The sequence below is a fragment of the Ahaetulla prasina genome, chromosome 11 (assembly GCF_028640845.1).
Source record: "Ahaetulla prasina isolate Xishuangbanna chromosome 11, ASM2864084v1, whole genome shotgun sequence".
Lineage (NCBI taxonomy): Eukaryota > Metazoa > Chordata > Lepidosauria > Squamata > Colubridae > Ahaetulla > Ahaetulla prasina.
The window spans coordinates 6321710-6462054 of NC_080549.1; the positions used below are offsets into that span (position 1 = coordinate 6321710).

At 44.4% G+C, this 140345-nt stretch overlaps 8 protein-coding genes across 13 annotated transcripts in view; 3 read left to right on the plus strand and 5 right to left on the minus strand.

The window, feature by feature from the left end:
- Window positions 1-448: 448 nt before the first annotated feature.
- Window positions 449-4690, minus strand: LOC131205139 (putative defense protein 3). Its single transcript, XM_058197085.1, has 5 exons — window positions 4419-4690; window positions 3645-3760; window positions 1823-1935; window positions 812-876; window positions 449-725 (listed from the first exon to the last, which is right to left on the minus strand). Exons 1-5 carry the CDS (start codon window positions 4621-4623, stop codon window positions 631-633), a joined length of 594 nt encoding a protein of 197 aa, XP_058053068.1. The 5' UTR covers window positions 4624-4690; the 3' UTR covers window positions 449-630.
- Window positions 4691-11010: 6320 nt separating this feature from the next.
- On the plus strand, window positions 11011-18040 carry AKAP14 (A-kinase anchoring protein 14). Its single transcript, XM_058196789.1, has 6 exons — window positions 11011-11469; window positions 13913-14084; window positions 14166-14257; window positions 14748-14927; window positions 16772-16824; window positions 17627-18040. Exons 2-6 carry the CDS (start codon window positions 13931-13933, stop codon window positions 17709-17711), a joined length of 564 nt encoding a protein of 187 aa, XP_058052772.1. The 5' UTR covers window positions 11011-11469; window positions 13913-13930; the 3' UTR covers window positions 17712-18040.
- A 142-nt stretch (window positions 18041-18182) lies between these two features.
- NKAP (NFKB activating protein) lies at window positions 18183-29173 on the minus strand. The gene is made up of 9 exons (XM_058196786.1): window positions 28888-29173; window positions 26458-26538; window positions 26287-26363; window positions 24710-24760; window positions 23876-23924; window positions 22349-22464; window positions 20941-21016; window positions 20584-20733; window positions 18183-19491 (listed from the first exon to the last, which is right to left on the minus strand). The coding sequence occupies exons 1-9, from the start codon at window positions 29100-29102 to the stop codon at window positions 19317-19319; spliced, it is 990 nt and encodes a 329-aa protein (XP_058052769.1). The 5' UTR covers window positions 29103-29173; the 3' UTR covers window positions 18183-19316.
- Window positions 29174-29310: 137 nt separating this feature from the next.
- On the plus strand, window positions 29311-44399 carry ZBTB33 (zinc finger and BTB domain containing 33). 2 transcript variants are annotated; one of them, XM_058196781.1, is made up of 2 exons: window positions 29311-29802; window positions 38384-44399. In XM_058196781.1, exons 1-2 carry the CDS (start codon window positions 29757-29759, stop codon window positions 40423-40425), a joined length of 2088 nt encoding a protein of 695 aa, XP_058052764.1. In that variant the 5' UTR covers window positions 29311-29756; the 3' UTR covers window positions 40426-44399. The 2 variants fall into 2 exon arrangements, with proteins under 2 accessions (XP_058052764.1, XP_058052763.1); XM_058196780.1 differs by lacking the exon at window positions 29311-29802 and adding an exon at window positions 33880-33977.
- A 3176-nt stretch (window positions 44400-47575) lies between these two features.
- TMEM255A (transmembrane protein 255A) lies at window positions 47576-68997 on the minus strand. Of its 4 annotated transcripts, none has more exons than XM_058196782.1 (9): window positions 68751-68995; window positions 65084-65226; window positions 63361-63423; window positions 56180-56269; window positions 54738-54800; window positions 53232-53320; window positions 52114-52273; window positions 50765-51028; window positions 47576-49891 (listed from the first exon to the last, which is right to left on the minus strand). In XM_058196782.1, the coding sequence occupies exons 1-9, from the start codon at window positions 68806-68808 to the stop codon at window positions 49730-49732; spliced, it is 1092 nt and encodes a 363-aa protein (XP_058052765.1). In that variant the 5' UTR covers window positions 68809-68995; the 3' UTR covers window positions 47576-49729. The 4 variants fall into 4 exon arrangements, with proteins under 4 accessions (XP_058052765.1, XP_058052767.1, XP_058052766.1 ...); XM_058196784.1 differs by having other exon boundaries at window positions 50888-51028; window positions 68751-68988; XM_058196783.1 differs by lacking the exon at window positions 63361-63423 and having other exon boundaries at window positions 68751-68997.
- A 5537-nt stretch (window positions 68998-74534) lies between these two features.
- On the plus strand, window positions 74535-90240 carry ATP1B4 (ATPase Na+/K+ transporting family member beta 4). The gene is made up of 8 exons (XM_058196788.1): window positions 74535-75077; window positions 76745-76907; window positions 80971-81099; window positions 81978-82085; window positions 83178-83374; window positions 85322-85378; window positions 87848-87940; window positions 88794-90240. The coding sequence occupies exons 1-8, from the start codon at window positions 75015-75017 to the stop codon at window positions 88953-88955; spliced, it is 972 nt and encodes a 323-aa protein (XP_058052771.1). The 5' UTR covers window positions 74535-75014; the 3' UTR covers window positions 88956-90240.
- Window positions 90241-92359: 2119 nt separating this feature from the next.
- Window positions 92360-121945, minus strand: LAMP2 (lysosomal associated membrane protein 2). Of its 2 annotated transcripts, none has more exons than XM_058197147.1 (9): window positions 121755-121945; window positions 115462-115577; window positions 113488-113698; window positions 110518-110679; window positions 108367-108578; window positions 104581-104700; window positions 102414-102483; window positions 100173-100340; window positions 92360-94200 (listed from the first exon to the last, which is right to left on the minus strand). In XM_058197147.1, the coding sequence occupies exons 1-9, from the start codon at window positions 121831-121833 to the stop codon at window positions 94064-94066; spliced, it is 1275 nt and encodes a 424-aa protein (XP_058053130.1). In that variant the 5' UTR covers window positions 121834-121945; the 3' UTR covers window positions 92360-94063. The 2 variants fall into 2 exon arrangements, with proteins under 2 accessions (XP_058053130.1, XP_058053129.1); XM_058197146.1 differs by lacking the exon at window positions 92360-94200 and adding an exon at window positions 96453-98182.
- Window positions 121946-130004: 8059 nt separating this feature from the next.
- Window positions 130005-140345, minus strand: part of CUL4B (cullin 4B) — a 30844-nt gene continuing 20503 nt past the window's right edge. The window contains exons 16-21 of the mRNA XM_058196988.1: window positions 139444-139551; window positions 138279-138392; window positions 137004-137109; window positions 136700-136872; window positions 135627-135779; window positions 130005-133472 (exon numbers count right to left, since the gene is read on the minus strand). Coding sequence (XP_058052971.1) covers window positions 133377-133472; window positions 135627-135779; window positions 136700-136872; window positions 137004-137109; window positions 138279-138392; window positions 139444-139551 — 750 coding nt within the window. The 3' untranslated portion in view covers window positions 130005-133376. The remainder of the gene's footprint in view (window positions 133473-135626; window positions 135780-136699; window positions 136873-137003; window positions 137110-138278; window positions 138393-139443; window positions 139552-140345) is intronic.

Genomic DNA, 140345 nt, shown 5'->3' on the forward strand with positions numbered 1-140345 from the left:
GACAACATCTTTGTAACAAGGGGTAAACCTTGAAGGAACTCATATCTGCCCCCTCCTTTCCTGGGGTGTATGTGTGATGTTTTCTTTTTTTTTTTAAATTTATTGTTAGACCCAGAATTCAAAGTTATGACTTACTTCAAAGGACTTGCTTAATCCTAGACGTACAAATACCCCATGTGTGACCAGCAAAGCTAATAATAAACTCTATTTTTAAATTTATTTTGTAGTTGTACAGAGGCTTGTAATCCTGAAAGTGCCTGGGAGAATAAAAATTGTACGATTTGCCTTAATTCAGAAACAATTTTCCTGGTAGGATTGTGGAGTGAGATAACTCCATCTAATAAACCCGATGAAGTTTTGATTTTGTTCGATTGTGATATAGATGCCTCTGACTTTGTTTTTCCTTGTGTTTTTGTTTCCAGGGTCTGGAGAACATCGACTAAATATCATGACCTGATATTCTTTATTTCATTAAAGCATTTAATCTAAATAAAACAACATCTAAAACAAGCGTTGCAAGTGAATGTGTTACAAACTTGGGAGCAGAAAAACAGGATTCTAAGAAAGGCTACTCTTGAGACAGTAAAAATAGATAACACAATTGCTTCGATTACACCTTTTGAAAAACAATTACATAAGCAAAATCATCAGTACCAAACAGGCAATTCCTGCAGAAATTGCGGAAAATTGTCTCCCAGATGTTTCCACTCCAGATGCGTCTTGATCTGTAGAGATAGAAAGAGAGTTAAACTGGCAGAAATGCCTGGGAAGGGCCCCCCTGGCCTCACAGAGGGAATCTGGTGATACTCACTTCTCCAGATCACTTTAGATTTGATGTTGGTCCAGTAGATGTCGTGTGATTGGGCTACGGTAGCCCTGATTTCGCAGGAAGAGAAATAAATACAGTTAGAATTTCTGAGGATGTCCCAGTAAGGCCAAGATTTCCCATTGTATTTAATCCAGTGTTTCTCAACCGAGGCCATTTTAAGATGCGTGGACATCATCTCTCAGAATTCCCCACCCGGCACGTTAATTCCTTGGTGGTGTAATATCCAGCTAAAGGTTATAAAACAGTTCTAGTTTACACAACTAGTGGGTTTTAGATTAGAGGAGGCCATGACGTGCCGTATTTTTCGGAGTACAAGACGCACTTTTTTCCCCTCCTAAAAGAGCTGAAAATTTGGGTGCGTCATATACTCTGAATGTAGCTTTTTTGAAGCTTTTTTTCAGCCCTAACGTGCTAGGGAGTGAAGCGATCTCCGTGCTAAGTTTTTTTCAATGAAGCGATTTTCCATGCTTTGCCTGCTCCCTCTGACTCTCAGCTGTGAAGTTTTTTTTTCAGCCCTAAGGAGGCGCTAACGAATGAAGCGATCTCCGTGCTTTGCCTGCTTTTCTCATTGCTTCTCTTTCCAAAGATCAGTTGTGCTTTAGAAGCTGTTTTTTATCCCCAAGCAGGGGATAAAACCAGCAAACTAATGTACTGAAGCTGACCAGACTAAGGACACTAGCCAGATGAATACCTGGTAGGCAGATTTCGTGTTCCCCCCTCCCCCCCGCCGCCTATTTACCTCCCCAAAAACTAAGCTGCGTCTTATTCTCCGGTGCATCTTATACTCCGAAAAATACGGTGCTTCCAAGGGAATTAAATTCAATAATTTTCCACAATGCTTTTAAAATCCAATCCTCCACCCCTTGCAGAATTAATTGGAAAGCAAGCACATTGGGAAGATGTTTTCCAGGAATTACGGCTTCTTGGCTCACCTGATCTCTCTTCTCATTGAAATATCACCATTTTAAAAGAAAAGCAGCCATAATTACTTACACAAAGTAAACTATCGGGGGAGAGTGTAAGGTAGGTGGGAGCCAGGAGTAGATCTCTTTCATTTTCAAGTTGGTGTTGGCATGAGTAATGGCCCCGTGAAGATTTCCAGAGCACTGCCAAATAAATAAACAAGTAAATAAATAAGTACCAAAGTAAGTAAGTAAATAAGCAGCCAACACTACTTCAAGTTAATTCTGTTTAAAACTGAATTAATTGTATTTCTACCACACCCTTGCTATTTGCCCTTTTTTCACCTCAATTTTGTGTCTTCGCACAGTATAACCGAAATGAAACAAGGGCATTTCACTGCCCAATCTTCAAAACTTCTAAGTCCTATGGAAGTAATTACTTTTTATCTAGCACGTTTTGCTTTGATAGGCCTTCCTGAATTCAATACCCATGAAGTGAAACCATGGTTTACCCACCGTAGGATTGGGATCTTGCAACCATACGCTGACCTGAAGTTAAACAATGTTGATACTGATATTGATATTGTTTCCTGATTGCTTATTTGTACCCTATGACTATCATCGCTACAGAGCACTGCACACCAAAACAACTAGACACAAGAATAGTTTTTTCCCGAAGGCCATCACTCTGCTAAACAAATAATTCCCTCAACACTGTCAAACTATTTACTAAATCTACACTATTATTAATCTTCTCATCGTCTTCATTACCAATCTCTTACCACTTATGACTGTATGACTGTAACTCTTTGTTGCTATCATTAAGGGTTAAATTGCAACCTATGACCATCATTTGTGTTGTAAATGTTGTACCTTTGATGAAGGTTTTTTTTTCTTTTTCTTTTATGTACACTGAGAGCATATGCACCAAAACAAATTCCTTGTGTGTCCAATCACACTTGGCCAATCAAAAATTCTATTCTATTCTATTCTATTCTATTCTATTAACAAGCGACATGCCAGCACAGCATAATGTGAGAAAGTGAGCTCCGGTTTTGTATAGTTCATGCTACACAATTTTGGGGCGTGGATTGGTGTGGGTATAGCAACAGCACTTAGTTTTATATACTGCTCCCTAGAGCTTTAAAGCCCTTTACAGAGTCAGCATGTCGCCTCCCCCCAACAATCTATGTCCTCATTTTACTGACTGAAGTTGTGGGTACTTCCAACATTGGGATTTTTAAAGAAGAGATTGGGAACCGTTTGTCTGAAATAGTATAGATTTTCCTGCTTGAGCCAGAGTGGTTGTAATAAATCACCTCCAAAATCCCTTCTAACTCTGTTATTCTGAGTCAACCTTGAGCCGGTCAGGATCGGACTCTTGGCAGTGGGCAGAATTAGCCTGCAATACTATATTCTAACCACTGCAAGTAATGGTGAGTTCTAACAGACCTGAGGATGCTATGTCACTTGCCGTTTGCCTGCAAGCAAGAACCGGTCAGATAACAAACTAGGATACAAGAGACACTGAAGAGATCTACTTGCGCCATATCCATCACCGGACGTTGGCGATCATGTTGGCCATCCTATTTTTATCAATGGCTGCACGAAAAAGTGCTGCTGAGTTTTGTCCATACTGGCCCCTTAGATTTTGAAGCCATGATGTTCTTCTTCTGCCTGGATCTCGTTTGCTTTCCATCTTCCCTTGGAGGATTAAGTGACCTATGCCGTATTTTTCCGGGTGTCGCATCCCAGGTCCGAAATATTCTAACTTTTGGGTTTTTTTAAAAAAATGGTTTTGATGATTTCCCTTATCTTTCCCAGGCGGCTTATCAGAAGAGCGCTGGGACTTTTAGAATTCAAATGGGCAAGTACCCGCCACATCACACTCTAAGACTTTTAACTGTGCTTACCTGTAAATATCTGGTATTGTTTGGAGGAGTTTGCCAAAATCCCAGGGCAGCAGTAGCCAGCTGAAACGAACGCACCTCCAACAGCAATCCCCGATAGGCAGCTCCCAGGATCTGAACTGGAGGAAATAAACTGCTTTTTGGCAACCCTCATATGGTGTTTCTTTTCCTTTCCTGTAAATCAGCAAACCTTGTTTCTCAAGCATTAAAAAAAAAAAGAATTTATGTATTATGTTAAGAATAAAGGGCTTAACCACGGGTGAATGGATCAACCAAAGTTGGCTGGATTCACCTACTTTGCTAAGCATTCAGCAATAAAACTCAAAAAGTGGATTCACACAACCCTTTGATCCAAAACGAGAGAAAACGGGTTTTGGGGATGATCAAGACAACTGCTGACTTCAATGATACATGTCTTTGGTTTTTTTCTGGCAGTAATGTGGAAGTAGATTTTTATCTTTTGTTTCCGGGAACTTATCAACTTCTCATGACCTACAATCCTGACAATTCTTGATGATAATCTCACCTAATCTGGCTCAGTTTAGTGCTTCTCAGATTATCCAAAATTCGGCTACTGCTGATGGTTGCTAACACAACAACCCAATGGTTATTGATGGTGAGAAAATATAAGGACTTATTAACTCTACTTGGAAAAGAGGAGAGAGAGAGAGAGAGAGAGAGAGAGAGAGAGAGAGAGAGAGAGAGAAAGAAGATTTGGAGTCTAGTGGCTTTAACAGTACCTTCCTTTCCATTGAAATAAACAATATAAAAACTTACCATTAACCAACTGCCCGTTTTGGAAGGAAGATGTACTAAGCGAAATTTCATAAGGACTAGGAACTTGTTGCGCCTGTACTCCAATATGGACAGGCAACATATTTTCACAGGCAGATTCGGGGGCTCCATCTGGAAAGGCGTGATTTGAACCGAGGATGGTCCAGAAAGCGATAACGGCCCCCCAAAAGTGATTCCAGCAAGCCATGTGTAAGGGGGGGGAGGGAAAGGCTGGCTTAATCTCTTGCCTCCAAAAGCAAGTATGAATTCTCCAAGCTTAGAAAGAAAGCTTAAAAAGAAAAAAGTTTTGGATGAGTCATTAAATTCCAGAACTGATTCATTTTCTACCCACGAGGGATGAAAAACTCACATGCCTCTGTTTGCTAAAGATTTTTAATCTAGATTTAAAATTGTATTTTATTCCCATTTCATTTTAAATTGTATTTTTATTCCAATTCCATTTGAAATGTTATTTTATCCAATTTTAGTAATAATTAGTTTCTGGAACACTGCACTTTGATGTGGCCCAAGGGCTAGTTAGTCAATAATAAATGTAAATCTAGACTAAAGCAAGGCTATGGTTTTCCCAGTTGTAATGAATGGCTGTGAAAGTTGGACCATAAGAAAGGCTGAGCGCCAAAGAACTGAGGCCTTTGAAGTATGGGACTCGCTGGAGAAGACTCCTGCGAGTCCCTTGGACTGCAAGGTGATCCAACCAGTCAGTCCTAGAGGAGATCAACCCTGACTGCTCTTTAGAAGGCCAGATTCTGAAGATGAAGCTCAAATACTTTGGCCACCTAATGAGACGGAAGGACTTCCTGGAGAAGAGCCTCATGCTGCGAACGATTGAGGGCAAAAGAAGAAAGGGATGACAGAGAATGAGGTGGCTGGATGGAGTCACTGAAGCAGTCGTCATGAGCTTCAATGGACTCCAGAGGATGGTAGAGGACAGGAAGGCCTGGAGGAATGTTGTCCATGGGGTTGCAATGGATTGGACACGACTTCGCAACTAACAACAAGAATTAAGCAAAGGATTGGCGCATTGCTAGACATGGATGAACTTTAGATATCTCAGTGTCATGTATAGAGTTTCTGGAAGATCAGAAGAGGGTGGATCTGTGATAGAAATGGGTTACATGTCACAGAGCTTCTGGAAAACCAAAGGGAATGGATCTATCATGCAGTCATACCTAATGCATCCCTTGCACTGTTAGAAGTTGTCCATTCTTATCTTCGTCTATTGTCTGATTTCAGCCAATTGTGAATTCTATAAAATACTTTGAACGTACAGTACATGGCTAAGGTACTTTGTGACAATGGTGAAATCTGAACCGGTTTACTGACCAGTTCGCTGGCTGCACACATGCACAGTGCGTACCATGCACCAAATGCAAGATGTACACGCAACCCTGATGTGGCCCTCAATGAAATCGAGACCCCCCAATGTAAAATAATTATTGTAACAGGATTAAATAAGCGCAATCTGGATTTTTAGCTGTAGATCACCGAGATGATTATCCTCATTTGAAGTATTTTTTTTTTAAACCTCAACTCACAGCACTTAAACAATCAAGTTTTATCCCCAAAAAGCTAACTAGGATCAGGGTTTCTTCATTTGGATTGTAGACTGTTAGAACAAACCGAGGGGTAACAACATTTCAGAAAAAAGCAACGTCAAATTTTCCATTAAAACAACAACCACCACCCCCTCATGCCTATTTCTCTGTAGTTACCGGTGACCAAAAGTGGATTTTTATTTCACTTATCAATGTAATTCATAATTTTAAAAATTGCCACTATAGCTCAGTGCGATTCACGCACTGTGTTAATAGAAGATATAGGTGAGTAAAGTAAGATGTAAAAAAGAAATCACTAGTAGATTAACTAATTGAGGGGTGTAGATTCATGCAGTGTTTCAACTAGAAATTATAGGAGATATGGCTTTTGACAAAACTGTGGAAATAGTCGCACTGTTTAAAATCTGGCTTGTCTCCCAAAGACAATTTGCTGGTTGTCGGGATGATTGAACCATACTTTTTTTTTTTGCATGAATCAAAAGAAAGAAAAAAATCTCTTTGTTTCAAAAGTCAGTTTACAAATCCAACCAGTACAAAACAAATTTAAACTTGGAAATCGATTAAATCTGAAAGTTGGATTTCCTGTCAGAAGATGCATGGGATTGGAATGATGGTAAATGAGTATTCTATGCTTTAAATTATTTTTATTTTTACTGTCCTATTTAATGTGACTCAGGGCAACGTACAAGAAAATAGCCAGAAAAATATACAAAATTAAACAACACCTCCAATAAAATGTGCAAGTCCCTACATTTAATTGACCAGAGAATTGTCTGGAAAAAGAGATGTCATTGTATTTTCCAAAATTTAATATAATATAATATAACAACAGAGTTGGAAGGGACCTTGGAGGCCTTCTAGTCCAACCCCCTGCCCAGGCAGGAAACCCTACACCATCTCAGTCAGATGGTTATCCAACATTTTCTTAAAAATTTCCAGCGTTGGCGCATTCACAACTTCTGCAGGCAAGTCGTTCCACTTATTAATTGTTCTAACTGTCAGGAAATTTCTCCTTAGTTCTAAGTTGCTTCTTTCTTTGATCAGTTTCCACCCATTGCTTCTTGTTCTACCCTCAGGTGCTTTGGAGAACAGCCCGACTCCCTCTTCTTTGTGGCAACCCCTGAGATATTGGAAGACTGCTATCATGTCTCCCCTAGTCCTTCTTTTTATTAAACTAGACATACCCAGTTCCTGCAACCGTTCTTCATATGTTTTAGCCTCCAGTCCCCTAATCATCTTTGTTGCTCTTCTCTGCACTCTTTCTAGAGTCTCAACATCTTTTTTACATCGTGGCGACGTGGTGAGGTAAGATCTTATTTTTGGATTTGAAGTGAGATAGGGCCTTTCAAACAGAAAAGAACTTTCTTGAGAATTTGATGACTTCCATATTTATTGGGTTATACTTTTCCATCGCCAACCCACCCCACAAAACTCTTAGCTTTATCTATGGAGATTCTCAGTCATCCAGGTCACGGTTGTCCCAAAAGTGCTTTTTCAAGAAGCAACTGGACTTGAAGACATCTCACTTCCCATCCAAGAAGCTTCTTCGAAGCTGAAGAAGCTTCTTGGATGAGAAGCGAAACGTCTTAAAAAAATCCAGAAAGTCCAATTGCCTCTTAAAAAAGAACCTTTGGTTTTATCTTTCAATTTGTCCTAAGACTTTTTTCTCCACTTCCCTTCTATTGTTGTAAGATCTCTGAGGAGACACGAGATACAGTAGATCATTTTTTAATTTTTAATTTATTTATTTATTTTATTTGTCATAACAGCATACATAAGCATAAGCATGAAGCAACTATATAGCATATAAACATATATATGAGTATAAGCATGTAATAACTATATAAATTGGATATAATGAAAGGAAAAAGGAAAGGAAAAAAAATCATCCTGTTGCCAAATCCAACCAAGACAGTAAATGAATAGCGGAATAACAGAGTTGGAAAGGACCTTGGAGGTCTTCTAGTCCAACCCCAATCAGGAGACTCTACAACATTTCAGACAAACGGCTGTCGCAATCGCTTCTTAAAAACTTACAGTTTTTAAGAAGCGATAAAACTTACAGTTTTTAAGAAGCCTGGACTTCTCGCCTGGACTACTGCAATGCTCTCTACATGGGGCTCCCCTTGAAGAGTACCCTGAGGCTTCAGTTGGTCCAGAATGCGGCTCTTGTGGGTAATAGAGTGGCTCCATGTAACACCACTCCTGCAGGCTGCACTGGCTACCTGTGGTCTTCTGGGTGCACTTCAAGGTGTTGGTTACCACCTTTAAAGCACTCCATGGCTTAGGACCGGGGTATTTACGGGATCGCCTTCTGCCACCATTTGCCTCCCACCGACCCGTGCGCTCCCACAGAGAGGGTCTCCTCAGGGTGCCGTCTGCCAAACAATGTTGGCTGGCGGCCCCCAGGGGGAGGGCCTTCTCTGTGGGGGCTCCTTCCCTCTGGAACGAACTTCCCCCAGGACTTCGTCAACTCCCTGATCTCCGGACCTTTCGCTGCGAGCTGAAGACCTATCTATTTTTCCACACTGGACTGGCATAAATTTTTATTATTAGTATTTTAATTGGGGTTTTATGGTTTTATTTTAATTATGGGCCAAATTTAATAAGTTTTTTATCATTGCTTTTATTGTATTGTATTTATTTTATTGTCGATTTTACTTGGCTGTGAACCGCTCTGAGTCCTTCGGGAGAAGGGCGGTATACAAAGTAAATTATTATTATTATTATTATTATTATTATTATTATTATTATTATTATTATTATTATTATTATTATTATTATTATTATTATTATTATTATTATTACAGTGATGGAGCACCCACAGCTTCTGAAGGCAAGCTGTTCCTTGAATAATTGTTCTCATTGTCAGGAAATTTCTCCTTAGAGACAATTCATGGAACTGTTGGTCAGTATCCACACGGATACTTACTGAATTTCATTCAACCCAGTCTGAAAATAGGGCACCCAGTTCCTGCAACCGTTCTTCATATGTTTTAGCCTCCAGTCCCCTAATCATCTTTGTTGCTCTTCTCTGCACTCTTTCTAGAGTCTCAACATCTTTTTTACATCGTGGCGACGTGGTGAGGTAAGATCTTATTTTTGGATTTGAAGTGAGATAGGGCCTTTCAAACAGAAAAGAACTTTCTTGAGAATTTGATGACTTCCATATTTATTGGGTTATACTTTTCCATCGCCAACCCACCCCACAAAACTCTTAGCTTTATCTATGGAGATTCTCAGTCATCCAGGTCACGGTTGTCCCAAAAGTGCTTTTTCAAGAAGCAACTGGACTTGAAGACATCTCACTTCCCATCCAAGAAGCTTCTTCGAAGCTGAAGAAGCATCTTGGCTGTGAAGCGAAACGGCTTAAAAATCCAGAAAGTCCAATTGCCTCTTGAAAAGAACCTTTGGTTTTATCTTTCAATTTGTCCTAAGACTTTTTTCTCCACTTCCCTTCTATTGTTGTAAGATCTCTGAGGAGACACGAGATACAGTAGATCATTTTTTAATTTTTAATTTATTTTATTTTATTTTATTTGTCATAACAGCATACATAAGCATAAGCATGAAGCAACTATATAGCATATAAACATATATATGAGTATAAGCATGTAATAACTATATAAATTGGATATAATGAAAGGAAAAAGGAAAGGAAAAAAAATCATCCTGTTGCCAAATCCAACCAAGACAGTAAATGAATAGCGGAATAACAGAGTTGAAAAGGACCTTGGAGGTCTTCTAGTCCAACCCCAATCAGGAGACTCTACAACATTTCAGACAAACGGCTGTCGCAATCGCTTCTTAAAAACTTACAGTTTTTAAGAAGCGATAAAACTTACAGTTTTTAAGAAGCCTGGACTTCTCGCCTGGACTACTGCAATGCTCTCTACATGGGGCTCCCTTTGAAGAGTACCCTTAGGCTTCAGTTGGTCCAGAATGCGGCTGCGCGGGTAATAGAGTGGCTCCCATGTAACACCACTCCTGCGCAGGCTGCACTGGCTACCTGTGGTCTTCCGGGTGCACTTCAAGGTGCTGGTTACCACCTTTAAAGCACTCCATGGCTTAGGACCGGGGTATTTACAGGATCGCCTTCTGCCACCATTTGCCTCCTACCGACCCGTGTGCTCCCACAGAGAGGGTCTCCTCAGGGTGCCGTCTGCCAAACAATGTCAGCTGGCGGCCCCCAGGGGGAGGGCCTTCTCTGTGGGGGCTCCTTCCCTCTGGAACGAACTTCCCCCAGGACTTCGTCAACTCCCTGATCTCCGGACCTTTCGCCGCGAGCTGAAGACCTATCTATTCTTCCACGCTGGACTGGCATAAATTTTTATTATTTGAATTTTAATTGGGGTTTTATGGTTTTATTTTAATTATGGGCCAAATTTAATAAGTTTTTTATCATTGCTTTTATTGTATGGTATTTATTTATTGTCGATTTTACTTGGCTGTGAACCGCTCTGAGTCCTTCGGGAGAAGGGCGGTATACAAAGTAAATTATTATTATTATTATTATTATTATTATTATTATTATTATTATTATTATTATTATTATTATTATTATTATTATTATTATTATTATTATTATTATTACAGTGATGGAGCACCCACAGCTTCTGAAGGCAAGCTGTTCCCTTGAATAATTGTTCTCATTGTCAGGAAATTTCTCCTTAGAGACAATTCATGGAACCGTTGGTCAGTATCCACACGGATACTTACTGAATTTCATTCAACCCAGTCTGAAAATAGGGCACCCAATTCATCGGAAGATTTGAAGGCCAAGGAGTTCTATACTGTACATATGGAATATTCATACGGAATATGAAAACCCCTAGGAAACAGGGAAATAACCCCACACATTTTGGAGCTACAACTGGGAGCAGCCCAAAGTATCCAAAACAGTTTCTGTTGTCAAATGATCCCTGATTTTTATCAGAAGGTTGAGAAAGCCCCAAGGAGTCTGCCTGCTCGGTCTCGTGAAAAACACAACCCTAATTCATTGCTTAATCTTGTCTCTCAAACCTTCCCAACGCGCCTGATCGGTCCCAAATAGCTCCTGCTCGGTTTAGCACTTTTCCTTTAAGCCTGATGGAATGTCTTTGAACATCAATGCCACGGAATTATTGGCTGGACATTGGTTGCCTAAGTGATGCTTGTGAGCAAACAGTTTGCAAGTCTGCAGCCGGAAGCTTGATCGAACTTGGAAACTTGCATCCCAAAGTAAAAGAAAGTTTGGTTTTGTTGCAAGAGCGAAGCAATCAGAAAGTGTATTTTTTTAAACAGGTAGCCAAATTCCAAAGCCTCTTGGCTGGCTGACAGATTCATTGGACGTTCCTGATTTCCTAATTTCTTACAAACAGCAGTTTGCTTTTTTCATAGTGGTGGATCAAGCAGGAAATAGGGAGGTCTAGGAATACAACGTTCGCAGGTTGCATTTTCCTCCCACGCATGACTATTTCTCAAGGACAACGCAAAAGGTGGCCAGGCACGTATTGCAAGATGGAAGGTGGGAGGGAATAAAGAAGGGTGTTGTTGTTGTTGTTTTTTGCAGCACTGCTGTCATGTAGGAAGTATGGAAGAGTGATACAAGACGTGACTTGCATGCAAAATAACAGAGTTGGAAGGGACCTTGGAGGTCTTCTAGTCCAACCCCCTGCTCAAGCAGGAAACCCTATACCATTTCAGGCAAATGGTTGTCCAGTCCCTTCTTAAAAACCTCCATTTTGGAGCACCCACAACTTCTGGAGGCAAGTTGTTCCACTGATTAATTGTTCTCACCGTCAGGAAATTTCTCCTTAGTTCTAGGTTGCTTCTCTCCTTGATTAGTTTCCACCCGTTGCTTCTTGTCCTGCCTTCAGGAACTTTGCAGAATAGGTTGCCCCAGTGGTGAATTTCATATTTTTTTACTACAGGTTCTGTGGGCGTGGCTTGGTGGGCGTGGCAGGGGAAGGATACGGCAAAATCCCCATTCCCACCCCACTCTGGAGCCAGCCAGAGGTGGTATTTGCCAGTTCTTCAAATTATTCAAAATTTCAGCCACTGGTTCTCCAGAACCTGACAGAACCTGCTAGATTTCACTCCTGGTTTGACCCCTGGGAAGCCCCTTACATTTTGGAACACTGCTATCATGTCACCCCTACTCCTTCTTTTCATGAAACTAGACATAGCCAACGCTTGCGATGGTTCTTATGTTTTAGCCTCCAAAACATTCTATGTTTAGTCCTTGGCATCTTCTGATAGGAGGAGAACAAGGCCCTGCTTGAAACAATGGAGAGGTATGGGAGGTTAGCCCTTGTAACTTGCAGGAAGCATGGTGGCGTAGTGGTTAGAATGCAGCTTTGTTGTTAGTTGCAAAGTCGTGTCCGACCCATCGCGGCCCCATGGACAATGTTCCTCCAGCCTTCTGGTCCTCTACCGTCCCCTGGAGTCCATTAAAGCTCACGCCTACTGCTTCAGTGACTCTATCGAGCCACCTCGTTCTCTGCCGTCCCCTTCTTCTTTTGCCCTCAATCGTTCCCAGCATTAGGCTCTTCTGCAGTGAGTCCTTCCTTCTCATTAGGTGGCCAAAGTATCTGAGTTTCCTCTTCAGGATCTGGCCTTCTAAAGAGCAGTCAGGATTGATCTCCTCTAGGACTGATTGGTTGGATCACCTTTCAGTCCGAGGGACTTGCAGGAGCAGGCTAATTTTGCCGACTGCCAGGAGTTTGATCCTGACTGGCTCAAGGTTGACTCAGCCTTCCATCCTTCTGAGGTGGGTAGAACGAGGACCCAGATTGTTGGGGGCAAGAGGCTGACTCTGTAAACCACTTATAGAGGGCTGTAAAGCACCATGAAGCTGTATATAAGTCTAAGTGCTGTTACTATAATTCCCATAATCAGGAAGAATTAGACCAATGAGACTAATTCATTGTTCTAATTACTCTAATTATACTACTAGCAGCTGAGTTAGCTTTTCATAACAAAAAGGTCAGAAGGTTGTCTGTTATCTTACAAACTACCAGATGCGTCATCACCTAAGCTTTTATTAGATGATCTCCTGTGATGTACATTAGACTTGAATCAGGCACACGGGTCAAGGATTTGCCTACAACCCAGATATAACTTTTTCCCAGACTGTTTCTTCAGATCAGTGGTTCTCAACCTTTAAATGCTGCGACCCCTTTAATACAATTCCCCACGATGTGGTGACCCCAACCGTAAAATTATTTTCGTTTTGAATTTATTGCGGCTGAAGCCGTATTGGCTAGCGATCTGAACTAGGGCCGTGGATAGCTCAGGCTGTAAGGAGCCTGTTATTAGAACACAGTAGCCTGCAATTACTGCAGGTTCGAGCCCGGCCCAAGGTTGACTCAGCCTTCCATCCTTTATAAGGTAGGTAAAATGAGGACCCAGATTGTTGGGGGGGCAATAAGTTGACTTTGTAAATATACAAATAGAATGAGACTATTGCCTTATACACTGTAAGCCGCCCTGAGTCTTCGGAAAAGGGCGGGATATAAATATAAATAAAAAAAAAAAACTGCTTGCGATTGCCTTGAGGACGGAGGCATTAAAGCGGAGACTCCTCCCCTATTAAGTTTATGGCGCCTGAAGCCAGATTAGGCTAGCGATTGGGAGTGATTGCAGCTGGCTTGAGAGGGAGAGATCAAAGCAAAGATTTCTCTCTTTTTTAATTGATCATGCCTGAAGCCGAATTCGGCTAGCGATTTGAAGAGCCTGCAGTTGGCTTGTGGAGTCAACCATTGGAGCGCGATTCTTTGACTCGCAAGTATACTTTCCATATTTCCGATGGTCTTAGGCGACCCCTGGCAAATCGTCATTCGACACCCCCCAAAGGGGTCGCGACCCACAGGTTGAGAACCGCTGCTTTAGATTCTATCCAATTTCTTTCTCCTCTACCCCTCACATATCTTCTTCAAGCTGAAGACATAAAGGACCATGTCATTGGATGAGAAATACATAGCAATTACAGAAGAGGAGGAAGAGGAGAAGGAAGAGGAGGAAGACATCCAGGAGGCAGCGGCCTCAATTGTTGGCGGAGTGATCAAAGATGCCGTGGACAAAGTCGTAGCCCTGAAGAAGGAAGAGGCAGGTAACTCCAAGGTAGACGCGGAGGTGTCAGGGCTTTGGTGTCCGATTAGGCTCTGATTTGTACTCTTCTCATCAACTTTAGGGGCCATATACAAAATACGAAATATTGCCTGGATGAGGTGCACAGATTTCACCATCGGAAAAGGTCTGTTGCAGATTGAGGACTATATGAAAGTAAGTTGCATGTTCAATGTCTACGGAGTTCATCCGTCATCCAGGTCAGAGGTGGTATTCAGCAGGTTCTGACCAGTTCTGGAGAACCAGTAGCGGAAATTTTGAGTAGTTCGGAGAACCGGTAGTAAAAATTCTGACTGGCCCCACCCTCATCTGTTCTCTGCCTCCCGAGTCCCAGCTGATCGGGAGGAAATGGGGATTTTTGCAGTAACCTTCCCCCTGGAGTGGGGAAGGAATGGAGATTTTACAGAATCCTTCCCCTGCCACGCCCACCAAGCCACACCCACTAAACCACGCCCACAGAACCAGTAGAAATTTTTTTTTGAAATGCACCACTGATCCAGGTCATGGTTGTTCGAAAGGTACTTTTTCTTTTCTTTTCGTTTTTGTCCAAGAGGCAACTGACAATTTTCAGCAGGTAAGACGGAAAAGCCAAGGAGGTTTTAGGACTCTTCCATCTAAACATCCATAAGTCTATTCATCCTTGCAGACCTGGGAGCTTCACGAAAGTTGGCTACACTGGAGCAACTATCTCAACAACGAGGAACTCCAGTATAGCACCCGGTACTATTATCGAGTCCGCTGGAGCATCCCGACATGCAGGAAGCCCATCCCTCGAGCCACAGCCTGCGTCTATTTCGTCATTGAGATCTCCAAAATCAAACCCAGGGTGAGTATTTTGAGGTCCTCTTTTTTTTTTTAATTTTTTTTAAATTTGCATTTATATCCCGTCCTTCTCCGAAGACTCAGGGCGGCTTACACTATGTCAAGCAATAGTCTTCATTCTATTTGTATATTTATATACAAAGTCAACTTATTGCCCCCAACAATCTGGGTCCTCATTTTACCTACCTTATAAAGGATGGAAGGCTGAGTCAACCTTGGACCTAGTGGGACTAGAACCTGCAGTAATTGCAGGCAGCTGCTGTTAATAACAGACTGCATTAGCAGTTTGAGCCACATAGGCCTCTTGGGAGACGATGAAGCCCAGCTGCGATGAAGTCATGTCAGGGATGCTCTCTAAAACCCACGAACCAGGGGTGAAATTAAAAAATTTCCCCCACCAGTTCTGTGGGCGTGGCTCATTGGGGAGGTCATGTGACTGGGTGGGTGTGGCCAACTCAACATCACTCACATCGAGGGGCTCCTCCCCGGCCCCACCCCTCCCAGCCACTCCTTGTCGCGAATGGCAGGAAAATGGGGAGGGGAATATTCCTGCCTACCATCCTTCCCTTAGTCTGTGCGGAGATTGAGGAATGGATGACAGGCAGAAAAATCCCCTTCCCCATTTTCTTGCCTTTCACAAAAAACGGCTCCATTCCAGCTGCTTCCCGTCCCCCTCCCCCCTGGGGACTACCCTAAAGGGACAGGCTGCAGCAGCTCCGTTCTGGATGGAGGGAGAAAAGTTAGCATTCTCTCTACTGCATTTAACATTGAATTCTGCGGCAGAGAGAACGCTAACTTTTCTCCCTCCGTTCACAATGGAGCTGCTGCCGCCTTTATAGCAGAAATTTTGAGTAGTTCGGAGAACCAGTAGTAAAAATTCTGACTGGCCCCACCCCCATCTATTCTCTGCCTCCCAAGCCCCAGGAGGAAATGGGGATTTTGCAGTAACTTCCCACTGGATTGGGGAAGGAATGGAGATATTACAGTATCCTTCCCCTGCCACGCCCACCAAGCCATACCCACAGAACCGGTAGTAAAAAAATCTGAAACCCACCACTGCCTCAACTGTAGCTGTCAATTGAAGATCACTTATATTTGATAGAATTCCAATCACTGTTAACCCCAGTCAGGATACAGATCAGAAATTCAGCAATTATCCAAGAGGAAACAAATGGATATTTCTCCAGATGGTTGCATCTTTGCTTAAGAATAAGAAGGAAATGCTTGCTATTGATTTTTAGGCGTAACTAATATACATAAAATATAGTTTGTTAGCGTCTTGAAGACTTAGCCATTGTAGACGAACAGGCTGACCTGGAGGGAGGGGTCAAACGTGTCGTAAGTCATGAGTCCCTGAGTGCCTGCAAGAGAGCTAAATCCAGCCCAGTTTGAATGCCTCTCTTATCCCCCACTTATTTCCCGTGACTGTCAGATGGTCATATTCTTGTAGCGAACTTAAGCTTGCAATAAATCTTTAGTCTTGTTTGAATTGCCTGAATCTCCTGGTTTTCCTGGTGCTTGACAGACATTTATATATTTTATAATCATAACTCAGCTTAACTGCCCGTTCCCCCAAAACTCATTTGGGAAGCAAAATGAGAAAACTTGGAAGGAATCAGCTAACTGTAAATTTAGAAATTTGGGAGGATTGGACAATGGATAAAAAGAGTTCTAACTTAATGGAATTCTATCTGGGATTCCTCTTAAGATAGTTGAAGATTATTGTTAGGTTTAATTCTTGGGAATACTTGCTATATTTTTTTTTCCTGGAACATCTTCATGTTCATGAGAAGTGTTAAGTTGGCCACTACCGATCGTAAAACTAACTTTTGGTTTTATCCGTTATAGACGCTGCCGATTGAAGTATTCTTTGTGGTAGAAACTAATAAGCTCATTCATAGGTATGTCAGCTCCCTCCCCAACCAATCAACTCGTTTAAAGATCTTGGTCCCCACTTTGCCCTAAGAGCTATTTGTATTACCATATTTTTTGGAGTATAAGACGCACCGGAGTATAAGATGCATCTTAATTTTTGGGGAAGAAAATAAGAAAAAAAGCTGATTGGCAGGTGGATCGGCCTCCCAGAATACCCCCAATCAGCTGTTCCCAGAGGTGAATTTTAGCAACAGGTTCCTTGGTTGTGAGCTCTGTGCCTTGGTTTTTTTTGTTTTTTTTTGCCTCTGAAATTTCTGAAACTCTGTTTCAGAAAAAAGTTTTTCCCTGCCTCTGAAAGCCTTTGAAAGAACTTTAGAAAAAAAGCCTCTGAAGCTCTGTTTGGGGTTTTTTTTTCTTCTGAAGCTCTTTGGGGGCTTCTTTTCTGAAGCCGTTTGGAGGCTTTTTTTCTGAAGCTGTTTGAAGGCTTTTTTTCTGAAGCTGTTTGGGAGCTTCTTTTCTGAAGCTCTGTTTGGAGGCTTTTTTCTGAAGTTGTTTGGGAGCTTCTTTTCTGAAGCTCTGTTTGGAGGCTTTTTTTCTGAAGTTGTTTGGGAGCTTCTTTTCATTTCTGATGCTTTTTTTCAGCCTCTGAAACTTCCCTTTGAGAAGCTGGGTGGGGATACATTTGGAGTATAAGACGCACCCAGATTTTAACCTTCTTTTTTTGGGGGAAAAAGGTGCGTCTTATACTCCAAAAAATATGGTAGGTAACCTTTGGGATAAAACGAAAAATGCTGTGTACAATACTCAGGGCTGTTTTCTATTTTACAGGCCAGGAAAAACTCGCTTTAAGGAGAAGTGGCTCAAAGATGTAATTGAAAGTAAGATTGTCATGATGGAGACTGTGGATTTTTAATTTTGCTGGAATGCTTAAGAACTTAAAATCTCTATAGGTATCCTGCTTTTGTTTTATTTTTTGGTAATAAAATTCAAGAGTTGCCGTAATCAAACCTTTGTTTTGGTCTCTTTTGCTACCAGCCTGCCTTCCATTGAAGACCTGTATACTGCATGAGTCAAAAAGAAGGCTGTGAAAATATTTACAGACCCCCTCACATCCTGGACATAAACTGTTCCAACTCCTACCCTCAAAATGACGCTATAGGGCACTGCACACCAGACCAACTAGACACAAGGACAGTTTTTCCCCCGAATGCCATCACTCTGCTAAACAAATAATTCTCTCGGCCTGGATCTGCCTCTCACGGCTATTGTGAGGATAGCAACAGAGAACGGTGGGCTCTGTATGCAACCTCGAATTCCAAGAAAAGATGGATAGACATCTATTGAACAAATAACTGGCAAAGCTGCAAAAAATAACACGCAGCCATTTGTCGTTAGGGAGGGCATTTTAATTTTAAAAATACAGTTTAAAAGTGGTGTATCATATCGGAACTGTGCAAAAAAGTTATGTCCAGAATGTATTCAATAAAGCTGTCTTTGATGCTGGGGGTTTATTTACCCCAGATGTATTGCGATTTCCTTCCTTGTTTCAAAATGTGGCTCTAGCTTTGCTTCTAAAGTTTAGGGTACACTCAAAATTTACAAAAGGGAACAGAAACACAAAAAAAACCCTCAATAAGTGACAGTTGGTACATGGACTTTGAATTCCAACCCACATATTTTATCTATAAAGCCACTGAAGGAACTAAAGGGTTAACAAACTTATTCAGGTGGATATTCATCACATCTGTGTTGCAAAAAAATAACCAAAACCTATTTACTCTTAGTGGAGCAGGAAATATATTTACCGCTCCTCAAAGCATTCTTGCTTGCAAAATGCAACGACTTAATGCAGTATTACATCTGCCAAAAAAAATCTCAAAGTCAAAAGAATATTTTGTGTTCCTATTTACAAGGTGTCTGTAGGAGACAACCCACGTTTGACGGTCTGAGCCAGAAAACAAGATCATGATTTAAACACATTTTTCTCTTAACAATCCACTCATATTTGTGGGTCTGTTCGAGGCAGGAAGCCTAAAAAGTCAACCGTCAACATTAAAGCTATTTCTGACTTTTAGGTGCAAAGAGTTAGAACCCAGGGTACGTTCTGGCCATTTTGCACAAAACACACTCGTCCTATAAAAGAACTTGTTCCATTCAGGGCTTAATATTTTCTTCTTGTCAAAGTCGATAGAAAAGAGTCTTGACTGAACTCCCATAAATGGACATTTTTGCTCCAACTGATTTTTTTTTTAAAGTGCTACTTTCTCAATCACAAAGACACAAGAGTATTCTCAGTAGCTTCTTGGCGTTATGGTGGTACCGATTGGCCCGCTTTGGTTAAACATAACTTGGATTGCAAGTTGGAAAGACCCATGAAAGTTAGTTCCAAGGCTTCCTCAACAGACCAATTAGGGTTCCTAAGCTGGATATCTACGGACGGTTCCCCCAAATTGCTGGAGCACAAGCCAGTGTCAGGCCCCACCCACCCATTTGCCCGTCACTAATGAGGACACGCCGTTCATTTCTCATCTTTCCCCTTAGTTTTTCGGTAGACCATTTCCCGGAAGCTGGCGAGGATCTTGTTTTCTCTCTTTCGCCTTTCTTCCTGGTTGAAAGAGGCTAGGGCTCTCTTCTCATCTGCGCTGTAGATCTGGTTCTCTTTCCGCAGACGTACTGCTTCCATTCGCCGATGCCTAAGGAGAGAAACGGTGCCCATTGGTGAAATCACGGCATCAACCGGCGACAAGAGAATTTTTATTACATTTCAGCCATTTCCGTTCCCTCCAATCTCCTTACTAGTGTACGGGAACTGTTAAGAATGGTGTGGGAAAGACAGCCACCTAGAGCAGAGGTCACTAAATTTATAATTTTAAATCCCATGGACCGCTAATATGATCTGCCTAATGACTGGCTGGGTGGGCGTGGCAAAGTGGTCATGTGACTGGGTGGGTGTGGCCTACTCAACGTCACTCATGTCGAGGGGCACCTTGCCAGCCTCTACTCGCTACTCCCCGCCTGCCCGCTTGGGCTCCTTAGGGCCCCAACAGGAAGTAGTTGTTGGAGATAAGCAGCCACCATGAGAAAGAGTTGGCAAAACAGCTGGCTCAGCTCAAATTGGATCTGAAGGAGGCTCAGCAGAAGCACCTGAGGACTAGGAGCATAGGCTTTCCAGAGGAAAGACCTGCGGGACTGCAAGGCCAGACTGCAAGGCCAGGTATTGGCGCCTGGCGGCTCAGTGGGCTGAGATGGTCAGCCAGTTCCAGGCCATGAGGCAATCCCACTGGAACAAGGCCTTCTGGCTCTTCCCTACCAGCGGCCCTTCCCTCCATCCTTCGCCCGAAGCCCCATAACAGGAGGCTGAAGCAGATCCCAAGTCAGAATTTCTGCTCCCCTGACCCACACAAAAAGATCCCGAAGGGGGAAACTCTCTGCAGCAACACAAACATTCATTGTATGAAGGTATCTTTTCTTTTATGTACACTGAGAGCTTATGCACCAAGACAAATTCCTTGTGTGTCCAATCACACTGGCCAATAAAATATTCTATTCTATTCTATTCTATTCTATTCTATTCTATTCTATTCTATTCTATTCTATTCTATTCTATTCTATTCTATTCTATTCTATTCTATTCTATTCATTCCATTCCAATCCGGTATAAAATAGAGGCAGAATCCAATCCAATGTATTCTTTGTTCCGAGATTGCCCTGGGACTTTTGGGAGGGCCAATCAAAGCCGAGGCTAGCTCTTGTCCCTCGCAGCCATTTTTAACCAGGTCGTTTACCTGCTGCCACTCATAACGTAGCCGGATTTCTCAAACGAAGCAATTTCTTCGCTGGTAAGGCCGATCTCGCCTCTCCTGGGGATCCGCTTGCCCGCCTTGACGTACTCGGCCATGGCGGCACCTTCACCGGGCAGCAAAGCGTGACCGTAGCTTCAGGGGAGAAAAGGAATGGCGATGTGAAGAGCAGCAAGTACAAAAAAAAGAGAGAAAATATGGGTTGCTCTCACTCTGTCATGTCGTCCCCCACCCCTCCCAGCCTGGTATTACAGCTCGCCCTCTGTGTGGGATCTGTATCTACGACCATTCGGCTCCCTCCTAGTCTGTTATCGGCCACGGAGGGAGGCGGGCAGCACTCACTTCAAAGGGCGGTCGTCTTGAGAAGCGTGAGTGATGGGAGCTTCTGGGCCAATAAAATCGATGGCATCCGTGTTTTCTGCAATAAACAGGGGAGGGAAAAAAAACCCATGAAGGCTGAGACAGTATACATCATTAAGAAACAATCATTATAAAGTCCCGTTTTACGGGAGAAAGCCTAAAAATTACAATCCAGGAGACTGTGGAAAAAATAAAGAGAGGATGTATCGTATTTTTCGGAGTATAAGACGCACCCTAAAACAGGGTGAAAATTTGGGTGCGTCTTATACACCGAATGTAGCCAAAAACGCGAGGCACGGAGGCAGCGATCCCTGCAGCCTGGAACACCTGATTGGGGGTATTCCAGGAGGCCGATCCACCCGCCAATCAGCTGCTCATGCTGAATCAGGCTGCCATCATGTGCTGAAGCTGACCTGGGTGTTCGCCCTGCAAACAGTCTGCAAGTACTGTCGGAGTTTGCAGCAGCAAGCAAAACACAAGCAGAGGAGAGGAGTTTCCGTTTCAGAGATCAGCACCGCATGCAGCTTTAGAACAGTTGACCTAAGCCTCGCCCAGGCTCCTTGATGTCTTCTTCCTTGTTGCTCACACAGCAAATACTGTTTCAGTTTCCAAACAGTCTCACACAGTGACAGGACGCCAGCCAGATGAATACCCTCAGCTAGTAATCTCCCCAATGAAATGAGCTTGAGTTTTAAAACTGTTGTGGTCCGCCAGCAGCCTGCGGACCTGGCAGCGGAGTCAGACAGTGAGGAGGCTGGGGAGGACAGTGGGCCAGTCCTGAAGTCAGGGGAAGGCCCGGATGAGGACTCTGCATTGGAGGCAGAGATGGGGCCAGGGCCATCTGCAAGCGATGGGCAGACTCCGGAGCCTCCAGCGGCAGACAGCAGAGAGGCAGAGGAACAGGAGGAGCCTCTTCCTAGTGCATGCATCCAAAGAGCTGCCAGAAGGCAAGAGCAGCTAAAGCAAAGAGGATGACTCGGGAGTAAGGCCAGATGATTGGCCACTCCCGTAAGGCTTGAAAGAGCAGCAACGAGCTGTTGGGTTCTTTATAGAAAAACAACGTTGATTCCATTGCTTCTTGTCAATGTCTCTTAAACTTTGTGGGGTTTTTGCCAAGAAAAGTCTTTGACAAGTTGCCAAAGACATCAAAATTTGGTGATAAGGCTGACAGACTGGTTATGAAGAATTTTGTTTTGAACGAAGCCGAGAATGAATTAATTCTCAGCCTTTTTTAATAAGATAAGTTTGTTGAGGACTGAATTGTGTTTAGTAATCACTACTTGGGCCTCGGTCACAACAGAAAGATTCTGAGATGAGTGGCTCTCTCTTAACCCAAAGGATGCAAGGTCACTTGATTTTAGTTATCCCCCCCTCAGTGGCAACCACCTACTTGATCTCTCAATCCAGAGATCGTCCCCATGTAGCGCTCCCTCGTCAGAATCTTCGCTGCTCGAGTCGCTAGAATCCTTCCTGCTCTTCTTACTCTTCTTTTTCTTGCTCTTTTTCCTGATCGTTAAACGAGAGAGAGAGCGCGGATCAGTTTGGAGAGCCATGGTCAGGGAGAGAAAAACCAACGATTACGAACGAGAATATTTTGTATTTTGGTTACAGCGCCGCCTGCAAATGGGCAATAGCAGGTTAGGATCGCTAGCTTTTCGTTCTTTTTTTTTTTCTTTCTAGCCGACATAAATATAGTTTTACGTTTTATTTGCTCCTGGAGATTGGTGGGTGTTTTTTTTGGAAGCCTGGCAATTTTAGGACAGGTGGACTTTCAACATGATGGCTGGAGAATTCTGAGGGTTAAGAAATCCACACATCTTAAAGGTGCCAAGTTTGAAAAATGGAACTAAATACTTTATTTGGGCCGACTGTGATTAGACACACAAGGAATTTGTCCCTGGTACCAATATAAAAATACCAGTATAGACGAAGTAATGTGGCACGCAGCCCAAACAAAATTCACGTGGTTTCTCTCTTTTGCAATCTCATAATTGTGCAGCTGGAAGTAAACCACCCTGATATTTAAAAGGAACTTAACTTTAGGGATTAGGCTGAAGCAACAGACCACATTCGTTCTCTTTACAGCTTTCCCCAGAATATTAACTGTTGATATTAACAATTTCAAGAACTGAAAAAATTCAAGAACTGAAGGGAATAAGTTGAAATTCCATAAGGAGTCAAGAAAGGAAAGAAAACCAATTGAAAGAATTGGTTTCCTTTAAACAATAACAAAAGTTGAAAGTTAAACCAATGTTTTAGCCGTTATCTCATTAACAAGACAGATTTTTGGCTTGTCCTTAGGCAGTTAAGGGAAGAATTATATACCATATTTTTCGGAGCATAAGACAGACCGCAGTAAAAGACGCACCTTAGTTTTTAGGGAGGAAAATAAGAAAAAAGCTGATTGGCAGGTGGATCGGCCTCCCGGAATATTCCCAATCTGCTGTTTCCAGAGGTGAATTTTAGCAACAGATTCTTTGGTTGTGAGCTCTGTGCCTTGTTTTTTTTTTTGCTTTCTTTTCTGTCTCTAAAATTTCTGAAACTGTTTCAGAAAAAAAAAAAAATCTGTCTCTGAAAGCCTCCAAAACAGAGCTTCAGAAAAAAGGTCTCTGAAGCTTTATTTCGGGGCTTTTTTTCTGAAGCTCTGTTTGGAGGCTTTTTTTTCTGAAGCTCTGTTTGGAGGCTTTTTTTTCTGAAGCTCTGTTTGGGGGCTTTTTTTCTGAAGCTTCGTTTCTGATGCTTTTTTCAGCCTCTGAAACCTCCATTTGAGAAGCTGGGTGGGGCTATATTCAGAGTATAAGACGCACCCAGATTTTCACCCTCTTTTTTCGGGGAAAAAAGGTGCATCTTATACTCCAAAAAACACAGTAATATTCAATACAGGAAGCATGCCGATTATTTTAAAAAGGATTCTTACTTTCTATGCTTCTTTCTCTTCTTCTTGGCTCTTTTCTTCTCTTCCTCACCTGAAGTATTAAATAGAGAGAGAAAAAAAAAGGTGGGGGGAGACACAAGAAAGAAATCTTAAAACCTGATTATGTTTTCAAGAGAGATAAAAACTAGCAACGGGAGCAATCAGACGAGGAATGAATCAAAAAGATTAAGATCTAATCCTGTTGCGAATCTTACAAGGATGACCTTAAATCAATCGCTTTCTCTTGTTCTGATAAAGCAGAGGAAGCCCTGGAGCAGTAAGACTGTAGCAGCAGTCAGTGAATCACATGGACATGCTGTGTAAGTAAATATGAGCTGCTGGCTGGGGAATTCTGGGAGTTGAGGTCCACAAGTCTTAAAAATTGCCAAGGATAAATCCCCGTTCCAGATATATATACTGTACTATCTGAGATTTTTTTTATATATTTAATTCCCCCATTAGTTTAATGATAAAATAAAGCAGGAGTCTCCAACCTTGGTCCCTTTAAGACTTGTGGACTTCAACTCCCAGAGTTCCTCAGCCAGCTTTGGGAGTTAAAGTCCACAAGTCTTAAAGGGACCAAGGTTGGAGACCTCTGAAATAAAGAATTGCTGGCATGATATACTGATTCTCTACTAAGCAAAACTCTTGAAAGTACAGGTGACATATTATTTGAACCAAACGGAACAATAAAAAGACACTTAAACGTTAAACTGAATCCAACTCATTATATTCCTTTTTAATTTCAGGAAAAATATGGAGTCCCGTCCCCCCCCCGTATATAATCCAAATCAAGGAAGAACGTTATTCCCAAGTATCACGTAATTTGATACTTACGTGCTGCAGCCTTTTTCTTCTTTTTCTTTCTCTTCCTTTTCTTCTCTTCCTCTAAAAAGAACATTTGAAAAGTATCTGGTTGATAATCAGATAAACCATTCTAATATGCCAATGAATATGAAAATATAAAATATAAAAGTATAAACATATAAATAAATAAATAAATAAATAAAGATTCTTAAGTCACCCAGACAAAATTCTCTGGAAGTTGAATGGATTTTTAATAAAATGGATAGATTTATTTTTAATAAATAAAATCCAGTTGCCATGACTCAATTTCCAAACAATTCATTCTAATGTGCTCCCTCCGGATGTATGATCCACCGATCGTCAATTCCAGAAGTGAAAGACACAGTTACAGGCAGTCCTCGACATATGACCACAAGTGAGGCCAACATGTTTGTGGCTAAGCGAGACATTTGTTAAGCGAGTTTTGCTCCATTTTATGACTTTTTGCCACAGTTAAGTGAATCATTGCAGTTGTTAAGTTAGTAACACCGTTGTTAAGTGAATCCGGCTTCCCTATTGACTTTGCTTGTCGGAAGGTCACAAAACAAGATGACATAACCCCGGGTCATCGTCATAAATATGAACCTGTTGCCAAGCATCCAAATTTTGATCCCTTTGACTGTGGAGATGCTGCAACGGTCATAAGTCTGGAAAACAGTTTTTCAATTCTGTTGTAACTTCGAATGGTCACTTAATGAACTACTGTAAGTCGAGGACTCCCTGTAAGTACCTGTCTTTTAAAAAAAAAACTTTTCAGAGTAATATAGGAAAACAGATCATTGCAGCAAAAAGAAGAAACATCACACCACATCTATAGTTTTCAAAGAACACATGCTTTTCCTGAGTTCAGAAGTACTAATTTGGAATTAGAATAAAATAACAGAGTTGGAAGGGACCTTGGAGGTCTTCTAGTCCAACCCCCTGCTTAGGCAGGAAACCCTACACCACTTCAGACAAATGGTTATCCAACAGCTTCTTTAAAACTTCCATTGTTGGAGCATTCACAACTTTTGGAGGCAAGTTGTTCCATTCATTAATTGTTCTGTCAGGAAATTTCTCCTTAGTTCTAAGTTGCTTCTCTCCTTGATTAGTTTCCACCCATTGCTTCTTGTTCTACCCTCAGGTGCTTTGGAGAATGGTTTGACTCCCTCTTCTTTGGGGCAGCCCCTGAGATATTGGAAGACTGCTATCATATCTCCCCTAGTCCTTCTTTTCATCAAACTAGAAATACCCAGTTCCTACAACCGTTCTTCATATGTTTTAGCCATCAGTCCCCTAATCATCTTTGTTGCTTTTCTCTGCACTCTTTCTAGAGTCTTGACCTCTTTTTTACTTCATGGTGACCAAAACTGGATGCCATATTCCAAGTGTGGCCTTACCAAGGCATTATAAAGTGGTATTAGCACTTCATGTGATCGTGATTCTATCCCTGTTTTTTATTTTTTAAGAAAATAATTGTCCAATTATTTTGGACAATTTTGGAAATGCCATTTATAACTGAAAGTAGAATGAGTTCTCCACAGATATTACTGATGTAGTCAACCTTCATCTTAAGCACATCGGTGTACCTTCTGAACTGGACTCGGAAGTGCTGCTTTTTTTAGATGACCCATCTTCATCTTCTGCAGGAGTATGTTCATCAGAACTAGATTTAAAAGCAGAATATCATCTTAAAGATCTATCAATTAAAGTGCCCATGGTGAAATACAAAGGTAACTTAAATTAAATGCAAGTTTTACTCTGGCTCAGGAAGTTTTGGTGAGAGTCCCCAGATTTCAGGTGCTCCTAGTTCGCCTATTCGTTCTCTCTCATTTAGTCGTCTGTAAAAAAACGTATATATATTTAATAGTCAGAACTGCAGGAAATTGAAATCACCTTCACTTCAAACCTAAATGTTAACGCACAATCAGAAAGATGGTGGATGAAGCCCTCAGATTTTCAAGAAAAGGACTCCCCCAATTATCCTCCTGGGGCTGGTTAGCATTTTGAAAGCCTTCTGCCCAGCTTTTAAATAACTTTTAACACTGAATTTTAATCGATAAATTAAATCAACAGGATTGTGGTCTTAAATTTTATATCCTATTTTTGAGTTTTAATATTTTATTTGATCAGTGTCCAGGTTAATTCTTTTAGGGAGATGAGCCAAAAATTTGATCAAATAAATAAAACCTCAAAACACACTAATTAATATGTATGTATGTATGTATGTATGTATGTATGTATGTATGTATGTATGTATGTATGTATATATATATGTATGTATGTATGTATGTATGTATGTATGTATGTATGTATGTATGTATGTATGTGTCTCATTCGTCATCTTCAGGCTTCAGCCGCTTCTGAGAGCAATGTGTGATCCCAGAAGCACGAAGCTGAAGCCTGAAGACGACGAATGAGACTTCATCGAAACGTCGCCAAGACACTTCCAATTTTACATGGGAGAAAACCCGAACAACAAAAGACCTACATACAAACACCCGTGAAAACCTCAGAAAACATATATGTATATGTATATATATATATATACATATATATAAAAAAATCTGCCTTGTGTTTTATACTTATCAAACACCCCTCCCCCTTTAGTAATCAATAGACTCCTACAATACAATACATACAAAAGAGTTACAAAGGATCACAAAATCCTTTGCTGCAGTAACATATGTTGCTTCATCTTTGAACCAATATTTCTTTTTCCCTCCCAAACAGAGTGATCACCCTTCCTCTCCAACTGCTGTGAAATACCACATGCCCAATAATAATAATACTGAAAGAGGAGAATATTTGTAGCTCACGGTTGAACTGTGGGGTCCTTTGATGGTCTCCAAGCTTGGATGTTTTCTTACAGATTTTTCATAACTAGGTTACGTCATCAGTGCTAGTAGAGTATGGGGTTGACTCTCTGCTTATATTCTCGCTCTAATAAAACGAGAACAAACACTAGCACTGATGATGTTACTTATTTGTGTCACGAAACGTTTGCAAGAACACAACCAAGCTTAGACAGCACCAAGGACCCCTCAATATTATTATTAACCCCCTCCATGGTTACCCTTGTTGTGGAGCAATAGTAACAGTAAAATAAAATAAAATAATAAAGTAATGTAATAAATAATATAGCAGCAGTAGCAATAATAGTAATAGTAGCAATATTTATTACTAGTATTACTATTAATAGTAATATTACTATTATGGTATTATTATTTTACTGTTATTACCCAATGAGGGTAACCATGGAGGGGGTAAATAATAAAATCGAGGGGTCCTTGGTGCGCATTATAATCATTACTATTATTAGCATTAATAGTTGTGTGCCAGATGTTGACTTTGGGTTTTGGGTCCCCCTATGCTATCTATTATTATTGTTATTATATTACTATTATTACTATTAATAGTCATCTGCCAGATGTTGACTTTGGGTTTTGGGTCCCCCTGTGCTATTATTATTATTACATTACTATTATTACTATTAATAGTTGTCTGCCAGATGTTGACATTGGGTTTTGGGTCCCGCTGTGCTATTTATTATTATTTTTATTATATTACTATTATTACTATTAATAGTCGACTGCCAGATGTTGACGTTGGGTTTTGGGTCCTCCTGTGTTATCTATTATTATTGTTATTACATTACTATTATTACTATTAATAGTCGTCTGCCAGATGTTGACGTTGGGTTTTGGGTCCCCCTGTGCTATTATTATTACATTACTATTATTAGCATTAATAGTCGTGTGCCAGATGTTGACTTTGGGTTTTGGGTCCCCCTGTGCTATCTATTATTATTATTACATTACTATTATTACTATTAATAGTCGTCTGCCAGATGTTGACGTTGGGTTTTGGTCCCCCTGTGCTATTTATTATTATTGTTATTATATTACTATTATTACTATTAATAGTCGTCAGCCAGCTGTTGACTTTGGGTTTTGGGTCCCCCTGTGCTATCTTCTATTATTACATTACTATTATTACTATTAATAGTAATGACAGTAATAGTAAATAATACTTAATTGTAATACAACAAAACAAGAACAATAATAATAAAAAATAACACAGGAGGATCGAAAACCCAAAGTCAACATCTGGCTGACAGCGAGACCAACCATAAACAAGAACAACCACGGTTTTTCAACCCCCGGAGCCGGGCCGGAGCCGCCACTCGCCTCTGCCGCAGCGACTCCTCCTGCTCCTTGCCGTAGTGCTCCGGGTCGTGCCGGTAACCGAAGTGATGCGGGCGACGGAAGCCGTTGCGCTCCCGAGAGCGAGACCTCCGGCTGCGGCTGTGCCTGGACGGAGACGGGCTGGCCGAGCCGTTTTCTCGTCCCCGACGTGATCCGGGAGAGTCCAGGGGGCTCCGCGAACGGGACACCGGCCCCATGGCTGCTGAGGCGACCAGGCCTCGGCGGCTTCTCTAGGCCCCAACATCGCGACTTCCGGTTACCTGACGTCACATCCGCGAAGCACCATGCGCCGCCTCCGCCCTTTTTCTTTTAGGAAGAGTCACTTAGGGCCCTAGAGGCACAAAAAGTTCAAGAGCTGCGCGCAGACTTCACTTCCGGCGCCGCTTCAATCCGACCTCGGGATCTGGCTAGTGCTAAAGCGCTGTCGGGCAGCTTTTCTGAGAGAGACCCGGTTTACCTGGCCAGTAGCCTGGATCTCTTTACAAGGGCGCCCGGAGCGCTTCGGACCCTTTCCTTCACAGCACCGCTGAAAAACAAAACAAAAAACAAAACAAAACGGTCCGCCCGTTTCCCCTTCCCCCGTGCCTCACTTCCGGCCCCGTGATCCGCGCCCGGCCGCTCGACCTTCCCCTCAGCCCTTTCCCCTTCTTCCTAACAAAGCCGTCCAGACTCCTCGGCGGTCTCCGGGACCTTCCGTCCGCGGGAGAAAAAAACCCCCGTTTCCCCCCCCAAGCCGCTTCCGGTGGGTGCGCTTCCTCTTCCCGTCCGCCCGGGTGCCGCGGGCGACTCCGCTGGAGTTCCGCAAGGCGGTTCCTTTGTGCTCTCGGATGGGCTGCCGCCGGTGAGACGCGATGATGGAGCCGGGCGCCATGAGCGAGGCGGGCGGCAAGACTCCCGGTAAGAACCGCCGGCTTCGGCCTTCCTCGGAAAAACCGGGCCGGAGCACGGGACCCGTCTTGAGCAAGCGATGCTCGCCCGCCCGGCCGGCCGGCCTTGTTCGCGGGAGGGCGGCGGAGGAGGCGGACGCGTGGCCGGGCCCGGGCTTGGCTCGAGCTTCCCGCTCAGCTCCGGCCTTGGCTGGTTCCTCCATGCTGGCAAGAGAAGCGAGAAGGCGGCCGGGCCCAAAAGGCTGCTCGCTTGGGGCTCTTTTTTCTCTCTCTCCTCTCTCTCCCTGCCCAGCCAGCCCGGGTGGATGCGGTGCTTTCCCCGGTGCTGCTGCGCTCTCCAACCGGAGCCTCCTCGATGGGAAAGAAGGGCAGGGTGGAAAACCCCCCCCCGCCCCCCAAGGAGCCTTTGGAGCATCGGGCCTAATTGCTTTGTTTGACACCCCGCCTCCCCAGGGAGAAGAATAGGATCCCAATAGGGTCCTATAGGATGGGGTCTTTCAAAGGTGCCTTTCTTCTTCTTCTTCTTCTTCTTCTTCTTCTTCTTCTTCTTCTTCTTCTTCTTCTTCTTCTTCTTCTTCTTCTTCTTCTTCTTCTTCTTCTTCTTCTTCTTCTTCTTCTTCTTCTTCTTCTTCCTCCTCCTCCTCCTCCTCCTCCTCCTCCTCCTCCTCCTCCTCCTCCTCCTCCTCCTCCTCTCCTCCTCCTAATTACTTTGTTTGACTGCCCTCCCTCTCTAGGGAGAAAAATAGGATCCCAATAGGGTCCTATAGGATGGGGTCTCCCAAAGGTGCCTTCCTCTTCTTCTTCTTCTTCCTCCTCCTCCTCCTCCTCCTCCTCCTCCTTCTCTTCCTCCTCCTCCTCCTCTTCTTCTTCTCCTTCTCCCCCAAAAAAAAGCAACTGGACTTTTCTTGTCTTTTTCTTTGGAAGACGTTTCGCCTCCCATACAAGAAGCTTCTCCAGTTCTTGCTGGGGAATCACGGAAGGGTTGATGGGATACACCTGGCAGGTGGAGCTGGACATTTGTAGCCATTTGGATGGGAAGCCGAAGAAAAAGACAGGAAAATCCAGTGGCCTCCTGGAAAAATAAAATAAAATAAAAGCACCCTTTGGGACAAATGTCTATGGAGATTCTCAGTCTTCCAGGTCATGGTTGTCCCAAAGGTGCTTTCCCCCCCCTACCCACTCAAGAGGTAACTGGACTTTCTGGTTTTTCTTTTGAAGATGTTTCGTTTCTCATCCAGGAAGCTTCTTCAGCTCTGACTGGATGATGGTGGGGAATGGAAGGAGTTACAGCCCTTGTAGACCGCTGGACATTTGCATCCTTTTTGAAGGTCCCTGAAGACACAGATAAACATCCAAGTGCTTCCACAACACACTCCAAGCATGCAAATGACCAGCTGTCTGTAAGGTATAAATCCTTCCATTCCCCACTATCCTGTCAGAGCTGAAGAAGCTTCTTGGGTGAGAAGCAAAATGTCTTCAAAAGAAAAAAACCCAGAAAGTCTCCGTTGCCTCCTGAAAAACAAGCACCTTTGGGACAACCATGATCTGGATGAATGAGAATCTTGGCAGACTTAAGAGGATGGATCCTATCAACTTTGGTTTGGAGATCCATAGCAGGGATGAAATTCTACCTTTGACACCTGCTGGAGCCATGGAGCCACCTTTGTGGGGAGTGGATTTGGTCTTTTTTTGTGTGTGTGCAAAAGAAGAGCGCAGGATGCTAACCTAAAATCGTTATTAGTGGATAGAAACTTTGCTGTAATACAACTAGTCCTCAACTTACAACAGTTTTCTTTAATGACTGTTTGAAGTTACAACAGCATTGAAAAAAAGCGACTTCACACAACTTTTGTAGCATCCCTACGATCAAATAATCAACATTCAGAGGCTTGGCATCTTGGCATCATACTTAACGACCGTTGCTGTGTCCCAAGGTCATGCGACAGACTAGAATTGAATTAATTGAATTGAATTAAATGAATTGAATGTTTTATTGGCCACAATAAATTTTTGACCAGTTGAAAATAAAATTTTGAAAAGCGAAACCAACAAGGAAGCCGCCATGTTGCAAAATTATCAACGGCAACGATTCACTTAATAACGGTGGCTATTAAGAAAGGTAAAATGGGGCAAAACTCACTTAAAAAAATGTCTCACTTAACAAAGGACACTTTGGGCTCAATTATGGTCGTAGGTCGAGGACTACCTGTAGATAAAAGGGAGCTTACTTTATTCTTTATTTATTGGTCAGATTTCTACAACTGCCCATCTTCCCTCCCCAAAGAAGTCACTGGACATGATATAACTAGCAATAAAAAAACCCTCTGCGAAAGCATTTTAAAAGCAAGGGGCATGAATTAAAAGCGAGATCACCAGGGGGAAGATATTAAATAAATTGCAAGTCAGCACAAACTCTCTATATGAGTAGAATTATTTAGCCTAATTCTTTGAGGTTGTAATCCACATAGGCTGGGCAGGTATACAATAGACGGCTTTGCTGGTTTGTAGTTGAGAATAACTTAAAAACAGTGGGTTTTTTTTTTTTTGGGAGGGAGAGAATATATTGCTTATGCATTCTGGGGAAAGGATCACAATTTTAGTGGCGAAAAGTTATGATTTAAAAGCTGGAAAAAGTGAATTGGCCACACAATTCACATTGCTATTCAAATGGGAGAAAGACCCATCTTCTCAGGCTGATAAAGCTACTACAGATCATGATAGGGAGAAAGAACTTCACCTTTACATCAAGTACTTTAACAGGAGCTGCTTTTAAAGATTAGTTAGTTGGTTTTGATATGCTAATCCCCCCTGGGCTTTATGTGAATTGCTGAAAAGCAATTCACACAAACGGCTTTAAGGAACTTTTCTTTTTTCAGCTGCAAAGACATTTTGCTCTTAAAGACACAACCTATGGATGTTGATTTGCTGGAAGTAAGAAAGCGCTTTTTTTTTTTTAAATTTAGGGTTCAGACTTCAGAGGGTGCAAATCCAGACTGTTGGGTTGATTAAAGATATATTTTGGGGATCTCCATAAAAGATTTCAGATTCAGGAATTGTGTTCCTTTGGATCTCAATAAGGAGCTAAATCCCTTTTCGGCCTGGATCTTAAAAGGAATTTCCTCTGATTATTCAGGTGCTTAGAGCAAGGAACTGATGTCCAATCTCCCATTTTGTAGAATAAGAATAGAATAGAATAGAATTCTTTATTGGCCAAGTGTGATTGGACACACAAGGAATTTGTCTTGGTGCATATGCTCTCAGCATACATAAAAAAAATATACATTTGTCAAGAATCATAAGGTATAACACTTAATGATAGTCATAGGGTACAAATAAGCAATCAAATCATAGAATAGAATAGAATAAAAACTGGAATAAATAGAGAACAGAATAGAATAGAAACTGGAATAAATAGAGAACAGGATAGAATAGAAATTGGAATAAATATAGAACAGAACAGAACATAATAGAATTCTTTATTGGCCAAGTGTGATTGGACATACAAGGAAGTTTTCTTAGGTGCAAATGTTCTCAGTGTACATAAGGAGAATAAAATACATTCATCAAGAATAAAAAGATGCAACACTTCGTGATAGCCGAGGTCACAAATAAGCTATCAAATCGTACTAGGGAACAAATAAAAACAATATAATATATATTTGTTGGGCTGCTGGGGTGCTAACTTTTGCAAGAGAGTTTTGCAGATTTTGCAACCGGCAGCTCCTGGCCCCCCTCCCCCCCTCCCTCCAGAAAGAGACCCCGGAGGTCGGCCTGGATCCCAGCCAGACCCGAGGTCCACGTGTCTGGCGCATTTACACGTGGACGCTTTTTGCACGGGACGATGCCACAGTCGAGAGAGAGAAGTGGGGGCGGGGCGAGAAAGGCTTTACCGCCCGCTCGCATTTCAGCCCGGGAGCGCTTCGAAGCCGAAAATCCCCGAAGCCTCTTTTCCCCCCGAGCCCGAACCGCCTTCGGCTAGCGACTCCTCCCTCTCGGCTTCTCGCCGGGCGGGGCCGAGCGGCGTTCGGGCAGGCGCGATGGCCCTCCGTGCGGCGTTCGGGCGGGAGCACGAGGGCGCCCGAGCGTCTCCGGAAAGAGCCGAGCGTTGCGACGAGCGAGCGCCCGGGCGGAGGAACGCGGGGCTGGTTGGCTGCGGGCGGAGAGAGCCGAAGACGCGGGGCGGAGGTAACGGGAGAGCCGGTCTTTTTTTTTTGGCCGGCAGCGGAGGAGAGGGGCAGGCTTTGCTTTGGGCCAGCCGGACCCCCCCCCCCACCTCTCTCCTGCAAAAGCCCCCCCCTCTCCTCCTGCAACCCCCCCTCCCCTTCCCTGGTGGGTTAGCTGCTCCCGCAGGTGCATGGTGGGGACTACAATACCCATCTTCTGAACTCTGGGGGGGCTTCGCCTCTTGGAAGGAACCCCCCCCCCCACTTCTTCCTCCTCTTCCTCTCCCATCGACGGGCTGAGTTCAGCTGCTTCTGTGGTTGCCACAAGAGGCACTTTCTTCAATCTCTCCTTTTCTCTTTTCTCTCTCTCTTTTCTTTCTCTCTCCTCTCCTGTCACTTTTCTTTCTCTCTTTCTCTCCTCCTCTCTCTCCCTCTTCTCTTCACTCTTCCTTTTTCCTTTCTCTCTCCTCTCTCACTTTTTCTTTCTCTCTTTTCTCTCCTCCTCTCTCTCTCTCTTCTCTCTCTCCCTCTTCTCTTTCTCTCTTCCTTTTTTCCCTTTCCTCTCTTTTCTTCTCTTTTCTTTCTCTTCTCCTCTCTCTCTCTTCACCCTCTTTCTTCTTTTTCTCGCTTCTCTTTATTTTCTCTCTCTCTTCTCTCTTCTCTTTTCTCCTCTCACTCTTTCTCTCTTCCTTTTTCCTTTTCTTTCTTCTTTCTCTTTTCTCTCTTCTCTCTTCTTTCTCCTCTCTTTTCTCTCTCCTCTTACTTTCTTTCTCTCTCTTCACTCTCCTCTCTCTCTCTTTCTTCCTTTCTTCCCTTTCTCTCTCTCTCTCACTTTTCTTTCTCTCTTCTCTCTCTCTCCTCCTCTCTCTCTCTCCCTCTTTTCTCTCTCTCTCTCTTCCTTTTTCCCTTTCCTCTCTTTCTTCTCTCTTTTCTTTCTCTTTCTCTCTCTCTCTTCACCCTCTTTCTTCTTTTTCTCGCTTCTCTTTATTTTCTCTCTATCTTCTCTCTTCCTTTCTCTCTCCCTCTTTTCTCTCTTCCTTTTTCCTTTTCTTTCTTCTTTCTCTTTTCTCTTCTCTCTCTTTTCTCCCTCTCTTTTCTCTCTCCTCTCTTACCTTCTTTTCTCTCTCTTCACTCTCCTCTCTCTCTCTCTCTCTTTCTTCCTTTCTTCCCTTTTCTCTCCTTTCTTCTATTTTCTCTCTCCTCTTCTCTTTCTTTTTCCTCTCCTTTCTCTCTCCTCTCACTCTTCTCTTTCTTCGCCCTCTTTCTTCTCTTTTCTCTCACTTTTCTCTCTATCTTCTCCCTCTCTTTTCTCTCTCTCCCTCTTTCCAAAACTTATCAGCCTGGATTCGGACTCCCATGCTTCCCGGCAAGGGAAAGGATTGGAGGAGTGGCAAACTTACTTAAGGAGGAGATCTGGAATGCCTCTCCTGTTTTCCCCTTCTCTTCCCAGCTTATGAGCTGGACAACTTGGTGCGTTGTGACTACAATAACCATCGCCCCCTGTCAGCAGGGCCAGAGAATTCTTTTAAGGACTAGCTTGGGGACAGAGAGAGGAGGAAAGTTGGCATCTTAAAAGTTGAGGAAACGAATTGCCAACTCCTTTCCCCTTGCTCTTTTCATCTCCAGCCCGCCCCCCCAGCCCCCATTGGCTGATTTCTGGATAGATTGCCGCGCCCATCATCCCCAGCCAGCAGGGCCTAGGGAGGTACAATCCCAAAACAACGAAGTATGCTTTATTGGACAGCCAAGGAAACCTGGTTCTATTAGACCTGACGTTTGCTGCGCTGGGGACATTTTTTTAACTTGCAATCCTTTCAGTCCCTTTTGAGCTTACAATTTCTTATCCTCTGCAGCCAGTGATGGGATTTGGAGTCCATCCATCCCGACCGGAAAGCTGGTGGGGCTGACCGACAGGGCAGCAAATTGGCCGAGTCAGAGAAGAATCGGCTTGTTTAGACGTGACCAAGCATACTCCTTTTCTTGAAGCTGGTCCTGGGAGAGTTTGAGGAAGGAACGCGTTTGCTGCAGCTTTGCTTCTGGGCTCATAAAACTGATAGTTATATCAGAACCTGCCCTGTGTTTTGGGGGGCGGGGGGCTGCTTCAAAGAGCTCCAGAAATAGAAAGAAAGAAAAAAAAACCCTCTGAAAACTCAGATGGCACTCAATGCATGCTTGCTAGTCTCCTTGGCAATGCAATCAGGGCTTCTGGAACTTTCCACAAGGACAGGGAATTTCGAGCAGAAATAACCTGAATTTGCAGAACTTGAGGAAAACCCAACGCAATTGCACGTCGTGTCTCTTTCTGTCCGGTGGTGAAACGGCGTGACTAAATCCAGCCACCTGGGCCTGACTATTCACTTGAGTTCCTTGTCTAAGAAACAGAAATTAGCGTATATTTTAGCATAATTAAGAACCTCCATTGTGAGCTTGTGAAGAGCCATGGGAACTAGGCTCTTCTTCCTGGTCGACAGTACCTATAAATGCCATATTTCTTCTTTCATGGTTCCTCTTTCGTACTTCTCTGCAGCAGCAGCTGGGTCCGCTATTATTACCGTAGTGCAGATAGTCCTCGACGTTACAACAGCTCGTTTAGTGACCGTTCAAAGTTACAAAATGTGACTTGCGACCAATTTTTTTTTAATAGTTATGATCTTTGCGGCACCCCTACTACGGTCACGTGATCGAAATTCAGGTGCTTGGCAACTGGTTCATATTTATGACCCATTGACACGTGTCCCGAGGTCACGTGACCCGCTTTTGCAACCTTTGGACAAGGAAAGTCAATGGGGAAGCCCGATTCACTTAACAACCTGGATTAGTAACGTCTCAACTGCAGGAATTCACTTAACAATAGAAATTAGAGAGGAGAGGTGACTAACTTAACAACCGCAGTGTGTGACTTAACGACTCTGGCAAGGAAGGTGATAAAATGGGGCAAAACTCGGTTTAAACTTCGTTAAACTCTGCTTAACAGAGCGGCAGATGCTGTGTGAGAACAGAATAGAGCTGGAAGGGACCTTGGAGGTCTTCTAGTCCAGCCCCCTGCTCAAGCTAGAGATCCTATACCATTTCAGACAAAATGACTCTCCAGTCTCTTCTTAAAAACCTCCAGTGTTTTAGCACCCATGATTTCTGCTGGCAAGCTGTTCCATTCGTAAGTTGTTCTCATTGTTAGAAACTTTCTCCTTAATTCCAGGTTGCTTCTCTTATTGATCAGTTTCCAACCAATATTTTTTGTCCTGCCCTCAGATGCTTTGGAGAATAATCTGACCTCCGCCTCTTCTTTGGAGCAGCCCCTCAAATACTGAAATGAGATGTGAACCCTATTGTCCATCTCTGGCGTCGTAGTTCAGAGCCTTGCACTTTTTGGCACACGTCACGTACCCCTAGTAAGGCCGACACATTAGCAGCTGTTGAGAAATAACAGTGAAGAAATATATGCAGCTTTTTCCAGCTCCTGTTTTGAGTGTGTTAATCCGTGGATGTGTTTCATCATGCCTTAACATTGCTTGTCAAATTCCCTTACTGACCTTCAGGTTCTGCAAGTTGCGTTTCCCATTTTATCTCCTCTCTCAGCTCCATCAGGAATCTCTACTTTTAATGGGCTAAATAAGGACCTTGCCTTTTCATGCTACAGTGGCAATAAACAGCCAGATTCCTTTCTAATTGCACAATAAGTAAAATTACAACAGGACCGGCGTGGGACGTGCAGGGAAATATTTAATAGTTCGGTTTAAAGCAGAGATCAACATATTTTTACTGAAGCACTTTCTTGATCGGTAACCGGAGGAGCAGCGGTGAAATGCTACCGGTTCACATCGGTTCGGGTGAACCGGTAGTGATAAAAAGTACCAATTCGGGCAAACCAGTAGTTAAAAAAAAACACCTACCGGTTCCTCCCAACTGGTATTTCCAGATTTGAATTTGAGCTTCCTCTTCCTGTGCATGTATTCTATTGGCTGTTGTCAGACTCCCATGGGGCCATGTAGGGGTCATGTTTGTCTGAGCTAGGTTTGGTTGAAGTTTGGACTGATGCAATGAAGGGGCTTGTTGGGCAATTCCTATTGTGACTGAAGGGTAATGCTGCCTTTGTTCAGACCTTGCTGCAGGGAATTTGCTTATGAATAGATCTATCGATCTACATCTATCTATCTATCTAGCTAGCTAGCTAGCTATCTAGCTATCTATCTATCATCTATATCTTAAGTGCTGACATCTCCTGAGGGTTATTAAGAAAGGTGGGGGCTATTAAGAGTGAGTCTGCTTCCTGCCTCTAAAAAAAACCCCATGTTTCTCCGTTTCTCATCCAGGAAAATATAATATTTTTCCTTTTTAATATTTCTCAAAATAATTTTATTCTTCTAGAAGAGGGGTGGGTGCTAACTTTCTACCATAGAAAGAAATTTTGATTCTATTTCTTTGTTCCAGGGATGGAAACCAGGAAGCTCATCACCGCTACTGACAACCAATATTCTGGCATGCTTTTGAAAGCGCTGGACGAGCAACGAGGCCTCGGGCTTTTCTGCGACGTCACTGTGATCGTGGAAGACCGCAAGTTTCGAGCCCACCGGAATATCCTTTCGGCTTCCAGCACTTACTTTCACCAACTCTTTGCCGTGGCGGGACAAGTCGTCGAGCTGAACTTCATCCGAGGGGAGGTTTTCGCGGAAATCCTCAACTACATCTACAGTTCCAAAATTGTCCGGGTGCGATCGGATCTGCTCGACGAACTGATTAAATCGGGGGAGCTGCTTGGGGTCAAATTTCTCGCCGAACTGGGCATCCCTCTGCAACAGGTGAAGAGTATGTCTTCGGAGGCCACACCCAGCGCTTCGGAGCTGCCCATCTTGGAGGCAAACGGGCCCAAAGTCCAGAAGCCCACAGCCCCACCTGAGCCCCAACCCATAAAATTCGGGAAGCCTATCATTACGGAATCCTTTTCCCTATACAGGGAGCCGTGTGACTCCACCAAGATCACCATTAGTGATTCCGATGATGATGACGATGACGACGTCATTTTCTGCTCAGAGCTGGTCCCTTCTAAGGAGCGTGCTGTGGAGACCAAAGTCATAACCCAGATCCCGCCTTGCCCGAATGCCTCGGGGTCTTCTGAGGTAGCCAGCTCTACCAACAGTCATTCTCTTCCTCAACCGGTGGCAACTGCACCTCCACGGCTTGACTCGTCGACTGTTCTTCCAAATCCGGCCGAAAACCAAAAGCTTCTTGACCCCCTTCCTCCCCCGGCTCCAAAGACCACGGCTCCAAATGTCCTTGTGCTTAATTCATCGCAGGTTGACGTTGCTCCAGGGGTTGGTTCGTCCCACGAAATAGAGGTGTTGCCTATTCCCGAAGAGAATCAGCAACCATCCACCAACGATTCCTTAACCGACATGGAAACCAACGTCATAGACGAGGAGGAGGAGGAAGAGGAAGATGTGGAAGACGATGATGACATCCTGGGTTTATCCAGTCCCGGTTCGGCAAGCAGCAGTTCTCTGGTCCAGCAGCCCACGACTCCAAAACCTACCGTTGCGGCCGACAGCACAGCAGCCCAGAAGAAGCAGGTTGTGAACTTCCCGCCGGAACCCATCTCCCAACCCAACGAATTCAAGATCCAGATCTCCGATGTTCTTTCCGGAGGCCTCAACGATGCTCCCCCAAACGTTGCTCCAAAGCACGTCACCGAAGGGCAGAAGACCATCACGTTAGACAAAGCATCGGAGATAGAAAGCTTATCCACCGGCTGCAAAGTTTACGCAAACATCGGCGAAGACACCTACGACATCGTCATCCCGGTGAAAAATGAGGCCGACGGAGAAGTTCGGTTGGACGACGTGCCGCGCACCTCGGGCAACGATTCCGCCAACCGCAAGCGCTTGAAAGTCAAGCACGACGATCACTACGAGCTGATTATGGATGGAAAAGTCTACTACATCTGCATTGTGTGTCGGAGGTCCTACGTCTGCCTGACCAGTTTGCGGAGACACTTCAACGTTCATTCCTGGGAGAAGAAATACCCCTGTCGTTACTGCGAGAAAGTTTTCCCTCTGGCGGAATACCGCACCAAACATGAAATCCATCACACCGGGGAGCGGCGGTACCAATGCTTGGCGTGCGGCCAATGTTTTATCAATTATCAGGTGATGGCCACTCATCTTCGATCGGTTCACAGTCAAGATCCTTCAGGGGAATCCAAGCTGTACCGTTTGCATCCGTGCCGGTCTTTGCAGATCAGAAATTATGCATACATTTCGGGGAATTCCAACAATATCCCGGTTGCCAATGACAATGCCCTGGTTTATTCTGGCAGTCCTTCAAAAGAGACCCCTCAGGAACCGGTCCCGAACCAACCCGTGAAGCCAATGACTTGGGACGACATCTTCGTCCCGCAAGCAAACGAATCCCTCTTTAAACAAAACCCATCGGACGGCACCTCCGAATTTGAGTTTGTGATACCAGAATCTTACTGAAGGTGTTGCGAAAATGGGGGGAAAAATTGTTTTGTTTCGTTATCAAAAGGGGGAGGAAAGTTTTTGTGGTTGTTGGTTGTTTTAAAGGAAAAAAAAAATCAGAGTTCTTTCTCAACGGGCCACTCGGAAGCATCTAGAGAGCCTCTCTTTATTATGGAACACATCCACGTGCTTCGTCTTTGACCTTTAGCCTACGGTAGTGTTTTAAAATTAGATAAGATGTGTAATAACCTTTGAACTTGTGAACAAAAAATTGGTCAGGAAATCAAACGATACTTGAATACAGGTGAAAAGACGCTTTTAGGAAGTTAGGCGTTTCGGCGTTTATTCGTACGGATCAAAATCTAAAAAGTTACCCGTTCGGAGACTCCCCCCCTCCCCCCCCGGTTAGGTGTAGAATAACAGGAATATATATCTCTTCCTTGAACCACTTACTTTTATTTTCATGTTAGCACTTTAATGCTGAAATGGGTTCCATTGTGACTAGGAAACAGGCACGCAGCTAGATTTTCTTGCTGATGTTGTTGGGGGGGCGGGGGAAATCTTTTTTGTTGTTTTTTCTTTTGTAAATCGAAATCGGTGCGTTCCTGTAACTGAACGATATAAGGGTCCAAATCATGCTTGCTCTCACGAAAACCATGCGTGCTATTCACTTACTTTCCCTTACCGGTTCGCAAATGTGAGCGTGTGCGAGCGGGGGCCTTCTGCATATGCGCTTTGCTAGCGCGCGCGGCTTCCGACACGTGCGCCCAGCCTCAAAAATGTGTCTAAATAGGATGACATAGAGCGTGTGTGTGTGTAGGGCACCCTTGATTTCCGCTACCGGTTCGGGCGAACCGGTCTTAACCGGCTGAATATCACCTCTGCGTGAAACCAGGCTTAACGGCGAAAGAGGCATAGCCATTTCTCGTTGGCTTTTTGAAATAAACAATGGTACATTGTAATGCACGTGGGTCATCCTTAAAGAGAAGGTTTCTCCAAGGAAAAATGTTAACACTCGTTTTTATCCCAGGGATTAAGCTTAACTCAGTGGCTGGGCCATTGTATTTCACCATTATTATTATTTTTTTGACTCGGTAGGGTAGATGAAAGACAATATAAGATCAGGATATTTTTTTTTCCTTACAGGAGAAGCAGGTTAACCATTTGCAATGAACCTTAATTCCCCCCCCCCCGTTTTATTCCCTAGGAGAGGGGGAAAATAATTTAGAAATCTAATTTTGTAGATTTTTGCCCTGAACAGTGCAGAAGCTTCCTACCAAAGTAGCCTTGGCAAATGAAGTTGTTGTTTTGTTGCTCTGTAACTGAGTTGGTAGTTTTTAAAAGAGAGCATAGTAGTTAGTTCGTTGTTGTTTTTTTACAACAGCGACACGGAAAAAGGGGTTTGGCGCTTTTTTGAGGGGGGTGGGGGGGCAGATGTGCTAATCTCGAAGTTTCCTTTTGTCACCATGTTTTTTCTTTCCTTGCAAATTGATAATATAGTTTTCCAGTGCTGGACGATAAGCAGGGTCTCGATTTGAGCAAATAAGAGAAGTGGTCAAGAGCCATGTAGTTTTGGGGCTTTTTTTTTTTTGGTCAAATAACCTCTTGCCTTTTTTTTTTTTTTTTTTTGTAAATTACAATATTTGGAGTGGGTTTTATAGAAGGTCGAAAAGGACCGTGATGAATAAAACTAGTTAGCGATCGGTGGTTTGTCATGAAAATCTACTGTCCTCATCACTTTTAACTGTTTTCTTCTTCTTTTTCCCCTTTTCTGAAGTCTCTATTTTGTATTCAGAGTAGTCATTTCCTAGTCCTTAATTTCATGTCGTCGTTTCCCCCCCCCCTTTCTTTCTTCCTTTCTTTTAATGTTGTATTTTCAGCCAGGAAGTGAATGAAATTCTGCTGGGGAGTAAAAGAGACAAAAATCATGTACTGAAATCACGACAAAAAAAAGCAGATCGTGTTTCTAATAATGGGAAGAAAGCGAAGTGTGATGTTTTTTTTTCCTGTAGAGTTGAGATGATGTTTGATTATGGTTAGAAGGTTTGTTTTGTTTTTATAAATGGAAATGATCTTTTAAAATTGGCATTGCATACTTAAATGAAATCATTTGTGGGACTTTATTAAAAAAAAAAAATCCTGTTAGTCGATCTCCAGTATATTTGTCCTTTTCAGGAGATACCGGTGTCCGTAGCATTTTATAAACTAAGTGAAACTTAACTTCATTCAGCTGCCCGTAGCAAAGGGTGTTGCATCGTTTGCTAATGAAAACTCACCATGTTGCTGTACGTCAATCAAACTTTCAGCTTGAACATGCTAGTCCATCCACCCGCCTCCCAAAAAATCCTGATAACCAGTAATTAAATCAGTGCCTGTTTGAAGTGTCTTTTTTTTTTTTTTTGGTTTAATTTGCAAACCGAAAGACGAAGTTTCAAAGCTGTTTTATCTTGTTAAAAAGACACTCTGCGTCTTTGTATTTGGTTTTCCAAATATCCAGTTTATCACGTCACCGTGAAGTCTTTTTGCTTTACGGGGCATTGGAAAGATGCTGGTTTCCATTTTGACTGACACCATCTATAGTGTTTGGTTTTTTAAAAAAAATAAAAAACAAAAACACCACCACCTGGTGGTTACCGATTTAAGAAACAGACCCTCTCCTTTTTTTCAGTTTCTCGTGTTTTATATTTTGTAAAAAAGGTCATCACCTCGGCTCTGGAAAGGACACCTCTAAATGACATTACTGAATGAGAAAGATTCCCCTTGCTTCCTCCCCATCCACACATCCCCCCCAAAAAAATCACATTTACTAAAGATATCAATGTGAAGTACAGCCGCAAAATCTTAAAGCAAAAATGCCACAGCAGGAGAAATCATTCTAAGTATGTCTTTCTTGGAGCAACGACGCTCGATTTCAGTTCCGCTTGAGTTCGGATGTACCAATGTTACACATTTCCCCATCCTGAAAAACGCGACTGCAAGAATCCCTATATTTTTTAAAATTTCTTTTTAATTTAATTTTTTTTAAAAAAAAATTCTTTTAGGTTTTCCCCCTCGTTTAAAAAAAACAAAACTGCAGCATGCAATATAACAGGATGAAAAAGTTAGCCTTTGCTGAATCGTCGTGGAGAAGATATGTTGAGGGCGTCTGACAGAATTCAGATGCGGCTGTGTCTGCCTAAACTTTGTATAAATCCGTTATTTTACCACCTTGGGGTTGTTGTTGTTTTTGCGCAGATATTTCTAAGTTAGGAATTTGTTATATTGGGGGCAGGAGAGAGAGAGAGAGAGAGAGCGCTCAACTTCTCTTTGAGGGCAGCTTTGCGCCAAATGTGCGTTTGTGCATTTCTGTATATGACGATGAGATTAATAAGGAAAAAAAAAAATCAGTAGTTGGTTTAATTTATTTCCTACCGAAGCGTTATCACTTATTAGCAAAAGGAAAGATGCAAAGGAAAAATTTAAAAAAAGGGGGGGGGGAGGGGGCAGTGGTTTTATTTCAACGGCAGTTTTTACAGAGCGGTATTATTATTATTTTTTATTATTTTATCAATACAGTACTGTAATGTATATAGTTGTACAGCTTTTTTCCTTAACATACCTTTTCTGGGAATTTGTTGTTCTGCTTTTCATTAACCAATACTTGACTTTTAGTCCTTAGAGCTTTGTATGGCAAAATAAATAAATAAATAAATAAATAAATAAATAAACCCTTTCAATTCTGTTGAGATGCCAACGTTTCTATTTTCCCCTCCCCCCTTTTTACCACAAACACGTGGTGTAGGTTTTCCTGCCTAAGCAGTGGGTTGGGCTAGAAGACCTCCAAGGTCCCTTCCAACTCTGTTAATTCTATTCTAAAGGTAAAGGTTCCCCTCACGCATACATGCTAGTCGTTCCCGACTCTAGGAGGCGGTGCTCATCTCCGATTCAAAGCTGATGAGCCAGCGCTGTCCGCAGACGTCTCCGTGGTCATGTGGCCGGCATGACTCAACGCCAAAGGCGCATGGAACACTGTTACCTTCCCACCAAAGGTGGTCCCTATTTTTCTACTTGCCTGTTGTTTTTTTTAATGTGCTTTTGAACAGCTAGGTTGGAAGAAGCTGGGACAAGTCACGGGAGCCGAACTGCCCACCTTTCGATCGACAAGCTCAGCATCTTACCTGCTGAGCCACCGCGTCCCCTAATTCTATTCTATTACAGGGATTCTATTCTATTCTACATCCCTGTAATTGATTAAATTACTAAATTAAATTAGTAATTAATTTTAATTAATTAATTTAATTGATTAAATTACTAAATTAAATTAAACGATTAAATTACAGGGATGTAGAATTCTACCCTACATCCCTGTAGTTTGGAATCAAATCTGTTGTCCTTTTGCACAGACCTGCGGACTAAAATAAAGGCATCGTTGCTTAAGTCGACTCTGCTAGTCGGGATACCTGGCTAGGATCCTAACCCAGTCTGCTCCCCGGTTATTTTATGGGTACAGCTAGTCCTCAACTCGGAGCACTTCATTCAGTGACCTTTCAAAGTTAGCAACGGCGCTGAAAAAAGTTTGGCTTATGACCGTTTTTCACACTTAACGACCATTGCAGCGTCCCCACGGTCCCGTGATCGAAATTCACACGCTTGGCAAAGGGGCCTCATCTTTATGACGGTTGAAGTGTCCTGGGGGAGTCACGCCATTCCTTTTTGCGACCCGGCAAAACAAAATCCAATAGAGAAGACGGATTTACTTCATAAAGTTAAGTGGTTCACTTAACTGTGGCCAGAAAAATTGTAAAATGCAGCGACACTCACTTGACTGTCTCGCTTTAGCAACATGAATTTTGGCCTCAATTGTGATCGTACGTCGAGAGTTGCCTGGACCAGGTAGTCCTCGACTTAACAACTGGTTGTTTAGCCACCAAGTTACAACTGATCCAATAAAAATGGCTGTGTCGTGTCCCACTCCTCCGCTGACGGCCGGGTCAGGGAAATCCGAATCAGGCGTGCCTCTGCAGCTCTGCCAAAGTCCTAGCAAAGTCCTCAGAGCAGGCAGGAGACCAGAAAGTGACTTCAGCAAGATATGTTTAGACTTTGCCTGACTCAGAGAATGCCAGAAAGCAGATCCTTTATATAGGCCATGGGGTGTGGCTCCATGACTCAGCACTTATCCAGGCCTGCCCCTCCCTTCCTTCTGTTGCCTCCGCCTATCAAGTCTCCTGAAGCGAGGGTCACTCCAGTCGGCAGCTGTTGGCAATTGACCTCCCTCAGGCTCACATGCTGTGGAGGAGGGGGAGGGGTCTAGTTGCTCCGTTTGCCTGGGCATGGAGCCAGAGCTGGGGGCTGGAGATACTTCCTCCTCTTCAGCCTGTCTGGGCATGGAGCCAGGGCTGGGGCCGGGAGGCATACTAGGACATTCCTCCGTGTTCGGAAGCAGATAAGAAGGCCCCGGCTGTGGTGAGATCAGACGAGACACAACAGGCTGCAGGTTTTGGATCTTGGCTATTCTAAAGATAAGAAGAATTAGGGGCGACATGATAGAGGAGTATTCCAGTATTTGAGGGGCTGCCACAAAGAAGATGGGGTCAACTTATTCTACAAAGCACCAGAGGGCAGGACAAGAAACAATGGTTGGAAACTAACCAAGGAGAGTACCAACCTGGAATTAAGGAGAAACTTCCTAAGAGTGAGGACAATTAACCAGTGGAACTGCTTGCCACCAGAAATCGTGGGTGCTCCATCATTGGAGGTTTTTAAGAAGAGACTAGCCAGTCACTTATTTGAAACGATATAGGTTCTCCTGCTTGAGCAGGGGGCTGGACTAGAAGACCTCCAAGGTCCCTTCCAGCTCTATTCTATTCTACCAAAGGGACTTATGACCAGATTTGAGGTTACGGCGGTCAGGCGCCCTCTGCAGTCACGTGACCTAACTTTGGGTGCCCGGCAGCATTTTAAGGCTGTTTGCAGGATCCCATAATCACGTGATCACGTTTCACGATCCTTTGGCTCAAAAGTGGCACTTTTGTTTTCCGCAAAACTGCACCCAGAGAAAATCACCGGTTTGCTTAATGACTGTAAGGTTTAAATTCATGACTGCATTTCTGCTTAACATCCGATCCACTTTACAGCTGTTACAATATATATATCTACCACAGACGGGCTCCGTTACGGTCACAGGCCAAGGATGACCCTATACTTTTTGAATTTGTAAGGATATTGTTCTGTCCCCCTTCGCCTCCGTCCGAGCGATGGCTTAATTAGCCGGCACTATCAGCTCTGGCAGCAAAATAGCGAGCGTCTGCCAAGTGTCTGTTATCTCCCTCGACGCCGATGAATCACCCAGGAACAAACTTCAGCTCTTAGTTAAGCAGTTAATTTGCCTGCTATGAAGAGGCACAGCAGCTCTTGCTGCCTTTATATCCTGTGGGGTGTGGCTCCATGACTCAGTACTTCCTAGGCCTGCCCTACCCCTGCTTCTGTTGTTCCCGCCTCTCCTGCCTACGAAACCTAGGGTCCAGCCAGGCCTGATTGCCATCAGCTGGGTCTGGAGGTGTGGCCTGGGGGGGAAGAGTCAGGGGACGGAGGCCTCATTATCTCTTCCACCTGGCCTGCCTCTGGCTCCTGGAGCTGAGCCAGGGAAGCTGATGCTCCTGAGGTAAGTCCTGACGGCCCTTCCCCCTCACTTTCCAAATCAGTTTCTGGCAGGAGGCCCGGCTCGGGAGCGCAGACAACAGATATTAAAGCATCAACTTGAGATGGCCCCCAAAGATTCTGGAACCCATCTACATAACTGCCACCAATTTTGGGGCACATCGGTTAAAATTATACGCCTCGGTTTTCAAAATCGTTAAGGTGAGACGTCTGGGAAGTGGCACACTTATGAAATTACCATGTGTGGTCTTATAACAAAAAGGGGGGCAGCATATTTGCAGCATTGCATCGTTGCATTCATCCTACACGTATCTTCCCTTGCCCATTCTCTAGTTTGAGCCATGGCTCCTGTCAGCCCCATTGCCTTTAACGCATGTTGAGCGAGGTTTAATCCAGAAATGCTACAAGTAAAAAAAACAAACAACACCCCGTTTTTGAGGTGCACGATCTTTTCGTCCCCACGTCACAATTTGCGCTTCCAAATTTTCAACAACGCACCTCTCTCGAGCGTGCAGCAAGTAAACTAAATGTGCAAAGCGGTAGAAATATTCATTTATTCATGCAAAAGTTTCCAGGTGTGCGCATGCACACTCACACACGTATAAAAGAGGCACCTGTTCCAAGTCTTTCTCTTTTTTTTAAAGAAACCTCAAATTTAGATGTAAAGGCTATAGCTGTTGACGGGACCAATTCTTTTTTCTTTCTTTCCCCGTACCAGGCTGCTGTTAGGTAGAGGCGGCAGCAAGGGATTGCTAGACTGCCTGGGAAACTGTCACGGAACATTGAAAAGGAAGATGACATGACCGCAGCAGCATCCCTGCAGAACCCCAGCAATCGATAAAACCAAAGCAGTCACAATCTCCCCAAATTTCATTCCCTAAAGGAGTGATGGGTCCTGGATTTTGGACACATTTCTGTAAATTAGTCCATTTGAGGTACCTTGGTTGCCCTACGAGGCACTGTTTCATCCAGTTAAAGATCACCACAATAAGAATTTCAGTAGCACATAGTTTCCCCAGTGGCTGGAGAATTCTAGAGAGTTGAAGTCCACATATCTTAAAGGTGCCAAGGTTGAATAACACTGGGATAGCTTTTCTCTTATTTCAAAGAAAAGAAATCTGGTGGATTTTTTCCCCCCAGCACAACTCCGATGAATCTACCACTGGGTGTCAGAATAGGGCTGCCTCTTCAATCAGCAGCACTGAAATCCATAAACCGCCCTGCATTCATTCTTGGCCATTTGCAGATTTGTCTGTTTGGCTGCCTCTCCGCTCTCCACACCCTGTTTTAAAGAATCAATTTCATGCACTCCGACTCTTTGGGACTTCCTTGAAACGAACAGCTGAGAAATTTTACCCCTTCGGCTACAAGGACGAACTTCCCATCATCTCTAGCGATGAACAATGATGGGCTTTGTAGTAGGCTTATCGGAAACCCGGCAGAGATTCCAATTCACAGAGTCATTTGGGTCAAATAAATAAATCTGGCAGCCACGATCGGTCGATCCAAGTCCTGCTCCTGTTGGGTGTCCATTGCAGCCCAAGTAAATAGGACTGAAAACCTTTGATTCCATGGGTTGTAACTGCTGTCCCGGCTTCCTTGAGCTTTTCTTGCCCGTTTGGGAAATGCATAGTGCTGTCCATCCGCCAGTTTGATCAAGGCGTCCAATTTTTGCGGAGCTGAAGTTAATTCCCAGATCACCGAAGGCTATTTTTAACAAGCAATTCGCTTAAAGAGAACATGAGAAGAAAGCAATTTCTTCTTTTTTAAAAAACAAAACAAAACACAGGCCATGGTTAAATCTCCCACCATCATTTCAAAAGCAAGCAAGGATCCAGGGCACTTTTGATCACTTCCCCCACCCACCCACCAGGGATCTCTCCAAACTCGGCAACAACTTTTAAGACGTGGGGACTTCAACTCCCAGAATGCCCCAGCCAGCCATGGGCATCGGAAGTCCACACGTCTTAAAAGTGGTCAAATTTGGAGACCCTCCTCAGTTCAAGAGTGACGGATGCAAGGCTCCCGGTACAGAAAGGAAACTGTTATGTCCTCCTCGCCTCCGTCTGAACGATGACTTAATTAGCCGGCTCTTATCAGCTCTGGCAGCAAAAGAGCCAGCGTCTGCCAAGAGCCCTTGTTGGCTGCCAAGACGCTGGTGAGTCACAACCTTCAGCTCTAGTCAATCCGTGGATTTGCCTGATATAAAGAGACACACCAGCTCTTGCTGCCTTTTATATCCTGTGGGGTGTGGCTCCATGACTTCCTAGGCCTGCCCCTCCCCTGTTTCTGTTGTTCTCTTCTCTCCTGCCTACGAAACCTGGGATTGAGCCAAGCCTGATTGCTGTCAGCTGGGTCTGCAGGCGTGGCCTGGGGGATGGGGAAAGAATCAGGAAAAGGAGGCCTCATTATCTCTTTCGCTTGGCCTGCTTCTGGCTCCTGGAGCTGATCCAGGGAGGCCGGTGCTCCCGAGGTAAATCCTGATGGCCCTTCCCCCTCACTGTCCAAGTCACTTTCTGGCAGCAGGCCCGGCTCCAAGGCACTTTTGGGCATGGGGCCAGGTTCGGGGGCGGGAGCCACAACAGAAACCGAGGAAAGGTTCGGTGTGCTGGTTTGCTTCTTCCAGTACAAAAGTTTTGTGGGTAGTTCAAAGTGGCTGCATCCTCTTCCCCCTTTTCCTCGGTCTTCACGGTGAATAAGGGGGCGGCTTTTCGGAAGGTGGAAAATAGGGTGGAGAGTAACGAGGTGGGGCTCCAGTTGGGGACCAGACCAAGCTCGGCGAGGGCGGTAACGAGAGCGGATCCTCCGGCAGGCCAGATGGGCTGGAGGTTGCAAAGAGGCTGGAATGCTACAAGGGGAACAGGAAAAGAGAGAGAAAGAGAGAGGGGAAAAAAATTAGAATAACAGAGATAGAAGAGACCTCAGAGGTCTTCTAGTCCAACCCCCTGCTCAAGCAGGAAACCTCATATCATTTATATGTACACTGGGAGCTTATGCACCGGAGACAAATTCCTTGTTTGTCCAGTCATACTTGGTCAATAAAGAATCATGTTCTGTTCTACTCTGCTCTGCTCTGCTTCGGTTCTTCTCTGTTCTGCTCCTATTCTGTCCTGTTCTTCTCTGCTTCTGTTCTGTTCTGTTCTGCTCTGGTTCGGTTCTTTTCTCTTCTTTGCTCCTATTCTGTCCTGTTCTTCTCTGCTTCTGTTCTGTTCTGTTCTGTTCTGCTCTGGTTCGGTTCTCTTCTCTTCTCTGCTCCTATTCTGTCCTGTTCTCTGCTTCTGTTCTGTTCTGTTCTGGTTCGGTTCTTCTCTGCTTCTGTTCTGTTCTGTGTCAGCGTTCCAGAAAACCCCTGCTGCAGAAAGCTGACATTCTGTTCTGTTCTGTTCTGCTTTGGTTCTGCTCTATTCTATTCTGTTATGTTCTGCTCTGGTTCTGTTTGGTTCTTCTCTGCTCTTCTCCTGTTCTTCTCTGCTCTGCTGTGCTCTGCTCCTGTCCTGTTCTATTTCTATTATTTCTATTATTTCTATTGGAATAAAATATAATTTAATGTTAAGTAAATCTGGCTTCCCCACTGACTTTGCTCATCCGAAAGGACATCACGTGACACCACCGCCCTGGGCGGCTGTAACCGTCATAAGTACATGCCAGTTGCCAAGCTTCTAAACATTGATCGCGCGACCGCGGGAATGTTGCAACAAAGTGAACAACGGCCAGCGGTCACCTTTTCCAGGGCTGTTGTAACTTCAAGAGGTTCCTTAAACCTGTAGAAAAAGAGCCTTCCAAGGAAGAAAATCTGCTCCCAGCTGGATGGGGCTGAAGACCAAGGTTGCTCGGGGTACCGTACCTGGAAATCGTACGCTGAATACGGCGGCAGGTGAGGAGTGCTGTGATAGGTGTTGTACGAGGTCACCTGGGGTCGTGAGTAATAGGACACAGCGGGCCGGTTGTTTTCAACCGTGCAGGTAAGAGTCGGATGAGCAGGAATCTGAAAACAAGGAAGAGCGGAGAAAATTATACGATCTGATCGGAAGATTGGAAGGCCAAATCCAGGTTTCCCCAACCCGGTAACCTCTAGATCAGGAGTCTCTAACCTTGGCAACTTTAAGCCTGGCGGACTTCAACTCTCAGAATTCACCAGCCAGCATAATTCTCAAGCATGAACCTGAAGACAAGCTGTCGAACGAGGTAAGGAGTGATGGGAAGGAAGAAAACCTCAAATACGAAGCAGGAGATACAGGAAACCGACCAAGGGTCTGCCATAAGCTGGCTGGGGATAATTCTGGGTGTGAAAGTCCCCAAGTCTTAAAGTTGCCAAGGTTGGAAACCCCTGGTCTAAAGCATCTGGAACGTAGGATGTAGAGAGTGGACGGTTTGGTCTTATTCTACTTTGCATTCGGTGAAATTAAACATACAATTTGGAGAGGCGGAGGTGGGGCAGGGATAAGAAGACGAGCTCTTAATGGCGTTCGAAATAAAAGGCTTTCCAGACTTCACTTCCATTTTCTGGGCATGTTGCTTTGTTCAAGGAAGCTTGCCCAGAAATACATCACGGTGGGCTCAGAGCCAAAGTGAACCCCCTTCATTATAGTTAAAAGGCTCTGCGTCTCTCGATTAAGCTCCCATCGATTGGCTGCATCTGGCCGATCTAGAAGAAAGCTAAAGTCAGGTCTAATTGGGGCATGGATCCAGAAAATCCCAGGATCAGGGGTGAAATCTATTCACCTTCCTTACTGCATTGTAATAACTGTGCCACTACGACTTCCTTCCTTCCTTTCCTCCCTTCTCTTGCAAGCAATAGCACTTAGACTGATATACCGTTCCATAGTGCACTACAGCCCCCTCTAAACGGTTTACAGAGTCAGCCTCTTGCCCCCAACAATCTGGGTCCTCATTTTAACAACCTCGGAAGGATGGAAGTCTGAGTCAACCTTGAGCTGATGAGGACCGAACTTCTGGCAGTGGGCAGAGTTAGCCTGCAATACTGCATTCTGTCCACTGCACCACCACGGTGCACTGGTCTGTCCGACAGTCTCTGTAATGGCCTAGGTTCTTACCAGCATTCGGACTTACCATATCTTTAAAACCACCCAGGACGGCCGCCGTGATGATGCCTAGAACCAAACCTAAGATATTCAACACCGTTGCCGACCACAATAAATGATAGAGATGGACGATATCTTGGCAACTGTTGACATCGATGAATTCATAATAGCCACCGGAAATCTCCCTCCTGAGAGACAGAAAAAAGCAAACGTTTTCAACGGTATCAAAGCTAAACCCACCAGTCTCCTAGATTAAAAAAAAAAAACAATGGCAGAAAAGATTGTAAAATTGAGCCGGTGATGTGGATGAAAGTAGAGGAATAAGACTTCAAGAGGGTCCAAACGACCATTCCGGGGGGCATCAGCAAACGAAGCAAACCAGGTTTGCTTGTGGAGGAGGACCTGGCATTTGTGGTTTGGCATGTACTTTGTGTCGTGGCCTGTCGGCCGCCGGCCCCACCAGTAGCTGAATCAGAGGAGGAGGTGGCGTGGGAGTCAGGGTCAACTTCAAGGCAACCTGAGAGCTCTAAGGGGGAAGAAGGAATGGAGCTGGCAGAGATAGAGACAGAAGCGGAGCCTGGACTGTCCATCAGCCCTCAGATGGAGAATCAACAGCTCCCAGGTCCGGAGGTGGCTGATGAGGAAGAGGAGGAACAGTTGGGTCCAGTGCCTGACGCATGGATGTGCAGGAGAGGAGAGCAGTGGAAATCTATGGGCAGGTCCTTAGGACGGAAGAGCCACCACTACTAGTGAAACCCCACTCCTAGCTCTGGAGATAACAGGCAGGGGGACAGAGATGAATAGATGTGGCAGACAACTATTCATCTTCCCGCCAGACGGACTTGTTAGCCTGCGGTGAGAGAGAAACTGTTTCCCGGGGCTGCCGGCGCTCCTAATAAAGAAATCATTGCTTCAATTACAGAGGTTTTGTCGTGTTTGGGGAGCTGGGTCAGAACACTTTGGCTCCCAAAACCAGATCTGAAAGGACAACAGAGACATGCTGTGGAGGACATAATCCTTATTTTCCAGCATGAAACCCAAACGGAAACGGTCTTTCTCTCCATGAGAGACTCCAAACCTGTCTCAGCCGGAGAGCCGCCGTGACAAGTTTATTGGTGAAGTTTCAGCGCCGTCAGCGCCACTCACCTTCCGCAGTGGTACAAGTCGCAACAAAAGCAGGTGTTGGTTCTGATGTTTGGAACGCAGGAACTCCGAGGCTGCGGGTGGCACACGGTCTGCGGGAAAGACAGAAGCACTGAAGAGGCCTTTCTTGGAGTATGCAGAACAGCAAGAGTTGGACGGGACCTTGGAAGTCTTCTAGTCCAACTCGCTGCTCAAGCAGGAGATCCTATAGCATTTCAGACAAGTGGATATCTAGTCTCTTCTCAAAAACTTCCAGTGAAGGAGCACCCACAACTTCTGGAAATGTTCCACTGGTTAAATGTTCTCCCTGTCAGGAAATTTCTCCTTAGTTCTAGGTTGCTTCTCTCCTTGATGAGTTTCCACCCATTGCTTCTTGTCCTGCCTTCAGGTGCTTTGGAGAATAGTTTGACTCCCTCTTCTTTGTGGCAGCCCCTGAGATATTGGAACACTGCTATCATGTCTCCCCTAGTCCTTCTTTTCACTGGACTAGACAAACCCAGTTCCTGCAACCGTTCTTTATAAGTTTTAGCCTCCTTCCAATCAGTATCCCAACAAGGATACCAGGAGAATCTGTTTTCTAGCTTTGCATCGTTTTCTCTTTTTGATGGAAAGGGGACCTTGATGTGGAACGCATCAAAGAAATTTAACTTTAGCCCTGCATACAGAAAACTAGCATAAGGAGGGCAACGTGTTGAGCCTTTCTCACCGGAAATCCAAACCACTTTTGATAAGGCATGACTCCTGCGAAAAGCATTTGGTTCCTCCAGCCAATGACTAGAATAGAATAGAATAGAATAGAATAGAATAGAATGGAATGGAATGGAATGGAATGGAATGGAATGGAATGGAATGGAATAGAATAGAATAGAATAGAATAGAATAGAATAGAATAGAATAGAATAGAATAGAATAGAGAACAGAACAGAATAGAATAGAGAATATATAAAATAAAATAGAATAGAATAGAATAGGAATAGAATATAGAGAATAGAATAGAGAATATAGAGAACAGAACAGAATAGAATAGAATAGAATAGAGAATATAGAGAACAGAACAGAATAGAATAGAGAATATATAAAATAGAATAGAATAGAATAGGAATAGAATAGAATAGGAATAGAATAGAGAGAATAGAATAGAGAATATAGAGAACAGAACAGAATAGAATAGAATAGAGAATATATAAAATAGAATATAGAATTAGAATAGAATAGAATAGAATAGAGAGAATAAAATAGAATAGAATAGAATAGAATAGAATAGAATAGAGAATATAGAGAACAGAACAGAATAGAATAGAGAATATAAAAATAGAACATAGAACAGAACAGAATAGAATAGAACAGAACAGAATAGAATATGAAATGGAATAAGGAATAAAGAATAAGGAATGGAATGGAATGGAATAGAATAATAATAAAATACAAAATAAAACAAAACCACAGCTTCATTTCTAAAGGAAGAGGAAGATTTGGCTCTGGAAGGGAAAAGAAATCAGGCTGACTTACTTTGGGCTGGGTTGTACTTTTGGCAAAGTAGTGACAACGTCCTGCGTAAAGTGGCCTCAAATCCTATAAAAAGAAAAGTCCCCCCCCCCAGCTTTTTAAAACAATTCAAAGAGCCGTATTTTAAAATTAAAAGTAGCAACGAATAGGGGTAGTCCTTGATTTACAACAATTTATTTAGTGACCCGTCAAAGTTACAATGGCAGTGAAAAGAGGGACTTGTGAGCGTTTTTCACACTTACGACCGTTGCCGTACCCCATGGTCACGTGGTTAGAATTTGGGCGCTTGGAAACTGGCATGTACTTACGACGGTTGCAGCGTCCCGGGGTCATGCAATCCCCTTCCGCCACCTTCTGACAAGCAAAGTCAACGGGGAAATCGCATTCTCTTAACAACCTTGCAACGAATGTAAGAACGGCGGTGATCAGCCGTTGCAAGAAAGGTTGTAAAGAAAACTGTCTTGCTTAGCGACAGAAATTTTGGCCTGGTGACTCACGCATTTGTTAAGTGACTCTGGCTCCACGCACACAACCCACTGTTAACTTTACTTGTCAGAAGGTCACAAACGGCGCTCGAGTAACAGGGGTGCGGCTTCAAAATTTTTAGCAAGGGGTTCTCTGCCCGGTTGCTGGGTGGGCGTGGCCAAGTCAGCCTCCTGCACCATGGTGTGTGGGGTGGTGTTTTTGCCCTCCCCGGGCTCCAGAGGCTTTTCCGTCGTGAGCTAAAAACACACCTATTTATTCAAGCGGGACTGGCATAATAGTGTTAAATTTTAATTCGGGGTTTTATTAATATTTCTAAAATTTTAAAACTAAATTTTAATTATCAGCCTTTTTGTAATTTGCTAGGTTTTAAATGTTTTAATTTGTATATATTTCATGTTTTATCTTGGCTGTACACCGCCCTGAGTCCTTCGGGAGAAGGGCGGTATAAAAATTTAATAAATAATAATAATAATAATAAAAAACAACCTCCCCAGGCTCTGGAGGCCATCTGGAGGTTTTCCCGAACTTCCGGTAGGCCCGTTTTTCAGCCTCCCTCAGCCTCCGCATACGCCCTGCACTAACCTGCATCCAAAACGGGCCGTGTGGGGACACCTGGGAGGGGTGGGGTGGGCAGGCCCAGGAGTGGGATTTGGGGGTTCTCCGAACTGCACAGAATCTTAGTTAGAGGTTCTCCTGAACCCCTGCGAACCCCCAGCAGCCCGCCCCTGAAGTAACCCTGGGACAATGCAACCATCATCCATCAATCCGTGCCGGTACCCGAGCACCTGAATTCGGATCACGAGACCTTGGAGGGGAGGGCGGGGGGAAGATTGCTGCAAAAACTGGCCGTCATCACTTTGAACGCACGGCCGTGAAGCCGAGGACTCCCTGCGCCTGAATCTGTGCAGGCAGTTGGCCCAGTTTGGCAACTTCCCGCCCTCTGGATCCCTAGTACTCACGATATGCCGGGCGGCAAAGACGCCATCCACAATCGCGCAGCAGAAGGCAGCGATGACCCCGAAACTGATGAAGACGATGGAGGCGACCAGCTGTGGAGGACAGGAAGGAAAACAAGGACAAAGTGGTCAATTCCGAAGCGGGCCGGAGTATCGTTTCAAGCAGGCAGCCCTTCTTCTGCCTCCTGGCAAAACCCCGAGAGCTATTTTAAGAACCCACCGGCGAGATATTTGGAGGGCAGCTCTGCTTACGAGGGTAAAGCACATGCGGGTAAGCCTAGATCAGTGGTAGTCAACCTGGTCTCTACCGCCCGCTAGTGGGCATTCCAGCTTTCAAGGTGGGCGGTAGGGGTTTTGTCCGATACTGAAGCACTTTCCTTTTTTTTAATTTGACTTTTTAAACAAAATTCATAGCATTATTTAAAAACATTTTCATTAGGTTTTCATAAAAATTCCCCGTGACAATTTAAATTTCTGAAAATATACTATTTGTATCACCCGCGCATAAGTTTAGTTCACATAACGTAAGTGACACTAAATGGCGCTATAGTGCGCCGCAAATAAAAGAATAGTCCCAGAATAGCTCGCGCATCTCCCCCCACACCACCCAGCTGTAACAGACGAGCACAGCTAGTAGCTGGCGCCCCCCACAACCCAATCCATGATGCGCGAGAGGCATGCTCAGACGACGATACACGGCACTTTACTGTGGAACTGGTGGGCAGTTAGAAAATTTTACTATTAACAGAGATACAAAAGTGGGCGGTAGGTATAAAAAGGTTGACTACCCCTGGCCTAGACTTATAACGGTTCATTTAGCGACCCTTCAGAGTGACAACGGCACTGAGCATAAACTCATGTCAACAAATATTTCGATAACTTTTATCCCAGAATCTACGGGAAGAAGGAAAGATCAGCTTGGACTGCCATTTGTCAGAAATCGTTAGGGTCTCCTGCTTGGGGAGGGGGTTGGACTAGATGACCTACAAGGTCCCTTCCAACTCTGTTAATCAGTATTTCTCGGCCACATATGATGCAATCGTTACAAAATATTGAAGTTTTCTCCTGGTCAGCTAAGACTGAGTTGAAATAGGGATCAAGAATTATGGGGATCACTTCCAGTTTATGTCCAGGATGTGAGGGGTCTGTAAATATTTTCACAGCCCTCTTTTTGACTTGTGCAGGATACAGGTCCTTAATGGAAGGCAGATTGGTAGCCATTGTTTTTTCTGCATTCTAATTATCCTCTGAAGTCTGTGTCTGTCTTGTTGGGTTGCAGAACCAAAGCAGACAGTTATAGAGGTGCAGATGACAGACTCAATAATTCCTCTGTAGAACTGGATCAGCAGCTCCTTGGGCAGTTTGAACTTCATGATTGAAGGATAGTCAATCATCTAAAGATGATAATAACAGTGGTGGCTTCACCATGGACCAAACATGTCCCTAAACAGACATTCTCTGGTTGCTGATGGATATAAAACACCTCAATTCTTCTGTTATTAGAACAGAACAGAACAGAACAGAACAGAACAGAACAGAACAGAACAGAACAGAATAGAATAGAATAGAACAGAATAGAATTTTTTATTGGCCAAGTGTGATTGGACACACAAGGAATTTGTCTTGGTGCATATGCTCTCAGTGTACATAAAAGAAAAGATACGTTCATCAAGGTACAACATTTACAACACAAATGATGGTCAATATATCAATATAAATCATAAGGGTTACCAGCAACAAAGTTACAGTCATACAGTCATAAGTGGAAAGAGATGTGTGATGGGAACGATGAGAAGATTAATAGTAGTGCAGATTTAGTAAATAGTTTGACAGGGTTGAGGGAGTTATTTGTTTAGCAGAGTGATGGCGTTTGGGGAAAAACTGTTCTTGTGTCTAGTTGTTCTAGTGTGCAGTGCTCTATAGTTTTGAGGGTAGGAGTTGAAACAGTTTATGTCCAGGATGTGAGGGATTATTAAATCTAGCGTTCCCTTAAATACTTCTGTTGGGCACGGCTTGCTGTGGAAAGTTCTTGTCTTGTCTTGTCTTTTTTCTCATCCTACCTATATTCTGGAGTTGTCAAGGTTGTGGACTTCGTGTCTTGCTTGCCTACGGCCTCTTATCATTTGGGTGAAAAGGGCAATTAGTTTACCGCAAGGAAGTATGTACTAACAATTCGAAGAGCCTCACCACTGGACCTTCCTTAGTTCCTACTTCCGCTGTTTCTACTATCCTTGGTGATGGCACCAATTTGTTCTGAGACACGGAGACAGCACAAAGGAGTAGAACGCTGGAAGAACAGCTGAGAATGCAACACGGAACAGAACAATAGAGATCTGTCCATCCCAACATCACTTCCTGGTCAACTGGTCACTTAGGGAATCCGGCTGCCTGGCCACACCTCATTGGCCTCCTGGACACTCGCCATTCCACCTGTCTCACTACCCCCTGATGGTCCACCCCAAGGTACTTCTGTTTCCATTTATATTTTTCCCTGTGAAGAACCACGGTTTTGAACCACAGCTCCGAATTGCGTTCAGGAAGGGAAAAGAGAGGGAGAAAGAGGAGAGAACGTGAAACCCATTGAAGGGGGTTTATTGTTTCATGGTGGTTTATTAGATATCGTGGTACTATCCCGTAGCACTGTCTGAGACAGTTCAGAGAGGGCAAAAAAGAGGCACTTAATCATTTGGGGGTTGACCCAGGGTGAAATCCAGCAGGTTCTGACGGGTTCTGGAGAACCGGTAGCAGAAATTTTGAGCAGTTTGGAGAACCGGTAGTGGAAATTTTGAGCAGTTTGAAAAAACAGTAGCGGAATTTTTGAGTAGTTCGGAGAACCAGCGAATACCACCTCCGGTTGGCCCCAGAGTGGGGAGGGAATGGAGATTTTGCAATATCCTTCCCCTGCCACACCCACCAAGCCACGCCCACCAAACCACACCACGCCCACAGAACCAGTAGCAAAAAAAATGTGGATTTCACTGCTGGGTTGACCCTTTCTCCTGGCGCTCCGTTTTTTCAGCTCAAGGGGAGGCTCCCCTCAAAGTAGCTTCGGCCATTCAAAATGAAGCCCAAAGATGGAGCCTAGTGAGATTACACGGATCTGCTCGCTCTTTCTTTCTTTCTCTCTGGGTAAAAAAAATATACAGGCCGCTTTCTCTTCGTTCACGGCAGTTGATGACATAATCCAGATTCTAGGTTCTTCCTTCCAGTGGGAGTGGGGTGTGTGTATCAATGGGTGGATTGAGGACTCGGCTGATTAAAAAGAAATCAGCCCACAGAAGCAACGCTCAACATGATGAACCAATATACAAAGACCCTACCTGCATCCCCCTTCCTCCCTAAACTGCCCCAGGGACAGTAGCCATGGGAAATGGCCAAGGTGGTTCCAGGTTGAGCCAAGAGATGCAGACTTCAGATACAATTGAGCTCAAGATCTGAGATGCCAGAATTTCCCTTCCTCAGATGAAGACATCTACTCTCAACCCCCAGAGAAGACATAACATCTAGTTCCTTGCTGATCATCTGGAATTAACTTTTCTAGTTATAGAAAAGATAGATTTGATTTCTTTTCGTTTTTGAAAGTTTTTTTTTAAAATACTTTTTTCTATAACAATAATAACAATAACAATAATAATAATAATAATAATAATAATAATAATAATAATAATAATAATAATAATAATTAAAAAAAACAAAAAACTTCTAATGTTTACATGAAGGGACGCGGTGGCTCAGGGGCTAGGACGTTGAGCTTGTCGATCGAAAGGTCGGCAGCTCGGCGGTTCGAATCCCTAGTGCTGCGTAATGGGGTGAGCTCCCATTGTCCCAGCTTCTGCCAACCTAGCAGTTTCAAAAGCACATAAAAATGTAAGTAGAAAAAATAGGGACCACCTTTGGTGGGAAGGTAACAGCGTTCCGTGCGCCTTTGGCGTTGAGTCATGCCGGCCACATGACCACGGAGACATCTTTGGACAGCGCTGGCTCTTCGGCTTTGAAACGGAGATGAGCACCGCCCCCTAGAGTCGGCAACAACTAGCACGTATGTGTGAGGGGAACCCTTTACCTTTAATGTTTACATATACATAATAATAATGTATTATACCAGTATACCCAGTAATATTTTCCTGATTTCTAATTTCTATCTCTATTTTCTAATCATGAATAAAACAAGTCCCATATTAAGAAAAGTATTCTGTTATCTATCCATCATCTCTTGCCCTTTTTAGTATTTTAACTCTTACTGACTTTTTAGCAAACCTCACCTGCTCTTCCATGGGGCCTTATGTACTTTTACATCACTCATGTTTAATCTAAGTATTTCATCTGCCTCTACATCTACTTCTCAATTACCAATCTCAGGGCAAACCCCCACCCCGATATTTCTTTCCTCACTTGTGGGAAATTTTTCTTCTTGACCTCATCTGTGTTTTGACATCTTAAAAGATAAACAACCCTCTCCTTTTCAATTTCTTTTCTAAATCTTCACCTGCTTGTATTGACCATAAGAAATAGTAAAACAACTCCTAGCCTGCCTATATAAGGGACCCACTTCCTGAGTTTATATAACACACTGAACTTATCAAATAAGCCCAGCTTTTTCGTGTTAAAGGAAAAGTAAGCCAAAGTAATTTTAAAACCAACAAAATGCTACACATCGTACAAATACCATTGCTAGGTCTTTAACGACCAAAATGTTGTAATCTTTAGGGATTTTTTTTGCTGCCCGGAGATTTTAAAGAGGCTAGGAAGAAGCACAGCGTTATCCTGTGGTAAGATGGGCGGCTAATAAATTTAATAAATAAAAACAAAATAAATAATAGAAGTACTGTACATGGCACAAGAGCCAGATCCAACTTCTCATCTTCCAGTTGAGTCGATCAAGTGGTAGAAACATCTCAGTTTAAGTGACCAGAAAGCTGTTGCCCACCTGAGTTAACAGGTACCAAGTCAGATGTATCGTCAGAGGCTTTTCTTTTCTTTTAAAAGCATTTTTCTTTTGCCTTTAAAAGAAAAAAAAAAGCTTCTGACAATCAGGCAACTCAGCTGGGCTCGTCAGAGGAGCCTTTTAAAAGCATTTTTTCTACAGCCGAATTTTTCTTTCTTCGGCCGAAGAGGTTGTAGAAAAAATGCTTTTAAAAGCCTCTGACGATCCCAGCTGAACCGCGCGATCATCAGAGGCTTTTTTTTTAACTTTTAAAAGCATTTTTTCGGCCAAAGAAAAAATGCTTTTAAAAGTAAAAAAACCCCAAACCTCTGATGATCGCACAGCTCAGCTGGGCATGGGCAGAGGGGGCGAGGGCAGAGATTTTTGCTACCGGTTCTCCGAACCACCCACCGCCATCGCTACCAGATTGGGCGATCCAGTCCGAACCGGGAACATTTTCACCCCTGCTCCACGCGTACATATATCTTTTCATACCCTACACATTCCTTTCTCCGGAAGGCCTGAGTTTGACTTCCCCTTCAATTCCCAGCAAAAACATTAAGCAGAAAAGTTCCCTGAAGGTTTAGGGTTAACTCTCTGACTCATCCCTCCTCTCTCAGGAATCAAGTGCCATTCTTCATAAGAACATCTTTTCAAAAATAGGCTTCGCTAGGCAGAGTTTGAAATATCTGGCCACGGCTGATCTCAGCCAAGGCGGCCCACCTTCCGCTTACAGAGGAGAAATCAAAAATAGTTGGAAGAAGTCGCAAATGCCAGTTAATGAATTAGTTCAACACCCCTCATTAGCTTCCGGTTGGTTAAAAATAACAGTTTTTAACCCACGGGTGTATAATATTGCATGGTTGCTTAATTGGGCTAACGTCTCAATCTCTGTTTTGAGTTTTTAAAAAAAGAAAAGGACAGAGAAGGGGTCATTCTGAGATCACTGGTCAACTGAGATGAGAACTCTGATGGAACAAGGAGGGGTTGTAACCCAATCTTACTTCCTGCTTAACTTAACTGCTTAACTTCCTCGCTCCGGCCTCGGGCCAATTTCTGGGTTCTGCAAGAACAGGGGCAAACACTGAGCTGTAGCTGAAATCTTGGGCCGCTCTAGGTGCGTTGAAGTTCACGTGATTCATAGATTAACAGAGTTGGAAGGGACCTTGCAGGTCATCTAGTCCAACCCCACCGACCAAACAGGAGACCCTACACCATCCCTGACAAATGGTAGTCCAATCTGCCCTTGAAAGCCTCCAGTGATGAAGCTCCCACAACTTCTGAAGGCAACTTCTGGTCCATCGGTTGATGGCTCTCACTGTCAGAAAGTTTCTCCTTATTTCCAGGTTGAATCTATCTTTGATCAGTTTCCATCCATGATTCCTTGTCTGGCCTTCAGGTACTTTGGAAAATAGCTTGACCCCCTCCTCTCTGTGGAAGCCCGTCAAATATTAGAACGCTGCTATCATGTCACCCCTGGTCCTTCTCTTCACTAGACTAGCCAGGCCCAGTTCCTGCAACCGTTCTTCATATGTTTTAGTCTTCAGTCCCCTAATCATCTTGATTGCTCCTCTCTGCACTCTTTCTGGAGTCTCAACGTCTTTTTTTATAGTGTCTAGTCTCTTCTTGAAAGCCTCCAGTGATGAAGCTCCCACAACTTCCGAAGGCAACTTCTGTTCCATTATTGATTGTTCTCACTGTCAGAAAATTTCTCCTTTTTTCCAGGTTGAATCTCTCCTTGGTCAGTTTCCATCCATTATTCCTTGTCTGGCCTTCGGGTGCTTTGGGAAATAGCTTGACCCCCTTCCTCTCTGTGGCAGCCCCTCCAATATTGGAAGACTGCTATCCTGTCTCCCCTGGTCCTTCTCTTCACTAGACTAGCCAGGCCCAGTTCCTGCAACTGTTCATCGTATGTTTTAGTCTCCAGTGAAAGCTGGATTATGTCAGGACCTTCCCTCAACATACACAACTCAGTTTTGAGATGGTCAGGTCGAGTCACGATTCTAATTTTCAAGCGGATTAAACTGTAATCCTGGCTTGTGACAGATGTCTACCACTGAGTTATAAATTCCTTTGATTAAGTGTTGGTGGGGGGAAGAAAAGCTGCTCTCCACGCTACCGAACTCGCGACAAAAAAGAAAGGAAGACCAACCAGGCAGAAATGTCAGCTTCGAGAGCAAGGGAAGCGAAAGAAAATTCTATTTAAAAAATCCTATTACCACGAACAGAGAGAAATAACTTCACCAGCGGTGCGACTTACCATTTGTCTTTTATTTTCTATCAAATTGGATCCGATAATGCCAAGAAAAGATCCGAAGCCCAGCTAAAAGGGAAAAAGAATTTAATTTTTTTTTTACTGTTTGGCCTGGAAGTCAGTTGCTTTTTCTGCATAGTCGAGTTTGGAAACAAGAGTAGGAAGGAGGAGGATAAACTCACGCGAACAAAGTATTTCTATACCTTTATGCCAGCCTCTATGGGAAGGCGGACAGATCAGGCAATATACGATATATAACTATAAATATTTGACCTTAACTAGTTTTTTCCTGGTCAGCTAAGTTGAGTCAGTCTTAGGAAAAAGAAATGAGAATCAGCAATTATGGGGACTCAAAAGAGCTAAATACGTATACAGGTAGTCCTCAATTTTCAACAGTTCATTTAGTGACGTTCGATGTTACAACGGCACTGAAAAAAACTGACTTACGACCGTTTTTCACACTTACGGCCCTTGCAGCATCTCCCGTGGTCATGTGATCGAAATTCAGACGCTCGGCAACGGACTTAATGTTTATGACGGTTGCAGTGTCTCGGGTTCGTTTTGCGACCTTTTGACAAGCGACGTCAATAGAATACAGAATAACAGAGTTGGACGGGACCTTGTCGGTCATCTAGCCCAACCCCCCTCCCCCGCCCAATGGGGAAGCCAGTTTCGTTTTACAACCGTGTTACTTATTGAACGGCGGCAGTGATTCGCTTAACAACAGCGGTGAGAAAGGTCCTAAAACGGGGAGGAACGGTCTCACTTAGCCACATAAATTTTTGGGCTTGCAAGGCAAGGAGTAGCTGCATTAGAATTGATAGTAAATCTCTTCCCACGATTCCATTTCTTTCTCCTTTGGCTGTTCCAAAACTTCAATCCTGCCCTTCCTGATTTTACGTTGAAGATGGCTCAGTTTTACAAAAGGAATGGAGGAAACGCTTCGGATTTCCTATGAACACAGCCATTTTCTCTACCTGAAAGAAATGTTGCTATTCTGGGCATCATGTTACTCCAGAGGTGCTATTCAACTGGTTCAGAACCCAGTAGCGGAAAGCAGGAAAGCGGAAATCCACCCACCCTGGCTCTATGCATCCTATTTAGGCACGTTTTTGAGGCCGGGTGCATGAGCAGAAGGCCTGTGCGCGAACAAAGCACAGGCGCGAAAGGCTGGGCGCATGTGCAGAAGGCAGACGTGTGCGTGAACCTGGCGCGCATGCGCACGAAGACAGCGTGGATGCGTGCGGTAAACCGGTAGCAACATAACGTGAAACCCACCACTGTGTTAAAGGTAAAGGTTCCCCTTGCACATATGTGCTAGTCATTCCCGACTCTAGGGGGCGGTGCTCATCTCCGTTTCAAAGCCGAAGAGCCAGCGCTGTCCGAAGACGTCTCCGTGGTCATGTGGCCGGCATGACTCAATGCCAAAGGCGTATGGAACGCCATTACCTTCCCACGCCTATTTTTCTACTTGCATTTTTTACATGCTTTCGAACTGCTAGGTTGGCAGAAGTTGGGACAAGGAACGGTAGCTCACTAGGGATTCGAACCACTGAACTGCCGACCTTTCGATCGACAAGTTTAGCACCTTAGCCACTGAGCCACCGTGTCCCGCTGTGTAACTGCTGTGTTACTCCCATTTTAAACCATTGTTACTGGCTTGTAAGTGTTTCAAGATAAGAATCTGGGGGTTTTTTTCCCCCCTCCCGTCCAGGAATTCTATACTTACAATAGCTCCCGGGTAGTAACCCCCAACAGTCACGTTTTGAGTTCGTGTGGTCGCCGCGAGGCCCACGGTGAGAATGAGGAGTGAGACGATGAGGAGGCTCACGGTGACATAGAGGGAATTTCGCTTCCTTCTGTTGAAAGACCCTAGAAAGAGGCACAGAGGGAGAACAATAAAAAGATGGGCCTGTTATGTCAACTAGTTCAAGGGGTCCCCAACCTTTCGGACCTTCAGGGACCACTAAATTCATAATTTTAAATCCCGCGGTCTGCTAATATGATCTGCCTAATGACCGTCTGGGTGGGCGTGGCTAGGTGGTCATGTGACTGGGTGGGCGTGGCCAACTTGATGTCACTCATATGGAGGGGTGCCTCGTAGGCCTCTACTCGCCCCTCCCCGTTCACCCATTACTCGCCTGCCAGCCCGGGTTCCTTAGGACCCCAACAGGAAGCAGTTGCTGGAGCTAAGCAGCCACCACGAGAAAAAGTTGGCAAAACAGCTGGCTCAATTCAAATTGGATCTGGCCAAGAAGGAATCTCAGCAGAAGCACCTCACTGAGGACTACGAGCATAAGCTTTCTAAGCAGAGGGAAGACCTGCGGGAGTGCAAGCCCAGATATCGGCCTCTGGAGGCTCAGTGGGTTGAGATGGTCAGCCAATTCTAGGCCATGAGGCAGTCCCACTGGAACAAGGCTATTTTTTACCTGGATTACAAGGAAGACCTTCAACATCCAAAATCAATGTTCTACCAACAAAAGACCTTCAACATCCAAAATCAATGTTCTTCCAACAAAAGACCTTCAACATCCAAGATCAATGACAAAAGACCTTCAACATCCAAAATCAATGTTCTACCAACAAAAGACCTTCAACATCCAAAATCAATGTTCTACCAACAAAATACCTTCAACATCCAAAATCAATGTTCTACCAACAAAAGACCTTCAACATCCAAGATCAATGACAAAAGACCTTCAACATCCAAAATCAATGTTCTACCAGCAAAAGGTGTTTTTATGCTTTCATTCTTTTCCCTTCTTTGAAAAGGACAGCCTAGAGAGGATCAGAAGGAATCCTTGTTTTATTACCATGCGATGGTTTAATTGTAAGAGCCAAAGAGATCAAAGTTCAAATCTATCTTCAAGCTTGAGGAAGTTCTTTGGATGATTCTGGGTTCAGCCCTTCTCTCTCCGTCCAACCTATCTCACAAGGTTGTTGGTGTGGGGAAAAACAAGAGGAGGGAGAACTACATAGGTCACCTTGAGCTCCTGAAGGAAAGGCTGTCCATCGATCTAATAAATAAGTTTAATGAATGACGGAACATCTAAATATTACATCACAGAGTAGGTACATCTCCAGCTTCTTCAATTGTAAATGTTGTACCTTGATGAAGGTATCTTTTCTTTTATGTACACTGAGAGCATATGCACCAAGACAAATTCCTTGTGTGTCCAATCACATTTGGCCAATAAAAATTCTATTCTATTCTATTCTATTCTATTCTATTCTATTCTATTCTATTCTATTCTATTCTATTCTATTCTATTCTATTCTATTTTTCTTCAATTCAGATCTGTGCTGGCATCCTGACTTTTTTCCCACTTTCAGATGCACCTTAAAACCACCTGGAATATTTTTTATATTCAACCTGGTGGGTTAGTTGCAACTGTTACCTGGAATTCTCCAGATCAACGGCTCCCAATCTTTCAGGTACCACGGTCCGGTTCCATGGAGAAAGGTTTTTCCGTGGACCGGAGAGGGTGTGGTTTTGCATTCTGCCTACATCCCGGGGAGGGGCCTTCGCTTGTTTTCATGGCCTGGTTTCTGCCATGCAAAGGCCCGGTTCTGGTCCACAGACCGGGGATTGGGGGGCCCTGCTCCAGATTATTATTGCAAATGAGTAACACTGCATGCCACACACCAAGCTTCTATCTGGCACTGTCAGCATTCCAGTTTGTCACTTTCCTAACAAAAAAGTTGGGGTAGACATAGGGAAATCTATCATCATCACCATCATCATCTACTTTAACAACCCCATAATTTCTTGTGGGATGGAGTCTGGGCAACTGTATGGAGCAAAATGTTTACCGGCCGGATGCCCTTCCTGTCGCCAATGCAAAGTTACATTCAGCAGATATATTCTTCACTGTGCCCACAGGGAGAAAGATCTGCCTCTACCTAGGATCGAACTCACAGCCCCCTGATTATGAGGCAAGAGCTCCACCTCTAGGCCACGGCACCACTCATAGAGGAAATCCACTTATGTTATCCCAAAATGAAGATTGTGGTTCTCAGAAGGTTTGGAGAACTGAATCTTCGTCCACACGCCTACAAAGCAGGGGCTATGAGCTTGAGATGACTTTCTCTAGAAGGTGAACGGTAGCCACATACTGTAGGTCACCGACCCACAAGGTGGCCAACCAGGTTTGGTTCATCCCAGGGGTGAAATCCAGCAGGTTCTGACAGGTTCTGGAGAACCGGTAGCAGAACTTTTGAGCAGTTTGGAGAACCGGTAGCGGAAATTTTGAGTAGTTCAGAGAACTGGCAAATATCTCCTTTGGCTGGCCCCAGAGTGGGGTGGGAATGGAGATTTTGCAATATCCTTCCCCTGAAGCGAGGTGGGAATGGAGATTTTGCAGTATCCTTCCCCTGGAATGGGGTGGGAATGGAGATTTTGCAATATCCTTCCCCCAGGAGTGGGAAGGGAATGGGGATTTTTCAGTATCCTTCCCCTGGAGTGGGGTGGGAATGGAGATTTTGCAATATCCTTCCCCAGGAGCGAGATGGGAATGGAAATTTCGCAGTATCCTTCCCCTGCCACGGGCACCAAGCCACGCCCACAGAACCAGTAGTAAAAAAAAAAATTGGATTTCACCACCGGGTCATCCCCTGGAGAAACCGCAGAACAGGAACATGAGAACCAAAGGGACCAAGCCACCAACCCAAAAATTATCTCTGAACCCAAAAGCAATGGCCAACTAGGAGGCGGCCGGGGGGGGGGGGAGCGTCTCCTCTTCTTATGCCATTCCAAAAGGAAAACAAGGAAGGAGAGATCCTTTGAAGTAACTGGATCCTACCTGGGAGGACAGGAAAGAAGACCCCTGTTTTGAAGGTGGGGGGGCGGCCACCTTTCATCGGGGTGCTTTCAATTTGGCTGCCCATCTCCCCTCTCTCCCTTTTCTTTCTTTCTTTCTTTTTTTTTTGGGGGGGGGTACTATCCTGAATTTCCAGGGAAAGCTCCAAAGGGGCACAGAGGAGGCTGCCTTGCCCCCATCATTTTCCCTCCCCTATCCACCTCGCTGTGCAAGTGGTCCATTGCCCCCCTTACTGCGGGAACCCCGTCAAAGTTTCAGGCTGGCTGCTCCAAATCTGGAGATCTAACCATCTCCCTATTTGGAGTGGGGGGGGGGGGAAGCGGGTCTCTTGGAAATAGGGCGGGGGGGGGGAGGAAAGAAAGGAAAGGGGAGAGGCTGAACCGGGGCCCCCCCTTCGCCCTGCAGCTATCACCCCACCTCTCCAGCTAACCGGGGTGTGTGGGGACCCCCAAGGCTACTGCGCCCAGCTGGGACCTCTCCAATTACGCACGGCGCCCGGGCGCGCTCTGCTCGCTTGGAAAGGGCCCCTTTGCCCGGCCGTCCTTCTGCTTCTGACCGCCCTGCCAAGCCACTCACCGGCAGAGGTGGAGAGCGGGATCGCACTGGAGCGCGGCGGAGCCAAAGCTTGGCGCATGGCGGTGTTGGCGGCGCGCCTCCTGCGCCCCCGGCCCGGGGGTGGAGCGGGGAGCCAGCCGCAAGGGCGCACAGCTTACCGGGCGCGGAGCATCCTTCCCAGCAGCGCTCCCCGATCGGAACCGGGCGGCTTGTGGCGCTTGCGCGAGGCGGGGAAGAGAGAGCCTGACGGAGGCAGCTGCGCGCCCAGAGGCGAGGGGTTGTGGTGGTGGGGAGGGGAGGTTTCCCAGCTGTTGCGCCGAATCGCGGCCGCGGGGTTGAGATGCGCCGGATTCCCAGCCTGGAAGAGCCTTGCGCTTCTCTCGATCCAGGGGTGGGGGTGGGTCGGAGGGCTCGGAAAGGGGGGAACAGATTCTTTTGGATTCTGCAGCGGTGGGAGATGCAAGGAAGGCCAAGGGAGGAGGGGGAAAAAAAAGAAACAACCTTCCCAAGAGCCGGAATTGCGCCTGGAACGCAAACTGCAGAGGCAGAAGCCCAAATTCCCAAAAAGGCAACGTTCATAATAGATCTTGGCTCCGGAGATTGAAAATGGTCTCCGAGATGTTGCATCGGTAGCCACGTTTCCTGGATTGAAACTCTCCGTTCAGCCAATCGAAGACTGCAGGATGGTCGGTTTTGAGAAGATCCTTCAACCTTGTCTTATTCGCCGGCCTTGCAGAGGAGACAGGCCAACCTTTCGTTAAGAACATATTGATGATGATGATGATGATGATGATGATGTTGGTCTACTTTGGCTGATTCCTCCGCTAAGGAATATCTCTTTTTATTTTTGATTTTTTTTTTAAATACAAAACATTCCATCTTTCATTAAACAGTGTGTCATCCGGGTACAAATTTTTTGTGTGCCATAACAATGAAAGCTTACCACCGTATTCATTATTTATATCTACTCTTATTTTTAATATTAATGCTTACTACTTGACCTATCTATGATCATAACATTTCTCTTATTTAACTTTATTATACGTTACTTTCATATTTATTCTCTAGCCACGGATAAAATAAATCCCGTATATTGTAATAATCGGATTCTTCCTTTCCTTTAATTGTTAAATCTATTCATTTCTGCACATTCAGATTTACCTCGCTCTCTTAATTTTTTTTAAAAAAGGGTTTGTGGTTTGCAATAAATAGTCCTTCTGGCGTATTTTTGGATAAATGAGCTGGTTTAATGTAAAGAGGATTTTAAAAAAAGAAAAAGCATTTAGTTTCAACGACGTGACTGATGGATTTTGATGTTCAAGGTCCAGCCTAAGCTACTTCTCAAATAATTCGAAGAGGAGGAATCAATTAGGAAAGCACAAGGCTGCAGGTCTTTGCAAAAGAAATATCTTTTTAAAGGAATACACCAAATTCTTCATTAACGAGGAAAAAAGGACATCGTGTAAGGCCAAAGGAAATGAACTGCAGTAGTTGTAGTTGGAAGAAGTCCTTCAGTGGGATAAGAATATCCAATTTTCCAATATAAATCCCAATATTTTCCAATGAGAAAAAAAACAGCATTTTTTTTCATAAAACAGCTGTATTGGTTAAAAAACTGTCTTGATAAAGTCTGAAAATAAGCCGATTTGAAAATATAGCTTGTCCCTTAAGTTCCTTTGATATGAATTCATCCTGGTGAGGACAGAATTGAGTTCTAAAAGATTGTGGGCTCAGAATTTTAAAATGCAGGGTGTGTATATTACTTGGGAGGAGATTTCTCGGGCATATTTTAAGGCTCAAGGAACCTTTCAAAATCAAAATATCAAAATCAAAATATCAAAATCAAAAGCCAGTCCTGTGAAGTCGGGTCTTTCCCAGGATTAAATCTTTTCTTTGAGGGCCAGACCTAGCCAGGAGGGGGCAGAAGATAATTTAAAAAGAGGGGAAAAAGACCAGACATCTATCTAGTCAGTGTAACCTGATCATCCCAGAGCCAAAAATAGAAGCAGCTTTGGAAAACACATTTATCTGGCTATGTAGAGAGTGTTATTCCTCTTTTCGGTGTGGCCTCTTTCTGTAGGGCGGGGTGTGTATGTGCACAATTCATTTGGGATGATCTGTAGAATGCCCTGCTCCTAAAGTGGAGTGGGGGTTGCAGGAGTGATGGGAAAATTAGATAAATCATATTTTCAGGAGACATTGTGTTGTAAATGTTGTACCTTGATGAACGTATCTTTTCTTTTATGTACACTGAGAGCATCTGCACCAAGACAAATTCCTTGTGTGTCCAATCACACTTGGCCAATAAAAAATCTATTCTATTCTATTCTATTCTATTCTATTCTATTCTATTCTATTCTATTCTATTCTATTCTATTCTATTCTATTCTATTCTACATGGAGAATAGAATAGAATAGAATAGAATAGAATAGAATAGAATAGAATAGAATTTTTTATTGGCAAAGTGTGATTGGACACACAAGGAATTTGTCTTTGGTGCATAGGCTCTCAGTGTACATAAAAAGACAAGATACATTCATCAATAATCCTAAGCTACAACACTTGATGATAGTCATAGGGTACAAATAAGCAATCAGGAAACAATATCTATATAAATCATAAGGATACAAGCAACAGTTACAGCCATAAGTGGGAGGAGATGGGTGATCGGAATGATGAGAAGATTAATAGTAGTGCAGATTTAGTAAATAGTTTGACAGTGTTGAGGGAATTATTTGTTTAGCAGAGTGATGGCGTTCAGGAAGAAATTGTTCTTGTGTCTAGTTGTTCTGGTGTGCAGTGCTCTGTAGCGTCGTTTTGAGGGTAGGAGTTGAAACAGTTTATGTCCAGGATGTGAGGGGTCTGTAAATATTTTCACAGCCCTCTTTTTGACTCGTGCACTATTCAAGTCCTCAATGGAAGGCAGGTTGGTAGTTCTAATTATCCTCTGAAGTCTGTGTCTGTCTTGTTGGGTTGCAGAACCAAACCAGACAGTTATAGAGGTGCAGACGACAGACTCAATAATTCCTGTGTAGAACTGGAACAGCAGCTCCTTGGGCAGTTTGAGCTTTTTGAGTTGGCACAAAAAGAAAGAGTGGTTGGATGGCTGGAGGTCCAGATGGAAGTCAGTGAAATAATTTGGATCATTTTGCCAAATCTCAGATCTGGATTTCAATGGACTTAGGTTGTTGTTGTTGTTATTGTTGTTGTTTTAGAATAGAATAGAATTCTTTATTGTCCAAGTGTGGTTGGACACACAAGGAATTTGTCTGTGGTGCATAAGCTCTCAGTGTACAAAAAAGATACAAGTGATAAATCATTTCCCCTATAGCGTCATTAGCTTGCCAATTTCCACTCATTTAACTGATGATTTAGTTGGTTAAAGAGAGCAACTCAACTCTCTAAGCCTTATCATATTCTTTTAATGACCCCATAATCCCTTGCGGGGTGGAGTTTGGGCAACTGAATGGAGCTGAGTGTTTACTGGCCAGATGCCCTTCCTGTCGCCAGTGTGGAGTTTTATTTCAGCAGATATAGTCTCATTGTGCCCAGAGAGAGAACTATCTGCGTTCTACCTAGGATCAAACTCACAGCCCTCTGATTATGAGGTGAGAGCTCCACCTCTGGGCCACCGCACCACTTAAACTCTCTGAGCTTTATGACTAGTTTAAAGTTCCCAGAATGCTCTGGAGCAGTGTTTTTCATCCTCTGGTCTTTGAAGATGTGCGGACTGGGGAATTCTGGGAATTGAAGCCAACACATCTCCAAGGTCCAGAAGTTAAGATAACACTTGTCTGGAGAAATGCCTACTACGTAGAGCAGTCTGGGAAAACTCCGCTAGTTCTTGGCTCATAGTTAACTGCTATTGATGGAGCATGGACAATTTTCTTTCAGGCAGTTCATAGTTTTACCTGAGGGTTGCCAAGAAACAAATCAAACAGATCACATGATGTACAACAGGTAAAAGTGGAGCAACAGGGACCACACTTGGAATACTGCATCTAATTTTGGTCATCACGATGCAAAAAAGATGGGGAGACTCTAGAAAGAGTGCAGAGAAGAGCAACCAAGATGATTAGGGGGCTGGAGGCTAAAACATCTGAAGAATGGTTGCAGGAATTAGGCATGGCTAGTCTAGTGAAGGAACTATGGTGCTGGAGAAGACTCCTGCGAGGTTCTTCGACTGCAATGCGATCCAACCGGTCAGTCCTAGAGGAGACCAACCCTGACTGCTCTTTAGAAGGCCAGATCCTGAAGATGAAACTCAAATACTTTGGCCACCTAATGAGAAGGAAGGACTCCCTGGACAAGAGCCTAATGCTAGGAAAGATGAAGGGCAAAAGAAGAAAGGGACGGCAGAGAAGGTGGTGGCTGGATAGAGTCACTGAAGCAGTTGGCATGAGCTTAAATGGACTCCAGGGGATGGTAGAGGACAGGAAGTCCTGGAGGAAAGTTGTCCATGGAGTCGGAAACGACTTCACAACTAACAACAAATCTAGTGAAGAGCAGGACCAGGGGAGACATGATAGCAGTCTTCCAATATTTGAGGGCTGTCACAGAGAGGAAGAGATCAAGGTCAACCCATTCTCCAAAGCACCTGAGGGTAAAACAAGAAGCAATGGGTGGAAACTAGTCAAGGAGAGAAGCAACCTAGAACTAAGGAGGAATTTCCTGGACAGTTAGAACAATTCATCAGTGGAACAACTTGCCTCCAGAAGTTGTAGGTGCTCCAACACTGGAAGTTTTTAAGAAGAGATTGGACAAGCATTTGTCTGAAATGGTATACAATTTCCTGTCTAAGCAAGGGGTTGGACTAGAAGATCTCCAAGGTTCTTTCCAAGTCTGTTATTCCAATTCCAATTCTAATATCAATGACTTCAGAGGGCAAGGGACAAAATGAGCGCCATGATAGACACTCATGGGCAGGGTGAGAACAACTGAACTGGTATTAATTTAGATTACATTCAACGTAAGATAACATCAGAGAACCTTTGAATGCACAACAGGTGCATTTCTAATTTTCCTAGCAGTGGCTATATTTCAGGATGTTTCAGAAAGAATGGATGGATGTTTCAGCCCCTAGAGATTTACAATCTAAAAAATGAAACATGAAAAATGAAAAAAGCACAGTTGGCAGACGAATTCTGGGAGTTGACGTCCACAGGTCTTAAAGTTGCCAAGGTTGGACATCCCTGGTCGAACGCTTGGCTCGTTCAGCTATTGTCCGAAGAGCCAAAGCAAGGTGAGATACCAAGATGCATGCCTTAGCATTAGATACCCCTAAATTGGGGGATGAGGAGGGCACATTTCATGCCACCAGGAACCCAACCGGAGTACCAGAGGTGGTATTCAGCCGGTTCGCACCGGTTCGGGAGAACCGATAGGGAAAATTTGACCTGGTATGCCGAACCTGTAGCGACCTCTGGCTGGCCACGCCCCTGCTCCGGTCGCCCAGTCACCGCTCGCTCACTTCACCTGCCCAACACTCACTCGTCCCGCCCATCCCAGGGACCACCCAACTTTGGCATTGTGCCGTGAGGCCTCTGGCTCTCCACTGAGGTTCTTCAGATGATTTGTGGAACCTTAGACAGCTGGGAAATTGACCCTGCAGAATCCCATCCGCTCAGCCTGAATGAGCACAGAGGGATAAATATAGCCAAACCTGATTCCCTGAACTTTCGAGAGCAATCAAACAAAGTCTCCACGGTCCAGTCCACCCAATCGTGACTGACAGGAACATGTTTACTCGTACAGGCTCTGCTCTCCATTCAAGTCCAACAGTGTCACAAACGGTCCAAAAACTGATCCCAGGCTTGCCTAGAAAGAATCAGGATAGGTCTTTGCTCTCTTAGAAATGTTCTACTCCAGCAAACTCCTGAGCGTACCTCAATGGTCTTTGACGTACAGGCCCTTGAACTCTTATTTAGCCTTGAATTGCATGACGTCACTTGCCAGAGGAAAGCAATCTTCGTCTTGACAACTGGCCAATTGCATTACTCCCCTGCCCTGGGCAACACTGAAAGACCAACAGTTGTCACCTGGCACCAGCAGCAAAGAAGTCCCCAAGTTTCAACCGTCAGTTTTGGGGCTATTCTCCCCACATTCCCAGCAAACGACTTGAATCTGCTTTCTATACGTGAGGCTGGATGGTTTCCATAAAGAAGTTCGGTTGAACTTTGTGGACCCGGTAGAAGTGGCTTTAATTCCGGAGCGGGCTTTTCATATTAGTTCTATTTCCCCTTTGGCGTTCTTTGTTTTTGTTTTGTTTTCGTTTTTACAAAGCAATGGCTAACAAAGACACCTCTGGAGCTGCCACAGATCCTCACGCGAACCAACTCCAAACCCCGGTAAGTTAACCTGATTCTCTTTCGGTGTCCCCAATTGCTAAACTTAACAGAGGGGAGACCTGTGTCCAAACTGCACTAACCAGGTTTATCTGGGCTTAGCAGATGCCCCTAGTTTCGAATATTTAGAAGGAGGAAAGGAAATTTTCTTATTTTCTTATTTAACTATTTTTAACACACGGCGTTTAAATTAGATTTTTAAATTTGGTGCTGAATTTTAAAATTTTTCTGGATTATTGTTGTTTTATCTGCTGTACACCACCCTGAGTCTTCGGAGAAGGGCGGTATAAAAATGTAAATAATAAATAAATAATAAATAAATAAATAAATAATAAAAATACGAAGGGTTGGGCGTAATTAGGCAGATGGAATCGTTGTTTGTTAAAGGATAGAAAAGCTGTGGTGGATTGTGGTTGTTTTCAACAGGAGGGAATAATGAAATCAGAGTCCAAAATATGGCCATTTTCTTTGAGGCATATAATAAACTGGGCCTTCCTGGATTTAAGAGTTCACAATAGAATCGTGGGATAGAATCAAAATCTCATGAAGTTATAACACCTTGGTAAGGCCACACTTGGAATATTGCATTCAGTTTTGGTCGCCACAATGTAAAAAAGATGTGAAGACTCTAGAAAGAGTGCAGAGAAGAGCAACAAAGATGATTAGGGGACTGGAGGCTAAAACATATGAAGAACAGTTGCAGAAACTTCATATGTCTAATTTAATGAAAAGAAGGACTAGGGGAGACATGATAGCAGGGTTCCCATATCTCAGGGGCTGCCACAAAGAAGAGGGAGTCAAACTATTCTCCAAAGCACCTGAGGATAGAACAAGAAGCAATGGGTGGAAACTAATCAAGGAGAGAAGCAATTTACAACTAAGGAGAAATTTCCTGACAGTTAGAACAATTAATAAGACTTGCCTGCAGAAGTTGTGAATGCTCCAACACTGGAAATTTTTAAGAAAATGTTGGATAACCATTTGTGTGAAGTGGTGTAGGGTTTCCTACTTGGGCAGGGGGTTATCGGCCGAAGAGGTTATAGAAAAAATGCTTTTAAAAGAAAAAAAAAGACTCTGATGATTGCACGACTCAGCTGCGCATGGTGGGGTGGGCAGGGATTTTTGCTACTGGTTCTTCGAACCACCCGCCACCATCGCTACCGGATCAAGCAATCCGGTCCAAACCGGGAGCATTTCACCCCTGCCTCAAATTTTTATGTAGGTCTACTGTGTATCCCTGAAAATAAAACTCTGTCTTATGTTTATTTTGAACCCTGAAATAAATGCTTGGCCTTATTGCCATATGCTCAAAAGCCCCGATTGGGCTTCTTATCAGGGGAATGTCTTATTTTGGGGGTATCTTCCCTCATTTATTTGGGTATTCAGCAGCTCCTGAGTGGCCCAAACCTTCTCATACTGTCTCTCTCTCTTTCAAACTTCCTCCCACTTTGAAAAAGATTTTCGATAAGGAGCAATGATGACACAATGGAAACTTCCCACCGTCGGGTGCTTATTTCTGACAAATGGAATTATTTTACTAGGAAGGAATGATGGACCAGAGGGGCGGGGGGGAGGGTGGGGGGTGGGAGGAAGAAACGAAAACAACCAGCAAAGTCGGCCAGAACATTTCGCTCAGGGTGTGTGCGAGGTTTGCTTTGTCATCATTCCAGGAAAATAAGGATGAAGAGAGACATCAGCTGGATGCAGAAGAGGAACAAAAGAAAGAACGAACGATGGGCAAGAAAACGCGAGGCGAAAGGATCAAAGAATTTAAAACTTTCATTTGGAATCCAGACACCCGGGAATGTTTGGGCCGGACCGCTCGGAGCTGGAGTAAGTGAAATTTATCAATCGTCATTTAATTTCCTATTGAGATAAGGATGAAAGTTGTATCAATACTGCATTCCTGTGCATGATGTTGCTTTTTTAAAAAAAATAGAGCGGATGAGAAACCTAACATTTGCAGTGTAACACCGGGAATCCATGGGGATAAATATGGAGCAAACTTGGCATTTATTTCGGTTATGCAGATATTATTAATTTGTTCCTGCTAAGCCAGCATAGGCGCATTTCTTGCTTTGCTTCACCTGTCTTAATAAAATGAGTGGATTCACTTAGTGAGCTGAAGCACAGTTTTTAAAAGCATCATTTGTACGGTTGCAACTTCGGTTTAAGATACTGAGTGCCAAACTGCTAGCCTTCATTTATGGCTTAAGCAACAGAGACGATTAAGGGACTGGAGGCTGAAATATATGAATAACGGTTGCAGGAACTGGGTATGTCTAGTTTGATGAAAAGAAAGACTACGGAGGACATGATAGCAGTCTTCCAATATTTGAGGGGCTGCCACAAAGAAGAGGGAGTCAAGCTATTCTCCAAAGCATCTGAGGGCAGGACAAGAAGCAATGGGTGGAAACTAATCAGGGAGAGAAGCAACCTGGAACTAAGGAGCAATTTACTGACAGTTAGAACAATTAATCAGTGGAACAACTTGCCTCCAGAAGTTGTGGATGCTCCAACACTGGAAGTTTTTAAGAAGATGTTGGATAACTATTTGGCTGAAGTGATGTAGGGTTTCCTGCCTAAGCAGGGGGTTGGACTAGAAGACCTCCAAGGTCTCTTCCAACTCTGTTATTCTATTCTAATTCCAAATTGGTACTGATTTTTCATAAAGGGTATAAGGTTTCTTGCTTGAGCTGTGGGTTGGACTAGAAGACCTCCAAGGTCCCTTCTAACTCTGTTGTTCTGTTCCGTTACTAGTGTGCTGTAAAAATGCAGCCAAATATCGTGTAAAATGTATATAATAAAAGCACAGTTAAGTGCATCAGGCTAGAAACTAAGTTGGCTACGGAGATTCTCAGTCCTCCAGGTCATGGTTGTCCCAAGGTGGCAACTGGACTTTCTGGTTTTTCTTTGAAGATGTTTCGCTTCTCATCCAAGAAGCTTCTTCAGGTCACCTAGAACCCCCTTTTTTCTCAGTGCCTTTGTGACTTTCAACAGTCGTTATGCTAACCGTCATAAGTCGAGGACTGCCTGTATTTCTGAACTGAACTGTTCTACTATTAGGGGTTATTAAAAACGCCATTGTAACGGTTGTAAGTTAAGGATTACCTACATGCTCCACATCTCCCTTCCTGTGAAAATAACAGAAGGATGAAAATTTGCATTCCAAATATTTTGGATTTGATTCTCCCGTTTTTGTTTTTTTTTAAATTTGCATTTATATCCCGCCCTTCTCCGAAGACTCAGGGCGGCTTTCACTATGTCAAGCAATAGTCTTCATCCATTTGTATATTATATACAAAGTCAACTTAATTGCCCCCCCAACAATCTGGGTCCTCATTTTACCTACCTTATAAAAGATGGAAGGCTGAGTCAACCTTGGGCCTGGTGGGACTTGAACCTGCAATATTGCAGGCAGTTGCTGTTAATAACAGACTGCATTAGTCTGTTGAGCCACCAGAGGCCCAATTTAAGCCAGCTCTGCCTTTTGCTACAAGCAGGAGCAGTTAGCAGAGACAGATAAAGAATTACAGGAAGAAGACTTACAATTGTTCATTTAGTGGCCGTTCGCAGTTAGGAGGGCGCTGGAAAAAAAATCCCTCGTGACCGTTTTTCACTCTTACGACCGTTGCAGCTTCCCCATGGTCTGTGTGATCAGCATTCAGACGCTGGGCAGCTGTCTCACATTTATGACGGTTTCATGAGATTCCCCCTTTGCCACAAAGTCAACGGGGAAGCCGGATTCACTTAACGACCGAGTTAAAGGTGGTCCTCGACTTACAACAGTTCACCGAGTGATGTTTCGAAGTGACAATGGCACTCAAAAAAAAAAAAAAAAAAAAAAAGGACTTAGGAGCGTTTTTCATACTTACGACCGTTGTAGATTCCCCATGGTCGTGGGATCAAAATTCAGATGCTTGGCAAGTGTCTCGCATTTATGACGGTTATGCGGCGTCCTGGGGTCAGGTGATCCTCTTTTGCGACTTCCTGAGTAAGCAAAGTCAATGGGGGGGGGGAGGGGGAGAACCAGATTCCCTTCACAACTGTGTGACTAAGTTCACAAACCACAGGGGTTCACAAAATTCACGGAACAAATGTCTCGCTTAGCGACAGATGTTGGGGACTCGGTTGTGGTCGTAAGACGAGGATCGGCTGCATTCACAACCACAGGAGTTCACTTGTGAACTGTGGTAAAATGGAGGGGGGGGGAGAATTCATGGAACAAATGTCTCGCTTAGCGACAGATGTTGAGGACTCGGTTGTGGTCATAAGATGAGGATTGGCTGCATTCACAACCGCAGGGTTTCACTTGTGAACTGTGGTAAAATGTGTGTGGGGGGGGGGCAAATTCACGGAACAAATGTCTCGCTTAGTGACAGATATTGGGGAGTCGGTTGGGGTCATCAGACGAGGATCGGCTGCATTCACAACCGCAGGAATTCACGGAAGAGCTGTGGCAGGAAAGGTCATAAAACAGAGCAAAACTCGCCCAATAACTGTCTTGCTTAGCGACAGAAATGGGGAGGTGTCCGTTGTGGTCGTAAGTCGAGGACTCCCCGTGTCCCAATTCCACGGGCCCGTGTGTGCCATTCCGTGCCTCGCCAGCAGCATCCCCACTGCTCCTCCTGCCACGCCGGTTCTGCCGTGCTGTGTTCAAAGAGAGGCTCTCCCCCCCGGCTCTTCTTGACCCCACTTCAAAGAAGCTTGCGGATCCAAATTAAGTTTTGTTTCTCTCCCCCCCCCTCAGCAGCTCCCCCTTCCCTCCCCATGTCCTGTCCCCATGGCCGGCCGGTTTGTTCCCAGAACTCAAAATTCCCCTTAATGTAAACACCTCAGGAACGCAGAAGCCAAAAGTCACAGCTGTGCTCAAAGCCTATCCTGGAAAATGCATTTGGGTCCCCGCTGGGAAATCAAAACACGCCAAGAACCCTCCACAGGATTTACTTTCAAGCATTATTATTAGTAGTAGTATTAGTATTAGTATTAGTATTATTTTTAAAGAAAAAAAAGGCCTGAGACGAAGCCTTTAAGGGAATAAAAGAATAACGGAGTTGGAAGGGACCTTGGAGGTCGTCTAGTCCAACCCTTTGCTCAAGCAGAAAATTCCAGACAATCTCTTTTTAAAAACCTCCAGTATTGGAGCACCCACAACGTCTGGAGGCAAGTTGTTCCGCTGGTTAATTGTTCTAAATGTCAGGAAATTTCTCCTTAGTTCTAGGTTGCTTCTCTCCTTGGTTAGTTTTCGTCCGTTGCTTCTCCTCCTGCCTTCTGGTCCTTTATCGGTGCAGGAGAAAGCAGGCAGTTCTCTGCCCAACTGGAACAAAGAATAATAAGAATTGGAAGGGACCTTGGAGGTCTTCTAGTCCAACCCCCTGCTGAAGCAAGGAGACCCTATACCATTTTAGACAAACGGTTCTCTGATTTCTCCTTAAAGACTTCCAGTGTTGGAGTATTTACAACTTCTGGAGGCAAGTTGTTCCACTGGTTAATTGTTCTACCTGCCAGGAAATTTCTCCTTAGTTCAGGGTTGCTTCTCTCCTTGATTAGTTTCCGTCCGTTGCTGCTTGTCCTGCTCTTGGGTGCTTTATCGATGCAGGAGACAACTGGAACATAGAATCATTAAGAGTTGGAAGGGCCCTCGAAGGTCTTCTAGACCAACCCCTGCTCGAGCTGGAGACACTGTATAAGCCACCCAGAATTGTTTTTGCAGAGCCGGATGGCTACAGAAATCAAATAATAATAACAATAAAAATAAATAATAAAATATAAATATAAAAATGAAATAAAAATAAATCGTTCCAGACAAATGGCTGTCCAGTGTCTTGTTGAAAACCTCCAGCGATGGAGCACCCATAACAAGGCCATCAGTTAATAGCTCTTCTCTTTCTCTCAGGTCTGATACTCTTTTTTTACGTCGCCCTGTACACCTTTCTGGCTGGCATGTTCATATTCTGTATGTACGTAGTCTTGATCACGCTGAGTCCCTACACGCCGAGATATAGGGACAGGGTAGCTCCACCAGGTAAGTGCTCCAGTGAGGTTTGTTAAGGGGTCCATTTGAGGGGAAGGCATCAAGGGTGCGCAGAGACTTAAGAGCGGAGGGGATACGTGGTGGCGCAGTGGTTAGAATGCCGCATTGCAGGCTAACTCTGCCCACTGCCGGCAGTTCGATTCGCACCGGCTCGAGGTTGACTCGGCCTTCCATCCTTCCGAGGTCAGTCAAATGAGGACCCAGATTGTTGGGGGTGGGGAGCAAGATGCTGACTCTAAATTGCTTAGAGGGTATTGTAAAGCATCGTGAAGCGGTATATAAGTTTAAGTGCTATTCGTAACTCTGCCCACTGCCAGGAGTTTGATCATGACCAATTCAAGTTGACTCAGGCGTTACCATCCTTCCGTGGTTGGTAAAATGAGGACCCAGATTGGTGTGTGTGTGGGGGGAAGATGTTGACTTTGTAAACTGCTCAGAGAGGGCTATAAAGCGGTATATAAATGCTACTGCTATTGCTAACTACGCCCACCACCTGGAGTTCGATCCTGAGCAGTTCAAGCTTGACGCAGCCTTTTCCATCCTTCCGAGGTCAGTCAAATGAGGACCCAAATCGTTTGGGGGCACGTCGCTGATTCTTTAATCTGCTCAGAGAGGCTTCTAAAGCGCTATGAAGCGGTATATAAGTCTAAAATATTATTGCTATTGCTATGCTGGCTAAAATTAGGGGCAACTACGATGTGGGATTTACAAATTGGGTACTAATTCATCGTCCTTGTATCTGTCATGTTTTAGGGGAAGAGTTGGCCAACATCATAGGAAAGGATACTTTGGGGATGTTGATCTAAGAAAACAGCCCTATTCTGGTGTTTTTTTTTAAATTTTTTACCTTTTTAAATTTATTTTTGCAGGAGTTACGATTAGACCATACGTAAAGCAAGCCTACAACATCGCTTTCAGAGTTTCCGAGCCTAGTTCGTGGCAGCCTTATGTGGACAACCTGGAATGGTTCTTAAAAGGTGCCTTTCCTTTCTTCCTTTGTGTAACTCTTTGATCTATTTGTTGTCTTGTGTTTATATTTTTTTTTCTTTGCCTCCAAAAAGTTGCAGCAGCATTTCTTTCCTTCCTCCGTTCCTGTTTTGATTCCAAACCCGACAATTCCATACGGTAAACAAAAACCAATTTAACCAGGGGTGAAATGCTACCGGTTCGGACTGGTTCAGCCAAGCTGGTAGCGATGGTGGCAGGTCAGGGGTGAAATGCTCCAGTTCGGTCCGGAAAGCACGTAAAAAAATGCAAGTAGAAAAATAGGGACCAGCTTTGCTGGGAAGGTAACAGCGTTCTTTGTGCCTTTGGCACTTAGTCATGCCGGCCACATGACCATGGAGACGTCTTTGGACAGCGCTGGCTCTTCGGCTTTGAAATGGAGATGAGCACGAAAGTCTTAGAACCAAATCCACAATGGACATCTTCCCTACCAGCGGGCCTGATTCTGAAAAGAGAAGGAGCTTTTTTTGTCCTGAAAAGCTGTTGTGGCCTGTCAGCTGCCAGCCCCTCAGAGGCGACATCGGAATCAGGATCAGCATTAAGGCAACCTGAGAACTTCTAGGGGGAAGAGGGAGTGGAGCTGTCAGAGAGAGAGAGACAGAGGCAGAGCCTGGGCCATCTGTCAGCCCTCAGATGGAGAGGCCCCCAGGTCTGGAGGTGGCTGATGAGGAAGAGGAGGAACAGATGGGTCCAGTGCCTGCCATGTGGATGCGCAGAAGGCAGAGGAGAGGAGAGCAGTGGAAATCTATGGGCCGGTCCTTGGGATGGAAGAGCCACTGCTGCTAGCGAAGCCCCGCCCTAGCTCTGGGGATAAAAGGCAGGGGGCGGAGATGAATAGATGTGGCAGACAATTATTCATCTTCCCGCCGGACGGACTTGTTAGCCTGCGGTGAGAGAAATATTTGCCGAGGCTGCCGCTACTCTTAATAAAGGAAACTTTTGAGTTCACTTCAGAGGGTTTGTTGTGTTTGGGGAGCTGGTCCGGAGCAAAAGCCCAGCGTTGAAACGCCTTGAAACAGTAAGAGTTACGTTATGGTGCCTCAAACTTTCTCTGTTGCCTTTAGAGTACGATGACAAGGTTCAAGAAACCAGAAACATCCCATGCACCCCGGGCTCATATTTCGTGCAAGACAGCGACGAAACCACAGTGAAGAAAGCTTGCCAATTCAAGAGGTCCCAATTGATGATGTGTTCCGGAGTTCAGGATCAAACCTTTGGATATTCAAAGGGGCAGCCTTGCATATTGCTAAAGATGAATCGTGTACGTCATTTGATACTTGCTTACATCCTTTTGGGGTTGGGGGCAGTGGTGGGATTCAGCCAGTTCGCACCCCTTCGGGAGAACCGGTTGTTAACTTTCTGAGCAGTTTGGTGAACTGGTTGTTGGAAGAAATCATGAGGGCAGAGAACCGGTTGTTAAATTATTTGAATCCCACCACTGTGTTGGGGGACGGATGTATTTTAGAGGTTTTGATCCTCAGGTCTGATGCTTGCAGTGGGTCAAGTCAAGCACGCAGGTGAAGCAAGGGAGAAGGAACAGTGTCTTGACAGAATAACAGAGTTGGAAGGGACCTTCGAGGTCTTCTAGTCCTACTCAAGCAGGAGACCCCCATACCGTTCCAGACAAATGGCTAGACAATCTCTTCTTAAAAGCCTCCAGTGATGGAAGCACCCACAACTTCTGGAGGGAAGCCATTCCACTGCTTAATTGTTCCAACTGTCAAGAAATGTCTCCTTAGTTCTAGGTTGCTTGTCTCCTTGATTAGTTTCCATCCGTTGCTTCTCGTCCTGCCTTCTGGTGCTTTATCGGTGCAGGAGACAGGGAGACAGCGAGCAGTTCTCTGCCCAACTGGAACATAGAATAAGACGGTTGGAAGGGATCTTGGAGGTCTTCTAGTCCAACCCACTGCTCAAGCAGAAAGTACTATACCACTCTGGACAAATGATTCTCCGATCTCTTCTTAAAAGCCTCCAGTGATGGGAGCATCTCTTTTGGAGACAAGTTGTTCTACTGGATAATTGTTCTCACTGTCAGGAAATTCCTCCTTAGTTCTAGGTTGTTTCTCTCCTTGATTAGTTTCCATCCATTGCTTCTTGTCCTACCTTCAGGTCAGGGGTGGGCTTCAAAAATTTTAGCAAGGGGTTCTCTGCCTAGTTGCTGGGTGGGCGTGGCCATGGTGGGCGTGGCTTAGTCAGCCTCCTGCATCACAGCAGTGGGGGGGCGTTTATGCCCTCCCCGGGCTCCGGAGGCTTTTCTTGAGCCTTTGGGAGGGCAAAAATGGCCTCACCAGGCTCCAGAGACCCTCTGGAGCCCCTTCCCGAACTTCCAGTAGGCCTGTTTTTTGCCCTCCCTGAGCCTCCACGCATGCCCTGAACTTACCTGCATCCAAAACGGGCTGCATTGGGGCAGTGGTGGGTTTCAATTTTTTTCATTACCGGTTCTGTGAGCATGGCTTGGTGAGCGTGCAGGGGAAGGATACTGTAAAATCTCCATTCCTTCCCCAATCCAGGGGAAGGTTACTGCAAAATCCCCATTTCCTCTCAATCAGCTGGGACTCGGGAGGCACAGAATAGATGGGAGCGGGGCCAGTCAGAATTTTTACTACCGGTTCTCTGAACTACTCAAAATTTCTGCCACCGGTTCTCGATAACTGGTCAGAGCCTACTAAAACCCACCTCTGGCGTGGGGACTCCTAGGAGGGGCAGGGTGGGGTGGGCAGGGCCAGCCAGGAGTGGGGTTCGGTGGTTCTCCAAACTGCACAGAATCTTAGCTAGAGGTTCTCCCGAACCCCCAGCAGCTCATACCTGCTTCAGGTGCTTTTGAGAATAGCTTGACTCGGGGAAGCAATTCTGAGAGTTGGGAGTCCAACCACCTTAACGTTGCAAAGTTTGAAAAACACTGACTTAAATATTGTGTTATCGCAACTCAGGTGGCAGTCTTAAACTTGCTTCTTCTAGATATTGGGCATTCTGCTTGGATGCGGCGCTTTAAAAATTTGGTGAAGAAACTAAAACTAAAACTGGGTAAGGAGAGATTGAGGCAGGCTGTGTGAATGGTTTTGCAGCCCTTGAAAACAAAGCAAATAGGAAGTTCAAAGCACTTGCGCTTGTTGTTTTTTTTCGTTTTACCTGCAGCAAAATGGAGTTTGGAAGATCAACGTGTTTTTAAAGGAAATTAAAAAACTCTTGGTTTTGTTTTGTTTTGCAGATTATCGGGTATCAGCCTGGCTACGGCACTCCAATCACTGTGAGTTGTAAAATCCAGGTAAATTATCTTGATTTTATTGGTCTCATTTACAAATTTGCAATAACCAGATATTCTTGGCAGCCAAACTCTTGAGCCAAACCTATCCAACTTCCCTACTTTTTTTCTTTTTAACGAGGCACAATTTTGACATAATACTGCGAGCAGCAAGAGGTGGTTACCGTTTAAATCAGATTTTATCAGCTTGGGAACTCCGCCGACTCCGACATGACCTGTGTTTTAACACACAGAATCATCTATTGCAATATCCTTCCTGTAAAAGACTACTTCAGCTTCAATCGCAATAATACAAGAGCAAACAATAGATTCAAACTTAATGTCAACCGCTTCAAACTTGATTGCAGAAAATATGACTTCTGTAACAGAGTTGTTAACGCTTGGAACTCATTACCTGACTCCATAGTCTCTACTCACAATCCCAAAAACTTCAACCAAAAACTGTCTACTATTGACCTCACCCCATTCCTAAGAGGCGTGCATAAGAGCACAAAAGTGCCTACCATTCCTGTCCTATTGTTCCCGTTCATTATATCAAATTAATATAGTTATTGCATACTTTTACTTATATATATATGTTTTTCTTTTATGATGTGTTGTTGTTTTATGTCGATGTTTACTTATACTGTTGTGACAAAATAAAATAAAATAAAAATGAAATGAAGAACAGCTCTGGTTTAGCTATGACATCCTTGGAGTCCACAGATCTTTTCTGATCAAGGCTCCCTTAACAAGCAGGAGGCAGGAATTGATCCTGGCAAAACCTCTTTTATTTGCACGAGTGTGAATTACCTTCATTCACAGTCAGCAAGGTTTGTCCAAAGAGTTTTTCAAAGGAATATTTCTCAACACACCTTATCTCACTTGGCAAGCTGCCACGTAACTTGCTTCCAACCGCAGTACAAGGCAAAACTTGGCACAGAGTCTCTCAGAGTCAAGGAACGGATTGTTTCCTGCAAAAGCCCCCTCCCCATTCACTCCTCTTTTGTTTCCTGTGGGAGGGGCCAATCATCTCGAAGGTGTGGCTTTACTCCTGAGTCGACCCTGCTTTCTGAGTTGTTCTTGTCTTCTGGCAGCTCTGTGCATGCGCACACTGGGAACAGGCTCCAGCTGCTCCTCTGCCTCGCTGCTATCTCCCTCTCTGCCTCCGACGCAGAGCCCTCATCCGAGCTTTCCCCAGCCCACAGGACCAGTCCCCAAACTCCTCACTGTCTGACTCTGCTGCCAGCTCTGCCAGCTGCCGGCGGGCCACAACAAGGTAGTCCTTGACTTACGACTGCAATTGGGACTCGAACTTCAGTCGCTAAGCGATGTGGTCATTGAGTTGTGCCCAATTTTACAACTTTTGCCCCCCCCTTTTTTTTGCCACTGTCTATTTCAAGGCCAAGGATCACCTTTCTCCCGATAGGCAATAATTTCTGCAGGATTTTTGGCAGGGAAAACTGGACAACACCTGCCCCATGTTCCTCGATTGACAACAGTTCATTTAGTGACCGCTTGAAGTTACGACGACACTGAAAAAATAATGACTTATGGGTGTTATTCACACCTACAACCATTGCAGCATCCCCATGGTCACCCGGTCAAAATTGCCATGCTTGGCAACCAACATGGCTTAGGGCCCGGGTACTTACGGGACCGCCTGCTGTTACCTGATGTCTCCCACCGACCCGTACGCTCACACAGAGGGACTTCTCAGGGTGCCGTCCGCCAAACAATGTCAGCTGGCGGCCCCCAGGGGTAGGGCCTTCTCTGTTGGAGCTCCCACGCTTTGGAACGAACTTCCCCCTGGTTTACGTCAAGTGCCTGATCTTCGGACTTTTCGCCGTGAGCTGAAAACGCACCTATTTATTCAAGCGGGACTGGCTTGAAAGTCTTAAAAAGTTTTATTAAATTTTAATTGGGGCCATTTATAATTTTATGATTTTAAATTGTTTTAAATTTTCGGCCATTTGTAATATGCTTGTTTTAGTTTTGTTTTTAATGTGTATATTGCGGGTTTTTTAATATTTGGCTGTACACCGCCCTGAGTCCTTCGGGAAGAGGGCGGTATAAAAATCTAATAAAATAAATAAATAAATAAATAAACTCATTATTTTTGATGGTCGCAATGTCCTGGGGTCACATGACTTCCTTTTGCGATTTTTTTTTTTCTGACCGGCAAAGTCAACGAGGAACCCAGATTAACTTAACCACCACGTTACTAATTTCAAAGCTGCAGTGATTCACTTAACAATTGTGGAGGAACGAGGCAAAATTCAGCTTAAGGACCGTCTGAGCAATAGAATTGTTGGCCACAGTTGCGGTCGTTAAGTGAAGGACTGCTTGTAATCCAAAATACTCAGGACACTTTGGAGAAGGGAAGGACAATTTTTATACCTGGATAGCGTGCCTAGCCGGTTTCTATTAACAGAGTTGACTCTTGCCGATTTGTTGCGCATGTTGGCGTAATTATTCTGTTTTGAATTGCAGAAAGGCGATCAAAGTCACCTCCAGTCACTAGACTTCTTCCCAAGCGAGACCTTTGAACCCATGTATTTCCCTTATTATGGCAAACTGACGCACGTAAGTAGAAATTTAAGTGATTGGATTAATGTTTGTGTGACTAAACCCTGTGGTATTTAGGAGCTCTTTGGATGGAGTTTGAAAGTCCACATTGGCAATCTCCAGATGTTTTGAACTCCTGGAGATACAGTGTATACAATTCTGCCAGCACTTATCCTGCTCTACTGGGGCTTGAAAAATTATTTTACAATTTTGTATCAAGGTTACAATTGTGTTTTGAATGACCTAATATCAGCTCACTTAAGAGAATAACGTATTTTGGGCATGTTGTAAGGGACTTTGGAGGCCTTCAACCTCCTACTCAAGCAGGAGACTCATACCATTTCAGACAGATGTTTGTCCAATAGAGGTAGTCCTTCAGACAGGTGTTTATCTAGTACAATACTCCTTCAGATGTTTCCCCAATACAGGTAAACCTTAGTTGAACGTCCATTCAACTACGATGGCCCTGAAAAACGGACTTGCGACTCTTCCTTGCACTTAATGACCCATTGCAGGGTCCCGCAGTCATGGGATCAAATTTTGGGTGCTTGGACATCTATTTATGGCATTTGTAAGCATCCCAGGATCAGGTGGTCACTATTTGTGATCTTACTGGGGAGCTTCCGATAAACAAAGTCCTTTGGTGGTTCACTTACCAACTGTTCATAAAAGCGGGTGTGACTCATGTAACGAGGCTAAGCTGGTGGAAGTTCCAGTCCCGAGTGTTGTCATAAGTAGAGGACTACCGGCCTGCATTCTCCGTTGGAAGAGCAATTGTCATTGCTGGAACTTTCATTGCTTTCCGTTTTATCGCCGTTCCGAGTCCGACATCAAAAGTCTCGATTGATTAATCCCATTTTTTTTTTCCCAGGTGAACTACACACAACCCTTGGTAGCAATTCACTTCACAGGAATTACAAGAAACCAGACCCTGGACCTTCAGTGCCAACTGAACGGGAAAGGGATTATCAACACCGTTAACAATGACCGGTTTCTGGGACGGATCCTTTTCACACTAACCGTCAACAGCTAAGGCCAGATCTCTCTCCGTTCGGGATCACCCTTTTATGGCAATCAAACGTTTTCCTTGCCGTGGAAGGAGGATGGGGAGGGAAAGACAAAAATAAAAATAAAAATCCAATTGGCCATTCACGTAGCAGCACCAGGAAACTCCAACTCCTATTCTGAGGGATGGGTTTTTTTTGGTTTTCTTTGGAAAAACAAACAAATAAAAATAAAAAAAGAGAGCTCCCAAGATAAGACTACCGAACTCAACATTCAAGCACTCGAAAACAAGTAAAACCCATCAGCCCAACAATTTTTTTTTTTTTTTAAAAAGGATCTTAAACGAAAAAGCATTTCAGTTCTTTGACCCGGGGTGCATCGGAAGGGGATGGCATTTGGCATCGGATGGAAGAGTTTTGCCATAATATCACAAATAATTTGGTTTTATCGTTCTTGTTTTTTTTTTTTTTTTAAATTACTATTTTTTAAAAAAATTTCTCTTTGGGGAAAGAGAACCTTCGCGGTCAATATAGAAGTCGATTTCTGTATATTTTAATTTAACGGGCCAGTATAGGATAGGGATTGTAGGAGAACCAGGCAGCTTTTTTTCTGATTTATTTTTGCAATGTTGGAGATGGATATTCCTAAAGCCATGACTTAAAAAAGAGCCTTCCAAAACCTGTGATTTAACCACCCGTCGAAGTTACAACACCCAGCGGAACGGTTAGTAGGCCTAAAGCGTAATCTTTGACACCACCTCTCCCCAACCACCCAACCATCCTCCCTAGTTATTTTTTGTCCTATTGCTTTTCCGGCTCAATTTAGCGACAGTGACGTCCGCCTAGGCACCATAGGCCTTCTCAATCAAGATAGGTGTTCCCTTAAATAAGAGAGGAAAACGTGGGTTGTTTTTTTTTCATGTTCACCAGCCTTGAATGCCTTAAATCAGGTTTGCAAAGATAAGGCAAGAGGGATGTCTAGGGAGGGGGGGGGCGCCTCTTGTTCTTCCGTCTTGATCATCTCGAGATGTTTGGAAAGCCTTCACCCTCCATACCGTTTTAAATCCCATGGGAAACAAGGACCTCCATGGAAGGCCCACCACCCCAAATGGTTGTGACATCAGACTTGGGACTTTTGTGAGTCGCGTACTTCGACCCGACGTTACGTCCTTGGAACAGGGTGGTAGACATCCGTGTGAACAAGGAGAAACCAGCATTGGGATTTTGCCTGGACTGCTCCCTCGTTTGCCTCCCAACGTTCCTGATGTAGCATTTCAGACTGGGAGGGGAAATGGCTGAGGAAGGCGGTGGAGAGGTGGGCGGGAGGGGGTCTCAGATGCTTGTACCCTGAAATAAAAGGACTGACTTACAGCCTAACAAAAACTCTTTCTGTACTGCTTGTGGGCTCATGAAGGATGGCAGTTGGGAGGGGAAGGGCGGGCTGGGAGGAGGGGGGTCAGCCAGTCCTTGCAACTACCGGTTTGGCGAACCAGATTAAAATTAACATCCGGTTCGTCAGAGCCGGTCCGAACCGGTTGAATCCCACCCGATTGTACCATGGTCTGTGAAAGGACTTGGGGCAAACAATCCACCAAGGTTAGGATTCGACCTTGGAATGGAACCCAAGGGACCTAGAAGTTCTTTTGAGGTCTGTTGGGCCTCTACTCCGTTTTATTTCTTTATACATACCCCACATTTATTTTTATAAATAACTGAAGGGGGTGAACACGCACACAATGCAACTTCCTCATCTTCCCCACAACCACCATCCTAGGAGATGAGTTGGGCTGAAAGAGAATGATATTCCCAAAGACACCCTGTTGGCTTTTAATGCCTAAGCAGGACTAGAACTAAAAACGAAGTCTCCTGGTGATTGGACCGAAGTCCTCCAATAGCTTTGAGGCCTAAGGTGGGACTAAAACTCATTGTCTCCTGCCGATTGGGCCAAAGTCACTCAACCTGCTTTAATGGCTAAAGCAGGACTAGAACTCACCATCTCCTGGTTTCTAGCCCGATGTCTTAACCACTAGACCAAACTGGCTCTTGGGTCATACCAAGGTTAGGATTCCCACCTTGGAAATCCAAGGGACTAGGAAGTTTTTTTTGAACTCCTGCTTTTTTAAAACTTTACTTAATCCCCCACCAAGCTTTCAGAGTTTTCCCCCAGATCTCTTCATTGTAGAGTCAGCACAACTTCTTCCAGATATAACCAACTTTTTGGCGTTCACTTTCAGTAAAAAGTTGAGCTTCCCACCCACCCACGATAACAAAATTCCAAAAGGCAGCAATACAGGAGTTTCCAGTCTTGGTAGCAAAAAACGGCGATGCCTGCCTAAGACTGGTTTCCCCAATTCACGGCTACCTGGGGTTGTGGAGGCCTATCAAGTTGATCTCCTCTTCCTATTTAACATTCAATCTGTTCAAAGCAGGCTTTCTCAACCCAATATCAGGGTTCCGATGGATGCCCTAATTAAATCATGAGCCTCGAGCCAAGCTTCAAAAGAAATCCAGTTATTAGGAGCTTCATGTTGGCACGTTCCCAAGTGAAGCCAACTGTGTGACCCCATGTAATTTATGCCCCAATCATGATCCTATTGTCCCGCTCCCCCCACGGTGTGTCATCAATCACATCTGCCAACAGCGCAATTTTGCGGGTGGTAGAGATCATTCCCCTCTGGCCACTGTGGGTAACCCTGGGAGACAGCCTTGAGAGAGATAAGTCTGGAATGTGCATCTGTCTTTGGCTGCTGTGCTGTTTCATCGGTTTCCCATCCACCCTTGCCTATGGCAACTCAAGAGCAGGCCAGGAATGCTTTGCGAGTTGACATCCAGATCTTCTGGATGTGGTAAGATCAGAGTTCTCAACTCATGGAAAAGGCCTGCAAAAAGTACAATGAGGTGGTGCGTGGCTCTCATTTTTGGCCACCACTGCAAATGAAACATTTCCTTAGGTATCAATGTGATATATACATATACATATACATATATGTGTGTTTTCTGAGGTTTTCGCGAGTGTTTGTATGTAGCTCTTTGGTTATTCGCGTTTTCTCCCGCGTAAAATTGGAAGTGTCTTGGCGACGTTTCGTCGAAGTCTCATTCGTCATCTTCAGGCTAGGTGTTTACAGCTTCGTGCTCGTTTCTCCTAGAAGTAAATACCTAGTAAATACCTAGCCTGAAGATGATGAATGGGATTTCGTCGAAACGTCGCCAAGACACTTCCAATTTTACGCGAAAGAAAACCCGAATAACCAAAGACCTATATATATATATATATATGTACGTATGTATATATATATATATATATATATATATATATATATATATATATATATATATATATATATATATATATATATACCCTGTGTAACTCATCCCACAGCACAAAGGCAAGTGCAAAATACACTCAGTAATGTGGATAGTTTTTTTTGTTTGTTTTTAATTTTCAAAAACATCAACATCCGAGTATCACATAAATGTGGAGGGAGAAATAAAAGGAAGAAAATGGACTGAGGGGGAAGGAGGGGAAGGGAAGGGGAAAGGGGAAAAAGGGAAGGGAGATTTACACAGGATTATAATCCCCTTGACGCCTGCGTTTGGAAACCATGAAAAAGATAAAGCCAACAATAGCCAAGACACCAGTTAGCACACCCAGCACAATAGGGATGACAAAGAGAATGTCAGAGCTTCTACATTCTTCAGCTGCGGAGATAAAGATGGGAGAGAACAAAACAAAACAAAACAAGAGACAGAGGGTTAGTTAGTGACCAAAGCAAGTATTGGCAGGTAAAGAGCAAATAACCTGTTTCCCTGAAAAGAAGACCCAACCGGAAATTAAGGCCTAGCATAGTTTTTCAGGATGCTCGTAATATAAGCCCTACCCCCCAAAATAAGCCCCAGTTAAGATCGTCAGCAGACAGAGGCGTTTAGTACTGTATTTCCCCCCCGAAAATAAGCCCTAACTAGAAAATAAGCCCTAATGCGTCTTTTGGAGCAAAAATTAATATAAGACCCGGTCTTATTTTGGGGAAAACATGGTGGTAGTATTCTTAAATTTAATTTATGTTGGGCAACGGGTTGGTGGGTTGGTCTTAACCACTTGGCTCTTAAGTTGTCTTTCTGGTTGATGGGGTTTCCCAACTGAAAACTTACCAGACAGGACTAATTTAGAGGAGTCCCTCTCTTAATCTGCATAATTCCTAATCTGCAGTTCTCGGTAGCTGACCTTGTGGGTAGACAGATAGATAGACAAGGTCCAGAATGGTTAATCGCCCATCCCAGCCTGATCCATGCGGCTGGTTAAACCAGGTTGTTGGTTTATGACGACGAAGAACATGTAGCCTTTTTCAATAAACCGTGGCTTTGCACATACATACATACATACATACATATGTATGTATGTATTTATGTATGTATGTATGTTTGAAATTCTGGTTGGCTTCTTTGCAAGGTGGTTGAACCGAAGCAGCGGAGAAAACAAATGCAGGCTACAGTATTTCAACACCCTCAAAAAACGAAAAATGAAAGTTAAAAGATAAGGATGAATGGAAAACGATGGGTAAGAGACTGTGCATTCAAATATGTGTATGAGAAATAAAAATAAAAACCTTTTTTTTAAAAAAAAAACCCGCTTTAGTTGTAGAGAAGTGACATCAACAGCATTTTACAAAACTCCCCGTTTCAAAAACACGCTTTTTCGTAACGGTGTACAGAATGAAATATATATATATTTCAGAAGCAAGCCCCCTGCATCTCTTTTTTTTCTTACGTTTTTTTAGTATAATTCTTCTTTCTGTTCCTTTTGGAGCCCGACCAAAAATGATGCTATGAACATATGAAGGTTATACAGTATTGGCCACATTTAAATCACCCCTTAAAATGGGCAGGTCCTTTTCTACGCTTCTATTGGCTTAAATCCAAATTCAGGAGAAGTCTCTTCTAAGCTTATCATATAATAAGCTGCCAATCCAACAACCATTAACCCCAACGTCTTTCTGTCAGTAAGAACACCTCTTTTGTGCGGGTTTTTTTGTGTGAAAAGAACAAAACACATGTGAGACATGACACCTTTCAGGCCACAAATCCTTCCTCCTTGGCGGTTTGAAAAGGGAAGGCTTCACCCTGCATCGGTGTTCCGCCTCTAGATCTGTCTATAGCCAGCACGATGCCGAATTTTGGTACAATATGCCATCACCACCAGCCAAATTAAGCCTACCAAGGCTATTGCCAGCAGGAGTGGCACAAAGAAGTTGTCGACCGTTGGGATGCAATCTTCAGCTGGATGGAGAAAGGGTGATAAACAGAGTTAAGCAGGTGAGTTGACTTCTTGGAAGAGAACATCATTCTGGGTCTCTGGCCCAACTGTAGATGCCAAAGGCAGCTCACCCATGTTGCTCACCCACACAACAAAACAGACTTCCCCTGTTTGCAAAGCCCCCGGAGACCTAGGGAGCTCAACAAAAGTCCAAGCTTACGGAACATGTTACGGTAACTAGATGCTCTCCAGAGACATAAAACTCAATGCCCAGCCAATATGACTTTCTGATTGGAATTCTGGGACCTCAAGAGCCACAATTTGGAGGATGTAAACATTGGCAACAGCTTCTTGTCAACACTCAGTAAGGAAAGGACAACTTCTCTTGTCCACCGCATTGCTCCAAATGTTCCTGGGGAGCTGGAAATCAAAATCAGGAAGCAAGATTCCTTCCCCAAAGACCTCCACCAGCAGGAACTCTCCAGCTGTGGTGGTCGGGAAACCAAGTCGTGGCTTTAATAATAAACTGGGCTGAGGTTTCTCCAAGAAATCATTTTTGCAGCATAACCGATAAGGCGAACTCTCTAGACATCCCGATGAATCCATCTTCTTCCTCCTGGGCTAATTTAATTTCCATTTATTTAGCCATTTAGGCGAACAACCAACACCATTTGCTTTGGTGACAAATTCTAGCTTTGTAGCTCTCATCATGAGGAGCAGAATAAGCTCCAATTATTGGCTTCGCCCAATAGACTAAGTTACAACTAAACAGACCATGACGGCTCAATGCATGGGACTGAAGAGCACCAACCCTACTTGGTTAATGTAAGTTTCGTTGGAGCAAAGATATTTTTTTTTACCTCCAAATGAACCGTATATTCTAAATTCTGGTAACTGACATCCAGACATCTTAATTTACTGAGTTTGAAAAATAACTGGGGGAGCAACACAAGCCTTTCGTATCCAATGAGTAAAGGTAAAGGTTCGCCTTGCACATACTGTATGTGCTAGTCATTCCTGACTCAAGGGGGCGGTGCTCATCTCCGTTTCAAAGCCGAAGAGCCAGCGCTGTCCAAAGACGTCTCCATGGTCATGTGACTGGCATGACTCAACGCCAAAGGCACACGGAACGCTGTTACCTTCCCACCAAAGGTGGTCCCTATTTTTTCTACTTGCATTTTTTACTGCTTTTGAACTGCTAGGTTGGCAGAAGCTGGGACAAGTAACAGGAGCTCACACCGTTAGGAGGCATTAGGGATTCGAACCGCTGAACTGACGACCTTTGGATCGACAAGCTCAGCATCTGAGTCCCTTACTATCTATCTTACTATCTAGTATCCAATGAGTGCTTGCTTATTAATCTATAATTGAGGTCCAGACCAGAACAAACCAAGGAGGAGGAAAAAGCATTTTCTTGTATTGATATGTCTATCTTGAGAAATGCTTAAAGCTAGCTTCTGTCTTTGCTCAAATTCTAAATCTAAATAATAATAAATAAATAAATTGATCACAACAAAAACCCACAACTTTTGAAGGCAGGCTTCCTAGGATCTAATCTCCTTCTATCAATAGTGGAGCTCGGCTGATACACATCTGCCCCCTACTGTCCAAAATGATTGGAATGACCTGGCTTACATCCTCATCTGCAAACAAAACCTCTTCCTGGCCACCTGGGTGATGAGGCCAGGTGCTTAGTGAATTCCAACCTTACAATCATGGAGCCGAAATTCTAATGAAGTCAGACTTGTCGATGGTTTACGTTTCAGTATTGGCAGCCTCCCTGATTAGGAGGCAGTGCTTGGTTGAAAATTTGTGTGTAATTTGTTAAGAAGGTAACAAGAACTGACTCCTTATACAGGTGTGTCTCAACCAGGGCAACCTTTAAGATGTGTGGACTTCAACTCCCAGAATTTTTTAAGATGCGCGGACTTCAATTCCCAGAATTCTTTAAGATACGTGGATTTCAACTCCAGAATTCTTTAAAATGTATTTCAACTCCCAGAATTCAGAACGTTGGCTGGAGGATTCTGGGAGTTGAAGTCCACACTTTTTAAAGTTGCCAAGAATGAAAAAAAAACCCCAACAGTTTACATTAAAAGACGCCTTAGCCAAACTGAGGCTCATGACAGATAATAATCAATAATAATAATAAACAATTTTCTGATGCAGAGCACAAAAACGACTGGGAGCTTGCTTTAGATTCCAGTTGAACACGGGCAAATTGTCTTCAAAGACCACATTTCTGAAGAAAGGTTTTCAATTAAGCATCACCAAATTTCCTCATGAACAGAAGAATTTTTATTAGAGAACTATGTGCAAACAGTCAAATTCCTACACAGAAATACAAACATAATAAAGACCATAGTTGCTCCAACAGTTAAAAGCAGACATTTATCAGAATTGACACAGGCCCATTACTCTATTGTTCAGACTTTAAGTTGGGTGCAAATCCAACAGAGGCATTGATCTATTTTCAAGTGAAACTACACGCTTGGTTCGGTCTTCGTAAATATCTATAGTAGCATATAAATAACGTTTTCGCAAATATATTAACTGGTATTTGTTAACCAACACGCACATACACAAAAAGCTGTTGAATCCACAAAAGGAGTAATGCAAGAGTGATTCAGGTGCAACCTTACTTACGGTTGCACATTGAGGAGAAAAGCAAAATATTAAATGAAGGAAGGTTAGGACTATGTTTTTTAAAACATGCATCCTTATAGGGCTACTGATCACTTAACTGTTAGTAAACTAGGGAGTTTTAGTAGACTAAAAGTGCCTTAAGATCCAGTTCTGAAATTGGTTTAAGTGGCAGAGAAGCCTCACTGCTATGATATTGGCTTACCAATCTTTCATGGTCTTTGCATTATTATCAGGGAAAAAAATAAAACTTTAAACAGTAGCCCTTTGCACACTGTTTTTGTTAAGAAGTCTTACAATGCGGGGGATTTATGCGCTAAAATTTTAGAGGCACTTCAAGGAGCAACTTTCTGAGACTAAGAGCCTCAGTTCCATTTACACATGGCTGCAGATACAAAAAGTGCAAAATCTGGATTTTTAACAACGCCTGTCTTCTATTTGCACCCAGCTCATAAGTAATTAAGACCTTCAGCTAAAGAGGAATTTAAATCCTTGGACATCTGCTACACAAACTAAGGACACCTAAAACGACCATGTTCTCGTTCTATTTTTGTTTTTGTTTTTTAAAAGAGGGTAACGAACTCTTTTCGCCTGGTACACAAAAGACAGGATTATACCCACTCCTCCAATATTTAAAAACGTTGCTCTTTTTGTTATTTTAAGTCTCAAAGAGCCAAGAGGAGTTTTGGAATTAGTAAACCTCTATCAAATTGGTACAGAGAGAGAGAGAGAGAAAATGCATTAATTAAGCTTATTCAGGCTGAAGTAGTTAACCCAACAGATTTGTCTGGCGTCATGAGCTGAAAGAAAACCTTGTCGGTAGACCTAGAGTCCCAGGTTACAGTTGTTATGGCAGCCAGGTTAACCATCGGTTTGCACAAAACGCAGCATTAGCAAATGCCTTGATTTTTGCACCCCTATTTTGCGTTAACATCCTAAAATTGAGTCTGGTTAAAACCAACCCTTCTTCTCAAAAATGACTTATTGACTGACTGGGTACAACAGCTCGACATAACCCTATTTCAAGCTGGAGTTTTGTTTCAGAGCCGTTCCTAAGCTCTCCGATGCAGTTTGCAAAGTCCTTCTTACAATTAGACGAGATCGATTGTTGGCTGTGTTTCAGGGGAGACGGAGTTCCCCGTTATTTTAAATAAGAGTCCCCAATTTTACAGTTGGCTTCTATGTGGGAAACGGGCTTTTAAGACTGAAGAACAGTCACACCCTACAGGGTCTGATAGCCGGCGTACGTTTTCCTTCGGCCAATTAAATAAGTAGTCACTATTATGACAACCAAACCCGCAAGGGCAGCTCCAACTATAATTGGGATTAGAACAGTGTCATCATCCAGCGAACATTCTCCTGCTATAATGAGAAATGGGGTGACAAAAAGAAAGAATAAAAAAATCAAAAGACGTTTGCTGAAAAGAGAAATCTAGAGCGTCAGTATTCACATTACAAACCTAAGTTAGAGCATGGGTCTCCAACCTTGGCAACTTTAAGACTTGTAGACTTCAACTCCCAGAGTTGAGAACTCTAGGAGTTGAAGTCCACAAGTCTTAAAGTTGCCAAGGTTGGAAGCCCCTCAGTTAGAGAATCCAGTTCAAGAGATGCTTTCATAATATTTTTCCGTGGAAATTGGGGGGGGAAAAAAGAGAGAAAAGAACAGCTGACCAATCTGCAAGATGCCAAGATGGCCTTTGGGCAATGACTGGAATAAAATCTGACCAGAATCTCAAATTTCCACCAGAATTCTTCGTGAACTTTTCTTTTAATATCATGGTTTCTCCCTTAAGACTGTTGCCATTCCAGCGAGAAGTTTTACAAGCTCTTATCATGGGGACAATCAAAACCTCGTGAAATCTGACATCATTTTCTAAATTACGGGGTTGCTGCCGCAAGTATCTTGGAAAAATTCTGGCTGTCTTTGCATGCCAATTTACCAGCTTTTAGATTAAAAATTTCCATAGATGCTTAAAAGTGATGCAACTTACATACACACACACACAGACACACAATCATACACACACACACACACATATATATATTTCAAAATTTAGATTAAGAGGTCAATCCGGGCTTCAAGTCAATCTTCTCTCAGTCCTGTTCATCTGAAAAGTTTTGGCTCCAAAAAAGATGATTATGAGACATACAGAATAAACTTAATTCAACAACAAAGCTACGTTTATAGTGTTTACGAATATATTTATCTTGTTTCAAGGGTCCCAAGAGTCTGAAGTTCTTAAGTGTTTGGTTTTTTGTTTTGTTTTTTAAAAAATAGATATTCAACATTGTTATGAGAAGTGGGACATAAGGGTACTTATCAGCTTGAAAGTTCTTTGCAAATTGACCCAAGTATTTTCGCAGCAGAAATCTTGATTTTTTTAAAGGAACAGGCTACGGTTTTAATGAGATATATCCGTTTCTCTCCCCTTTATGGAATCCACTCCTCTTTTGATATATATCCCAAAGCTGTTGTCAGCATCAGTTCTTATTGTTATCGTTAGATTTTTATCTATTCTCTAGCATTCTGGCTCATGCAGTTCAGGGACTGAAGGCCACCCCAAATTTACAGCCATTCCTTCAGCAGTGCAAAACTGCGCTTTGGAAAATAGTGGCTGAGAACTGGTTTTTGCACTTAAGTGACTGTCACAGAATCCCTAGAATATGATCAAAATATGGGCGCTTGGCAACCGGCAGGTATTTATGAGGGTTGCAGTGTCATGTGAGGGCTACTTGCGGCCTTCCAAGGTGGCTTCTGACAAGTAAAGTCAGTGAAGCAAAAAATCGGGCATGGCTCTCTTTAACAACAGCCTCCTTAAGCAAGAGAAATTCCGGCTCCAGTTTTGGTTGTAAGCCGAGGACTAAGTGTTTCCACATTTAATTGATTGTCCCTTCGATGTCCTTTCAAAGGTGCTGTTTTCAAGAGGCAACTGGACCTTCTGGTTTTTCTTGGAAGACGTTTCGCTTCTCATCCAAGAAGCTTCTTCAGCTCTGACCGGATGTTGGGGAATGGAATAAACACAAGGCACAACCGTGGAGAACAAACAAACCTATCAGGACTAGATTCTGCCTCGAAAAGACAAAGGCCGCTTTTTTGAAGGCAGCAAAGTCCACATTTGCAAGGAATATAAATCCTTCCATTCCCCACCATCCAGTCAGAGCTGAAGAAGCTTCTTGGATGAGAAGAGAAATGCCTTCAAAGAAAAAAACCCAGAAAATCCAGTTGCCTTTTGAAAAAAAAGCCTCTTTGGGACAACCATGACCTGGATGACTTGAGAACCTCCGTAGACATTTTGTCCCTTGAATTTTTAGATGGAAGAGCCCAAAATCTTCCTTGGCTTTTCTCGCTTACCTGCTGAAAACTGCCCTTCTTCCACTTCAAATGGCTGGATCTTTAAATCAAAGATGTTTATTTTATAGCCAGGGCTTACGAAAATCGATTCTTCTTTTCGGCACAGGTAGGAGTTTCCCAAGGTGGTTTCCCAGTTGTCGAGGGTGTGATTTGAGGCCAAAAAGGTAGCTGAAGAGGAACAAGATGGTAGGTGAGAGTTGGCTGAAGATAATGTGTCTATTTTGCTTTATTTTAAAAATTATCTCCTGCCTTTTTCTAAATAAACAATTAAAAGGCAGCAAACAAATCAAATAATTCTTCCTCCTCCTATTTTCCCCCACAATAACCACCCTCTCAGGTGGGTTGGACTGAGAGAAAATTGGTCCCAAAGTCACCCAGCCGGTTTTCATGTCTAAAGCGGGACTAGAACTCCCAGTCTCCTGGTGATTGGCCCAAAGTCACCCAGCTGGCTTTCATGCCTAAAATGGGACTAGAATTCAGTGTCTCTGGCTTTCTAGCTTGGTACCCTAACCACTAGATCCAAGTGGCTCTCTATATATCCAATTTAACCACCTGTTTTCTTTATTAAATAGCAGAAGCTATATTTTACCATACACCTCTTTTGCAAGAGGGAGATTATGCATTTCTGGTTGGCCACCGTAAAAAAATCCCAAAGAGTCAAGGAAAAAGATTCCCAGATAATCGGGTCATATTTATAGGGAGTTGTTCAATAAAACATCTCTAATCATTTCTTTCTTTCTATTTAAATGCTTTTGAGTTGCTCAATCTACTGTTTGATTGGGAGCTACTTGATACACATTCAAGGAACCAACCGATTTGTGTTTTGTTTGCACCATTATGGAGTTACAATTGTCTGCTTATTAAAAATAAAAGCACCAAACGGGTCTCTAAGAAGCCAGAGTCAATGAAGCACTGAAAACAAAGAGAAAGGCATTTTTGCTGGGGTGGTTTTTTTTTTGGAAACCATTTCAGGTGATGTTTACTTTCTCCAACCAACCTAATTTTTGGTTTCCTGCTTTGTCGATGACTCATTGTCCCTAGGAGCTGGGTGAGGAAAGACAGTTACAATATCCTCCTCAGAGAGTCAATATCCTAAATTTGTGCCATTCCCTTTTGTAGGATTCCTTAACAAAACGTTTTTGTTAAAGAAGTGCAAACTTTAAAAAGCCAAGCCCCTGTTTTATGGACACGTGGGCTGCCAGAAATCTCTGGTTCAAAACACAAAGCAAAAGACATTCTACAAGGTAGTCCTCAATGTATGGCTGTCGTGGAGCCCCAAATTTCTGTTGCTTAAGTGAGACAACTGCTAAGTGAGATTGTCTCCCTTTAATGACCTTTCTTGTCACTACAAAGTAAACAATTGTAGTTGTTAAGTTAGAAACCCGGTTGCTCAGTGAATCTGGCTTCTCCATTGACTCTATCATCATCATCTTCATCATCACAACAACAACAACAACAACAGAGTTGGAAGGGACCTTGGAGGTCTTCTAGTCCAACCCCCTGCCCAGGCAGGAAACCCTACATCACTTCAGACAAATGGTTAACCAATCTCTCCTTTAAAATCTTCCAGTGTTGGAGCATTTACAACTTCTGCAGGCAAGTTGTTCCACTGATTAATTATTCTAACTGTCAGGAAATTTCTGCTTAGTTCTAAGCTCTCCTTGATGAGTTTCCACCCATTGCTTCTTGTCCTGCCTTCAGGTGCTTTGGAGAATGGTTTGACTTCCTCTTCTTTGGGGCAGCCCCTGAGATATTGGAAGACTGCTATCATGTCTCCCCTAGTCCTTCTTTTCATTAAACTAGACATACCCAGTTCCTGCAACCGTTCTTCCTATGTTTTAGCCTCCAGTCCCCTAATCATCTTTGTTGCTCTTCTCTGCACTATTTCTAGAGTCTCAACATCTTTTTTACATCGTGGCGACCAAAATTGGATGCAGGATTCCAAATATGGCCTTACCAAGGCATTATAAAGTGGCACTAACACTTCACGTGATCTTGATTCCCTCCCTCTGTTGTTTATGCAGCCTCTGCATAAACGACCTTCTGACTCTGCTGGTCAGAAGGTCGCAAAAGGGAATCACGTGACCGTCATAAATAGGAGTCAATTGCCAAACGCCCGAATTTTGATCCTGCAACCATGCAGATGCTGCAGTGGTCATAAATGCTGCAGCATTTTTCCAGTGCTGTTGTTAACTTCGGTCACCGAATGAACGGGTTGTAAGTTGAGGGAGCCTCACGTACCGTTTAGCGATTCCATCATACTGATATCCACTCCTTTCAGATAGAATTTTTCCGAAGAGGTAGAATTTTTCTGTTTGACAAAACGAAACCCGGTTAATACAACGGACATAATTTTACCAAAAATACTTTTCAGGGGAAACCTAACAGCACAAACATCATCATGCTCATTTAATGACCCTATAAGTCCTTGCGAGGCAGAGTCTGGGCAACTGAATGGAGCTAGCAGAGTATTTACTGGCCGGATGCCCTTCCTGTCACCGATGCGGAGTTTTGTTCAGCAGATATATTCTCACAGTGCCGAGAGAGAGAAACATCTGCCTCTACCTAGAATCGAACTCACAGTCTCCTGATTATGGATGCGAGAGGTCCATCTCTAGGCTACTGCACCACAACTAACAGCACAAACATACCGTACAATTTTATTTTATTTTATTTATTCTTGGGGAAGAGGGTGGCTTACGGAAACCTTAAATGTTGTTTCTGAACTCCCCGAGCCAGGCCCCCTGCCAGAAAGTGACTCGGAAAGTGAGGGGGAAGGGCCATCAGGTCTTACCTCTGGAGCACCGGCTTCCCTGGCTCAGCTCCAGGAGCCAGAGGCAGGCCAGGTGGAAGAGATAATGAGGCCTCTGTCCCCTGACTCTTTCCCCCCCCAGGCCACGCCTCCAGATCCGGCTTATGGCAATCAGGCCTGGCTGGACCCTAGGTTTTGTAGGCAGGAGAGGTGGGAACAACAGAAGCAGGGGTGGAGCAGGCCTAGAAAGTGCTGAGTCATGGAGCCACACCCCACAGGATATAAAAGCAGCAAGGGCTGCTATACCACTTCGTGGCAAGCAAATCAACTGCTTAGAGGGAGAATTAGAGCTGAAGTCCTGTTTGTTCCTGGTTTCCTGGCTGACTCATCGGCATCAAGAGAGATAACAGAGACACTTGGCAGACGCTCGCTAGTTTGCTGCCAGAGCTGATAGTTGCCGGCTAATTAAGTTGTCGCTCGTGTCTCCCGGACTGCGGAGGGGGACAGAACATTAAATCTCTGAGAAGTATCAGCGGAGAAGGGGGAAAAAAAAATCAATTGCATGTTTATTTCAGTGGCAATCCACTGAACCCAATTCACTGAACCCACCGAATCATTTTTCCTCCCTTTTGTTCGATGAAAAACCGACATGTTGGTGTCACTCACTCAAATGCCTTTTAGCATGGAAGTAGATGTAACGAATGCCTAACAGACTGAAGTCCCCATCGGGTATCTCAGTGCTGCTGGGTGTAATCTGACCCTGCAACGGGCTGTTAATTCGTGACTCAATGAAAGCGATCCAATTTTGAAAGGATTGACTGTCAAATGAGCCGCCGTGTCTGCAATTTAAGGCTGGAGCAATAATTCTGGAAGAAGCTGGTTGGAATCTGTTTGCTTCCCTCCAGCGCAACCGAAAAGGTTTCCCTGTTTTCTCTTGCAGAGGTTTCTTGTTCTATCAGGAAAGGGCGAATCAACTCACAGGAGGGAAATACGAAACTAAATAAAGTCGACACATGAATTGGTACATGCCCTGGTGGCGCAGTGGTTAGAGTGCAGGCTACTTCTGCTGCCTGCCGTCTGCCTGCAGTTTGGCAGTTCGAATCTCACCAGGCTCAGGACTGACTCAGCCTAGATCGTTTTTGAGCCGTAGTGGCGCAGTGGTTAGAGTGCAGTACTGCAGGCTACTTCTGCTGACTGCCGTCTGCCTGCAGTTTGGCAGTTCGAATCTCATTAGGCTCAAGGTTGACTCAGCCTTCCATCCTTCCGAGGTGGGTGAAATGAGGACCCCAATCGTTGGAGGCAAGAGGCTGACTCTGTAAACCGCTTAGAGAGGGCTGTAAAGCAATAGCTATTGCTATTTTCCTTCCTTCCTTCCTTCCTTCCTTCCTTCCTTCCTTCCTTCCTTCCTTCCTTCCTTCCTTCCTTCCTTCCCTCCCTCCCTCCCTGTAAATAGAATGCAGGCAAACTCTGCCCACTGTGAGCAGTTCTATCCTGACTGGTTCAAAGTTGATTCAGCCTTCCATCCTTCTGAGGTGGGTAAAAATCAGGACCCAGATTGTTGGGGGAAATATGCTGATTCTGTAAACCGCTTAGAGAGGGCTGTAAAGCACTATAAAACGGTATATAAGTCTAAGTGCTACTGCTACTGCTACTTACCACAGCAAAGAGGAAATCAATCTTAGTGTTACCGTCACTCAACCGAAGCACGGCGGTTGTCTTGCCACAATTACCAGAGGCCACCGTGCTGTTTGGATTGAAGTTGATTATTGTGGTAACCTGGAAAAAAACAAACAAACCAGAAGCATTTCAGCGCCCCTTCAAAGCTAGTTTCTTCTGCGTCATTAATCCCCATCCACAAAGACCTTCACGCTTTGAAGCTCATAAAATTATTTCCAATCTGGTTGACCAACAGAAGCGGGATGATTCTGTCTCACCGCACACACCTCTCATGGGTGGGAAGCCCAACCAAAAATATTTGGGCTCTGGGGCAGGGGTCTCCAAACTTGGCAACCTTAAGACTTGTGGACTTCAACTCCCAGAATTCCTCAGCCGGCTTTGTTGGCTGAGGAATACTGGGAGTTGAAGTCTATAAGTCTTAAAGTTGCCAAGGTTGGAGACCCCTGCTCTGGATTAGGGTTAGGGCAGGGGTCGGGAACCTTAAACACTCAAAGAGCCATTTGGACCCGTTCCCCACAGAAAAGAAAACACCGGGAGCCACAAAACCCTTCCCGTGCCTGACTATTTCTTGAGCGGCCATAAAACTAGCATATGTAGTTGAATTAAATGTTCTGTTTTCTTCTGAAACTTTACTTTTCTTGGATTTATCCATAGTTGGCCTACCGGAGATGGAAAAGCCCAATAAATCGCATGACGGCAGGTGTTGCACATTGGCGATTATGATGCATATTTTGAGTGACAGGGAGCCACAGCAGAGGGGTGAAAGAGCCACACGGGGGCTCCAGAGCTGCAGGTTGCTGACCCCTGGGTTAGGGAGTTAAATTCTGAAAGTTGAAGTCCATAAGTCTTAAAGTTGCCAAGAGACCCCTGCTCTGGGTTAGGGTTAGGGAGTTAAATTCTGAGAGCTGAAGTCCATAAAGTCTTAAAGTTGCCACGGTTGGAGACCCCTGCTCTGGGTTAGGGTTAGGGAGTTAAATTCTGAGAGCTGAAGTCCATAAAGTCTTAAAGTTGCCACGGTTGGAGACCCCTGCTCTGGGTTAGGGTTAGGGAATTAAATTTTGAGAGCTGAAGTCCATAAAGTCTTAAAGTTGCCAAGGTTGGAAACCCCTGCTCTGGGTTAGTGTTAGGGAGTTAAATTCTGAGAGCTGAAGTCCATAAGTCTTAAAGTTGCCAAGAGACCCCTGCTCTGGGTTAGGGTTAGGGAGTTAAATTCTGAGAGCTGAAGTCCATAAAGTCTTAAAGTTGCCAAGGTTGGAGACCCCTGCTCTGGGTTAGGGTTAGGGAGTTAAATTCTGAGAGCTGAAGTCCATAAAGTCTTAAAGTTGCCAAGGTTGGAGACCCCTGCTCTGGGTTAGGGTTAGGGAGTTAAATTCTGAGAGTTGAAGTCCATAAAGTCTTAAAGTTGCCACGGTTGGAGACCTCTGCTCTGGGTTAGGGTTAGGGAGTTAAATTCTGAGAGCTGAAGTCCATAAAGTCTTAAAGTTGCCAAGGTTGGAGACCCCTGCTCTGGGTTAGTGTTAGGGAGTTAAATTCTGAGAGCTGAAGTCCATAAGTCTTAAAGTTGCCAAGAGACCCCTGCTCTGGGTTAGGGTTAGGGAGTTAAATTCTGAGAGCTGAAGTCCATAAGTCTTAAAGTTGCCAAGGTTGGAGACCCCTGCTCTGGGTTAGTGTTAGGGAGTTAAATTCTGAGAGCTGAAGTCCATAAGTCTTAAAGTTGCCAAGGTTGGAAACCCCTGCTCTGGGTTAGGGTTAGGGAGTTAAATTCTGAGAGTTGAAGTCCATAAAGTCTTAAAGTTGCCAAGGTTGGAGACCCCTGCTCTGGGGAACTCAGAGCTGAAGAAGCTTCTTGGACGAGAAGCCAAACACCTTCAAAGAAAAAACAGAAAGTCCAGTTGCCGCTTGAAAAAAAAGCACCTTTGGGACAACCAGGATCTTGGATGACTGAGAATCTCCACAGACATCTGGGGAACTCAAAATCTCTTCCAAAACCCACATCCCACCTTTATTTAAAAAGGTGTGACGATGGTTAGGAGCCATGCCAGAACCAAGAAACGAACCACGTCAAAGTAAAGATCCTATTAAAATATCAACCCGGCCAACTTTTCAAAAAATAATAATAATAATAATTCAAATTTAGCTGAGGGGAAAAAAAAAAAAAGAGAGAACCTTTTGCCCTGAGGAAAAAAATATAGAAGTCATTTCTAAAAGGAGGGTGTTCCTCAAAGCCGGTGCTGCCTTTGCTTGCTGATTTAAAAGAAATTTATTCTTCTATAATTAATCCATAATTAATCAGCAAGGCGCCTTATAGTCTCAAGGAATCGGGGTTCCCAGACAGCATTCCAGACAAGATTTCGGGAAAATCTACGCTCCCTCTACTGGTGGAGATGGACACCCAAAAACTACTAAAGCTCTTTTTATTTGTGCGTTTAATAACATGCTTAACCTGAACTGCAACTCTGGCTTGCGCGCAATCAGCAACAGCAATGGGGAAACACGTGGTTTAAAACGAATGGAGCAATTAGCAATCTTTTACGAGTTATCTCCCTACTGTGGCCTGCTCTTGTTTTTTTAGCCAAGCAGGGATGGTAAGCGGAAGGAAAAAAGGGTTAAAAAAAAATAAATCAAATTTTTAGTTGTTTTTATACATTTTTAAGGGTCAGGTCAGAGCAAGGATTCTCTTGGCAACTGAGAGCGCTGGCTTTTTATCATTTAAGTCTCCTTTTCGTGCAGATATCCAGGCCTGGGTTCACACGAGTCTTTCAGTTTCCTCTCCTAGGCATAGGATTAAAGTTTTTCCATACTTCTATTCTCTCTAACTTTACCATAAAAGGAGGGGGGGAAAAACACCACACCCCTAAAGCAATATTCAGCATTTTTACCACCCAACGTTAGCCACATTCTCATGAGAGCTTTCAGAGAACCTCAAAATTGGGGTTAAAGTCAGCCCAGACATTGCCAGCTTCTGTGTCTCCTTGTGGTAGACACCATTAGGATCAACACTGTTGTTGTGGCAGGGCAACGTGGGAACTCCGAGGGGGAAGAGGGAATGGAGCTGGCAGAGAGAGAGAGAGAGAGAGAGAGAGAGAGAGAGAGAGAGAGAGAGAGAGAAAGGCAGAGCCTGGGTCGTCCATTAGCCCTCAGATGGAGAGTCAACAGCCCCAAGGTCTGGAGGTGGCTGATGAGGAAGAAGAGGAACAGCTGGGTCCAGTGCCCGACCCATGGCTATGCAGAAGGCAGAGGAGAGGAGAACAGTGGAAATCTATGGGCCGGTCCTTGGGAAGGAAGAGCCACCACTGCTAGCGAGCCCGCATCCTAACTCTGAGGATAAAGTGCAGGGAGTGGAGAAGAATAGAATAGAATAGAATAGGAATAGAACAGAATAGAATAGAATAGAATAGAATAGAATAGAATAGAATAGAATAGAATAGAATAGAATAGAATAGAATAGAATATTTATTGGCCAAGTGTGATTGGACACACAAGGAATTTGTCTTGGTGCATACGCTCTCAGTGTACATAAAAGAAAAGATACGTTCATCAAGAATTCTAAGGTACAACATGTGGCAGACAACTATTCATCTTCTAGCTGGATGGACTTGTTAGCCTGCGAGAGAAACTTTTTGGCCAGGGCTGGCGGCTCTCCTAATTAAAGGAGTTCACGTCGGAGAGTTTATCGTGTTTGGGGAGCTGGGTCAGAAAACAGCTGTGAGACACAACACTTCACAACGGGCGAAGGAATAACCAAGACAGCATTATCTGTTAAACCTGTTGGGTGACGTTCAGCTGCAAACCCATGTTTGCCAAAATGCAGGTCACCGGGCCAGTTTTGACGGTGTAGCTTCCCGGGGCAGGTTTCTCCTCTGGTTGGATGGTGGGAGACGATGGCGTTTCTGTGGCATTTAACTCTGCGGTGCCGGCGTTGCCCGATCTGCTGACCGCAGGAACAGTGGTTGTCATGTCATGATCACACAGAGTCTCTGGAGGAGGAGGGAGAGAAATTTGAAACAGGAGCCCATTCTAGAGAGCGCTTAAATTTGTATCCGTCACAGTACAGGTAATTCTCAACTTACGACCACAACTGAACTCGAAATATCTGTTCTTAGGTGAGGCAGCTGCTAAGCGAGTTTAGCTCCCGTGTTACGACCTTTTCTTACCACAGTTGTTAAGTCTCTGGTGGCGCAACAGGCTAATGCAGCCTATTATTAACAGCAACTGCTTGCAAGATTGCAGGTTCAAGTCCCACCAGGCCCAAGGTTGACTCAGCCTTCCCTCCTTTATAAGGTAGGTAAAATGAGGACCCAGATTGTTGGGGGGAGCAATAAGTTGACTTTGTATATAGTATACAAATGGATGAAGACTATTGCTTGACATAGTGTAAGCCGCCCTGAGTCTTCGGAGAAGGGTGGGATATAAATGCAAAAAAAAAAAGTCAACGACTGCAATTTATTAACAATACGGTTGTTAAACGAATTTGGCTTCCTTACTGACTTTGCTCAAGCCGCAAAAGGTGACCCCTTTTAGACCATCGGACACTGAACACGTCATAAATAGATGCGTATTTATAATAAATGCATGCCAAGTGCCTGAATTTTGATCATCGGATGATGGCCGTGTGAAAAAATGGTCGTAAGTCACTTTTTTCACTGCCATGACAGCTTCGAGTGGTCACTAAACAAATGGTTGCAAGTTGAGGCCTACCTGTATACGACCAAACCCAGTATTTTTTCCCATTGGAAGCCCTGAACCTACCGTAGTTTCTCCAAGCTTTGGAAAACCTGCTGGGGATTATGGGAACTGAAGTCAAAAGTTTAAGGAAAGTTATAAACTCTGGATGCTCAATTATATTGCAACATTTTCATGGCCGTCTACAAACAGGGGTGGGCTTCAAAAATTTTAGCAAGGGGTTCTCTGCCCGGTTGCTGGGTGGACGTGGCCTAGACGGTCTCCTGCACCACAGCAGCAGTGTGTGTGTGTGTGGGGGGGGTGGTTTGCCCTCCCTGGGCTCTGGAGGCTTTGCTCAAGCCTCTGGGAGGGCAAAAACAACCTCCCCAGGCTCCGGAGGCCAGAAACGAACTTCCGGTAGGCCCGTTTTTCTCCCTCCCTGAGCCTCTTCACACACCCTGCACTTACCTGCATCCAAAACAGGCTGGATGGGGACTCCTGGGAGGGGTGGGGCAGGGTGGGCGGGGCCAGCCAGGAGTGGGATTTAGGGGTTCTCTGAACTGCACAGAATCTTAGCTAGAGGTTCTCCCGAACCCCTGAGAACCCCCAGCAGAGTGATGTGTGGACTCCAGAGCCTGACAGTAGTGAGGCAGAGGAACAGTAGAAGCCTGTTCCTAATGCACGCATGAGAAGAGCTGCCAGAAGGCAAGAGCAACTCAAGCAAAAAGGACAACTTGGGAGTAGGGCCAAGAGATGATTGGCCCCTCCCATAAGGCTTAAAAGACCAGCAACGGCGTTTGGGCTCTTTGCTGGAAAACAACGTTGATAGCTTTGTCTTGTTGCATTTGTGTTGTATCGGCGTCTTCGGAACTTTTGCCAAGAAAGGCCTTTGGCAGTTTTCCTAATTGGACCAAGGTTGGTAATAGGACTGAGGAATGGTGTTGGGAGGAATTTGCTTTAATTTAGTTGGACGACCCTGAGAATGAGTTAATTCTCAGCTGTTCTAATAAAGTTTGTTTTTACACTGACTGAGTTTCCTACTTCCTACTTGGGCCTGGGTCACAACACACAAGTCATAAAAGGGCCATTGTTCTCCACCCCTGCTTTACGGGAACACGTCTCTTGCTAGAAGGAGCCACCTACTCAGAAGCGTCCAACTGAAGGCCTTGATTCTCAGGATAAGAAACTGTTTACTTTTTCAAATGTGGACGCTGGCCAATTTGCAAGACCGTCGAGTACTCTTGAGCTACTCACTCTCGCTACTCAAGCGTCCATCTTGAAGGAAAGCTTGCAGAGTTACACTCTGGAACGTCTGGGTGACATCGCCACTTTTCACAGTATCCTCAGTGCCACAACTAAACGCTGTGTTTAGCGGAACCGGGTTGGCAGGAAAATTGGCCACAACGGTTATTCGTTCTGTAAAGAAATCAACAAGTTTGGGTCCAAGGCTTGCAGATATAGAAACCTTAAATGTCTACGGAGATTCTCAACCATCCAGCTTGTGGTTGCCCCAAAAGTGCTTTTCCAGAAAGGCAACTGGATTTTCTTATTATTTTCCCCCTCTGAAAATGTTTCGCTTCGCATCCAAGAAGCTTCTCCAAGGAACTTCAGCGAACTTCTGAACAGAAGCAGCTTCTTGGATGAGAAGCGAAACGTTTCCCAGGGAAAAAACCTCTAGAAAGTCCAGTTGCCTTTTGGAAAAGCAAAAAGGAAAAAGGTTCCCTTCACACATGTGCTAATTGTTCCTGACACTAGGGGGCAGTGCTCATCTCTGTTTCAAAGCTGAACAGCCAGTGCTCTGCGAAGACGTCTCCGTGGTCATGTGGCCGGCATGACTAAACACCAAAGGCGCACAGAACGCTGTTACCTTCACACTAAAGGTGGTCCCTATTTTTCTACTTGCATTTTTTTTAACGTGCTTTCGAACTGCTAGGTTGGCAGAAGCTGGGACAAGTAACGGGAACTCACCCCGTTACGCGGCTCTAGGGATTCAAACCGCTGAACTGCCGACCTTCTGATCGACAAGCTCAACGTCTTAGCCAGCGAGCCACCGCGTCCCTTTGGGATAAAATTCCTTGCAGGATACCGGAGGCCGAGAAAGACAATGGCGCCCATTTGAACCAACCTAGCAATCAAGGCTTGCAAACCACTCATCAGACTCCAATTAATGTGACAAGATCAATCCAGACAGGGGGAAACGACTTTCTATCAAGATCCGTTGCAAAGAACTGTTAAGGGAAGGAAGGAGGAAAACACTTTTAGCTCACTCAGGAGAAACAGCCAAAGTGGCGTCTTGTGTATAAGATGAGGATCAAGAATTAAGTGCCCACTCAGTCTTGCTCAACTGAGCTCAGCCCTCTTCGTAGCACTCCTTATATAAAATGAGGAAACTGTCTTTCGGGCCAGGCCAGCTTAAATTCACAGGGAGAGGCAAAGAAAAGCAATAAGTAAAACAACCTGGAAGTCGAAGAGTAAGAAGCGTGGGGTTTTGCAAGAGAATCTTGCCACGTTCGGATTTTTGCAATAAGCTCAGTGGGAGGAAATGCAAACACCTGTTTTTTTCCCCCTCATGGCAAAACCTCTTCCACATAAACTGAGCACTTCGCACTGCGTTAAGACACCCAATTCTCCCCTTTGGGGATTGTTATGGGACAGTCCATAATCCTCATAAGATTCAGTAATCAGTGGTGGGTTTCTAACGGTTCGCCCTGGTTCGGGCGAACTAGTAGCGGCGGTGGGATGCTCTGTGCATATGTAGAAAGTTCTGCGCAAGCACAGAAGCACCGCGCTGTACGCGAGAGAACCAAGCGCGCACGCGCGCTCACAGTTCCGAACCGGTAGCGAAGCTAAGTGAAACCCACTACTACTTCAGTTCCAGTTTCACTTCAGTTATTATTATTATTTTTTTTTTACAAGATCGTTTCTCCTGCTTTTGATGGCCTTCTCGGAACCTTGAGGTAGGAACTCCACAGTGCCCAAATAGAACGAGTTGGGCCGAGATGAATTTTATAACTTCAAATTTCCACCCAGAGTAGGTAGAATTCAAACTTTTGATTTTTTTTGGGTTGCATTTTTAAGCACTTTAAAGCAGGGGTCTCCAACCTTGGCAACTTTAAGACGTGTGGACTTCAACTTCCAGAGTTCCTCAGCCAGCTTTGCTGGGAGTTGAAGTCCACAAGTCTTAAAATTGCCAAGGTTGGAGACCCCTGCTTTAAAGGAGCAAAACAAGGGCTTTTAAAGGTCTGTAGATGTTTGAAAGTCAACGGCGTGAATAAGACTGAAGGTTTATTCATTAGATTGATACTGTTCTTCCTGCAGGGGATGGGGAATTCTGGGAGTTGAAGTCCACAAGTCTTAAAATTGCCAAGTTTGGAGACCCTCTCATCTCGCTCTTTCATGCCAGGTCACACCCCCCCCCCTTAGCAACTAGATCACCTAAAAGCATGACTTGTGTCCTGAAGAGACCATGCCAAGCCACTTTAAAAGATGCTGCGGTTTTCCAAAGGCTGCATTTTTTTTTTTTAATGTGGAGTAAGAACTACAATTAATCACAAAACGACGAAACGATGTCTGGCTGAAATGTTCTAATTTTTCCTGTTTTGGGAAGGAGCAGGGGAATCAGGAAGGAGGTCCAGTTTTTTTTTTAAAAAAAAATATGCCAAATATATGCTTAATATCCCACTTTTGAGATATTTCCCCTGTTAAGATGGTGGACTATGGTGTTTCCAAGCTGTCAGAACCACACAGGGAAGGTCAGAGGTGCCGTTCAAAGACGCAATACTCCTTCAGTTGCTGAATGATCATAAGAACGGCAGAACTGGGCTTCAAAAATTTTAGCAAGGGGTTCTCTGCCTGGTTGCTGGGTGGGCGTGGCCATGGTGGGCGTGATGGTGGTGGGGCATTTTTGCCCTCCCCAGGCCTCGGAGGCTTTTCTTGAGCCTCTGGATGACAAAAATAGCCCCCCCACGCTCTGGAGGCCCTCTGCAGGCCAGAAATGGGCCCATTTTTGGCCTTCTTAAACTTCTAGTAGGCCCATTTTTTGCCCTCCCCAAGCCTCTGCACTTACCTGCATCCAAAACGGGCCGTGTGGGGACTCCTGGGAGGGCCAGCCAGAAGTAGGATTTGAGGGTTATCCGAACTGCACAGAATCTTAGCTAGAGGTTCTCCCAAACCCCCAGCAGCTTAACCCTAAACCGAAGCAACCTGAAGTCCTCCAAAACCTACCTTTCCTTTTAGCATCCGGAAAGAAGGTCGAATCTCCGGTGTTATAGATAAAGGTAATGACTCCTTGATAAGTGTCTTCGGTCTTTGTAAAACGGATGGTCCAAGAATTCCCATCCCCAAACTCAATAGAAAGGATGGGGCCCGAGGTGTCATTCCCACAAGAGGTTCCGATGTAGCTCAGGTCTTCCGGGAGCATAAACGTAGCCGTTTTCTGAAAAAAGATTTCAAATCAAGCCAGGAGCTTTTTTAAGCCAAATGTGCACGACACCACCAATGAACTCTTGGTGGAAACCATCCACATTCAAACATTGAGTTGGGTGATGACATGATAAAAGTAAAGGTTCCCTCGCACACGTGTACTAGCTGTTCCCGGCTCTAGGGGGCAGTGCTCATCTCCGTTTCAAAGCCAAAGAGCCAGCGCTGTCTAAGGACGACTCCATGGTCATGTGGCCAGCATGACTCAATGTCAAAGGCGCACGGAACACTGTTACCTTCCCGGCAAAGGTGGTCCCAATTTTTCTACTTGCATTTTTTACCTGCTTTCGAACTGCTAGGTTGGCAGAAGCTAGGACAAGTCACGGGAGCTCACCCCGTTACGCGGCACTAGGGATTTGAACTGCCGAACTGCCGACCATTTGATCGACAGGCTCAGTGTCTTAGCCACTGAGCCACCACATCCCTTTTAGATATTAAACCTAAAATTCCTCGCAGGATACCGGGAGGCCAAGAAAGACAATGGCGCCCCCTTATGCGGTGGCATGACATGATAGCAGTCTTCTAATATTTGAGGGGCCAAGAAGGCAGGTCAAGAAGCAACGGGTGGAAACTAACCAAGAAGAGAAGCAACCTAGAACTCAGGAGAAATTTCTTGACTGTTGGAACAATGAACCAGTGGAATTACTTGTCTCCAGAAGTCATGGGTGCTTCATCACTGGAGGCTTCCTTTAAGAAGAGATTGGACAACCATTTGTCTGACATGGTACAGGGGTCTCCTGCTTGAGCAGGGGGTTGGATTAGAAGACCACTAAGCTTCCCTTCCAACTCTGTTATTTTGTTAACATGACAAAAAAAAAATAAGGCATGAATTTTCAAATAAAACCTTTCCTTACTTGGTGGGTTTTTAAGGATGGGTGAAATGGTGTTTTGCAAGCACTCAGGGAGCACTTCTTAGAACAGGGGTCCCCAACCTTGGTCCCTTGAAGACTTGGTCCCTTGGTCCCTTGAAGACTTGTGGACTTATGATGGTTAATGTACAGAGATGATTGAAGATGTATAATCAATGTAAGATCGGAGCTGCCTGGCTACCATTTCAGAATGATGGGAAGGAAGGAAGTAGAAGAGAGAAGGAGGTAGGAAAGAGAAGATGAGGAAGAGGAAAGGAAGGAAGAGGGATAGAAGAGGGAGAAGAAAGGAGTAGGGAGGAAGGAGGAGAGGATAAGAGAAGGGGAGGATGGTCATGGAAAGTAGAAGAAGGTAGAGAAGGGAAGAGAGTTAAAGAAAGGGGGTGGTGACCGGGTAGGTCTGATTAATTGTATGTGATGGTACATTAAATATGTTATTGGATATGAATGTTAAAGTAAAACTTTTTAAGCAAAAAAAAAAAAAAGACTTGTGGACTTCAACTCCCAGAAACACTGGGAGTTGAAGTCCACAAGTCTTAAAAGGACCAAGGTTGGAGACCCCTGTCTTAGAAGTCCTTTAAAAGCAGCTGTTACTTTTTAAACATACAGACCCAGAAAAAGACACAGCTGCTTTAAAGAACTGCCTGCCCCGGCAGGTGCTGCAGCACACCTGGTCTCTCCCCCAGAGGCCTTTTGGAATTAAATCCAAAGGACTCCGCAGCCTTCTCGGTTGTTTAAACAGGATTGTTTGAGATGCTTCTGTTTTCAGGATGTCGAGGCTCCTCCATCTTGCCCACCGCTAGCTTAAATACCGGAAAAACAAACCAACGAACAAAAAACCAGGCATGCTTACCGATTCATCGGTCCCTTCGTAGGTTATCGAGAATTTCACCATCCATTTCGCAAACAGGCAAGACATGTTGGAGTCATCTTTCACCTCCAAATCTACCGCGTAGGTCTGGAAAACAACTAGAATATGGTTTGCCCAGTAAGCCGGTGTTACAATTCGTGACCAAACGTCTCACCCACGCTGCAAATTTAACTGATTTAATTGAGAACGGTTAAGCAGTAGAATGGTTTGCCTTCAGAAATTTTGTGGTTGCTCCATCACCTGGTGGCTTTTTTCCCTTGGGTGCTGAAAGCATGATAGCGCGCATGAATGTGCCCACGCCCATAATTCAGTGCCCCCCACGCCCTGTCCCCCTGCACATACGTACCCCCCCACACTCCCCCATATATGCGTGCACGAACCCCATCCCCCGTGCCCTGTTTTGGGCCTAGCAGGGCACCCTGAAGCCTCCAGAGGTCAGAAACGGTCTGTTTCCAAACTTCCGGTAGGCCCATTTTTCGCCCTCCCCAGGCTCCAGAGACTTTCCTGGAGCTTGGGGAGGGCACAAACGGCTTCCCCTGTTTCTCCGGAGGCCGGAAACGGCTCCCAGAGCCTCCGCACGAGCCCTATACTTACCTGGCATCCAAAACGGGCTGCGTGGAAACTCCTGGGAGGGGAGGGGCGGCGTGGACGGGGCCAACCGAAAATCAGCTGGCTGCCATGCGCGTGCGCGCTGGAGCTGAGCTAGGGCAACGGCTTGCGTGCCCGCAGAAATGGCTCCACATGCCATCTTGTGGCACACGTGCAATAGGTTCTTCATCACGGGTATAGGGTCTCCTGCTTGAGCAGGGGGTTGGACTGGAAGACCTCCAAGGTCCTTTTCCACCCCGTTGTTCCGTTCTTCATTCAGATCATTTTTATATTTAGCAATTATTCCATTTTTATTTATTCCCGTAGAAGGTTCACATTCAACTAACAGCTCGGAATTTATAAAGGAAAACAATTTCTGAGTTTTTCTGCTTTTCAGAGATTAATTGTGCAAGAAGCAAATTCTTACAACGTAGACCCAATTTATTCCTCAGATATTTTTAATCTGTGATCAGAGTTGGTCTTTGAGGCTATTTCCGATGGTGGTAGGGGGAAAAAACCCCTGAATGTTTTAATTTACATTTAAATACAGGTGTAACGTGGTTATGTATGAATTGCAAGAAAGAATAAAAGTTTTACACACTCATGATCATCTGTCTCCCTAAATTCATTTCTCTTTTGTGTTCAGATTATAATTATGTTTGAACACAGGAGAGAAAGTAGCCGCTTGTTAATGGAAGAAAAAAAAAAGAACTTCAGGAAGAAAATTTCCCATCCTTAATTATTTTTCAGTCATTCTGGTTTAAAACTGATTTTTATCTAGACTGAAGAATAAAACACCCACGCTTCATTAACTGTGACAAAAACACTGCTGATGAAGATGCTATTATAGAAACAAATATATGCATTCTCACCGTTTCTTGGAGGGTGGATGGAAAATCCAAGGGCACGCGCATACTTTAGAAGTCTCCCAAACCCATTTTATTTCTGCCACCCAATACTTAATATTAACTGGATGTCACTCCAGTACGGTGGTAAACTTTTGATGTAATTGCAACACACAAGGACATGCCCCACCCCATCTTTCCCAGAGAAAACTCCTGACACGAAGCTGAACAAACAGGTTTAAATGCAACTGAATGTCCTTCCCTCCTAATTAAGCTCATATTTTAATGATGAGTTCCCCCCCCCCCGTTTCAAATTGGACAACGTAATGTGAGGCTTGCAAGTTACATTTCCCCACCTGACACAGAAATACAATAAGAGCAACTTTTTTTTAAAAAAAAATGCTCGTTTGAGACAGCAACGACAGCGCTGTCTCTAGAAGCACTGAAATTGCAAGAAACGGGTGAAGATGCCAGAACAGGAACTCATGCAGAGACCAAATTCTTTCCAATTCTACTACAAAACTCCACAACAAAAAATGTAACTGGTACGGCACCCCTGTCCCTAAAACGCAAAGCAAGACAGTTATTCTATATGTAAAGACCAGCCATTTATTATTTCATTCTTTCTTTCTTTCATTCATTCATTCTTTCTATCATTCATTCATTTTCCTTCTTTCTCTCTCTCTCTTTCTCTTTCTCTCTCTGTTCATCTCTGATTCTTGGAGATTACCAGGACAAATCCCTACAATTTTGTCGGCAAGTTTTTTCAGAAGTGGTTTGCGCCATTACCTCCTTCCTAGAGGTGAGAGAAAGCGACTGGCCCAAGGTCGCCCAGCTGGCTTTGTGCCTAACGTGGACTAGAATTTATGATATCTCCATCTGTGGCCTGGTGCCTTCACCACTACAACCAAGTGCCTCTCAAGCCCTCTACACAATGCATTTATTATGTCACCATGATTGTCATGTATGAACCCACAAGCCCAGAAAACCCAGGTCTACATTAATCTGGCCTGCTCAAAATCTGTTAGGAAGTGAAATCCCACCAATACTGGCTGAAGAGTTGTGGTTCCTATACGCTAAAACTTCAAAAGATCTGGATGAGTTTTAGGAACCTCAGTGTTTTAATAGCTCTCTGAGAATTCATCCAAGGATGGATCCGATCCCACTTCAAGGACAGGGAATCCTCTCTGGATTTCTAGTTGACAACTGGATCATAAGTGGCTGCCAGGATCCAGAATCCAACTAGAAATCAAAGGCTGAGCTTATACAACAGCATGGAGAGATTGTAAGCTACTGAGGGATCTTAGTTGTCGACGATGTCACAGCTAGTCACAAACAACAGCCCTCTTTACACAACAAGTCAAGTCACAAAAGTTGACCCCTGCAGCTGGATACAGAAGAGCATCCAACCCATGGTTTTGGCCCTTTCCTTCTCCAACCTTCTTGAGAAGTTCTAGAAATACCTCTTTTCTCTTTTTAACAAGGCTCATTCTAGCTTTCTCCCTACTTGTGTTTTGAAGACCATCAAAGTCTGGCACGCTCAACTTATAGAGCAGCACCCTCTCTGCTCTTGGCAAGGTCAACCAAGTCAACATTTGGATCTTGGAGACCAAATCTAGAAAAGTCTCAGCTCGACTTGGGGAGCTGAAAAATATCAGCCAGAAGAAGAAGACAAGAGCAAGTCAGCATAAAACTACCTTTATCTTCTTCATTCGCTGACAGCTATACTTGCTTTTCAACCTAAGTGGAGGATGCTAGATTGAGTAAGGCTGCCTTAGTATGTATAATTGCCCTGAGCTTGTAATAATTCAGTTGAGTAAGACACCTGACTTCTCTTGGCTAATCCCCAAAAACTACCCAAGGTTGGACCAGGTTTGCGATTTAGAAAGGAGATAAGAAATTCCAGAGCTTCAATATACATCTCTTGGCCAAGAATATTGTGTGTCCCTGATCTTCTTAATCTTCTCTTCCAAACTTTTTGGAGGGGTTTCTCCTCTAACATTCATTGTTCACTCCTCCATTGTGAGCGGGTCAACGCAATTGCTAACATCCCATTTCAGATGCAACTTCATCCAATCTTTTTGCAACTTTTTGAAGGCATCTTAGATGCCTTCCCTGCTTTTCATGGGATCTCCCTTCCCCTTCTCCTGAACTTTTAAGGACGTACCGCCGAAGCCTCCATCCTCTTCACTTCCAACCATCAACTCATTTGGAAGATGAAGTCCAAGCACCCTCAACTTTTGGGGTGTCTAAGTTGCATTTTACGAGACTTTTCTTCTAGGCATTGTCCTCTGTCTTTTCTACCCCAAATTCAGGGAAAAGGGCACCCATGAATCGTCTACAGCCCTATTCCAGTTGCATCCACTCACTACATTTGGGGGGGGGCTCCCTGCAACCCCCACTTTTAGGGTGTGCCAATTCCACTTTCAGGAGAGCCCTCCTCCATCCCCTTCTACCGACAACCCCAGATTTGAGGGGAGCATCTCCGAATCCTCCATTGCCCACTCCACGTATTGACCCTCCAAATTGGGGGTGCCTTCCACCATCCCTTTTAGAGCTTCACCCCCACTTTTAAGGGACCCCTTCCTCCTTTGCTCTCTGCTTCCATCCTCAAAATTTTTTGGGGGGGATGTCCAAATTCTCCATCTCCCCTCCCCCCTTCCAGGCAACCCATTCTCTACCTTTGGGGATATCCCCAAGCAGGACCCCTACTTCTAGGGGTGCTTCCATGAGACCCTTGGCCGCTTCCACCACTCCCTCCCCATGGGAGACCACGCTCCCTAAATGCTCCCTCCACCTCTTTGGGTGGCTGTCACCCACTTATCACATTTTCAAAGCAGCCCAGCCCCCCAAAAACTTCTTCTAAGAGACCCTCAGCCGCTTCCACCCTCCCTCCTCCCATGGGAGATCCCCCTCCTCAAATGCTCCCTCCACCTTTGGGGGGGTGTCACCCCCTTATCACATCCCCAGGGAAGCCCAGCCCCCCAAAACTGCTTCCAAGAGACCCTCAGCCGCTTCCACCCTCCGTTCCCATTGGAGACCCCCCCAAATGCTCCCTCCACATTTGGAGGGGGGTGTCCCTCCTTTATCACATTCCCAGGGCAGCCCAGCCCCCCCAAAAACTCCTTCCAAGAGACCTCGGCCACTTCCACCCCTCCTCCATGGGAGTTCCCTCTCCTTGAATGCTCCCTCCACCCCTTTGGGAGGGGGTGTCACCCCCTTATCGCATCCCCAGCCCCCCCAAAACTGCTTCCAAGAGACCCTCGGCCGCTTCCACCGCTCTCCTCCCGTGGGAGACCCCCCTCCCCGAATGCTCCCTCCACCTTTGGGGTGTCCTCCTTTATCACATTCCCAGGGCAGCCCAGCCCCCAAAACTCCTTCTAAGAGACCCTCGGCCGCTTCCACCCCTCTCCTCCCGTGGAGACCCCCTCCCGAATGCTCCCTCCACCTCTTTGGGGTGTCACCCCTTATCGCATCCCCAGCCCCCAAAATTCCTTCTAAGAGGCCCTCGGCCACTTCCACCCCTCCTCCATGGGAGTTCCTCTCCTTGAATGCTCCCTCCACCTCTTTGGGAGGTGTCACCCCTATCGCATCCCCAGCCCCCAAAACTGCTTCCAAGAGACCCTCGGCCGCTTCCACCTCTCCTCCGTGGAGACCCTCCCAGAATGCTCCCTCCACCTTTGGGGTGTCCTCCTTTATCACATTCCCAGGGCAGCCCAGCCCCCAAAACTCCTTCTAAGAGACCTCGGCCGCTTCCACCCCTCTCCTCCCGTGGAGACCCCCTCCCAGAATGCTCCCTCCACCTCTTTGGGGTGTCACCCCTTATCGCATCCCCAGCCCCCAAAATTCCTTCTAAGAGGCCTCGGCCACTTCCACCCTCCCTCCTCCATGGGAGATCCCTCCTCAAATGCTCCCTCCACCTTTGGGGTGTCACCCCTTATCACATCCCCAGGAAGCCCAGCCCCCAAAACTGCTTCCAAGAGACCTCAGCCGCTTCCACCCTCCGTTCCCATTGGAGACCCCCAAATGCTCCCTCCACATTTGGAGGGGTGTCCTCCTTATCACATTCCCAGGGCAGCCCAGCCCCCAAAACTCCTTCCAAGAGACCTCGGCCACTTCCACCCCTCCTCCATGGGAGTTCCTCTCCTTGAATGCTCCCTCCACCTCTTTGGGAGGTGTCACCCCTTATCGCATCCCCAGCCCCCAAAACTGCTTCCAAGAGACCTCGGCCGCTTCCACCCCTCTCCTCCCGTGGAGACCCTCCCGAATGCTCCCTCCACCTTTGGGGTGTCCTCCTTTATCACATTCCCAGGGCAGCCCAGCCCCCAAAACTCCTTCTAAGAGACCTCGGCCGCTTCCACCCCTCTCCTCCGTGGAGACCCTCCCGAATGCTCCCTCCACCTCTTTGGGGTGTCACCCCTTATCGCATCCCCAGCCCCCAAAATTCCTTCTAAGAGGCCCTCGGCCACTTCCACCCCTCCTCCATGGGAGTTCCCCTCCCGAATGCTCCCTCCACCTTTGGGGTGTCACCCCTTATCACATCCCCAGGAAGCCCAGCCCCCAAAACTGCTTCCAAGAGACCCTCAGCTGCTTCCACCCTCCGTTCCCATTGGAGACCCCTGAATGCTCCCTCCACCTCTTTGGGGTGTCACTTATCACATCCCCAGGAAGCCCAGCCCCCAAAACTGCTTCCAAGAGACCCTCGGCCGTTTCCACCCCTCTCCTCCCATGGGAGACCCGAATGCTCCCTTCACCTCTTTGGGGGGGGTGTCCCTCCTTTATCACATTCCCAGGGCAGCCCAGCCCCCCTAAAACCTTCTCCCCCCCCTCCAAGGTTCTCACCCAGGCCGTCGAGCAGCAGGGGCAGGAGGAGAAGACAGCCGTAGAAGGGCGGTCGGAAGCTAAGCCGAGGCAGGTCCATGCCGAAGCGGCGAGGGAACCAGCAGCAGCAACAGCAGCAGCCACGGAACGGATCGAAGCAGCGAGACGAGCCGCGAAACTCGCCCAGCCGCCCAAGCCGGTCATATGGCAAAGGCGGGGAGGGGGGGCGTGGCCCCGCCAGATAAAGGAGGAGCCTCTCTTGCCGGCGCCGACCAATCGCGGCGCGGCTCCGCCTCTTGCGCGGACTTTGCGGTTCACGGCCGGCCTTTCTGCCGTAATAAGAGGCGGCCGGGTTAGGTTTTTCATCACAAAGCGGAGTGGGTGAGCGGTCAACTTTTTGAGCTTTATATATATCTATCATCGTCTATCTATCTATCTATCTATCTATCTATCTATCTATCTATCTATCTATCTATCTATCTATCTATCTATCTATCTATCTATCTATCTATCTATCTATCTATCTATCTATCTATCTATCTATCTATCTATCTATCTATCTATCTATCTATCATCATCTCTCTCTCTCTCTCTCTCTCATCTATCATCATCTATCTATCTATCTATCTATCTATCTATCTATCTATCTATCTATCTATCTATCTATCTCTATATCTATCTATCTATCTATCTATCTATCTATCTATCTATCTATCTATCTATCTATCTATCATCTATCTATCTATCTATCTATCATCATCTCTCTCTCTCTCTCTCTCTCTCTCTCTCTCTCTCATCTATCATCATCTATCTATCTATCTATCTATCTATCTATCTATCTATCATCTATCTATCTATCTATCTATCTATCTATCATCATCATCTATCTCTATCTATCTATCTATCTATCTATCTATCTATCTATATCTATCTATCATCTCTCTCTCTCTCTCTCTCTCTCTCTCTCTCTCTCTCTCTCTCATCTATCTATCTATCTATCTATCTATCTATCTATCTATCTATCTATCTATCTATCTATCTATCTATCTATCTATCTATCTATCTATCTATCTACTTTCTCCTCAAATTGCCCGGCTTGCAAATTTGAAATATTTACACACACACACATCCCCAATCAGCCATGATTTAAAATACCAAGAAAAGGAGAAATATTTGTAGCTCGGGGTTGGACAGGAGGGGGGGTCTTTGGTGCTCGCTGAGCTTGGTGGGTTTCTTGCAGAAGTTTCGTGACCCAACTAGGTAACATCATCGAGGCTGGAAAGGAGTGAGGTTTGCGGGGAGGGGGAGGAGGAGGAAGAAGAAGAAGAAAAGGAGGAGGAGGAGGAGGAGAACAAGAAGAAAAGGAGAAGAAGAAACGAAGAAAAGGGGGGAGGCGGAGAACAGGAAGACATGGAGATGGAGGAGAAGAAGAAGAGGAGGAGGAGAAAAGAAAAGAAGAAGAGGAGAAGAAAAGGAGGAAAAGAAGAAGGAAAGGAGAAGAAGAAGAGGGAGAAGATGGAGAACAGGAAAAAAAGGAGACGGAGAAGAAGGAGAAGAAGAAGAGGAGGAGGAAAAGAAGAAGAAAAGGAGAAGAAGAAGAAAAGGACAAGGAGAAGGAGAAGGAGAAGAAGAAGGGAAGGATTGTGGGATCCTTGGTGCTCGCTGAGCTTGCTTGTTTTCTTGCAGACGTTTCATAACCCAACTAGGTAACATCATCAATACTAGAAGAAAGTGGAGAGGTGTGTGGAGAATTTGAAGAGGAGGAGGAGGAGGAGGAGGAGGAAGACAACGATTGTGTGATCTTTGGTGCTCTCTGAGCTGGCTTGTTTTCTTGCAAACGTTTCATGCACCCAACTAGGGAACATCATCAATGCTAGTTGAGTATAGTTGACTAGCACGGATGATATTACCTAGTGAGGGTCATGAAACTTCTGCAAGAAAACAAGCCAGCTTCAGAGAGCACCAAGGACCCCTCATCGTTTGAAGTCTTTTACTCTCTACTACTGTGTTAACCCTAACCATGGTTTGCTTTGCAAAACCGGGTTTGGCTGCGAGGCTCAACCCAAGCAAGCCAATAGACTTGGCTTAGCTTGAGTTGATCAGAAAGGTCGGCAGTTTGGCGGTTCGAATCCCTAGTACAAGGTCTCCTGTGTGAGCCAGGGGGTTGGACTAGATGACCTCCAAGGTCCCTTGTTACTGTTACTATAAGCTCATCCTAGGAACAGACGCCTGGTATAGTTTGGGAGTTGTGGGGTGGGGGGGGAAGTGGTGGCTGGTTTCTGGAAGAAGGGGACGGCCGGCGAAGGCACACCAAACAATTAAAAACCTGCCCGGTGGAAAGTGCTGAGCTTCAGGCTTTACTGGGGAGCCAAGTGAAACCTCCTAATAATTGCAAATAAAGGAGTTGGAAGTGTTGGGTTGGGATGATGGACACGGAGGCTTTTTGTGTGTGTGTTGTAACACACCTGCACAGTGATTTTTTTTTCAAAAGTCACCCAGCCTGCTGTCATGCTTAAGGCAGGACTAGAATTCACAATCTCCCAGGCAGGACTAGAATTCACAATCTCCTGGTGATTGTCTTGAAGTCATGCCAGTTGGCTTTCATGGCTAAGATGGGACTAGAATTCACAGCCTCCTAGTGATTGGCCCAAACCTATCCAGCCAACTTTCATGCGTCTCCCGGCGATTGGCCCAAACCTATCCAGCCAACTTTCATGCGTCTCCCGGCGATTGGCCCAGAGTCAACCAGGTAGTTTTCAGGCCTAAGGTGGGACTAGAATTCCCAGTCTCCCGGTGATTGGCTCAAAGTCAACCAGATAGTTTTCAGGCCTAAGGCGGGACTAGAATTCCCAGTCTCCCGGCGATTGGCCCAAAGTCAACCAGGTAGTTTTCAGGCCTAAGGCGGGACTAGAATTCCCAGTCTCCCGGCGATTGGCCCAAAGTCAACCAGGTAGTTTTCAGTCTCCTGGTGATTGTCTTGAAGTCATGCAGCTGGCTTTCATGGCTAAAGTGGGACTAGAACTCATGGTCTCCTGCTCTGTAGCCTGGTGCCTTAACCACTAGACCAAACTGACTAAATTATCTTTCCAAATGAGCGGACCTCAACACTATTCCCAAGTACCCAGAATCCTTGTTGAGAAATCAAGTCTAGAGTTGTGGGAGAAGCAGATATATGGTCCTGTGGCCCACCTGAAGAATGAGAGGGGGCTGGTTGGGTTGGTTTTTTCCCCCTATGGCCTAATTTTCATCCCTTCTTCAATTTTATCGTGTGGTTTTAACTTAGGGTATAGGGTCCATCTAGAAAGGGACGCGATGGCTCAGTGGCTAAGACGCTGAGCTTGTCGATCGAAAGGTCGGCAGTTCAGTGGTTCGGATCCCTAGTGCCGCGTAACGGGGTGAGCTCCCGTGATTTGTCCCAGCTTCTGCCAATCTAGCAGTTCGAAAGCACGTAAAAAAATGCAAGTAGAAAAATAGGGACCAGCTTTGGTGGGAAGGTAACAGCGTTCCGTGCGCCTTTGGCGTTGAGTCATGCCGGCCACATGACCACGGAGACGTCTTCGGACAGTGCTGGCTCTTCGGTTTTGAAACGGAGATGAGCACCGCTCCCTAGTGTCGGGAACGACCAGCACATATGTGCGAGGGGAACTTTTACCTTATAGCGTCCACCAAGTATCTGATTCATGACACCAGAATTAAACAAACTAGGATGCAGAAAAAAGATAGCGACCAAGTTATTTATCTGACAAAACAGTTATTACAAGCTTGGACTACAGATGGATAAAATGTCTTATTTCCTTAGGTTTCAAAATTTGGAAGAAGTGGACCAAGAAGACTTGAGAGATGTTGTGACTAAATTGTTGGGAGAATTTCTTGGGAGAGGTGTTGATTTCATGAATTGGGATGTGGATCGAGTTTATAGAGTTAATTCGCAATATGCACGCACGCATGCAGTTCCCAGAGAGGTTCATGTCAAATTTGTGAGAAGAGAGACGAGAGATGAAATTCTTAGAAAACATAGGAGTGGGGCACTGATTTACAGGGGCAGGGAGATAGCCATTCTGAGGCAGATTCCCAGACAGGTACGTGAAAAAAGAAAGAAATATTATTTTTGTCAAGCAAATTGTACCAGAAGGAGTGGGCTTCAGATGGCTGATGCCAGAGGATTGATGATTTTCCGGGAGGGCATTACGAAAAAATCAGTACAATTGCGGAGGCTACGGCCTATGTGGAGGAACACAAAGCCTTCCTGGAATCAGATGACCCAGGAATTGAAGAAGGAGGTTATAGATCATGGGGCTGAAGCGGCTGCCGCTGTTGCGGCCCTGGAGTTGGGTCAGGCTGAACCCAGAGTTCTGAGATCCAAAACTAGGAAGTGATAAAGATATTTGGGATTGTGTTGGTTTTCCTTATTCTCTTTTGTACGATATTCTGTTTATTCTTGACTCTTCTTTATTACGTATTTAAAATTTGCAAACTTAGCTACTTCGTGTCACCTGCTTGCCTTATGGCTGTTGTATGTGTTAAAAAATTTGTGTAAAATTCTTATTTTAGATAAGAAAAATGAAAATTTACCATACCTGATATGTATTTGTATAAACCTTTTTTGACTAATAAAAACTTTTTGAATAAAAAAAAAAAAAAAAAAAAAAAAAAAACAGTTATTACAAGTAGCTTCTGAAACCTTGAGGAACAGGAATCTTAAATGGTCGGGGCAGGGGACTCAAGAGCAGCGAGACTCTGGAAATGATGCTAAGAGAAGGCATAAAACTTCAGGGTTTTTAATTGACGATTCGCAGCGTGTCGACAGCACCCAAGTTGGCCTTATATGCAGCATATTCAACCAAGAAAGGGTGGCTCAGCATGTTAACCCAGGCATGGATTTCATCCGTTTGTGCAGCATGAAAACTTGGTTTGTGGAAAAGCAGGCCAGGTTGCCCCTCTTCATTGTTCCACTTGAGAGCTGCAGATTAGACAGGTATTGTTGTGCCTCGCTCGCCCCCCTCTCCGCAGCCGCGCCCCTCTCATCTCCTGCTATCTCAGCCAGAGACTGATAGTGCAGAAGAATGTCCTGGCATGCCTCCAGCCCCCAGCCCTGGCACCATGCCCGGACAAACCGAGCAAACAAACCTCCCTCCGATAGCATGTGCGCCTGAAGCCAGCCACGAGCTGGGATTACCGGCAGCTGGGGACGAAACGATGCAATGGATAGATCCCCGCTTCCAGAGAATGGAGAGGCGACGTCAGCAAAAGGAAGGGAGGGGCAGGCCTGGATAAGTGCTGAGTCATGGAGCTACACCCCATGGCCTATATAAAGGATCTGCTTTCTGGCAGTCTTTGAGTCAGGCAGAGTCTAACTTGGATTGCTGAAGTCACATCCTGGTCTCCTGCCTGCCCTGAGAACTCTGACAGAACTTTGGCAAAGCTGCAGAGGCTTCGCAGCCACGCTTGATACGGACTTCCCCGACCTGGGCGTCAGATGAGGAGTGGGACACGACAGGTATCTGGTTTTCGGCTCCCTCCACAATCTTGGGAGATAGGAACTTTGAACCGATCAAGTCACCTATTTTGAACCGAGCCAACTGTGAATCGATCCATCCCGTCTGTTTTGCACTATGCCCTTGTTTTCATAGCAAATTCAGGGGGGAAAAAAATAGCTTAGCCGAAGTCAAAAACAAAACAGCGCAAAAGAAAGCAACAAATGAGCCAGGTGCTTTTTCTTCTTCTTCTTACGGGAGTAGTCTTCAGCATTTACAAGTTGCAGAGAGTTTTTCATTGCGTGTGAGATCAAGGAAGGGCCATTTGCAAGACGATGCTAATGACGAGACTTTGCTACTTGCAACCTTGACAGGCAGCATTGTTCTGCGTAGGCCGAGATGGCAACTCAGCTGATGTTTGTGGCAAAAGATTGTAACTTCCCAGTTAGTGAAAGGCAAAATTCCAACTTCCTAAAGCAGGGGTCTCCAACCTTAGCAACTTTAAGCCTGGAGGACTTCAACTTGGAGTTCTCATATCAAATGACCTTAATGCCAAAGTCCACTGCAACTACATAGCAAAAAAGGCCCTAAGAGTTGTAAACCTAATTTTACGCAGCTTCTTTTCTAAAAACTCTACACTACTAACTAGAGCATACAAAACATTTGCCAGACCAATTCTTGAATACAGCTCATCCGTCTGGAACCCATATCATATCTCTGACATAAATGCAATAGAACGAGTCCAGAAATATTTTAATAGAAGAGTTCTTCACTCCTCCGAAAACAACAAAATACCTTGTACCAACAGACTTGAAATCCTGGGATTAGAAAACTTACAACTCCGTCGACTTCGACATGACCTGTGTTTAACACACAAAATCATCTATTGCAATATCCTTCCTATAAAAGACTACTTCAGCTTCAATCGCAATATTACAAGAGCAAAAAATAGATTCAAGCTAAATGTCAACCGCTTCAAACTTGATTGCAGAAAATATGACTTCTGTAACAGAGTTGTTAATGCTTGGAACTCATTACCTGACTCCATAGTCTCTACTCAAAATCCCAAAATCTTCAACCAAAAGCTGTCTACTATTGACCTCACCCCATTCCTGAGAGGACATATAGGTCTTTGGTTGTTCGGGTTTTCTCCCGTGTAAGATTGGAAGTGTCTTGGCAACATTTCGACGAAGTCTCATTCGTCATCTTCAGGCTTCAGCTTCGTGCTTCTGGGAGCAATGTGTGATCGCAGCTGTTTCTTCCTTTTAACTGCTAGTGGGGGTTTGAACTGATTGGGTGGGAGCTTGGCTGTGCTCTGATTGGATGGGGGTTTTTCTGTGCTCTGATTGGCTGGGGGTGTGTCCTGTGTTGGTGGGGGCTTGGTTGTGCTCAGTCTAGTCTGTGCTGCAGGGGGATTTGAGCTGGTGAGCTGCATAGCTGTTGTTTGGCTTTCGTCATCTTCAAGCTGAAGCCTGAAGATGACGAATGAGACTTCGTCGAAACGTCGCCAAGACACTTCCAATCTTACACGGGAGAAAACCCGAACAACCAAAGACCTATATTCTTCAAGGTATGCTGTTTTATCTATGACATTTGTTTGTGTATACTGTTGTGACAAAAAAAAAATAAAAAAAAAATTCCCCAGCCAGCTTTGCTGGCTGGGGAATTCTGGGAGTTGAAGTCCTCCAGGCTTAAAGTTGCTAAGGTTGGAGACCCCTGTCCTAAAGCACTTAACCAGCCTAATAGTTCTTGACTTGTGTTCTTGTGTTGTAGCCCGCCAGCGGCCCGGGGATCTGGCAGCAGATTCGGACAGTGAGGAAGTTAGGGAGGAACATGGGCCAGTCCTGGAGTCTGGGGAAGGCTCTGATGAGGGCTCTGCGTCGGAGGCAGAGAGGGGGCCAGGGCCGCATCAGAGTTATCAGCTGCCTTTGGAGTCAGACACCAGTGAGGCAGACGAACAGCTGGAACCTGTTCCCAGTGTATGCATGTGCAGAGTTGCCAGATAAAGGGAACAGCTAAAGAACAAGGGTTGACTTGGAGGTAAGGCCACAGGTGGATGATGAATGGCCCCTCCCAGAGGGAACAAAAGAGGAGCGAAAGGGGAGTGGAGTTTGCAGGAGACAATTAGTTCATTACTGCATTCTTGCCAAGTATTGCTGGCGTCTGAAAGATATCGGCCTGGCCACTCGGTAATTGTGAACTATCTTGAAAGACTGCTGGAGAGGAATTCACTGTAAATTAAATAAAAGGGGTTTATCGGGAGGAGGACTCGGCTTCGTGCGGCTGGGGAAGCCTAGGTCAGAACAACGTGATCAAAATTTAAACACTTGGCAACTGGTTCATATTTATGACGGTCGTACTGTCCTGGGGGTCATGTGATCTCCTTTTGCGACTCCCAACACTGGGAAGTTTTTAAAGAAGAGATTGGACAACCATCTGTCCGAAATGGGATTAGGGTTTCCTGCTTGAGCAGGTTGGACTAGAAGACCTCCAAGGGCCCTTCCGACTCGGTTATTCTAACCATTCAGTTCTGACCTTCCGACAAGCGAAGTCAATGGGGAAGCCAGATTCACTTAACAACCGTTGGCAAGAAAAGTCGTACAATGGGACAAAGCTCACTTGACAAAGGTCTTACTTAGCAACTGATATTTTGAGCTCAATTGCGGTCGTAAGGCGAGGATTACATATAGTGAGGTGGGTTTTTTTGTTTGTTTTAAGGGGAGGAATTAACCCAATGTCAACCAGAGACGCATCATCGTCATAAGCTCTTTCTATCCCACACACGACCGAGAAAGACTTTAGCAACACAAAACTGTTTATTATTTATTAAATGACACAAAATACCTAGATAACAGACTCACTCTTTTTAAAGGACATGTATTTACATTATTTACCAAAGAGACTCTCTGTACCCCATCCAACTTTTACTTATGAAGCGTTTTGAAAATTGTTTCGGGTTTTGGTATTTTTATTTGCATTGAAGGAATTAATGCGGACATGTCTCTTTTGCAGACCTGTGTAAATAGAACACTTCTATGCAATAAACAAGCACAATCTTAAATAGCCTACTGAAGTGGCTTCTTCAAAGAAACAGGATTATTTTCTTTTTCCCCTCCCACTGCTGTCTGTTCCCTCCCTCCACCCGTTGCAAAGATAATTCTTTCCAAAGAATGTGTTTATACAAAAAAGTATATTACATTTTTGAATGCTGCTGGACTCTTTTAGAGTTTTAAACATTTAGGGAGGTGGAGGAGATGTTCTTTTGAATATATCTATATATCTATAAATATATATATGAAGTCACTAAAAGTAAAAGTGGTATTTTTCCAATGCACAAAACCAAAAAAACAAAAAAAAAAAAAAACCCCTAAAAAAAACCCCCAACAAAACCACATTTTATTTTGAAGAAAACTAGAAAGACAAAAATGTTTTGCGTTTTGGAGAAATCGGACAGGAGCACACGTTTAAACACACAGAAATGGGGCACGCATTAGACAGATAAAATGAGCATCTGAATGATGAATAAAGGTAAATAAAACCACAGCTAAAGTAACGTTAACAATTGTCTATTTTCTTTAAATTAACTATTGCGTACTTTGGCACCTTTGTGTATACTATAGAACAAATAATTTTGTACAACACCTTTGCCATTAGTTTTGAAACCATGTGGTCGCTTAAATGTAAATCGGCAAAAAAAATAAATCATTTTGTTGGCTATAAAGTTTTTGTTGTTGTTAAAAAACCTTCGAACTAAAATCAACAGAAATTCCGATTTCATACAAAAGAAGGCTGCTATAAACTGCATGCAACAGGAAAAAAAAAGATTTTAAAAATTTATGTCCATACAAGCTGTGGGTCTCTGCTTTAGCCCCCAGTTGGGGGAAAAAAAGTCAATTTTTATATACATATCTATTATAAATATTTTTTATGGCTCCATAAAGCAGGCACATGATGCCAGCAGAAAGAAAAGTTGCTGGCTGATATGGCTGAAAAAATAGCTATTATTCAGCATCACTTAGGGAAAAGGATTCGGTGTACTGACTTACTATGAACATTTCTCCTTTTTCACAGAGTCTCTTTAAGGGAGAAAAAACAACAACCCAGCATCACTCGATGAGTGGAGAAAAGGTTTTTTGTTTTTTTTAAAAACCCAATTTCTGTGAGGAATGCTTGTCTCCCTGAGTTCCCAGACAGATGCACCAGCAAGATGGCTTGCTAAACTAGCTTTACATGAAAGGTAGACAGACGCTCGTACTTAAATGTTGCTCTTAGGCAGGAAATATTCATTTTCAAGATGACCGGGTTAAGAGAGGCCATGGATGGCTAAATATTTCCACTGGAGGTCTGTGCCAGGAAGGGAGAAGGTGGCTTAACGTCTGAATCAATTTGCAACCCAGAGATTTTCTGGGCTGGACAAGTTATGGAAGAAAAACCCTGCCAGTTCAGGCTCTGAAGGACCAAGTTATGATTAGCGCTGGATTCAGCATTTCAGAGAGATGAATCCTGAACATGGATACTGGTTTTTGAAGCGTCTGATTAAAAACAGGATTTTGGATGGGATGCATGCACTCAGGGAAACAGTGCAGGAACTTCCAATGGAAAAACCAACTCACGTTATTTAATGTATATAAATTAAAAGCAATGAAGGTAGGTTTGGATGCTCTTTGAATAGCATCTTGAGGTTCTCTTAGAATTGTACCTACCTGAAGAGCACCACAGACACCACTGGAAGAGCTGGTAAGCAGCTCTTAAAGACTTTCCCTGCTAGCTGACTGGGGAAGTCTGGGACCTATAGCCCCCATACTAAGAGGGCCAGGTGGAGAAAGGGTACCATTACGATGGGAACCTTGTTCAGTAAATTCAGCCTGCCCAGAAATACCACGCCCCCCTCCGAATCCAGCATGACTCATTGAAGAGACAGCAGAGGTATTATTTAGACTAGTGTTTTATGTTTCTTTTTTTTAAAGTGGCCAACTTTTAAGATGTGTGGACTTCGACTTCTAGAACTCCCCAGCTGGCAAAGTCTATACATCTTAAAGCTGACGAGTTTGAGAAACACTGATTGAAGCTACAACTCTCCACTTGGCTGCGGCTGGATGGGGATGGAAGGCGCTGTTTGATAAATAAATACCTGTTCAATTCTTGGTCTAATAATAAAACACGTGCAATTCAGAAGAAGTATAAAACCTCTTAAGTTTGCCATGGGGTGGGGAGGGGAACAAAAAATAAACATCCAGTGCAGCTATCACATTACAACCTGACGTTGTTCATTAATTAAGAGTTTCTGAAAGCCTCTAAAATTTTCCCCCCTCTTCAGAATTAACTATTATCATGAATTGTTTTATTTTTTTTAAAAAAAAGTACTTACACTTGAGGACGAAGGAAGTAAGCAGCAGCCTAATTCCTTTAAGCTTTTTCACAGTAATATTTGCACCACAAATCCAAGCATTTTAGGCCAGGTCCTTTTTTTCCTCAACCTTGGGTAAAAAAATCCAGTGGCGTGCTTTTCTTTCTAAACACCTACAGAGGAATTTTGTTACGTTTAGGAAAACGAGAGCGGCTTTTCCATTCTGAAGACTGCCAATCCACACAGGCTTTGTTATCCAATAAACAAACCCAATAATTTCACTATAGCGGTTAGGAAATTTGCATGCAGTTTAAGCATCTTTTTTTTTTTAATATATATAAAAAAAAGGTTGTAACTTGGGGTTTTTGTTTTCTTAATAAAAATGCCACACGTTTTATGTTTTTTTTTCCTTTTTTCCCAAAATGGGATGAGAGCAATGTTGCTAAAAAGAGGCTTGTCCCTTTAGCCCTGAAGGAAAGGGTGGAATTACAGAGACCGGCTACTTCCTTGCAATCTTCCTTTGCAGTTCATACCAAATATCATGCAAAGAGTTCAACAGCATTCTTCGTAAAAATGTAAATACTACTCTTTTAAACGGGCATGTAAAGCCACTGAAAAAAAAACGACCACTCGACTATATTTCTTCCCGCCCCCCCCCCTTGCCCGCAATCCCATTAGAGGTTGCTTTCATTCAGTCACTGGTAGTAGAAAAAAGGTTAATTTAATGGGATCAACAGGCTCGTTTATCCATCAGTAACCAAGAACATCAGTGTGCAGAAAAGAAAAAAAAAAAAGAAAAAGGAAAAAAGGCCCACGGTGTGTCTATGCAATATAGTTGTACTGATTGGGATTCTCCTTGTCTCTTTCCATGTAGTCTCTGTCAATTAACGATTCTATTCTCTTCTTAAGGTCAGCAGGCTGAAAAGCAATAGGAGAAATCAGAAACGGTGTCTGCATCAGGAGAAAGAAAAAACAAAAAAACACCAACAGATTTAAAAGAACGAATGAAGTACTGTATTTTTCGGACTATAAGGCGCTCCTAGCTTTTGGGGAGGAAAACAATAAAAAAAAAAATCTGCCTCCCAGCAATTTGCCCCCTTGCAGCAAACAGCGAACAGCCTGGTCCGCTTCAGCACAGGCCGGTTTAGCACGAGCAGCTGATTGGCGGTTGGAGCTGCCTCCTGGAATACCGCCTATCAGCTGTTCCAGGCCAGCCAGAGGTGGTATTTGCCTGTTCTCTGAACTACTCAAAATTTCCGCTACCGGTTCTCCAGAACCTGCTGAATAGCACACCCCTGGTATACTGGCTTTATCTCATTCTTTTGATATGGCTGGCTCCGCAAACAGAAATGTGCTTGTGCTCTAATACTACATGTGCTGACAGCGGTGAGAATTGTATTTGCACAATATTGGAGAAATGAAGATACTCCTACAGATGAAAAGATAATTAGAAAAATGTTAAGACTGTGCAGAGATGGATAGATTGACATTCAAAATAAAAGACAAGGAAGAAGCAGAATATTTTATAACATGGGACTTATTTTATCAGTGGTTAGATAAAAGAGGTAGAAATTAGAAGATAAAAGATTGTTGTTACGTAAAAGTAAATGATGAAAGATTATTATTACATATAAGCATTACCATTATCACTATTATTATCATCACAATTATGATTTTGTATAGTGTATATCAAAGGAAAAAATGTATGTGTGTGTGTGTGTGTATACATACATACATACATACATATTTGTTTTCCAACCAGACCTACCTACCTACATATATATATATAAAGAAACGTGTTCGGACTTTTGAGGTCTACAAAAAGTGGACATTTATTTTTGTCTACCTAGGTAAAAACAAACAAACTACTTTTGACTTCATTTGGAATTAAAAAAGGTTATTTTCCTGAGAAAAAGCCTCTGCCACTTTAAATGAAGCAAATTATTTAGCTATGCTGGGTATTAGTGAATGGATGGTTTGGGTTTTGAGAAAGTACCACAAGAAGCAAAGGATGGTTGCATTTACACAGAATTTTGGCTTATTGGTAAGTTCGCTTGCTGGGGCTTGCCAGTCTAAACCAGTCTGGCTAGATCTTCTTGTTAACGGACACAGCTAACAGTCAGAGAGCTCCATCTGTGGTAGATGCACAATAGAACTCTGGTTTGTTCTTATCAGAAGAAGGTGAAACGGGAAAACAATGATTTGTCCTTAGATTTGTAAGTTCTTCAGTCTCGAGAACAACAACTCAAAAGTTCCTTGCTTGAATGAAAGGCAGGGTCATTTTGGTTTCATCACTTATAAAGAAAAGCCAGTGAGCACAATAGAGCCAGTTTGGTCCAGTGGTGAAGGCCCCAGGTTAGAAAATGGGAGACGGTGAGTTCTAGTCCTGCCTTAGGCATAAAAGCCAGCTGGGTGACTTCGGGCCAATCACCAGGAGATGGTGATTTCTAGTCCTGCTTTAGCCATGAAAGCCAGTTGGATGACTTTGGGACAATCACTAGGAGTGTGATGGCTAACCTTTTTGCCATCGTGTGCCGGGGGTTGGGTGGGGGTTCCGCCCACACCCATAATTCCATGCGCCCCCCACATGCATGCGACCCGCCCACGGCACGTGATGGCCCAATAGGCCCATTTTTCTCTCACACCTGGCTCCAGAGCCTCTCTGAGTCTGGGGAGGACGAAAACGGCCTTTCCCACCACCCGGATGCCAGAAATGGCCCGTTTACCAACTTCCGGTTGGACAGGAAGTGACTTTTTTACTGTCCCCAGCCTTCAGAGACTCCTAGAGAGGCCGGGTGATTTTGGGCCAATCACTAGGAGACGGTGAGTTCTAGTCCTGCTTTAGCCATGAAAGCTGGCTGGGTGACTTCAGGCCAGTTTCACCTCAGAGTCACAGGGTTGTTGTGGATAAAATAGGAAGAGGAAGGAATATTAGGTATCTTCCACCGCCATGAGCTATTTATAAAAATAATGAAGGTGGGATAAAAACAAGCAATTGGAACAACAAGCCAAAATTATGAAGAGTTCTTTCTTAATCATACGCTCTGTTTCAGAAGTAACCCTGGGACCTACCTTTACTGGGAATTTCAGCTGGTTGTATACTTCAGAGACAAGCAGATTGTGGGTAAGTGTCTTGCGCATTTTCATGATTCTCACAATTGCTGCGTCAATTTGGTACTGACGATCCTGAAAGACTCTCTCTGTAGTGCTCGCTTGTTCTTCTACCTGTGGAAGTAAAACAAAACAAACAAACAAACAAAAAGTTTGGCCTCTGAAAAGCGAACAGGAGATTAATCCATTAAATCAGGCTTTCCCAGCCTGGAACCAAGAGGTGTAATTAAAAAAACCTTACAAGGTGTCAAGATTAATTTAAATTATCATTGATTTATAAATTAATTTAAATTAGGGTTCTTTTATGAGCCACGCTGGCGTAGTGGTTAGAGTGCAATACTGCAGGCTACTTCTGCTGACTGCCGGTTGATTGCAATTTGGCAGTTCGATTCTCAACAGCTCAAGGTGGACTCAGCCTTCCATCCTTCTGAGGTGGGTAAAATGAGGACCCAGATTGTTGGGGGCAAGAAGCTGACTCTGAAAACCGCTTAGAGAGGGCTGTCAAGCACTGTGAAGCGGCATATAAGTCTAAGTGCTGTTGCTGTAGCTGACTGGATGTTGCATTAGGAGCATTAGGAGCCATGGCGCAGAGGTTAGAAGGCAGGATTTCACACTAATTTTGCCCACTGCCAGGAGTTTGAATCTCAGCAGGCTCAAGGTTGACTCAGCCTTCCATCCTTCTGTGGTCAGTAAAATGAGGACCTAGATTGTTGAGGGCAAATATGCTGACTCTCTAAATCGCTTAGAGAGGGCTGTAAAGCAGTGTATAAGTAAGTGTTATTGCTATTGCTATGTTTGGGATGTTCAAAAGTATCAGTGTTTGGGTTTTAAGGGTACCTATTACTTTTAAACCAGGGCTCTCCAATCTTGGCAACTTTATGACCTGTGGATTTCAACTCCCAGAATTCCCATGCCGGCTGAGGAATTCTGGGAGTTGAACTCCACAAGTCATAAAGTGCCAAGGTTGGAGACTCTGGTTTTAGACCCGGTGCCCAGGGTATTTCTGAAGAAAGCCTGAAAGCAAAACAAATTACCGTTTCTTTCATCTGGATCTGGTTGATTTTTATCCGGAAGAGTTTATGCCTGAAGTCGTCATTGCAAGTGAATTTGTCTCCATCTTCTACGTCTTTACCTTTGGGACTTTTGGCCAGCACTCGGGCCTTGCCGCAGGCTAATGACTGGAGGGTTCTCCTTAGCTCTCCATCCTCTGTACCAGAGAGAGAGAGAGAGAGAAAGAGAGAGAGAAGACAAACACACAAAAAGAGAGGAAGAGAAATGGACGCTTCAGCATCTGAACTGTGCACGCTCGGACGTTACGAGCAGCCCTCAAATACTGACCTATTCCGGTGGCTTGTTTTATTTCTTCTAAACTGAATTCTTCGCCTTCGTTAAACATAAGTAGCACTAAAGTTTGGAACAAAGACACCTGGAGCTCTTTCTTGCCCTGCCGGAAAAGACAAAAAAAAAAGCGAACTGAACAAAGCCGAATGGGTGAAAACGTCATGGTGAAATGCTTACTTCAAGGTTATCTGTCGTATTTATTTATTTATTAATTTAATTTCTATACCGCCCTTCTCCCGAAGGACTCAGGGCGGTTTACAGCCAGATAAAAACACAATTATACACAAAATTAAAAACCTGTTAAAAATCTAATTCAATAGGCCGAAATAAAACTAAAAACAATAGTACTTAAAACAATAATAAAACTATAAAACCCCTATTAAAATTACTATTACTTGAAAAAATAACATCTGTAATTATGGCAGTTATCACGACACTAAAGGTCTTATGACATCACCCTGCCAACAAAAATGCGTAGAGTCAGGACTATGGTTTGCATAGTTGCAATGGATGGCTGTGAAAGTTGGACCATAAGGAAGGCTGAGGAGCGCCAAAGAATGGAGGCCTTTGAACTCTGGTGCTGGAGAAGCCTCCTGCGAGTCCCTTGGACTGCGAGGCAATCAAACCGGTCAGTCCTAGAGGAGATCAACCCTGACTGCTCTTTAGAAGGCCAGATCCTGAAGAGGAAACTCAAATCCTTCGGTCACCTAATGAGGAGGAAAGGACTCACTGGAGAAGAGCCTAATGCTGGGAACGGTGGAGGGCAAAAGAAGAAGGGGATGGCAGAGAAGGAGGTGGCTGGATGGAGTCACTGAAGCAGTTGGTGTAAGCTTAAATGGTCTCTGGGGGATGGTAGAGGACAGGAAGGCCTGAAGGAACGTTGTCCATGGGGTCGCGATGGGTCGGACACGACTTCGCAACTAACAACAACAACAAAGGTCTTATGATCTACGTTGGCGTTTCTCAACCTTGGTAGTTTGAAGATGTGTGGACTTCAACTCCCAGAATTCACCAGCTGGCCATGACAGTTACATTGGCACTTACATCCGGTCCTTCCACTTAGGACCACTGCAGCTGCCTTGCTTAGCAATAGAAATTCTAATCCCAATTACGGTCATAAGTGGAGGACTACCTGTAAAACATTTAAAGCTCAGGACAGCTGAACACAGTTTAGGGATAGAAGAGTTGCTTCAAAGATTCTGGGACGGTCTTTCAAATCTGCAAAACGATTTCCCCTTGGGGGAAAAAAAATTACCCCGAAGCAAACCTTACCTCTTTAAATTCAGCTTTCAGTACACAGTGTCCCAATGTTGATTGCCACTGCAGTTTCCTGCCACTGTGTTTTCCCAGATAAAAAGTCTTAAATATTTCCTGCAGCTTCACCATCTGAACAGAATGGAAACACAGATTTTAAAAATAAAATAAACCTATATTTCCCCCCCTTCTTCTTTCTTTTTTGCCTGACTCAAAATTCATACAACGGAAGCTGTATGCTCCGTCCCATATTTGGGTAGACCAGGTTGCCCTAATAGATCGGTCACACTGGAAAAACACTTAAATCTCCCCCTTGGTACAGCCGACAAAGCTAGGCGAGGTCGTGGCCTGGAGGTAAATATATCTGCCTAATATGCAAGGGGCCCGGGTTTGAATCCCAGAAGGGTATGGCTACCTGATGAGAGCTAAAATGCTTGAAATAGCTATATTAAGGTAAAGGTTCCCCCCGCACATGTGTGCTACCTGTTCCTGACTCTAGGGGGCGGCGTTCATCTCCGTTTCAAAGCTGAAGAGCCAGCGCTGTCCAAAGACGTCTCCGTGGTCACGTGGCTGGCATGACTCAACGCCAAAGGAGCACCAAGCAGTGGTGGGTTTCGAAATTTTTTACTAATGGTTCTGTGGGTGTGGCTTGGTGGGTGTGGCATAGCTTGGTGGCCATGGCAGGGGAAAGATACTGTATAAAATCTCCATTCCCACCCCACTCCAGGAGAAAGTTATTGCAAAAAGAATAGATGGGGGCGGGGCCAGTCAGAATTTTTACTACCGGTTCTCCAACTACTCAAAATTTCCGCTACTGGTTCTCCAGAACTGGTCAGAACCTGCTGAAACCCACCTCTGGCAGGGAGTGCTGTTCCCTTCCCACCAAAGGTGGTCCCTATTTTTCTACTTGCATTTTTTACCTGATTTTGAACTGCTAGGTTGGCAGAAGCTGGGACAAGGAACGGGAGCTCACCCCGTTACACAGCACAAGGGATTCGAACTGCTGAACTGCCGACCTTTCGATCGACAAGCTCAGTGTCTTAGGCACTGAGCCAGCATGTCCCTTCATTACAACCTTACTGATATATTTTAATTATTAACCATGGCATTACTCTCCTTATCTGACCTTCGAAGGACAGCTACAGAGTTCTTCCGTCTCAAAGCCACCGTACAGTTTTCTTACCTCTGATGGTAGATGGACCTCCATAGGCACGTATGTAGGCCAGTAGCCCATAGTCAAGATATTCACGGTGAGTTCAATGTTACCAGGTACATTCTGATTTTGCATATACTATGACAGAATCAAAGACACAAAGGATGACCGCTCAGAAGGACGAGAAAACATTTGCATCGTTTTCCTCCAAACTACTTAGAAAGGAATTGGCGACAGGAAGGGCATTCGGCCAGGAAACGCTCCGCTCCATTCAGTTGCCCAGAGTCCACCCCGCAAGGGATTATGGGGTTGTTAAAAGAGGAGGAGGGGTGACTTAGAAAGGAATTCTTTAGATTTTTTTCCTATTTTATTCCTGCAGCACTTTTAAGGGTGCTGGGAAACTGGCAAGGTCACTAGAGAATTACGTAATGAATCAGTGACTCAGTTCTTTTAGGCATGACTTCCTCATAGTCCATGGCTCAGGACCGGGGTATTTATGGGACCACCTGCTGCCACTGTATGCCTCCCATCGATCTGTGCGCTCCCATAGAGAGGGTCAAACAATGTCGGCTGGCGACCCCCAGGGGGAGAGCCTTCTCTGTGGGGGCACCTATTCTCTGGAACGAGCTTCCCCCAGGACTTCGACAGCTTCTTGACCTCCGGACCTTCCGCCGCGAGCTGAAGACGTATTTATTCTTTCATGCAGGACTGGCATAAAACTATTAGTAATTTTAATTTGGGTTTTTTATGGTTTTAATCTGTATTTTAATCAATGGGCCAAATTGAATAGGTTTTTTAAATGGGTTTTTAGCTATATTGTATGTTTTTACCGTGTTTTTACCTGGCTGTAAACCGCCCTGAGTCCTTCGGGAGAAGGGCGGTATAGAAATTAAATTATTCATTCATTCATTCATTCATTCATAGTAAAATAG

Bases quoted from the DNA above. Each gene is read 5' to 3' on its own strand.
- LOC131205139 (XM_058197085.1), bottom strand. From the start codon at position 4,623: ATGGCTTGCTGGAATCACTTTTGGGGGGCCGTTATCGCTTTCTGGACC. The intron at 1,936-3,644 runs GTAAGCACAGTT...TTTATTTGGCAG, and splicing joins ACAATACCAGATATTTACAG to TGCTCTGGAAATCTTCACGG. The intron at 877-1,822 runs GTAAGTAATTAT...CTGCGAAATCAG, and splicing joins CCCCCGATAGTTTACTTTGT to GGCTACCGTAGCCCAATCAC.
- AKAP14 (XM_058196789.1), top strand. From the start codon at position 13,931: ATGTCATTGGATGAGAAATACATAGCAATTACAGAAGAGGAGGAAGAG. The intron at 14,258-14,747 runs GTAAGTTGCATG...TCATCCTTGCAG, and splicing joins AGATTGAGGACTATATGAAA to ACCTGGGAGCTTCACGAAAG. The intron at 14,928-16,771 runs GTGAGTATTTTG...TATCCGTTATAG, and splicing joins TCTCCAAAATCAAACCCAGG to ACGCTGCCGATTGAAGTATT.
- NKAP (XM_058196786.1), bottom strand. From the start codon at position 29,102: ATGGGGCCGGTGTCCCGTTCGCGGAGCCCCCTGGACTCTCCCGGATCA. The intron at 26,364-26,457 runs GTAAAACTTGCA...TTTTAAATCTAG, and splicing joins CCAAAACTTCCTGAGCCAGA to TTCTGATGAACATACTCCTG. The intron at 21,017-22,348 runs GTAGGTGGTTGC...TGTTTATTGCAG, and splicing joins TCTCTGGATTGAGAGATCAA to AAAACACGGATGCCATCGAT.
- ZBTB33 (XM_058196781.1), top strand. From the start codon at position 29,757: ATGATGGAGCCGGGCGCCATGAGCGAGGCGGGCGGCAAGACTCCCG. The intron at 29,803-38,383 runs GTAAGAACCGCC...TCTTTGTTCCAG, and splicing joins GGCGGGCGGCAAGACTCCCG to GGATGGAAACCAGGAAGCTC.
- TMEM255A (XM_058196782.1), bottom strand. From the start codon at position 68,808: ATGCGCCAAGCTTTGGCTCCGCCGCGCTCCAGTGCGATCCCGCTCTCC. The intron at 54,801-56,179 runs GTGAGTACTAGG...TTCTTTTTATAG, and splicing joins TCTTTGCCGCCCGGCATATC to GATTTGAGGCCACTTTACGC. The intron at 51,029-52,113 runs GTAAGTCCGAAT...CCTTGTTTTCAG, and splicing joins TGGGTGGTTTTAAAGATATG to ATTCCTGCTCATCCGACTCT.
- ATP1B4 (XM_058196788.1), top strand. From the start codon at position 75,015: ATGGCTAACAAAGACACCTCTGGAGCTGCCACAGATCCTCACGCGAAC. The intron at 76,908-80,970 runs GTAAGTGAAATT...TCTTTCTCTCAG, and splicing joins CCGGACCGCTCGGAGCTGGA to GTCTGATACTCTTTTTTTAC. The intron at 83,375-85,321 runs GTACGTCATTTG...TTTGTTTTGCAG, and splicing joins TATTGCTAAAGATGAATCGT to ATTATCGGGTATCAGCCTGG.
- LAMP2 (XM_058197146.1), bottom strand. From the start codon at position 121,833: ATGGACCTGCCTCGGCTTAGCTTCCGACCGCCCTTCTACGGCTGTCTT. The intron at 115,578-121,754 runs GTGAGAACCTTG...ACCATATTCTAG, and splicing joins CCTGCTGCTCGACGGCCTGG to TTGTTTTCCAGACCTACGCG. The intron at 113,699-115,461 runs GTAAGCATGCCT...ATCTTTTTTCAG, and splicing joins ACGAAGGGACCGATGAATCG to AAAACGGCTACGTTTATGCT.